At 42.4% G+C, this 116,368-nt stretch overlaps 2 protein-coding genes and 2 non-coding genes across 10 annotated transcripts; all 4 read left to right on the top strand.

Annotated features, from left to right (window-relative positions):
* The first annotated feature begins 10,003 nt into the window (after positions 1 to 10,003).
* On the top strand, positions 10,004 to 33,716 carry MLKL (mixed lineage kinase domain like pseudokinase). Of its 4 annotated transcripts, none has more exons than XM_058279719.1 (11): positions 10,004 to 10,183; positions 16,998 to 17,466; positions 20,447 to 20,521; positions 21,756 to 21,936; positions 23,727 to 23,824; positions 24,848 to 24,983; positions 27,657 to 27,738; positions 29,541 to 29,692; positions 29,892 to 29,941; positions 30,191 to 30,331; positions 33,037 to 33,716. In XM_058279719.1, exons 2-11 carry the CDS (start codon positions 17,010 to 17,012, stop codon positions 33,084 to 33,086), a joined length of 1,422 nt encoding a protein of 473 aa, XP_058135702.1. In that variant the 5' UTR covers positions 10,004 to 10,183; positions 16,998 to 17,009; the 3' UTR covers positions 33,087 to 33,716. The 4 variants fall into 4 exon arrangements, with proteins under 4 accessions (XP_058135702.1, XP_058135704.1, XP_058135701.1 ...); XM_058279721.1 differs by having other exon boundaries at positions 17,008 to 17,466; XM_058279718.1 differs by having other exon boundaries at positions 10,004 to 10,159.
* A 12,319-nt stretch (positions 33,717 to 46,035) lies between these two features.
* On the top strand, positions 46,036 to 46,166 carry LOC111765664 (small nucleolar RNA SNORA31). The gene has a single exon (XR_002797955.2). It is a non-coding gene; the product is annotated as a small nucleolar RNA SNORA31 (small nucleolar RNA).
* A 3,452-nt stretch (positions 46,167 to 49,618) lies between these two features.
* On the top strand, positions 49,619 to 96,847 carry RFWD3 (ring finger and WD repeat domain 3). 4 transcript variants are annotated; one of them, XM_071209080.1, is made up of 13 exons: positions 49,619 to 49,775; positions 55,190 to 55,619; positions 65,454 to 65,656; positions 74,498 to 74,589; positions 75,900 to 76,088; positions 76,192 to 76,283; positions 83,478 to 83,592; positions 84,103 to 84,331; positions 87,192 to 87,342; positions 90,116 to 90,292; positions 91,286 to 91,500; positions 92,805 to 93,016; positions 94,402 to 96,847. In XM_071209080.1, exons 2-13 carry the CDS (start codon positions 55,192 to 55,194, stop codon positions 94,543 to 94,545), a joined length of 2,247 nt encoding a protein of 748 aa, XP_071065181.1. In that variant the 5' UTR covers positions 49,619 to 49,775; positions 55,190 to 55,191; the 3' UTR covers positions 94,546 to 96,847. The 4 variants fall into 4 exon arrangements, with proteins under 4 accessions (XP_071065181.1, XP_071065182.1, XP_004464833.1 ...); XM_071209081.1 differs by having other exon boundaries at positions 49,637 to 49,775; positions 75,903 to 76,088; XM_004464776.5 differs by having other exon boundaries at positions 49,687 to 49,917.
* LOC111765665 (small nucleolar RNA SNORA2/SNORA34 family) lies at positions 76,946 to 77,081 on the top strand. The gene has a single exon (XR_002797956.1). It is a non-coding gene; the product is annotated as a small nucleolar RNA SNORA2/SNORA34 family (small nucleolar RNA).
* Positions 96,848 to 116,368: the final 19,521 nt, after the last annotated feature.

Genomic DNA, 116,368 nt, shown 5'->3' on the forward strand with positions numbered 1-116,368 from the left:
GCTTAACGCCTGCACCTGGGGGGCTGCTCCCACCAAGCGCCCTGATACGTCACTGAGGAGGGGTCTTTTCTGGATTTTATCTGCCCCAACTGCGACTCCAGTTGACTTTCCTAAAGGAAAGAGGGAAGGCTGTAGCCACAGATGTCCACAGTGGAGCCCGGAAGTTAAGGCAGGCTCAGTTCTGAGCAGGGGGTCTTAACATTTTTTGTTCCACAGAGCCCTCTACCAATCAGGTGAAAACCCCAGACCCCTTACCAAGTCCATACTATACTATGTATTATGTACTAAGTATATCACACCCACACCAACACATCCCCACAAGAAGAATGTTTTTTTGAATTTCAATTCAAGTTCATTGACCCCTTGCTAAGAACCCTTGGTTGGAGGAAAGTGGAGTTTCTCAGGATGCACATCAGAACCAGGGGGGAGCTGTCAAGCTGCAGCTTCAAGCCCTCACCCTGGGGGTCTGGGCCAATAGGTGTGATGAGGGTGGGCTCTGTCCGTGCCCGGCTGCAAATGCTGAAGGAGCTCAGGCCCCTGGAGAGCCCCGCTCTGCTGCTGCCAGCCCCTGCTCCAGCACCCTGTGCAGGTGGCTTTATCCCTGCAGCTCTCAGTCTGGAAGTAAGTGGGACCGCTCTGAGCTACCCAGCACCCAAGTGCCTGGGCTCTATCGCTGAATCTGAGCCACCCCAGCAGCAGAAATCAGTTTCCATCTAGTAGAGGGAGCTGGAAGCTGGATCCCAGAGCCTCCCACACAAGAAAAAGGGAGAAACACAGAAGAGGCTCCCCAGAAGTGGGAAAGCTGTTCTAAACATGCAAGTTGACTAGAGAAAAGACTAAGATGAGCAAGTTTCAGCCAAAAAAAAATGTTTAATTTAAAAATGCCTCTTAAAAAACCTCTTTAAAAAAGAGAAAAACAAAACTGGAAAGAAAGGCCCAAACAGACGTGAATTCACAATGTGATAATGGGAAGGCTTAAAAATAAAAGAAAGAAAAAACAAAAACCAAGTCAGTCTGTTAATGAAAATGAAATATTTTGCAGTTGATCCAATCACTGAACATTTGACAGATTTCCCCAGAGCTCCCTGTTGTGTCTACTATAACTCTGCAGTAGGATGTCCACAACACCTTTGAAAGAGAGCACCCCATCTTACAGGGTGGGGGGGGGGTGAGCTGAGAGGGATAATCTAGTTTTCACACAGTGCCAGGAGGACGTTAACCTTCTACCATCAGGAATCACCTAGCGAAACTGGAGAATCTTATAAAGTGCAAGAATCTTAGCAAGAGTCAAAGATTACCCCCTCTCAATCAGAAAGAGAATGAGCATCACCATCCCAAAATCCTCAAGCTTGAGGAATGAACAAACGTAAGGGGGAAATGCAACTATGGACTAAAAGAGACTTATGATTATTCTAGCAATGGAAAGACTTGTGTCACTGATATAAAGGCAGTGGCCCCCAGAGACTCTGAGGGGACGGAGCGGGAAGAATAGATATAACATGGGGGCATTTTGGGGACATTAGAATTGTCCTGCATGACATTGCAAGGACGGAAACAGGCCATTATACATTTTATCAAAATCTATACAGTTGTGTGGTGCAAAGTGAAAACTGTAAAGCAAACTATAGACCATGGTCAGTAGCAATGCTTCAGTATGTGTTTGTCAATTGTAACAAATGTACCACACTAATGAAAGCTGTTAATGGGGGAAAGTGTGGGAGGGGGAGGGTTTGGATATATGGGAACTCCCTGTATTTTTTATGTAAAATTTATGTAATCTAAAGCGTCTTTTAAAATAAAACTTAAAAAAAGAGTCAAAGATAAATCTTCAAGCAAGGCATGGGACATTTTCAAAATACCAGCACATCTAGCATGAGAATTGGTAGGGAAAGCCTGGGACTGATGATATGTGGTTTCGTTTGTGCCTTTAATGGAAGAAGACAAAAAAAAAAAAAAAAAAATCAAGAAATTTGAGGGAAGCAGATGTGGCTCAAGTGATAGAGCTCCTGCCTACCATGTGGGAGGACCTGGGTTCGATCCCTGGGGCCTCCCGGTGAAAAAGAAGAGAAAGCGTGCCCACGCAGCAAGCCAGCGCTGGCACAAGTGCCTGCGTGGTGAGCCAGTGGCCCACGCAAGAGAGTCACACAGCAAGAGGATGACACATCAAAAGAGAGATAAGGAGAAAGTCAAGGTGAAGTGCAGCAGAAACCAGGAACTGAGGTGGCACAATTGACAGGGAACCTCTCTCCCCATCAGAGGTTTCCAGGGTGGAATCCCAGTGAATCCTAGAGGAGAGAAAATGAGAAGAGAAGACAAAACAGACAGCAAAACAGCAGGGCAGGAGGAGGGGAAGGGGGAAAATAAATAAATAAATACATAAATACATAAATATATAAATACATAAATACATACATATACAAATCTTTAAAAAATAAGAAAAGAAAGTTGAAAGTTTGCTTGGGTGAAGGCACATTTAAATTCTGTTTAGTGTGCGGGGAAAATGCAGGCCTAGCAATCTTCCGCCAGCAAGTTGCCTCTCCTGACCTCCAGCAATGCCCCAGTTGCCCTGCCTTAACCATCCCATTTTTTTCCTGGCATTTTGCTTATGCTTCCAGACACGCTGTCTTTGGGTGTTTCCTGGCTGACCTGAAGAACTACGCTTTAAACTCTGCTCCAGACCTCCCTTGGCTCTGGCCTCCGATCTCTGCTTTAGTGAATTTTGTTTGATTTCTTATGTGCCCGGCACAATGGCCAGACTATAACAGGACCCAGTAATCATTAGTCTTGTCTCCAGATCTCTGGACAGTAGCTTATTTGGTGTGTGCCTCCCAGCCAGTGCCCTGGCCTCTACTGCCCTCTGGTGGCATCATCAGGTCCTACTCCATTCTACCCCCAGAGTGACTGCTGCGGAAAACAGAGCCTGTGCTTTTAGAGTTCCAGCACCCTTCTTCCACCTTCCCTATTCTCTTGCTTTACTTTTTTTGGTCTCATTTACCATTTGGATACGCTGAAACTATGTATGTGAACTTTTCAAATCTAACCTTCTACAAAGCTATGATGGCTGCAAATTTTCACTGGAGTTTGTTTTTTTTTTTTAAGATTTTCTTATTTATTCCCCCTCTTTCTTTGTTGCTTGCACTCGCTGTCTGCTCACTGTGTCTACTTGCTGTGTGCTCTCTGTGTCTGTTCGTCTTCTCTTTAGGAGGCACCAGGAACTGAACCTGGGACCTCCCACATGGAAGAGAGGCGCTCAATTGCTTGAGCCACCTCAGCTCCCTGCTTGTTTGTGTCTCTCATTGTCTTTCCTTTTTGTGTCTCCTTGTTGTGTCATCTTGTTGCATCAGCTTGCCATGCCTGCCCATCGCACCAGCTCATTGTCTTGCTGTCTTCTCCAAGAGGCACTGGGAACTGAACCCGGGACCTCCCATGTGGTAGATGGGAGCTCAATCCCTTAAACCACGTCCCCTTTCCTGGAGCTTTCTTTACAGTGAAATGTTTTGCACAATGGATAAATGTTACCTGTAAAGGATGCTATGGATGGATGTGAAAATTTGAGAAATGCCAGGACTCTCACCTTCACCCCATCCCAGACTCCTCATAAACCTAAAGCAAGGAAAAGAAGAAATGTAAGAGAAACAAGAAAAATCTTATTTGGGCAAAACCATAAAGGTCCCACCCTACCTTCATTTAGATCCCTTACAAGTCAAAAGTTGAGGGTTTCCCTCGGTGGCATCTACTCCTCCTTAAGTATGGGTTTTCCTTGCATGAAAAAAAAACAGATTCCATGGCTTTGGCAAAAGTCCTGGGCACAAGCAGAAAGATGGAGGGATGTACTTTGAACTTGAAGTGGGATGCTATCAGTACAAGTTGAATGTGAGTCTGCTAAGTCCACCAGAACGGCAGCTGGAAATCAAAGCTGAGACAGGGATTGCACAGAGGCTGCACCACCAATGCCAAGAACAGAGTTGAGCAGAGTAGCTTTCACCAGAAGCACTGGATGTGTCTGCTACAGATTCCAAAGGGCTATATATCCTCAGTGTAAGAGTGAACCAGGAGTAAATCCACCTCCACAGGGCACAGCAAATAAAACTGCCAACATGGAAGGAGAAAAAGATTCTTTGGAGTACATAGAACCACACATAGCCCTCATGGAAGTCTGAAGACTGGATTCAAGCAAACTGGGTGGTCTGAATGCCTCGAGGAAAAAATTTGGTTCAAAATTTCCCTGGCTGTGACAAGGTTCCCAGAAGAAGCATTTACACATCTCTGTGGAGAACTGCACCTTCCATACAAGCCTCAAAAAATTCCCACAGCGGGAAGAGGATTTGGCTCAACTGATAAAGCCACATGGGAGGTCCAGGGTTCAAACCCAGGACCTCCTGACTCATGTGGAGCTGGCCCATGTGCAGAGTTGATGCGTGCAAGGAGAGTTGATGCGTGTGTAGGGGAGCCCCACATACAAGCAGTTCTCCCTGTAAGGATAACTGCCCTGCGCAAAAAAAAAGCACAGCCTGCCCAGGAGTGGCGCCACACACACAGAGAGCTGATGCAGCAAGATGATGCAACAAAAAGAGACAGATTCCTGGTGCCACTGACAAGAATGCAAGTGGACACAGAAGAACACACAGCGAATGGACACAGAGAACACACAACCGGGGTGGGGGCGGTGGAGAGAGAAACAAATAAAAAATAAAATTTTTAAAAATTCCCACAGAAAATGCCAAGAACTATAAGCACATAATAAAAATAATAATAATTGCAAAATACAGAAGGAAAGAAGGTACCACGAGGGAGAGACAATAGAAATAACAGCCAAAAATACCTGCAAAGACATCCAATATTGCAAGATGCTGGGTACCTTCCATTTGCTCTCAAGATCCACTCCCCGTCTTTCTCATCCTACTCAGTGCTACAGAAGGCTGATCAGTAAGAAAGCACCCATGTCCTCCTTTACCCATTGGGTGCCATTTGTTCCACCAACACAGGGCACTGGCAAGGGATCAGCAGGGTAGAGGAGAGTGAGGTCCAGGTATTTATTCCCATACTCCCTCCTTGCTGGCTAAGAAGGGACTAACTGTGCTTTTGCCAGATGCCGCTCTCCACAAAGCTCTGTCTCCAGTTGCTGCTAACCACTCCTTCTCCTTGTCCCCTCATGACGAGGGATATAATGGTTCTCCACTGAAACCAGTGCAGAGGTACTGCGCTATCCCTTGTGTCTCTAAATCCTCCCCACGGCTTTGAATAATAAATACTCCCTTTATTAAAGTCTCCTCAAATTATCCAATTTGGTCATACCATCTGTTTACTGCCAAAACCCAGATTATCCATGAAACACTGGATCTAAAAAGATTTTATTTGAGTAAAGAGAATCCTATTTGAAAATAAAAATACAATTGTAATTTAACACTCCATGGATGTGTCTCATAACAAATGAAATCAGCTGAAGACAGAATTCTGGAGAAATTATCTGGTCTGTGGCACAAGAAGACAGAGATGAAAATTATGAAACAAAAATGAAGAGATACGGATGATAAAGTGAGAAGGTCTAATTTACATCTAATTGGGGTTTCAGAAGAAGAGAGAGAGAGAGAATGCGAAATAGGCAATATTAGGAATCATAATAGGTGAGAATTGATGAAAGATGTCAGTCCAAATTAGAGAAACTCACCAAATCCTATGCAATATAAAAATGAGAAATCCACACATGGTATATCACAGTGAAACTATAAAACACAAAGGAGATCTTAAAAGAAGACAGATACATCAAGTCTTAAAAGTAGACAGAGGGAAACAGATGGAGCACAATGGTTGAGTGCCTGCTTCCCATGTATAAGGTCCTGGGTTCAATCTCCAGTACTTCCTTAAAAAAAAAAGTAGACATATGGAGTAAGAGACTCAGATTTACCCACCTATGTGAAGCAAGCATAAAACACAACAGACAGAATATTCGGAAAATGGTTTTCAGGACCCTGGACATCAAGCAATGAAAAAATGTGATCCCTGAGAAATGGGAAACCTACGAGGTGAGGTCTACAAAGCCCCAGATAACTTGAGAGAGTTTCCAGTCTGTGGCACCTAAAGAGGGAACCCAGGAGGAAGCAGACTCTCTCTGAGTTGAGAAGAGAGAGTCCAGGAAGGTCAAGGCAACTAGAGATAACAGGATGGAGTACTAGAGAGGAGAAAGCTGCATGGAGAAAGAATGTCAAATATCCATGAAAGGTCCCCCTGGAGTATTCAGCAGAGAACTGATGAGCGCCAGCATGAAAGGAACATGTCCAAAGGCCAGGAACAGAACCTCTAAGAGGATTCAAGGGCACAGTGTCCAGCAGCCACACAGTATAGTAACAGTGCTCGTTCCCACCAGCCAGACTTAAAAAAAAAAAAAAAAAAGGCTCACAATTCACAGGGCACTGGGTAGAACACTCAGAAGACTCTTGCCTAGGTAGTGGGGGAAAATTAGACACAGGGTAAATGCTGCTATGGTCTCATCTAGCAAATATTATAAACAAGGCCCAAGATAGTCAAACTGTTTACAAGTAATTTAACTGCATCCAGAATAAAGTTCAAGAATATTTAGAGGAACACAGGATATCCAGATCCTAATAAGGTGAAAATCACAAAGAAGTAAAAGGCATCCAAATTGTAAAGGAAGAAGTAAAACTTTCCCTGTTTGCAGACAACAAGATCCTATATATAGAAGATCCTAAACAATTCTCAACAAAGCTGCTAGAGCTAATAAACGAATTCAGCATACTGGTGGGGTTACAAAAACACCTCGCAAAAATCAGTAGTGTTTCTATACGCTAGTAATGACCAAGCTGAAGAGGAAATCAAGGGGGAAAATCATTTACAATAGCAACTAACAGATTCAAATATCTAGGAATAAATTTAACCAAAGATGTTAAGGACTTATACATGGAAAACCGTAAAACATTCCTAAAAGAAATCAAAGAAGTCCTAAATAAATGGAAGGACATTCTGAGTTAATGGATTGGGAGACTAAATATTGTTAAAATGTCACTTCTACCCAAAGTGACTTACAGATTCAGTGCAAGCCAATCAAAATTCCAACATTGTTTCTGTAGGGTGGCACCGTGTGGGAGCGCGGCGACAGCAAGGGTCGGCTCGTCTCCAGGCGCCGGTGCAAGTCAGACCCGGGTGGCGGGAACTGGCGTTAAGGCCCTCCGCTTGGGGTTCGGGCATACTGCCCGCCCCTCTGCCCAGCTGCACCCGCTTCCCCCTCGGTGGCCTAACCCCGCCTCTCCCCCGAGGGCCACCGCCGCGCCATGACAGCCCCGCCTCGCTGCCGCCGAGAACCCTGGCTACCCCGTCTTCTGCCCGCAACCAGTGATGCACCCCTGCACGAACCTATCAGCCGTCTGCCAACCCCGGCCACGCCCCCTGCCCCTCCCCCGTCTTCGCCCTATATTAACCGCTGTACTTCCTGAATAAATCAGACTTGCGCACAGATCCTGGTCTCCTCGGTAGTCTTCTTCCTACCACACGTCCTCTGCACCTTGCGGGCCCCAGAGCGCCTTCTCGGAAGGCCCCTCTGTGTGTTGCAGCCCTCCGCCCGAGCCCACACCACCCCTGCAGCGGCCCTCCAGGCGAGCCCACACTGCGGCAGTTTCCATGTGCAGAAATGGAAAAGCCAATCATCAAATTTATATGGAAGGGTGAGGGGCTCTGGGGTAGTCTGAGGCTTTTATGAACCCCGGAAAAAAGCATGTCTTTAGAGCTAATCTAATCCTGTGGGTGTGAAACTAGCAGCCAAATCTTCCCCCAAGAGGCTGGACCCACTGAGCAGCTCAATGTTGAAGAGACGAACTTTATAAGCTGGCCTCAGGAAGAAGGCGGAGCAGCTGAGACTGAGAGAGGGGGCCCAGAAGAGACAAGCCCTGTGCCTGATTGGCCACAGGTGAACTCCCGGAGATGGCAGATTCTGGGGGGGGGGAGGCAGGGACCTCGGCAGAGACGGGCAGCCGTCTTCACCATGTGGCAGTTCACCAGGATCACCAGTAGCTGACTTTGGTGAGAAGGCACCTCTGGTAGTGCTTTGGTTTGGACATTTAACGACCTCGGAACAGTAAGCTTTTACCCTAAATAAAATTCCTATTCTAGGTATATCCCACATCTAGATATATCCCCCCAAGAATTGAAAGCACAGTCTCAAACCAATGTTCACAGCAGCATTATTCACAATTGCCAAAAGAGGGAAGCAACCCAAATATCCATCAACAGATGAATGGATAAACGAAATATGGTATATCCATGCAATGGAATATTATTCAGCCATAAAAATAAATGGAATTCTGGGAAGCAGATGTGGCTCAAGGACTCGAGTCCCTGCCATAGGGAGGTCCCCAGTTCAGTTCCCGTTGCCTCCTAGAGAGAAGCAAAACAAATGAACAGTAAGCAAACGAACGAAAAACCAATTCAAGGGAGCTGAAATGGCTCAGTGGTTGAGTGCCAGCCTCCCACATATGAGGCCCTGGGTCCAATCCCCAGTCCCAGCACCTCAAAAAAAAAAGGAATTCTTTTTTTTTTAAGATTTATTTATTTATTTATTTCTCTCCCTTCCCCACCCCCCAGCCCCGGTTGTCTGTTCTCTGTGTCTATTTGCTGCGTCTTCTTTGTCCGCTTCTATTGTCAGCGGCACAGGAATCTGTGTTTCTTTTTGTTGTGTAATTTTGTTGTGTCAGTTCTCCGTGTGTGCAGCACCATTCCTGGGCAGGCTGCAGTTTCTTTCACGCTGGGCAGCTCTCCTTTCGGGGCGCACTCCTTGCTCATGGGGCTCCCCTATGCGGGGAACACCCCTGCGTGGCAGGGCACTCCCTGCGCACATCAGCACTGTGCATGGGCCAGCTCCACACGGGTCAAGGAGGCCCGGGGTTTGAATCGTGGACCTCCCATGTGGTAGAAGGACGCCCTAACCACTGGGCCAAGCCTGCTTCCCAAAAAAGTAATTCTGATACATTCCACAACACAGGTGAACCTTGAAGACATCATGCTGAATTAAATAAGTCAGGGACAAAAGGACAAATATTGTATGACCTTACTGATATGAAATAACTAGAGTAAGCAAATTCAGAGTCAGAAAGTAGAATATAGGTTACTAGCGGCTGGGGTGGGGGGTAGAGAATGGGGAGTTACTGCTGAATCAGTACAGAATTTCTCTTTGGGGTGATGGAAAAGTTTTGGTAACGGATGGTGGCAATGGTGGCACAACATTGTGAATGCAAAGTAACACCACTGAATTATAAACTTAAATGTGGTTAAAAGGGGACATTTCAGGTGGTATATATATTCCTAGATTTTTTTTTAAGCCACAGGACTCCACAACACAAACAGTAAACCCTGTCATGTAAACTAGGGACTATAGTTAACAGTACAATTGAAATAGTCTTTGTCGGTTGTAACAAAGTTACCACACTAAGGCAAAGCGCTAATGATAGGGAAAACTGGGTGGGTTCGGGAGCGGATGGTTGTATGGGAACTCTGTATTTTCTGCACGATTTTTCTGACACCTACAAGTGGCCACGGCGGCTGCTGGGGATAGGGAGTGGGAAGAAGAGATGTGATGTGGGGGCATTTTCGGGACTTGGCGTTGTCCTGGGTGGTGCTGCAGGGACAGTCACTGGCCATCGTGTGTCCTCCCATGGCCCACTGGGTGGACTGGGGGAGAGTGCAAACTATAAGGTGGACCATTGACCATGAGGTGCAGCGGTGCTCAGAGCTGTATTCACCAAGTGCAATGAATGTCTCATGATGATGGAGGAGGTGGTTGTTATGGGGGGAGGAGTGGCGGTGGAGGAGTGAGGGGAGGGGGGTGGGGGTATATGGGGACCTCATATTTTTTTAATATAACATTAAAAAAATAAAGATAAACAACAACGACAACACACACAGACACACACACACACCATGATTGACATCTAAACAGAAAGTTATGCCGTGCTTCTAGAGGAAGTGACTCCTCTCCCATAGACCCGGCTCTTCCCTTCCGTCTCCCCCCACTCCACTCTGGGTGGGGAGGAGCCGCTCCAGCGCCTTCCCTCTCGCTGCCAGTTTTGAGGCCTTCGCGCCCTGCGACCCCGGAGGACAGGGTCTCGGAACGTCTTCCTTCTGCACCCTCGGCCCAGAGCGGAGGGCGCGGCCGGTGAGCCCCTCCCCGTCGTTCCCGGTGGGTTCGGGAGGGCGGGGTGCGGGCAGCACGGGTCGCAAGGGCGCTGCGCGGCCCGCAGGAGCCTGTCCCGGGAGCCCCGAGGGCGCGGCCCGCAGCCTTCCCGCGGACCCCGGGCCGGCGGCCACCCCCGCGGCGCGCAGCGCGGCAACTGCCGTCCGACGCCGGCCTGGGGGCGCGCGTAGACACCCCGGTTTCCCTTGGGGGGGGGAAACACACGGGGCGGCCGCGGCGCTGCAGGCCACGTGTCGAGACCCGCACCGCCCGCGGCAGCGCGGGGCCAGCCGCGGAAAGCGGGGCAGGGGGCTCGGGACTCCCCGGGGGGCCTGGCGCCCCGCGCCTTCGCCCCTGAGCAGGGGGCAGTCGTCGGAGAGGAGCCGGGGCAGGGTCTGGCTGCACCTGGGCACAGCCCACACTGGAGGTGGGTGGAGGGCGCGTCCCGGGCGCGCGCGGGCCCGGGGACCGGGCATACCTGGGCGGCCGCGGCGAGCCGGGGCGGGGAGCAGATTTCCTGGAACTCAGGGCCGCGTTGCTTTCGTTTCCTCGCCGCGATGGTGGCGTTGGCTCCTGGGGTCTCTGAAATGGGGGGGGGGGGGGGGGGAGGTCAAGGAGGGGCAGGGGCTTGGGAAGCCCGACCCTAGAGAGACCGGAGCTGGGGTCGTCGGTGGGGACGTTTCCAAAACTGATGACCCCAGTTCTTAAGCTTTATGCCTTCCTCCTTTTCTGGGGAGTCACAAGGAGGACAGCCTGAGGTAACCCTCTCCCCAGGAAAAAGATATCTGATTACCTTTTATGTATCCAACTTTTTGGAGGGGTGGGGTGACATTTTATATTGTTACTATCACTTTAAGATTTTTAAATTTTTAAAATAAGTCACTTCTTTTCTCAATGCTACACTCTAAGTGACATGAACATATTCTTATTAGAGTTGTTAGCGATTTGACACTATTATAAATAGCTGGTGTGAGTAGCTTAGTGTACCTCTAGCTACACACACGCAAGCTTTTCTATAGCACAAGACCCTAGAAGTTCAAATTGCGGAGTCTAAGTACTGTACGAATATATTTATATTCCTTCCAGCCCTCTAACAGCTTTGTCCTATATTCAATTTGTGCTTTTAACTTGCCTATTCTGACACCAACCAAAAACTATTCTAGTTATTGCAGTTTTTAGTACATTTTAATAACTTACAGTGAAAGTCCCTTTTATCAATATCTAAAAATTCCTGGTTATCTGTACTAATTTCCTTTCTCAAATGAGCTTTAGCATCATTTATTTTCTTTCTTTTTTTTAATTTTTTTTTAAGATTTATTTTTTATTTATTCTCCCCCCCCCCCCCCCCAGTTGTCTGCCCTCTGTGTCCAATCCCTGTATGCTCTTCTGTGACCACTTCTATCCTTATCAGTGGCGCCAGGAATCTGTGTTTCTTTTTGTTGCATCATCTTGTTGTGTCAGCTCTCCGTGTGTCCGGCGCCATTCCTGGGCAGGCTGCACTTCCTTTCGCACTGGGTGGCTCTCCTTACAGGGCGCACTCCTTGCACATGGGGCTCCCCTACATGGGGGACACCCCTGCGTGGCACGGCACTCCTTGCGCACATCAGCACTGTGCGTGGGCCAGCTCCACACGGGTCAAGGAGGCCCAGGGTTTGAACCACAGTTCTCCCATGTGGTAGGCGGCCGCCCTATCCATTGGGCCAAGTCCGCTTCCGGAGCATCATTTAGTTTCAATTCCCAAATATACCATTGCGAGTTTTACTGAAACTGTATGAAAAACAGGTTAACCTTTGGGATGGATTGCCAAGTTTATCATTTTTAACCTTCCAGACAGAAATGCGACATTTCTCTGCATTTCTTCGAGCTTTCTTTTGTGTAACCTTCTTCATTCCACTCCAGCACTTTTCCTGTAAAATGTATTGCTGGATATTTTTTAACTGTTTGTTTTTATGAATGGGATATTTTCCCTCTTGTCTTTTCTAATGAGGAATTGCTGAGATATGGCTTTTTGATGAGGCTGTAATAAAATCATCTAGATCATGTCTTGGAGCCACAAAGCTGAAATCCACAATGTTCCTTGAGCAACACTTTCACAACTGCTTCTGTCTCAAGTGGACCAAAGAAAGGTGGAAAACCCTTTGCCCTCATGGCTCCAAAGAGAGGCACTGGTTCAGCAGCTGGGAGGAGCTAAGTGCTCAGATCCTTGGAGTCTTCCTGGGAGTGCCCTAGGAGTGCCTTTACCTGGTACCTCCCTTGCCAGATCAATATAACTCGAAGGCAACAAAGATGAAGGTGTGTCAATTGGTTGCTTATGTGATTTCACTTTTGCCCGGAACTTACTCATGCTTTAAAACCAGATTTGGCTCAAGCTGTTACCAGATCAGTAAAATGGTGATACTTGCACTACCTATTCCACTGAGCTCCTGAGAAGATTATGTTTGTTTAAAAGTACTTTGAAAACTGTTTAATGGCCTTACTATTTGATGCAACCACTCTGAACCTCAGTGTCTTCATCTGTAAAGTGAAGATGACCTCAGTGGACTTGTGGATCTAAAGCACTTAGCATGTAGGAGGTGAAAAGAGATTTGTCATCATTGGTCTCATCATTCATTACTGAACTCAGTTGCCTTTAGTCGCAAGACCAGAAAACATGAGTGAAACTGGCTTAAACAATTAGGAAAGGGAAACGGATGTGGCTCAAACAGTTGGGCTCCCGTTTACCATATAGGAGGTCCAGGGTTTGATGCCCAGGGCCTCCTGATGAGGGCAAGCTGGCCTGTGCGGTGACCTGGCCCACACGGTGTGCCGGCCCACTCGGGAATGCCGCCCCACACAGGAGTGTCCCCCCATGCAGAAGTGTCACCCTGCACGGGAGTGCCAGCCGACGCAAAGAGCTGGCACAGGAAGGTGATGCAACAAGAGACACAGAGGAGAGACAATAAGATGGAGCAGAACAGGGAGTTGAGGTGGCCCAAGAGAATGATCACCTCTCTCCCACTCCGGAAGGTCCCAGGATCGATTCCCGAACCACCTAATGAGAATATAAGCAGATACAGAACACACAGCGAATGAACACAGAGAGCAGACAACAGGGGGGAGGGGATGGAGGGTAGAGAAATAAATAAATCTTTAAAAAAAAAACAATTAGAAAGCTTATTGGTTCATGTAACTTGTATCTGAGAGAGAGGGTAGGCTCAGGGTCAGTTCAAACCAGTGGCTCAGTGTTGTCATCAGGAACTCAGATTCTCTCCTTCTTTCCTTCCTGCTATGCTCACGTTAGTCTTATTCCAAGGCTTTAGGATGGAGGCTCCATGCTTTCTCACCCGTTTAGAGGAAAGGAAGGGGTTGAGAATGAGAGGCTCCTCAGGAAGCATTCCCCTCCACACAAATCAGCTCAGGTGCCCTGTCGTTTTTTTTTAAGATGATTTTATTCATGCCATTGCAATAGGGAAAATACTCACTTTGTGGAAGAAAGGGAAAGGGCCTGGGGTTTTATAGAGGCAGGTAAACAAGGGAGTCATCTGTCAGTCTAATGGAATTTTTTTTTAACTTTTTATTTTGAAATACTTTCAAATTTACAGGACACTTACAAAAATACTACAAGCTCCATTCAGAGATCTCCAACATACCCCTATCCCCCAGATACCCAGATCGACCAGTTATAACATTTTGCCACAATTGCCATATCATTTTATCTACCCATCTATCTGTCTACCTCTCAATCCATTTTCTGAACCCTTGATGTAGGCTTTGCACATCCTGCTCCTTGGACACTCAATTCTGCCACGTCTATTTCCTAAGAACAAGGATGTTCACCTTTGTAATCCTTCCAAGGGCAGTGATCACGTTTAAGAAATTGAACATTGATGTAAAGCATGCAGTCTATATGCCAATTTCTTCACGTGTCCTAATAATGTCCTTTTGAGCCTTCTCCCCGCCCTTGTTGGAGCCCATCTAGGATCATGTATTGCCTTTTTTTTTCCCAGAAGGTACCACGGATTGAACCCAGGACCTTGTACATGGGAAGCAGGTGCTCGGCTACTGAGCTACATCCACTCCCCCACGTATTGCCGTTAATTGTCATTGTCTCTTTAGTTGCTCTTGCTTTTTTATTTAATTGTGAGAACACATATACAACATAAACTTTCCCATCTCAACCACTCCTCCCAAGCATGCCATTCAGTGGGATTAGCCACACTCACAATGAGCCATACCCTCACCACCTTTCCTTACTAAAACTTTCCCATCTGCCCCGACAGAAACCCTTTAACACCTAAGCATTAACTCCCCACTCTCCCTGCCCCTACCCCTGGCAATTTGTGCTCTACTTTCCATATCCATGAGCTTGTATATCTTCTGATATTTCCTTTATAGATACATGGGGCTTCAGGTGCCCCTTTTCTGAACCAGTCACTGTAACGAACTATTAGGAAATCTCTGCTGGCTTAGACCAGGGTTTTCTCAACTCCTGCACTATTGACATTTTGAGCTGGATAATTCTTTGTCATAGTAGCATCCCTGGCCTCTACCCACTAGATGCCAGTAGCATCCTCCTCCCCATCATGGCAACTAAAAATGTCTCCTGAATTGCATGTCCCCTGGGGGGAAAAATGATCCCCAATGACCAAGAACCAGTTTAGAGTAATCACTGCTCACCTGTGGAGTCAAGGATGGGGTTACCTGCCCCACGAACACATTGCCAAATCAGAGAGGAGGAGAAAGCTACTGAAAATCTGAGTAATAATAGGAAGTAGGGAAATGGATCAGTGTCCACCCCGATTCCTCTGATCCTCAAAAATGTCAGAGTCTTGGGGAAGCAGACGTGGCTCAAATGATAGGGCTTCCACCTACCATATGGGAGGACCCAGGTTCGATCCCTGGGGCCTCCTGGTGAAAAAGAAGAAGAGAGAGCATGCCCGCATGGTGAACCAGTGCCCACGTGAGTGCCTGCATGGTGAACCAGTGCCCGCACAGCAAGCCGAGTGTCCACATGGTGAGCCTATGTAAGTGAGTCACGCAGCAAGATGATGATGCAACAAAAAAGAGATGGAGAGGAGAGTCAAGGTGAAGCTCAGCAGAGACTGGGAACTGAGGTGGTGCAATTGACAGGGAACCTCTCTCCACATCAGGGGTCCCCAGGATTGAATCCTGGGGAATCCTAGAGGGGAAAAAATGAGAAGAAATGACAAAAAGAGAAACAGATACAGAAGATCACACAGTGAATGGACACAGAAAGAACAGCACAGTGGGAGAAGGGGGAGGGGGAATAAATAAATCTTTAAAAAAATATATCTGAGTCTTTAATGCAAATACCTCTGAGACAGATGGTACTTATAAAATAATATCTTATTGATGCATAAGGCAAGGGGGAGGGTAGAACAAATTGACAGTGCACTATAAACACAACACAGAGGTCTAGGGGTGAAAACTAGGGAGGCAGGTAGGCCCAGGTATTGGGAAAAGAGATAGAAAGGAAAATTTTAGATTGACAGAAGCCATCTTCTCTTGTCATCCTGAATATCCTTGGTTGGCTATGGCCAAGTTTGTAACCTGGGGTTCACAGGCAATATCCAGTTGCAGACACTTTTCATTTGGCCCACACAGTATTGGCCTGCACAGTTGTTAAAACACTTCTTGACATGGTTGCAGTATTTAAAGTCAACAGATTTAATGTAAAATCCCTATTTCTGGAAAACCAGAAGATCTTCCACCCCTGGGCTCTCCTTACGAGCGACACTTGGCAACTGCTGGGTAGCCCCTGCCTTGTGCATATACACTGTTTTTATCTTAAAGGACTAAGAAACAAAGCGGTCTGTTCTTTGTACTCTTGTCTCTGTCGAAAATGGGGAAATGAAAGGTAGACCAGGAGGTCCACATGCTTCAAGGAAAATAGGAGGAAGCCTGTTTCTTTGTGGTGGGAAAACTTATTCCCAGCCCAGCTCACTTCATTCATTTGCATTAGCTGCCTGGTGTCTGTTCTTTGGCAGGATGTATTTGTTAGAGTAGGCTAAACCAAAGTAACAAATAGACCCGGGACTATTATCCCTCAAACACAGAAGTTTCTTCCTCACTCACATATCAGTCCACGGCAGATGTTCCAGGTCCGTGGGCAGCTCTCCTCCAAGCAGTGATACAGGGACCCAAGTTCCCTCCATGACCCTGTGCATCCAGGTGGCGGAAGGGCAAGAGTGTATAGAGGGGACAAGCCTGCCTCAGCAGAAGCAGCACGTATTACCTCCTCGCACACCTCAGTGGGGAGAACTAGTCCCACGGCCACATCAAGCCACCAGGGGGCACTGAGAGATAGCGTCCTAGCTGGGCTGCCACTTCCTGTCTACAGTTCTGTTACAAAGGAAGGGCAGAACCGAATTTAGTGGACAGCAAGTCAGCTCCAGCCCATGTCAGAACGCTAGGGAGACTTCTTGAGGCACTTATTTTTATTTATTTATTTTTTGCTTAGTTTTTTTTTGTTTTTTTTTTTAATATGAGGTCCCCAAACCCCTCCTCCCACATCAACAACTTCTTTGATCATCTTGGGACATTCATTGCATTTGGTGAATACATTTTGGAGCTCTGCTGCACCACATGGACAGTGGTTTACATTGTAGTTTACACTGTCCCCCAGTCCACCCAGTGGGCCATGGCAGGACATACAATGTCCAGCATCTGTTCCTGCAGGACCACCCAGGACAACTCCAAGTCCTGAAAATGCCCCCACCTCATATCTCTTGAGGCTTGTAAATCACAGTCACCCTTGCTGCTCCCTTCCTCAAGGAGGTGAGTGTGCAGGAATTTCTGGAGCTTAAACAAATTCCGTCAGTCTCTTCCAGGTATGGACTACTTGGGGCAGATCATCAACCTGGGCGAGCGCATCTACAAACAGTGTGAGGAGATGCAGTACTGCCGGAAGCAGTGCCGGCGCCTGGGAGGCCGCGTCTTCGGCCTGCTGCAGCCCCTGCAGATGCTGCAGGCCCAAGGAGAGAAGCAGCTGCCCGCTCCACTAACCAAGGCTCTGGGCCGTTTCCAGGAGGCCCTGGAGGCGGCTGAGGCACAGATAGAGAAGTTCAGCAAAAAATCCAATGCCTGGAAGTTTCTAACTGCAGGGCAGGACAAAATGCTCTTTAGTGAGGTGAACAAGAGGCTGAGAGATGCCTCGGAGGAGCTCTCGCTGCTGCTCCAGGCCGATCAGCGGAAGCTGGTTGCAGACATCCTCCATCGAGCCTCCTGGCAGCAGGAGGATCAGCAGGATGCCGAGGAAGACAGGCGAGGCTTCAGAAATCTGGAAAGGCGTAAGTTTTTTTCCTTGCGGGGGGCGAATGGGGGCACTTGACTTGACTTCGATGCACTAAAAGAATAAGGAGGATGAAGAGGTTTGCGCAGCTTTTTATACCTGTGGCTCAGAACTCCTCATATCCATGGCCCAGATGTGGCGGGGCCGGCAGAATTTGGGCGCGCTAGGGGGAAAGATGATACTGATGAGTTTCCTTTGCCTTTCCATTCTCTTTGACACAATATGTGAAATTCTAGAAGCTCGTTCCTTCAAGCCTTAGTTGTCCCAGACCCTCAGTTAAGATGTAAATTGTCAAGAGAAAGAACTAACTGAGCAAACATAAATTGAGCATCTAAACTAAGAAAGTCATTTTCGCTAAGGCCAATGAAAACCATAAAGCAGAGTAACAAGATAGAAGGTAACAATGGGTACAGAGACAGTAGTCAGGGAAAGCTTCTCACAGGGTGACGTTGAAATGGACACCTTGAATAATGAGAAGGAGCTAGCCACAGGAGGATGAGGGAGGAGAGCATTCCAAATAGAGAAAATCGCAAATGCTAAGGCCCTGGGATAGAATTAAGTATGGCATGTGCAAGGAACAGCCAGAAGGCTAGAGAGGCTTTGGTATAGTAGGCAAGGGAGGGAAAGTGGTATCAGATAAAAGTGAAGAAGTAGGTCAGGAATACAGGAGCCAGCTTATGTGGATCCTTGTAAGCATGATGAGCGTTCAGATTTTATTCTTCAAGCCAGAGGAAGCCAGTGAAGAGCGATCCTTAGACACAGGCCCATCGTGAATTGATTTGCATTAAAAGAAAATCGCTCTGTTGTGTGGCAAATAGACTGTAGGATATATTAATCAATTATCGCCGCACTAACACTGCACAACAAACCGCCCCAGCAGTCATGAATTCTCTTGCTCACAGGTCTGTGAATCAGGTGGGGTGCGGCTGATCTCAGGTGGGCTGGGCTGGGCTCCAGGCTGCAGGCCCACTTTGGGGGGAGGAGCTCTGCATGTCTCCTGAAGCCCAGGTTGCAGATGCAGAGTCTCCAGGAAGGGCTCTTCTCCTGGCAGAACTGCAGGAGGGTAAACCCAACCTTCCAGCTGGGCCACGCCCACTAACATCCCATTGGCCAAAGCGAGTCACATGGCCGAGCCCACCGTGAAGGGACAGGCAAGGACAGTCCAAGGCGCAGGCAAGGGTGTGGATGTCTAATCCTAATATAAGGGAGTGAAGAATTGAGACCCATTATTCAGCCTGCTCCAAGGGGCAAGAATGGAAATGGGAGCCCAGTTAGGAGACCACTAGAGGCTAGCAGGAGATGACAGTGACTTGAATTAGGGTGGCACTGATGGAATTAGTTGGTCTTAGCAGAGGGCAAGTCTCTAAGGGGATAAGACATGGGCTGGGTTGGAGGTGAGGGAGAAGTGGAGCCAAGGGCCACCGAACAAGGAGGAGAGGGATAAGGATGGACACGAATGGTCTCATCCCAGTTGTGCAGAGGCTGGGGCTGTGAAGCCCAGACCTTCTCTCTTAAAAGGATTGGGGCTGAGAGAGAGAGGTGAGGAGAGGGGGAGCCTTCTGGGTGCTGGAGCCCAGAGGAGTAACTGTTCTGCCTCCTCTGTGGGTAGGGTGCTCCATCCCCAATCAGGTCAGCAGGAGGCACCGAGCGGGACAGACCAGACCTGTTAGGGACCCAAGAGCAAAATAGGTCCTCTACTGGGATGACAGGAAAGGAGGCATCTGTAATCCCCCTGCTGAGCACCCATGGCTAAGGGAAAGTATCGGGGATTGGGTGGGGGTGGGAGTGGGGGTGGTGCAGAGAGGCTGCAGGGCAGTGTGGGCTCAGGCTTCCTGCTCCCCAGTGCTCCCTGACGGGGTGGCGCGCCCATGCATGTCATCCACATGGGAACGGGATTTACTTTCTACTCTCCCTTAAAAAGTTTGTAAGCATTCTTTCTTAGGGTAATACCTTCACATAGTTCAAAATTCAAAAGGTACCAAAAGGGCACAGGGTGAGAAGTAAATCTTCCCCCACCCTTGACCTCAAAGGCCCCTGTTCCCCTTCCCAGACACAGCCTCTCCTTCCAGCTTCTTGAACAGCCCTCCAGAGACGTAGGTCCGTTTTGTTGTTGTTATACAGTCAGAAGCAGAGTAAACCTCCTGTTCTGCTTCTTGCTTTTCTTACTAAATAACCTTGACCGTTGTTGCCCAGGAATGTCCAGAGTTGTCCTGAGTTCTGCCCTATGCAGGGGCTGGAGTACATGCAAGCAGCCCCCATGAGTGGACGTTTAAGTTTTGCCCAGTTTTTCATACTGTGTTATCTTCAGGAAAAACTCCGAGAAGTGGAGCATTTTAAACTTTGCTAGAGATTGCCAGACTGTCCTCCACCAAGGTCATTCAAACATCACTCCTACTGACAGAGTAGCAGATTGTCGTTTTCTCCATACTTTTTTCATTAGAGACATTCCCAGCTTTAGCACTGAAGGTCTCATGTCCCAAGGACCCCTCAGTCCTGGGCAAATCAGGATGATTAGTCACCCTAAATTGTGTGTTATCAACTTCTAAAAATATGTCTGAGTCAGGATAGGAGAGATGGTTAAAAAAAGAAAAATGAAAAAGCTCAGCCTCTTAAGAAACAGAAGTTCCAGGCCAAGTCCTGGAGAGCCTCTGCGGCGGCCAGCCCCAGCGGCTCCACCTCCCAGGATGCCTTCCACGTTGACACAACATCCCGGGCTCCCAGGGCAGCCAGGTTGGAGTGCTGAGCAGAGTCCATGTAGTCTTCCGCTGGGAAGTGGCACATGTCATTTCTTGGCCAAAGCAAGTCACACGGCCATCCTCCAAGGCATCTCCTGTGCGCTTAGACTAGGACACTGGATGTTGGCAAGCAGTAGTAATTCCTACCACAGTGGATAGGAGAGTTAAAAAACTGCATTTCCATGTGGTTTCAATTTTCATTTCTATTTATCAAGTATTTATTACTCTTTTTTCCCCCCACAGAAAACGAAAATATAGAAGCTTCACTGAGGCACTTGCAAAGCGACGTGAAAGAAATCATTGAAACCTTGAAGCAGCGTAAGTTATGTGTCCTCCTGCTTCTGACCACCCCCACACAAGAGATCTATTTTCTGAGAACTCCGGCTTCCCCACCACCCACCCTTATCCATGTTTTGTGCCAGGTGGCTGAAAGCAGCCCACGGGTTTTGGGATGTGCTCATGCCTAGCCCAGGCTTCCTCCTATAGAGTAGCATTAGAAGGGGCTTCTTGACCACAAGATATCTTCTAGCACCTTTCAAAGTGCTAAACACTTCCTCTGTAAATAGAATCAAAGCTTCAATTCACTTGCTGAATTCTCAAGAGGAAATTCAAATCAAAATTTTAAAATGCATATTCATTCACTCATTCAACGAAACTCTGCCTTATGCCAGAGTCTGTTCATAGTGGGCACTAAAATGAATGCAGAAACAGGAAGCAGATTTGGCTCAACTAATAGAGTGTCCGCCTACCACATGGGAGGTCCAGGGTTCAAACCCACAGCCTCCTGACCTGTGTGGTGAGCTGGCCCACACGCAGTGCTGATGCGTGCAAGGAGGGCCGTGCCACGCAGGGGTGTCCCCCGCATAGGGGAGCCCCACATGCAAGGAGTGCACCCCATAAGGAGAGCCACCCCATGCGGAAAAAGTGCAGCCTGCCCAGGAGTGGCGCTGCACACACGGAGAGCTGACGCAGCAAGATGACACAACAAAAAGAGACACAGATTCCCAGTGCCGCTGACAAGAATACAAGTGGGCACAGAAGAACACTCAGTGAATGGGCACAGACGGCTGGGGGTGGGGTGGGGAGAAATAAGTAAAAAATAAATCTTTAAAAAAAAAAATGAATGCAGAGAAGGACACAGCCTTCAGGGAGCTCACGGCCTTAGGGTAGGACAGGGGAGGGAAAAGATAGACGTGAGTAATGGAGCTAGGCCTGAGTATGGAACCACTAGAGCTAAATGGCCAGAGGAGACGAGATCCTAGATGCCCGAGTGCCAAGCTATGTGGAGGAGGCAGAGGGAGAACTTCGAGAGGAGGGAGACGGGTCGGGCTGGGCGGAAAGGAAGTTCATGATGCATTTCTGCCAGCCTCCAGCGGGGTCTCTACCAGTCACTCTAAGGCACTGGGCTTACCCGGTTGAGTCCATTGGATGTTCCAGCCAGAGCAAGAGGTGGGGACCTCCGCTCTCACATGCCACCAAGAACCTCTTCCCTTGGGATGCCCTCCTCAGCTCATTGGCCCTTTATTCTCTTTTCTCCCACGGCTGAGGCCAGATTTTCAGAAGCCCCAGAAGAAGCTTCCACAGGAGCAAATCAAGGAGATTGAGAAGAAGCAGATTTCAGGGTCTCCATGGAAACTGTTAAGGAAGACTGAATTCAGCACCCTTTATAAGGGAGAATACCACAAATCTCCAGTGGCCATAAAAGTGTTCAACAACCCCCAGACCAGCATTGGGTAAGTCATTCTCTGCTATAGATCATTTCATTTATTCCCTGTAACTCCCCAGGGCCTTTTGCTCCACTTATAATGGGGAAACCTGGGCTCCAAAAGGTTAAATGCCTTGCCCTCTGCTAGTAAAGAGCAGAGTCCAGACTTCAATGCATATTTTCCAACCTCAAAGAGTTCTTTTTTTTTCATGTGTTGGTGTATTTTTAAAATGTATTTCCTTTCATTCCTGTTTCTCAGTCCCCATCCCCTGCATAGGTAATTCTAAGTCTGGTATGTTCCACGTATCTTTTTGTTTGTATGTGTTCTTGCAAGATGTATGTTATTATGTGTGCCTGCATTTTTAATTTTCATACATGGCGCTTTGTTTTATAGCCAATGCTTACTTTTCTTACCTTTTTTCGCTCAGCAACCTATTCCATGATGCTACTTGTATATGTAGTTCTGTCCTACTAATTGCCATCCATGGTAGAGGTACACATCTTGACTACTTTTCTGGTGATGGAACCCAGTCTTTCCAACTTTCCACCACCAAAAATAATGCCTCCATAAATATCCCTTTGTGGAGCTGTACGAGAATTTCTTTGGGCTCTATTCCAGGGGAGGAGTGATGGATGCTAGGGTATGCACATATTAAATTTGATCAGGTGCAGTCAGATGGCTTTCAGAATGGCCATGTGCACCTCCGCTCCTACCAGCAATGCATGAACACTTGAGCGCTTCAGTGGTAGGCATCTCCACCAGGCCTTGGTATTAACCTGCTTTCTAATTTGTTTCAACCTTGAATTTACAAAGTGGTATTTTACGGTTATTTTAATTTGCATTTCTCTGTTTACTAAGAATTCAAGCATTTACTCACCTGTTTGCTAAACAGCTATTTGGGTTTCCTCTTCTGTAAATTGCCTGTTCATATCCTCTGCCCCTTTTTACTGTCACAGTTGCTGTTTTTGTCTTGCTGATTTGTAGAAGACCCTTGTTTACTGTGGAAATTAACCACTTGGCAGTTTTAGACATTGCGAAGGTCTGCGCTCCACCTTATCTATATTTTTATTTTGCCCATGGTGTCCGTTATCAAACAGACAGCTTTAATTTTGGTGTAATCAAATCCAGCAAAATTCCTCCCTTTCATCTGTGCTCTTGGGTTTTGTTTAAAAAGCCCTGCCCCACCTCTAGGTCACAAAGGTATTATATATTGTCTTCTATTAACTTTACAGTTTTATTTTTCACATTTAGGTTTTAATCCATGTGGAATCCACCTTTGTGTGTGACGTTTTGCAGGGTCTATTTTATGTTTCACCGTATAGTGAGTCGGTTTTCTCCACATCCAATATCAAATAACCCATCCTTTCCCCACTGATTTGTGGTGCCACATGTATTGCATACTGAGTTTACTCATGTGCAAAGACCTGGCCCTGACCTCTCTAATCTGTTCCATTGGTCAATTTGTCTGTCTTTGTGCCGATATTGTACAAAAACTTGGCCTTTTAGTTTGCCTAGCAAAATCAGTTAAAAAAAAATTCTACTAGGCTGTGAAATACCGAAAATAGGTCAGCAAGCCCCACTCTCTTCGTCAACACTTAGGGACTAACAGAGTGAGCCTTATGCTTTCGGCGGCCCGAGCACATCTGAAGGGCTCCACGCCCTGCCCTCACGGCCAGGCTCTGCTCAGCGCCGTCTCTCAGCCCTGGCAGATGCCATGGCAGCTTACCCCCCACGCACTCACAGAGGGTCCCTGTATTAAATGTCCTCTAAGGGACCTTCCAGTTCTGAAACTCTCGCTTCCCCTCTTACTTCCATAGATTCGTAAGGGATACTTTCAATAAAGAGATCAAAACCATGAAGAAATTTGAATCTCCCAATATCCTGCGTATATTTGGGATTTGCATTGATGAAACAGGTAAGAAGTGCTTCTGGGTTTGGCCATGCCCTTGAAGGTCTGGAATATAACTTCTGTGTTATAACGCGTTGCCTTCTTGAGGAACGGAAGGCATCTACAAGGGATCATCACCACCAGTACTAATTTTTTTGCATCCCAAGATGCAAGTTCCCACCTCCTTTCAGGAGAGCAGTTAGCTTGCACTCAGTCAGCCACAGCTCCTCCTGCCATCCCACTGGCTTGAAGCTGGGTGCCCTTTGTGGCTGTGAAAGTTACAAATCTGACTGACCCGAACAAGGGTCATTAGTGCAGTTCTAATCCAAAAGTGAAATTTACCTGCCTCTTTACCAAGAACCTTGTGTGTTAAGTTCTGTTTTATTTTTACTTTTTGACATGGCTGCATTTTCTCCCACAGCATGGCCTCTCCTGCTGGTTATGTTTTGCTGCTCTTGTCTACAGAGAGGACAGAGCAACTCCTGTCTTATCCCCTCTGGAGGTTTCTCCAGAGCCTCAGTCCCACCTAATTCTGGAGCCTAGAATCCAAATCCAAAGGAAAGCTTCCAGTGATGTTAGTTGGGAAGGCTGACATGTGTCAGTTCTCACGTCTCAGGCCTGTGGCCTGAGACCTCAGCTTCTTGTCTGAGCTGCCCCGAGCAGCCCCTGCCAACTGGGCATCATGCACTCCTTCCACGTGAGTCCTGAGCGCCTCCTAGTGAGCACAGTGTGAGCAGAGAGACCCATTTCCTGCCCTCTTGGGGCTTACAGTTGAGGGGGAGACGTTACTCAAATAACTATGCAAACAAATGTGGAATTATGACATGGCAACTACCCTGAAGAAGAGGGAAGGGTACTGTGGAGGTATTTGGCCCAATCAAGGAGGTTGGGGAGCAAATTGTGTGAGATGGGAGTGGGGTGGAGGGAAAAGGGGACTCCCAGCAGAGCAGAGCCAAGCCTTTCTCTAGAGAGTGGGGGAGAGGTGGGCTGTAGACAGTAGGAGCTCTCAGCGGGGCTGCATCTTCATGGCATTGGGCTCTTTTCCGCCAGTGTCTCCGCCTCAATTCTGCATCGTCATGGAGCACTGTGAACTGGGGACCCTGAGGGAACTGCTGGACAAGAAACAGGACCTCAACTTTGGTGTGCGCATCCTCCTAGCCCTGGGGGCAGCCAAAGGCTTATACAGGTACCACATTGGGCGAAGGGCTCCAAGAAGAACTGGGTGGGCCTGTCTACCCCCCTGGCAATCCCAGAGATGAGGGAACAGGCCAGAAGCCCCAGCTAGTCTCCACTTCTACAAGTTGTTTTGCCCTTTACTCTGGTTATAGCGCCTTGGATAGGAGGGGAAAAGGAGGCTTACCCCAGTGAGCACCAGCTCACGGAAATGGGTGTTGAATTTAACGTCCAGACCGCTCTTGTGGAGTCGGAAGGGACTCACTCTTAGAGTTGCCAGATTTAGCAAATAAAAATACAAGAAGCCCAACTGAATTTAAATTAGCAAGAATAGTATTTTTGTGTATGTCTCAAATATTGCATGGGATGTACTTATACCAGATTTCAGATAAACTATTTTAGTAGTATAAGTCCTATGCATGTCCTGGGCAATTTGGTGCCATGCTTATACTAAAAATTATGTATTGGGTATCCTGTATTTATCTGGAAATTCTACCTACTCCCACATGCAGAGTCTGTTTCTTTTAGCCCAGAGGTCCCCAATGGTCGCAGAACATAGACCATCTTCCTGTTTTTTACCACATCCCCAGTACCACCATAATTATTTACTTAATATTTTTCTTTAAAGTGACTCATGTGTTTTACTTAAACAAAGTATAAGAAAAGGAAGCTTTCTATTACTATTATAAATTGAAAAACGCTATCACTTGCCACAAATGCTAACAAAACCAAGTTATTAAATTGGGACCAGATGATGCTGCCTGCCAAAAGCTCTGTGCTTCAGACCCACATTCTCTTTAGCAAAGGGGATAGGGACAGATTTAGAGAGATACTCGACACACCCAACACCAAACTGAAACTTTCTCCTTGATGTAATCAAAAAGATTGGAAATAAATTGAAAGGTGAACAATGTTCCCACTGTACTCTTGCACGCCACTGCAGCCCATACTTTTGGAAATATTTTCTTACCTACTTATTTGCAATCAGAAAGTGTATTTTTTCTCAACTCCCCTAAACCAAGGGGTTTTATGAGAAGTAATTTTGTACCCTGCAGTGGATGTCGCTAGAGCCCTGCCCGGGTTGTCTTTGATCCATTTTTAACAGCCCTGCCTACCCATCCCCAACCCGGCATGCTTTGCTGCTGACAGCTTACAGCTGCAGCCTTCAGAGGGCTGTCCTTGGTCATTGGACCCTTTGCCCTTTGACAGCTGGAAGTTTCCAGGAGTGTTTTATCTGTCTCTCTAGTCTGTAGCCATTGACCTGCGGGTGTGGGAGCCAAAGTCCAGCTCCTTGGCCCCAAGCCAGCAAACCCTGAGAACTCCAGAGTCAGTCCCACGGGGGATCAGGCTGAGGCTGGAACTCCATCTGAAGTCACTCCCTGGCTTGAATTCTTCTTCTCCATCCTGCTTCCCCCACTCCCTAGCCGGCTTCTCCTGGGAGTGCTTTTATAAAAAATTTTATTGAAGTATATTATTCATAAATGAACACACATAAACGATAAGTGTATAGTAAAAGTTGTGAACTTACAAAACAAGCATGTATAACATCCTACCATGTACATCACCCCACCACAAATACTTTGCTTTGTTGTGAAATATTTGTTACAAATTATGAAAGAATATCATCAAAATACTACTACTAAGTACAGTCCATATCTTACATTTGGTGTATTTTTCCCCCAACCTACCCTATTATTTTTAAAATATATTTCTATTACAGAAGTTGTGAACTTAACAAAACTATCATGCACATGTGTAGAATTCCCATGCAATACCCCTTCACCAACATACCACACCATGATTGGACAATTATGAGATAATATCGTCAGACTAGTACCACTAACCATGGTTGATAGTGTACATTTGGCACACTTTTTCCATACTCCCTCATTACCAACACAGTACATATTTGGCATTGATGCAAGAATATTACAATATTGCTGTTAACCACAGTCCATAGGTCACACCAGTTGTATTTTTCCCATGCTTCTCCACATTCCCACCATCCTGCAATAGTGATGTACATCCGCTCTAGCTCACAGAAAGACACTCTTGCATCTGTACCATCAGCCACAGTTCTCATCCACCTCTGGGTTTACCATGTTATTCAGGCCCTGGATTATTCTCTAACTTCCTTTCCATTGACATTTACATCCCTAGACTATCCTTTCCAGCACATTCCCATTTATAAACCAGCTGCTACTCACTATAATGTGTTACCATCAACTCTATCCAAGTTAATTAAACTTCTACATACATTAAGCATCAGTATCTGGGAGCACTTTTTGATAAAGCCCTTATACCCAAATCCTGGGCTCATGGTCTGCTTCTGGGAGAGTCCAACCCAAGCCGAGGGGCTCTGTGCCTGTGAGCTGGTGAGAACCCCAGCCTCACCTTCTGTCATAGTCAGAAGGGTCCTAGGCAGGCATCCTGCCATGCCTCTGACACTTGGATCTGCCCAGGCAGAGCGCCTGCCTGAAGAGACACCCCTGAGGCCAGATCACACACCCTCCACAAGGGCTGCCGGGCCCCTTGGACGATGGACACTTCAGGTTGCAAATGAGCTTTGCACAGTTTACCTCCATCTCTCTGCAGTTCTGACCAGCCTCACTTTCCCAGTACTGACTGCCCAGCCCCTTAAGAAATGCACAGAGGCCATTAACGCTCTCTGCCTTTGTCATGTCAGCCTGCACCATTCCGAAGCTCCCGAACTCCACAGAAACATCAGCAGCTCAAGCTTCCTGGTGACCGAAGGCTACCACGTGAAGGTGAGTGAGGCCTTCTGGGGGCTCCTCAGGCCAAACCTTTTTGGTGACTGGGAGAGGAACCCAAGTGTCCCCAAAAGACTGGGCCTGCTTGTGTCTCTGCTTTTGTTTTAGAACTGTGCTCAACTCTTCGCCCTGCCTGGAGAGCCTTCCGTGGGTCCACCACAGGAGGGACTTGATACTCGCTCCCTGTTCCAAGGCCCACCTTCCCTCACAGCCCACTTGGCCAGAGGGGCTAAGAGTCCTTTCCCCCTGGAAGCCTGCACAGCACTTCTGTGTCTCTGCAAGATGCAGCAGGGACTCTCAGGTCCAACCAAACATTCAGACTCCCACTGCCTCAGGCTATGCTTGACTTTCAGTCCATGAGAAGGATATTCAGGAAGCACAGCTGGCCAGCAGGGCAGCACCAAACGCTCCTCTCCAGTGAGCACCTCACAGCTGTCCATACAGGGGTCCAGAAGATATTCTCCTTGTCTCCCACTATCCCCCAGTATGAGAAAAAGAGACTCCCATCAGCTGGGTTCTGGGCCATCTGGCTGAGAAGCTTCATCAGCTGCAGGAGCCGATGTCTTTTCCTAAGAACTCTGGAGGCATAGCTAGGGACGTGCCTCTTCTAAGGGTCACCGCAAAGCACACATCCCTATCACCTCCCCTCCCAGTCCAGAAGTAATTTACCAAACAGCGGTCATTTTATCATCAGTCATATTGCTTAGAACCTTTATCAGGTTTCCAGCGGAACAGAGATACAAAGTTAACGGAAAGGTCAGATGATCATACGGAAGAGGAAAGGGTTTTGTTAGCACGATGTCCACAGTTCCCAAATGCTAAACAAATACTTTGTCATCCATAGCTGGTTTTCTTTCCTCAGGCCTTATGAGTGTTAGGGATGGCCCTCAAGTAATGGAAGAGTGTCTTTCTACCCTTTGGGTGCCTTTCCCCTTTGTCCCAGAGTACTCCGCCTCCTGCCCCTCCCCGCACTGGTCCTCATCCCACCTGACTGTGACCTGTCCTACTCGGCCTCTCAGCTGGGGAGTCTAGGGTGGTGCTTGATGTCAGAGAATGCCAGTGCTCAATTACCATGTGAATGAGTGAATGAATGAATGATGAATGAGCCTCCAGAGCCTCTTCTCTTAACGACCTTGACTCTGGCTTTGGGTATGTGGCTGAGTTTGCGCAGATGGTGCCATTGACACGAGTGCTTTGTGCAAGGATAGCATCCACCCCCAATAAGTGTGCTGCAGCTACTTTAAGAACAAGTCCCTGGAGTTGTCTATCTGTACTACAATAAAAAGTAAAAAAAATAAAAAATAAAAGAAATTCCAAAGACACAAGCTGGCCACTCTGCGGGGTCTGGTAGAACAGAGGGGATGCCCCACATCAGTTTTTCATCTGCTTCTGGGGGAAAGTGAGCCACGCATGGCTCTGAGCACCCTTCTCTGCCCTCACGGAGCAAAGTTAAGTCTTCAGCTGAGAAAACCCTGTATCTATCACAATCACACTCGCAACAGCTATAACTTACCAAGTCTCACAGATGCTTGATAACCATTATCTCTAGTAATCTGCATTGCCTCCAGCCCTATTTGATAGAGAAGAAATCTCTCTATGTTTCTCTGGGTCATTGCACTGTAATAGGTCGAACCTGTAACATCAGCCAGACAAGCAGCTGCACAGGCAGAATGCGCCCTGGAAATAGATCCCGAAGGGGAGACCATGCCCTGACACTTGTGTGTAACACCATCCTCCTGCCCACCCACCCCCATCCAAACTCCTGTTCCTTTCTGCCTCTAAGTTTCCTCTCTATCTAGCTTGCAGGGTTTGAATTGAGCAAAACGCAGACTTCTATCAGTCGAGAAATGAAGGAAAAAGAAGCAGAGAGAGTCCGTTCTACAGCCTACATTTCACCTCAGTTGCTGATAAATGTGTATAATAAATATGACGTAAAAGCTGAAATATACAGGTACGTTCACGTTCTGGTGCAGAGTCTAACTCAACGTGAAGAGGACATGAAAACCCGGGGCAAACGCCACCTCTTCTTGGCTCTGCTGAGCGGAATTAGATGGTAGTCCAAAAATTCACTGAGTCTTCTGGAAATGGCAAGAGGGGTGTGGGGCCAGGGGAAACTTGTATGATTGTTCAGTTTCTTGGTTTTCTTTTAGCTTTGGCATCGTCCTCTGGGAAATCACCACTGGGAAGATCCCATTCGAAGGTGACGAGTGTGAAACCTGGGTCAGATGGTGCTGGCTGGGGTCGGGTCCCCTTCCCATAGATTAGAAAATCCCCATCAGTGCCCTTTTCTCTGATGTAAGCACCACCTAAGCTGGTTAGGAATCCTTGGAAGCGCTTCCATTTTTGCAATGCTGAAAGCCCTTGGTTCTGATGCCAACCAGCAGCATCCAGAGATGTACAAGTGCCAGGGCAGGTTTTTAAGGCTCTCATCCTCTTGTTTCCATGCCAGGCTGTGATTCTAGGAAGATCCACGAGCTGGTGGGTTTGAAACAGCACCAGCAGCCGCTGGGTGAAGACTGCCCTCCAGTGTTGCAGGAGGTCGTTGAGGCATGCCTGGCCTACGAGCCCTCCGGGCGGCCCTCTGTTGATGGTACAGTTCTTTCTGCTCTTTCCACAGTCCAGCTCCAGAGTGTGAGCCCCATACACCATTTCACACCTATGAAAGAGTTCCCTTTTACAAGCTCTGAGGCAGGGGTTCACAACAGGGGCTTATTTTGCCCTCCTCCCCAGGGGACAGTTGAAAATTGGGGTTGTCATAATTGCAGGGAGGTGCTCCTGGCATCCAGTGCATAGAGGCCAGCTGGGGATGCTCTTCAGTATCTTTCAATGCACAGGATAGCCCCCCACAACAAAGAAGTATCTGGCTCCAAATAGCAACAGGGCCGGGTGGAAAAACCCTGCTCTAAGGTCAGTGTTTAGTCCAAAGTGGGTTGGAAGGGCAGATTCCTTTTCTCCAGCCTGTTTTCTTTTCCTCTCTTTCCTTCCTTCCTCTCTCCCTACCTTCCTTTCTCCTCTCTCCCTCCCTCTCTTCCTCCCTTCTATCTTTTTTCCAAGATCCTCAGGATAAATTATTCGACTGAAACTTTCATCTCTTCATGTGATAAGCTGCGTCTTTGTAGCTTCCTTGCATCACCTCCTTCCCTGGGAGCTCTCTCATTCTGGATCCACATCTTCCAGGCTTTCCACAAAATGCCAGACGGGAGAGTGGTTCATGCAGCACAGCTGGATGGGGCAAGTGTTTCCACTGAAGTTGCTGCCGATTTAAAAGACACCAAATTATGTTTTCCTTATCTTTATTATATACATCTACTATAGAAGTGTATAAAATATATATGTGCCATTAGAAAAATCATAATAAAAGAATATCAGGCATCCATCCAACCCCTGGTTAAGGGATAGAACATTGCCACTAATTCAGAAACCACCTGTGAGTCCCTTGCTTTCCACATTCCTCTCCCTTCCCCCAGAGGCAGCCCCTAACCTAACTTTTATAGTAAAAAGTTATTTTTAGTTTTGTGACCAATGGACTCTGTATTATATGGTTTCCCATGTATGGGGAATTTACATGAATATTATCATACTATATTCTACCGTGACTTACTTCACTGGCTCAACGTTATGATTTGAAATTCATCCAGGTTGATGTGATAGTTCCCAGCTCATTCATTTTCAGTGCTGTATAGTAGTCCATTAGATAAACCTGCACCTTGTTTATCCATTTCCCTCTTGATGGACATTTTCATTGTTCCAGGACTTTGCTCCTAGGAACTATGTTCCTTCAAACATTCTCATATGTGTCTCCTGAAGCACACATGTAAGAGGTCCCCGCGCTGCAGACCTAGGTGTGGAGCAGTCCGATTATTATTATTTTTTTAAAAGATTTATTTATTTATTTAATTCCCCCCCCCCCCCCCCGTTGTCTGTTCTCTGTGTCCATTTGCTGAAATTGTCAGCTTCTGTTGTCGTCAGCGGCACGGGAAGTGTGGGCGGCACCATCCCTGGGCAGGCTGCACTTCCTTTTGTGCTGGGCGGCTCTCCTTACGGGTGCACTCCTTGCACGTGGCGCTCCCCTACGCGGGGGACACCCCTGCGTGGCAGGGCACTCCTTGCGTGCATCAGCACTGCGCATGGGCCAGCTCCACACGGGTCGAGGAGGCCCGGGGTTTGAACCGCGGACCTCCCATGTGGTAGACGGACGCCCTAACCACTGGGCCAAGTCCGTTTCCTGTGAAGGAGGAAATATCTTGGGAGAGGAAGCAAAGAAACAGAATCCAGCCTTCTGAGGCAGTTCCCCAAGGGCATCCTCACTACTTACAGAAGGCTGCGGCACAAGGACTATTGGTCAAGACCTTCTCACAGGTGGCCCATTAGAAAATGCTTTAACAGAGACCTGAGAAATACACACACCTCACCCCTCTCTTCCCTCCACTCCTGTCCCTACCATTCTGGGGGAGGAATTAAAATTGTGGTCTAGCTTCTAAGTGAAACTTCCTCTTTGCCCCTGCAGAGCAAAGAGTGGTGTCAACAGTGCTTCCTTTTTTTTTCTTTAAAGATTATTTATGTTTTATTTATTTCTCTCCCCCACCCCCAGTTGTCTGCTCTCTGTGTCCATTTGCTGTGTGTTCTGTGTCTGCTTGTGTCAGCAGCACCCAGAATCTGTGTCTCTTTTGGTTGCGTCAGCTTGCTGCGTCAGCTCTCCACGTGTGTGGCACCATTCCTGGGCAAACTGTGCTTTTTTTTGCACTGGGTGGCTTTCCTTACGGAGCGCACCCCTTGTGCATGGGGCTCCCCTACGCGGGGGACACCCCTGCATGGCAGGGCACTCCTTGTGTGCATCAGCACTGCATGTGGGCCAGCTCAGAACATGGGCTGTGTTTGAACCTTGGACCTCCCATATGGTAGGCGGATGCCCTATCCATTGGGCCAAATCCCCTTCCCAACAGTGCTTCTTGACAAGGTTTTCCTCTACTGCAAACTCTTCTTTGTCTTCTTCCTCCCTCTTCCAGGCTCCTTTCCAATCCAGGGTCCTCCTGGTATTAGAGAATCTAATACCGGAGACAAATTCACATTAAGATGTGAGTTCACCCCTCTGATGGGGTATTTGTGTTTTAAAAGTTGACCAACTGAAAAGAGAACTTCATTTCACAAAAGTGTGAAGACATGTGGTAGAATTTTAGGCACCAGTAGGATCAGCAGGGTGTGCAGTTTCTACAGAAAAAGCATTTCTTTTTGCTTCTAGCTTGGCTGTCAGCTCCCTGCCATTGTCTAACTAACTTTCTGTTCATACATTCACAGAAATTTTAACGAAACTATCTGCCTTTGCTGAGTCATGTGTTGAAACCTAAACGGGAGAGTCCTTGGACAAGAAGCTGGAAGAGGCTCAAGTTGGACATCTCTCACCTGGATGCTTTGGCATCAAGTTATTTACTGTTGCAGGGAGGCAGCATTTCTCTGTTAAAGATAACATAATTGGAGGCAGACATGGCATATCCCACTCTAAATGATACTTTCAAAAATATATCTCTGACAGTAACTGTAGCAGGTGACTTGCAAAATATATCTCTCTCTGTAGGACACCTCTTGGCAGTGTGAATTGCAGCTCCTCCCATCATGAGGAGGAGTCTGTTTGAATCCAGGCTGGCATTGTGAGTTGCTTAGTCCAGTAGAATGTGGAAGAAATGATGGTGTGACACTTCCAAGCCAAGTGACACTTCCAAGCCTAAGCTCCAAGCAGCCTTACAAACTTCCAATCCCTCTCTTGGAACCCTGCCCAGCCACAAACAAACTGGGCTAGTGTGCTGGAGATAAGAGACCACGTGGAGCAGAGACAAGCTGTCCCAGCTGGGAACATACTCGACCAGTCAGCCACAGTCACATGACTGAGCCTAGTCAAGACCAGAAGAACCATCCTGCTGAGCCAAACCCAAATTGTCCATCCACAAAATCATGAGCTAAATAAATGATTCTTGTCTTTAGCCATTAAGTTTTGGAGTAATTTGTTACACAATAGTAACTAAGCAAAAACTAAGCAATTCTTCCTCTTGCCCATTGAATTAAGTACAAACTGCCCATTCAGATACCCAAGGCCTTCTATCTGTGGCCCAAACCTGAGTTTCCAGCCTGAGGTCCCAGAGTTCTCCTACCAGAGATTGCAAACTTTAATGCCTGAAGGGTACTTCAGCAAAGAGAAGAACTTTGCTGAGGACAGCCTCTGCTGAGCTCCAGCCTATTTTTATCACATAGAAACAAGATTCCAAGCTTCCAGAGATTTCCAATTTGTTAAAAAAAATAGCTGGATATTCAGATTTCTCTGAGAATTTTCCATATTTTAAAGATTGGCAATTCACTAAAATTTCTTTTAATGCTATCTGTGTAGGACAAACAAAATATGTTAGCCCAGGAGCTGTCAGTTTTTAATCTCTGCCAGACTCAAACCTAAGCTTCCTGCACATGGCCCATTCGTTTCTAATTTTTACACTGTTGCTCATGGTGTACCTTTTGCCTAGGATACACTAATCCCAACCTCTACACATTGAATTTTTTATTCAGAATTTATGCCAAATCATTCGACAGCAAGTGGGCTATCCCAGTCACTGAGGAGATAACAGTAAATAAAATTCATTTATTGTTTATATTCTGGTAAACATCTCTGGGGAATAAAATTATGGCTGATTTATATTCTTTTTTATCTTTTACTCATCTTCAGTTTCTATTTTTAATCTAGAACTTTTTTTCTGTAAGTGCAGAAGAATAAGCAGACAGGTTAAACATTTTACATAACTCTTTTCTATCATTTATCATCAGGTACCACTATTTTCACCTTTAAAATCCTTGTTCTCCTTTCTATAGGAGTCCCAGTGAAAATTTTCCCTATAGATTAATCATTCACAATCTGGGCACACCCAAGGCAGAGATGGATGGATTATGAAACGAATAAAGCCTTATTTTCTGGTCTCCTCATTTGCACAGCTTATCTTCCATGACCCTATACTTAATTTTTCCCAAAATTTATTCATAAAAAAATTTCAAATGCACAGAAAATTTTATAGAACAATAATTGTACTCTGAACCACATAAAGTCTACACCTGACATTTTACTTTGCTTTATTACATGCTATCCAGCCTATCCATGCCTCTTTCTATCCATTAATCCATCTTAATTTTCATGCATTTAAAAGAAAATTTCTTCTATTGTTTATCTGTTTTCTTCTTTCTTGATTCTGCTGTCATCTTTGCATTTACTTCCATTTATTTTGGATTTACTTTGCTCTTCTTTTTCTAGTTTCATAAGATGGAACCTTTTGTTGTTTCTGTACATTTCTCTCAAAACATAGCTTTAATTATATTCCACAATGTTTGCTATACCGTATTTTTATTATTTTAAAGTATTTTCAACTCCTTATTTGCTGGTGGATTATTTAGAAGCAGGCTGCTTAATTTCCAAACATTTGGATTTTTTCTCAGATAACTTAATGGTACTTGTTGATTTCTAATTTAACTTCTGTATATTTTAATCCCTTAAATTCAATGAACCTTATTTTATGACTCAGCATATGATCCGTCTTGTTGGACATATGTGAACAATTGCAAGGAATGTGTCTTTTTCAGTTGTTGGCAGTAGTGTTCAATAGATGTTAATTTAGGTCGAGATGTTTGCTTTTATCAGATTATCCATGTCATTACTGATGATTGTCTAGTCCTATCAGTTATTGAAGGATGAGTATTAAAATCTCTTCTAATATGACTGGATTTGTTTATTTCTCCCTTTAACTGATTTGTTTAGGGATTCATGTATTTGCTTCATCTGTTATTACATGTATACACATTTAAAATTATGTCTTCTGTTAAATTAGCTATTTTATCAATATGAAATGTCCTTCCTCTCTGCTAATCCTCTTTGTCTTGAAGTTTACTTTATCTGATATTACTATAGCCACTCCAGGCTTCTTATGCTATATGTTTGCAAATTTCTCTTTCCATCCATTTACTTTCAACTATAATATTTGGGTCTTTGTACTTAAAGTGCATCTCCTGTAGACACCATATAGTTGGGTCTTGCTTTTTCATCCAGACTGTCAAACCTGCCCTTTTAATTGGAATATTTAGTTCATTTACATTTAAAGTGAATATTGGTATTTGTTGGATTGAGATGTACCATTTTACTATTTGTCTTTTTTTTCTCCATCCATTTTTTGTTCCTTTGTTTCTCCTTTTCCTCCTTCTATGGGGTTTATTAAATAGTTCTTAGAATTCCATATTAATTTATCTATTACCATTGTATGTATGTTTCTTCATGTTATATTTTTAGTAGTTCCTTGAGGGATTGCAATATACATTCTTAACTTTTTGCAGTCTCCTTATACCATTTCATGTAAAATATAGAATACTTTGAACCACACTGGCCCTTTGATCTTTATACTCTGGTAATTGTCATACATATTACATTACATACATTATAAATCCCACAAAATAAGGTTGTAATTTTAGCTTTAAGCAGTCATGTGTATTTTAAAGAAATTAAAAGAAAAATTTAGTCTCATAGTTATCATTTCTTGTGCTGTTCATTTCTTGCTGAAGCTTTCATCTAGTGTCATTTCCTTCAAACCAAAAATTTTTCTTTAGAATTTCTCATAGTATAGGTCTGCTGGCAATAATTAGGCATTATCTGAAAATGTCTATATTTTGTTTTCATTCTTGAAAAAGTATTTTCAGTAGAGTTATTGGATGGCTATAGATCTAGGAAATTCCAGTTTTTTCTTTCTGCACTTTAAGGAGGTTGATCTGCTGTCTTTGGGTCTCCATGTTTCCGAATGAGAGGCCTACAGTTGTTTGAATGGCTCCCCTGTACATATGTGTCATTTTCTCACACTGCTTTTAAGCTGTTTCTTTTTAGTTTGGTTTTTAAGCAATTTGGTTATGATGCGCCTATTCTTGGTATTTATTCTACTTGAAAGTCACTAAACTTCCAATACGTAAATTTATAACTTTCATCAAATTTAAGAGCTTTTTGCCCACCATGTCTTCAAATATTTTTTCCACCCTACTCTCTCTCCTCTCTTCTGTGACTCCAATTACAGAAATGTTAGTCCTTTTTATATTGTCACCCTGGTCCCTGAAAGCTCTTCTTTCTTTCTAACTCTTCCATTTCTTCTCCCTTCTTTCTCTTTTTTTTTTTCCTTTTTCTGTTTTTTTTTTTTTGTGTGTGTGTGTGTGTGTGTTGTTTTTTTTTTAAGGAAGTAATTAACTTGACTGGATTTAAACTCCATACTCTGTCTCCTCCATGACTGGCAACATCTAAAATCTCTGTTCAGTCTTTTAGGCTTAGCTGACTGCTTGAAGTCTGCTGTACATGTGTCTAATTCAGAGGTCATATAGAGATTTGAAGAGCTTTTATACAGAATTGTAGCTTCACCTCTCTCACTCTCTCCTTTGCTGGATTTTCCCTCTCACTCTCCAGCTGCTCCTGGGTTTGTCCTCTGATTTTTAGCCAAATTAGACTGACAGTTTTTGTCTGAGTTTTAGTAACTACTCATGATGCTGGCTAGGGCCTTCCCACAGGCTAAAAGCCATAAAAAGTAGGAGGCTCACCTAATGCTATACCTTTTTCCAGTTGTAGATCTCCCTCTAGTTTCTGCCTGCTTTTAGTTCTACTCCAATGCCTTTAGGTAGTTTTTTAAAAAATATTTTGTCCAGAGCTTTTAGTTGCTATCTGCTAGAGAGTTTGCCTAAAGGAGATATTTGGGCAATATTGGAAATAGAACCCCTAATTTTGTATTTGAATTTTTATATTCTTTAAGAGAAGCTTTGGGGAAGTGGATTTGGCTAAACTGTTAGAGCATCCGCTTACCACTTGGGAGATCCAGGGTTCAAACCCAGGGCCTCCTGACTCATGTGGTGAGCTGGCCCACACACAAGGAGCGCGTGGAGTGCAAGGAGCCTCCCCGTGTGAATGAAAGCACAGCCTGCCCAGGAGTAGCACTGCACACACAGGGAGCTGATGCAGCAGGATAACGCGATAAAAAGAGACACAGATTCCTGGTGCCACTCACAAGAATACAAGCAGACACTGAAGAACACACAGCAAATGGACACAGAGAGCAGACAACTGGGGGAGGAGTGGGAAGGGAAGAGAAATAAAATAAAAAATAAATCTTAAAAAAAATTTAAAAAAAGAGAAGCTTTTAAATTGTGTAAGGTTCAGACCCAAAAAAACCTGCAGCCTCTCCTGCCCACAAGGCTATTTCCTGGAAGACTCGTGCTGTACTGAGGAGAGTAGCCTTTATAGTGATGATGGTATTGAATAAATTCCCAGCACCTGCCAACAGCAACAGGTGCATACATCAATTCCCATAGCATTCCAAAGGGTTGATGCAGAGGGACTTCAGTTCAACATTGTACTCGTTGTCAATATTTAGATAAGAAGCTCTTTCTTTCTCCCCCATCTGCTTTTAGCCCCTGCAACATTTTGAGTTTTCTAGAATTGTTGCTCTTCAAACAGGGAGAGCTCCTCATTTTGGTCCAGCTCCCTCCTTTTGCCATGTGGAAAATGAGGCCCCCAAATGAGCAGCACCTTATGTAAAATATTAGTGGTGGTTGAGGGGGTGGCACAGAACTCAGATTCATGAGGTCCTATTCAGTTGCACAATCTGGGACACTACCATGCTTATATAGAACTTACCTTACTCTACTTTTTATTATGGTATTTATGGACTATATACCGGGTCTCAAACTCTTTTTCTGGGGTCATCAGGTCTCAACTCCAATGCCAGCCCTTCAGAGAGTCTTTCTTGAGCCTCTCTATCAAAAGGATGCTGGATGTTGTGTGTCCTGTCGTGGCCCACTGGGTGCACTGGGGGAGTGTGGACTACAATGTGGACCACTGTCCATGTGCTGCAGCCGTTCTCCAGAATGTATTCGCCGGGTGCAGTGCATGTGCCACAATGATGGAAGAGTTTGTTGATGTGGGAGGGGTGGCATGGGTGGGGTGGGGTGGGGCTTATATGGGGACCTCATATTTTTTTAAAGTAACATTTTAAAAAAATAAAGAAAAAAAAACGAAAAAAAAGAAAGGAGCTCTTCTTGACACTTTCCCTTCATGTCCCTTTGTTTTCTTGCTTTTATGATGCTGCCTATCTGAAATAACTTTATTTATTCTTCTTTATAGGTTTATGATCTACTTGCCCTTAGAATGTCAGTTCCATTAGGCCAAGAATCTTCTTTGCTTATATACCAGTATCCGTACATATAGGCCCAAACCAAGTGTGCAGTAGTTGTTGAATAAATATTTGCTGAATGAATTAGGATACTCCTAATGGTAGAGGAAAATTAATGGCTTTTCCCAGAATCTGGGGACTTGGCCTACCATAAACATAAACGTTCTTTGCCACCTTTTGTTTTACCTTGACAATTCTTTCAAATTTTGAATTTTAAATTATGTATTCAGGTCCATAAAAGTAGTTATTATCATGTTGTATAGAAGAACCCATTAGTCATATTTTTTGGTGGAGAAAATAAAAAAGCCATCTATCCAAATAAATCTCAATAAATGATATTTAATGCATTTTCTTAGTTTTTTGTTTTTCAGAAATGAACCAATAGGGAGGTTGGTATTTAAGTAATTAACCATAAAATGGTAAATGGGAAATTCAACCTTAAATAGAGCATAGCTAATATCTTTTTCTTCTCACTATCTGTAACTATTGGAATGTGAAGACAAGACATTTCTGTCTTGTATGTTTTTCTTTCTCTACTAACTAGCAAAAATGGCTATTAGGTGGATCATGAACAAATATATTTTAAAAACCATTTAGAGGGGCGCAGATGTAGCTCAGTGGTTGAGCGCCTACTTGCCATGTACAAGGTCCTAGGTTCAATCCCAGGTACCTCCTAAAAAAAAATATTAGAAATGTTTGGTACACTTTTCACTGAGAACCCTTTTGTATTATTCAAATTTCTTTTACCATGTGATGAATTATCTATTAATTTTTTATTTAAAATATTTTTCAAATAGTATTTGGTGATGAATCTTGTATTCACCCATGTGGAAAGCAATTCAGGATTAGAGAGAGAGAGAGAGAGAGAGAATTAGTTAGCCAAAGAGGTGTTGATGCAAAGTACCAGAAATCTGTTGGTTTTTATGAAGGGTATTTATTTGGGGTAAAAGCTCACAATTACAAGGCCCTAATGAGTCCAACTCAAGGTTGATTTCTCACCAAAGGCAGTTGCCATGTGTTGAAGCAAGATGGTTGCCAATCTCTGTGAAGATTCAGGCTTCCTTTCTTTCTGTTCCAGGCTGGCAAAGGGCTTGTTTCTTTCTGGGCTTTCTCAGTGCTGCAAACTATCAGGAAAATGGCTCATCTCTCTTTCCAGGGCTTCAGGATCAAAGTTCTCTCCTCTGCCATGTCTGTGGAGCTCTCTTTCTTCCTGTGCCTTCTTCTGTGTCTTCTTGAGTGAGTGACTGTTTATATCAGCCCACCAAGGGGGTGGGGACTTAACCTGAGGTATGCCTTACTGGTCGAATCAAAGCCCTAATCTTAACATAATTTAATCAAAGACATCTCAGCTGAATCTAATACAATTAAAGGATATCACACCCAGAGGAACAGACCAGTTTACAAACATAATTCTTCTCTTTTTTGGAATTCATTTGTCATATTCTATCCATATTTTTATCTATCATCTATCAATCCATCTATCTAAATATCCATCTATCTGTCTACCTATCTGTAGACAATCCATTTTCTGAAACACTTGGGTATAGATTGTATACATCATGCCCCTTGGACACTTATTTTGTATACTTCCTGGAATCAAGGATATTCACTTATGTGTGCACCTTAAGTGCAGGTATCAAGGTCAAGAAATTATCATCAATATAAAGCTTACAGCCTATATTTCAATTTTTTTCACATTTCCAATATGTCCTTTTAAGCCTTTTCCCTCCCTTGTTAGAGTCCATCTAGAGCAATGTATTGCCTTTAATTGTCACTGTCTCTTTTGTTGCTCTTTTTGTGTGTGTGTGGAAACATACATATAGCATAAACTTTCCCATTTCTACCACTCCCAAACATATCATTAGTGGGTTTAATCACATTCACTATGTTGTAGTACTCTCACCACCTTCTGTTACTAAAATTTTCCTATTTCCATAAAAGAAGCTCTATACCCACTTTGTATAAACTCCCCATTCCCACTGCCCCCCACTCCTGGCTATGTGTCCTCCAATTTCAGTCTCTATGAGCTTACATATTTTCCAATATTTTCTTTGTAGTTATCATGTAGTTAACATCCTAAATCTGTAACATTCTTGTTTGCTTTGACACCAATTTAACTACAGTAATAAATATATGTATATATATATATATAAAGTATGTTCCTAAATCCTGCCATCCCCCCCACCTTTATGTAGTTCTCATCACAATTTATGTTTATATGAGTCAAAAGCCACTTATTTTTCATTACATTTTATGCATTTGCCTTTTAGGTACCATACAAAGTAAAAAGTAGCAATACAAACCAAAGACACAATAGTGCTAGTACTTATATTTACCCCTGTCACTACCCTTATTTAGCTATATATTTCTTCATGTAGCTTCAATCTATTATCACGTGTCCTTTCCTTTGAATCTGCAAAACTCTTTTTAGCATATCTTATAGGGCCAGTCTAGGGGTAATGAGGTGATGAACTCCTTCAGCTTTTGTTTTTCTGGAAATGTCTTAATCATTCCTTTTTTTTTTTTTTTTTTAAGGAGGTACACCCTCTTCCCCTCATTTTTTTCTTTTTTTTTTAATTATTTTTTTCTTTAATTCTCCCTCCCCCATTTTAAAAAAAATAGTTTTGCTAGCTGTAGAATTCTTGGTTGCCAGTTTTTTGCTTTCAGTCATTTAAATATGTCTTCCCACTGCCTTCTGGCATCCATGGTTTCCAATGAGAAATTGGTACTGAAAACTATTGAGGCTACCTTGTACATGACACAGTGCTTCTCTCTTGCAGCTTTCAAAATTATCTCTTTATCTTTAGCATTTGATAGTTTGATCATCATATACCATGGCATGGTTCTATTTGGGTTTATCCTGTTGGGTGTTCAATGAGTGTCTTGGATGTGTATATTCATATCTTCTGTTAAATTTGGAAGTTAGTCATCATTTCTTTAAATATTCTCTGTATTAGTCAGCCAAAGGGGTGCTGATGCAAAACATCAGAAATTGGTTGGTTTTCATAAAAGGTATTTGGTGTAGGAGCTTACAGATAACAGGCCATAAAGCGTAAGTTACTTCCCTCACCAGAGTCTATTTGGAGCAAGATGGCTGCTGATGTCTGTGAGGGTTCAGGCTTCCTGGGTTTCTATGTTCCTGGGGCTTGCTTTTCTCTGGGTTCAAGGTTCCTTCCTTCCTGGTGCTGGCCTCTCTTTGCTCTCCGTGCTGACTTCCCGGGTCTTCAGCATCAAACTCTAACATCAGAAATCTCCAACTCTGTTCTTCGCCATGCCTTTTATCTGTGAGTCCCCACCCACCACGGGGTAGGGACGCAATGTCCTAATCATGACTCAGTCATGCCCAGGTACAGATCAGATAACAAGCATAATCCAATATTTCTTTTTGGAATTCATCAATTATATCAAACTGCTACATTCTCCCTGCATCTTTCTCTCTTTCATCTCCTTTTGGGACTCCAACAATATGTATTTGGTATGCTTGATGGTGCCCTACAGTTTCCTCAGGCAGTGTTCACTTTTCTTCATTCTTCATTCTACTCCTTAGCCTGGATGATTTCAATTGTCTTATCTTAAAGTTCATTAATTCTTTCTTCTGTCAGCTCCAATCTGCCGCTGAACAATTCTGGAGAATTTTTAAGTTCTATTACTGTTGTCTTCAGCTCTATTGGGTCTCTTTTCATAATTTCCATCCCTCTATTGATATTCTTTGAGATCATCAATCATTGTTCTGACTTCCTTTACTTCCATTTTTCCTAATAGACTTTTTTTTATTAGAGAAGCTGTAGGTTTAGAGAAAAAGCATACATAAAATACAGCATTTCCATTTTCCACCCTCTTTTTAACACTTTGCATTCGTGTGGGATATTTGTTACAATTCATAAAAGAACATTTTTATTATTGTACTAATAACTATAGTCCATCATTTACAAAAGTGCTCACTATTTGCATTGTGTAGTCCTGTGGGTTTTTTTATTTTATTTTATTCTAGTAACATATTTTTTAGTTCTTTGTCCATGTTTACTTTATTTCTTTGAGCATATTTAGGATCATTTTTTAAAAGTCTCTGTAGAGGGAAGCAGATGTGGCTCAACTGATAGTGGGTCTGTCTACCATATGGAGGGTCTGTCTGGGTTTCGATCCCAGGGCCTCCTGACCCGTGTGGTGAGCTGGCCTACGTGCAGTGCTGCCTTGTGCAAGGAGTGCCATGCCATGCAGGAGCATTCCTGTGGGAAACAATGGTACCGTTTCCATGGTTATGCTGTTAACACAGGAATGCAGAAAGTAAACACGACTGAAGCTGCTGGGGGCAGGGAGAAATACGAGAAAACAAACTTTGTAGTTTGAAAGAGCACTAAGTCCTTGTACTCTGAGATAAGATTTTTATAGTCCTGCAGCTTGTGAGAATTTTTACTGTGCAGCTGCATGCTATCACTTGTGCTTACAGTAGCTTGAGGATATGTAATGCTACTTGGAAATAATAAAGTTGTCTGATGAGCTTGAGGATTCAATGCTCTCAGAACCCCTGATCCCAATCTCTCTTTGTCTTTCATTCCTGATACCCTTCAGGCCGACATTCCAACATATCCCTGTGTAGGGGTGCCCCATGTGCAAGGAGTATGCCCGGTAAAGAGAGCTGCCTGCACACAAAAAAGCGCAGCCCGCCCAGGAGTGGGGCCTCACATACGGAGAGATGACACAGCAAGATGACGCAACAAAAGAGACGCAGTTTCCCAGTGCCACCTGATAATGCAAGCAGATGCAGAAGAACACAGAGCGAATGGACACAGCGAGTAGAAAACAGGCGGAAGGGGAGAGAAATAAATAAATCTAAAAAAATAAAAAATTTAAAAAATTTTAAAATATAAAAGTCTCTGTAGAATACCAAAGGTCTGGTCCATCCTCCTAGCTGATAGTTTTTAATGCTTTAATTTTCTTCTTTACTTGGGCCATCATTTCTTGTTTCTTTGTATGTTTTATAACCTTTTGTGAAACCTGGACATTATGATATTTTAATGTGTTATAGGTAGAATTTAAACTCTGAGGTGTCTGTTCCTTAAACTCCATCCATCTATTGTTATGACAGAGCTTCCCTTGGGTGCAAGAAGCTAACAAAAAGAAGGAAAAAAAGAAAACACTTTTTTCCCAGTCTTTGCATATTGACCTGTGTGAGCCCTCCTTCAGGGCTTATCCATACAATGAGTTTGGAAAAGAGCAGGAGGCCAAAACATCCGGACCACCCTGATTCTTTCTGTGCATTTGGTCTTGACTTGAGCATGTGCCTACAGCCTTGGGAGTTCCCTGTGCTTGGATACAAATGTCCCCTCTTCCCTAGGAAATGTGTCCTAGGACAATTTCCTCAAGGTCCTGGTCACTACAGTTTATATCCTACAGCCAGAAATCTCTTGCCTCAGGCAGCCACTTGACTGCTCTCCCACAGTGTTCTTAGGAGCTCTGGCTGAAATGCTGTCTACACACAGGACAAATTCTGGGATGACCACTCCCTCAGGCCACCACCAGAAAGACTGAGCCACACATTCATGTTCCCAGTATGTACACAGGAAGGGGTTACTCTGTTCTCTCTGGAACTGGGATCTGGGACCCACACATTGGGATTGCAGGTCAGCTCCAAGCCACACTAGGAAGGGGTTATGGAGGGGCCAGATAGGATGCCAGCAGATTTTACCACTTTTAAGTAGTCTTTTTCTTGATAGGGCAGTCACCCTGTTACTGCAGTCCTTAACCTGTTTTCTGGAACTTTGAGAAAGATGGTTCTGACAGTTCTTGCCAGTATTTCAAAATTTCAGTGGGAAGAGTGAGCCCTGAAGTGTCTCACTCTGTCATCTTAATCAGAGAGGGATCAAGACCTAACTTCATAGCTGGAAGATCTAGAAAAAGAAGAGCAAACTAAACTTAAGTGAACAGAAGGAAGGAAATAACAAAGACTAGAATGGAGAGAAATGAAATAGAGAATAAAAAACAATAGAGAGAATAACAAAACCAAATGGAGGGTCTTTGAAAAGATCAATATAATCAATAAACCTTTAGCTAGACTGAAAAAAAAATCCACCACTCTTTCTTGATAAAAACACTCAGAGGGGAGGGAGTATAGCTCAGTGGCCTGGTGCCTGTTTCTCATGTATGAGGTCCCAGGTTCAATGCCCAGTACCTCTTAAACAAACAAAACAAAGCAAAACAAAACAAAAAACACTTAGAAAGCTAGAAATAGAAGGAAACTTTCAACATGATAAAGCACATATTCGATAAACTTTCTACTAATATCACACTCAATGGTGAAAATTTGAGAGCTTTCCTTCTAAAACCAGGGATCAGACAGGGATGTCCCTTGTCACCACAGTTATTCAACAGGGCACTGGAAGTTCTAGCCAGAGCAATTAGACTAGTAAAAGAAATAAAGGCATTCAATTTGGAAAGGAAGAAGTACAATTTTCCCTATTTACAGACAACATGATCCTATATATAGAAAATCCTGAAAAATCCATAACAAAGCTACTAGAGCTAATAAATGAATTTTGCAAAGTAACAGACTACAAGATCAACACCCAAAAATCAGTAGTGATTCTATACACTAGCAATAAAGTATGGGAAGAAGAAATTTAAAATTCTATTTATGTTAGCAACTACAAGAATCAAGTATCTATGAATAAATTTAACCAAGGATGCAAATTACTTGCTTATGGAAAACTACAAAACATTACCAAAGAAACCAAAGAAGACCTAAAGAGAAGGACATTCCATGTTCATGGGCTGGAAGACTAAATATTGTTAAGAAGTCAGCTCTACCAAAAGTGATTTACAGAATCAATGCAATACCAAACAAAATTCCAACAACCTTCTTTGCAGAAATATAAACACTAAATATCAAATTCAAGTGGAAGGGTAAGGACTGCCAAATAGCCACAATCATCTTGAAAAAGAACGAAGTTGGAGAACTCACACTTCCTTAGTTATGTTTTTAGGTAACAGGGGCGGGGAAATGAACCTGGGACCTCGTATGTGGTAAGCCAGCATTCAACCACTGAGCCAAAACCACACCCCATAACTTTAAAAATTATTACAAATGCATCTCTGACAGACCTGGAGCAGTTAATGTCTGCTGCTAAGGTTTCCACTACAGATACAAGGAAAAGAAGCCTGGCACTTTCTTCCTGTCTGATTGTGGTTGCCAAGATTAAATGGGGGAATACAGGAAACTCTAAAAACATGGGGAAGGGGAAATAATCTTTGCAACTGAGAAATAAACTTGTAAACAGCGAATAGTCTATTTACTCCACAAAAGGAATCTTTTTTGAAGTTTGGATTTACATGAGAAGTGTACCCCTACATTCTTGCCTTCTGGTTAAAGCTTTAACAATGTTGAAAGGTTTAAAAAAAGAAAAATCGATTCAAAGCAAACTAGTGTTCTTCCCTTTCGTCCTGGAACAAATCAAAGCAAAATTATTACAAAGCTACAGTGGTCAAAACAGCATGATACTGGCACAAGGATAGATATATAGACCAATGGAATTGAATTGAGAGTTCAGAAATAGAGCCTCCAAATCTTAGGGATAAAGCATTCAGTCTTTCACTCTTATTTATTTGTTTCTCCCCCACCCCCACCCTCATTGTCTGCTCTGTGTCCATTCACTGTGTGTTCTTCTGTGTCTTCTTGTCTTTTCTTTAGGTGGCACCAGGAAGCAGACCTGGGACCTTCTGGAGTGGGAGAGAGGTGCTCAATCTCAGCTCGCTGGTCTGCTTTATCTCTTATTGTCTCTGTGTCTCTTTTTGTTGAGTTATCTTGCTGCACCAGCTCTCTGTTCAGGTCAGCTTGCTGCATGGACAGCTTGCCTTCACCAGGAGGCACTGGGAATTAACCCCTGAACCTCCTATATGGTCGACGGGAGCCCAATCGCTTAAGTCATATCTGCTTCCCACAATTTCTTTTTATTTTTTATTTTTTTAAAGATTTATTTATTTATTTATTTCTCTACCTTTCCCCCGACCCCCACCCCAGTTGTCTGCTCTCTGTCTACGCTGAGTCTTCTTTGTCTGCTTCTGTTGTTGTCAGCAGCACGGGAATCTGTGTTTCTTTTTGTTGTGTCATCTTGCTGTGTCAGCTCTCCGTGTGTGCGGTGCCGTTCCTGGGCAGGTTGCACTTTCTTTCGCGCTGGGCGGCTCTCCTTGCGGGGCGCACTCCTTTCGCGAGGGGCTCCCCTACGCGGGGGACACCCCTGCGTGGCAGGGCACTCCTTGCGCACATCAGCACTGCGCATGGGTCAGCTCCACACAGGTCAAGGAGGCCCGGGGTTTGAACCGCGAACCTCCCATGTGGTAGACGGACGCCCTAACCACTGGGCCAAGTCCGCCGCCCACAACTTTTTTTTTTTTTTTTTTTTTTTTAAGAAGTCTAAGAAAAGCAATGAAGTTCTGATACATGAGACAACATGGATGAAACTTGAAGACATCAGGTTGAGTGAAATAAGTCAGACACAAAAGAATAAATATTTTATGATATCACTGATATGAAATAATTTGCCTAAACAAATTCATAAATTCAGAAACCTAGTATTCAGTTACCAGAGACTGGCCTCAAGGTAGTGAAGCAGCCTAGTGAGATAGGGAATCAATAGACAGATCTGGGGAAGGGGACTTTGCCCAATGTATAGGGTATCTGTCTACCACATGGGAGGTCCGCGTTTCAAACCCCGGGCCTCCTTGACCCGTGTGGAGCTGGCCCATGAGCAGAGCTGATGCGTGCAAGGAGTGCCGTGCCACGCAGGGGTGTCTCCCACGTGGGGAAGCCTCACGCACAAGGAGTGCGCCCCGTAAGGAGAGCCGCCCATCATGAAAGTGCAGCCTGCCCAGGAATGGTGCTGCACACTCAGGGAGCTGACGCAGCAATATGATGCAACAAAAAGAGACACAGATTCCTGTGCGGCTGACAACAACAGCAGCGGACCAAGAACACGCAGCAAAGGGACACAGAGAACAGACAACTAGGGGGTGGGGGGGGAGGGGAGAGAAATAAATAAAATCTTAAAAAAAAAAATAGATGGATTGGGACTTGGTAGAGAGTCTACGTAGACATCAATAACCCCCAAGATGGCTGCTGGAAGACCCTCCCCAAGATTCTGCCACTCAGAAGAACTGGAACCTGGAGAAGCCCTGGATATTTCCCAAGGACTTTATCATTGGGCCCTCCTGGGAGATTGATGGGAGAAATAAGCAATCAAAATGGTTAACAGCTGGAATTCCTCCCCTGCCATTAGCAAAGGGGTGGGATAATTAACAGTTCAAAAGGCAGGCACAGGCTTAAGCTCTCTCCTGCACTCTGTTTCCTCTGGACCCGTTCTGGCTGCCTTCTCCCTCGTTTGGATCACTATGCAAGTAAACCTGGGCATTTATAACCTATAATGGGAAATTGTAGCCTCTAAATCAGCTCTCTTTATCACTTTTCAACCCCTTCCTTTCTACCTGGGACTCCTGATCTGTTATTTTCTCCCATTTCTCTTCCCTCCCTACCTGAATAAATTACTGGCCTAACTCACCCGACGTGCTCTTGAAGTTCATTTCTGCAGCATAGGCAAGAACCTTAATAAAATCCAGTAACAGTATGGTATGGGGAGTTACTACTAAGATGGTACAGAATTTGTTTGGGGTGATGATAGTTTTGGTGATTGTAGCACAAAATTGTGACTGTAAACAGCACTGAATTGTATTTTTGAATGCGGCTAAAAGGGGGCATTTTAGGTTGTTACTAGAATAAAAATTAAGAAACAAAACCATAGGACTATACAACACAAACAGCAAACTCTAATGTAAACTATAGTTAATAGTGCAATTATAATAACATTCTTCCATCGTTGTGTTACAATAGGGAGTGGTATATGGGAACTTTGTACTTCCTGCATGGTTTTCCTGTAAACCTACTTTTTTAATAAAATATATTTTTTAAAATCAGTTTTTGGTTCATCTATGACATTCAATTATCCATTTTCTCCTCTGCCACCATTCCACTGAAAATGGGCAGCTGAGTAAATAAAATTCTGGCACTGTGTAGTCCGTGCCTGAGGTTTAGGTTTTTAGGTCTTTCTCCTAGAAATGAAATTTCTTCTTGCTTTCAGCAAAATGCTTGAAAATGTTAATTGATCTGACCTTTTCTTAGCAGCGGGCTATTTATTGCCGTGGTTTGGCACTGAAGAGATCGCGTAGGCAAATTTTTTTGCGTGAGCTCTTCAACCCCCTGAAAGACAATGTATAAACAAGATTGTCTCATTTCTCTTCCGGGATCAGGAATTCTTGGGACAATTTATTAAAATCACCCAGTTTGTTATTGTCCTTCGGATAAAGACAGCTTCACTAAAGAGTTAGGGAAAATCAGCAGGAGCCAAAGTTTTTACATTTTCATCTGTATTCCAAAATGGAACGAGAATTCTTTTTTTTTGGAACTTTAACGCCAGAAAGTTCAAGTAAACGATAGTAACAATCCTTTTCCACTGTTTTCGCGGGCTGAGCGCGACGTGACCGACATAGATTTCTACCAATTGTACTAGGATTCCTCGGGCTTTGTCCCGCCTTTTAGCCCGCGAAGTGCCAGCCAATGAGAGCGACGCTGTTTCAGACAGCGGCGACCAATGGAAGAAGAAGAGAGACTATTGGTCACCAGCTGGTGGCTGCTGCCCAATAGGAGCAGGTCGGGCCCGGGGTTCTGGCGAGGAGATTTAGCTACTGAGGAGATTGGCGGTTGGGATCCGCGTCTGTATAAGTAACGGCTGACGCTGAGGCGTGCTCGCGATTTTTACCGCGTCCTTCCGGCTTCAGGTGAGGAGGGCCCTTCCCTCTAACCAGGCCTTGAGCCTCTAGCGCCGAGATAATTTCCCGGGGCTGGGCCCCTGGGTGCGGGGTCCAGGGACGCCCCACGCTAGGTGGGCTGCGCTTAGGCGTGAAACCGCGACCTGAGGAGGTAAGTCCTGGGCAGGCCCGGAGGTCTTGCTGAGGCGCCCGAATCCCCGCCCTTTCCGGGTTGCTGGGGTAAGCGCCTCAAGGTGGGGAGCGCGGGGCAGGTGGTGAGGGCGAGAACTTGGGACGATCACAAAAGGAGCCGAGTTTCCGGTAGCCGGGCCTGGGCGGCGCTTCCCGGAGAACTGAGCGTCTTGACTCCATTTGCAAATATTTGCGCCCTCGTCAGCGTCCATTCCTTGCAGAACCTTCAAGAATCTGAGGAACTTAATTTTTTTATTTTAACTAGTTTTACTCTGTGACGCAACTCTGTGGCGTAAATTATTATCCGTATTTTACCGATAAACAAGTTGAGCTGAAAGGTTAGGAAATCTACCTCAGGTCCCACAGGTACCGAGGTTTCTGCCTCCCCGCTGCCTCCTCTTACCTTGTTAATTGCGGGCCATTACCCGGCCTGTTGTGGGCATCGGTCGAAATCAGCGACAGAGCAATTGGGAGGTTTAAGATTTTAAGCCCCAACTTTTCAAGGCATCCATAGAAAACAGCATTTGTGTGGCATGCTGAGTTAGAAGGCTTGTGGTGACCAGGTGACCTTTTGTTCTAGGCACCCCTGGTTAGTTCAAGGGCTGGAGGGATCTGTATCTCGCGCTGGTCGGGAAGCTTTGCTCCATTCAGAGCTGCGTGTTCCCGTAGAACCCTGCAATGATGGAGATGTGCTAGGTGGGCATCGCCCAGTACGGTAGCCAGTAGTGACTGTTGAGCACTTGGATGTGGCCAGTGCGACTGAGGATCTTAATTTTATCTAACTTAAAAAATCGCATGTGACTAGTGACTACCATAGTGGACACTGGAACGCTCTAGATTCTACTCTTTTTGGTCCTTCCCCCACTCCACACCCCTTTGTTTTCTGGAAGGTTGCTTTGTTTAATGTCCCTAGGTACATCTAGAAGTAACTTAGCTTCTAAGGCTATCGTTGTACCCTAAGAAACACGTCTTAAGCATTATTAAAGGCATGACCTTAACAGTATTTCAGAAGAGGAGTGAAGAATTTATTGGTGAGGTTTGGAACAGTGTAATTCTTTTCTTGGATAGTACATTAAAATTGATAGGTTCTGGGGAGTGGATGTGGTGCAGCGATTGAGCGCCTGCTTGCCGTGTAGGAGGTCCGAGGTTCAATCCCCAGTACCCGCTAAACATATTGATAAGTTCTGTAGGGTTGTAACTATACAGCTATACAGAAGTTTTAGTGATTCAGTACCTGCTGGTATGTTCTTAGCTTTTTTATTTGGTTTTTGTTTTTTTGAAGGGGTGTGGTGGATAATTCAATAGGTATTGTGCACTGCTGTGTACTTAGTGCTATGGAAGATACAGTGTTAGTGAGTTCTGGTCTCTGCCTTCCTTGTCTAATCAGAACTGGTTGTTCTCTAGGCATATGATGGGAGGGAAGTTCATATTTTAATATTTAATCATTCTGAAAAGTATAGAGAGTAATAAAAGATCTGTGCACTCACCACCCAGACCTAACAAATCTTGGCTTTTTGATATGGTTACTTCCAATCTTTAAGAAATAACAAAAATTATATAGTTGAAGCTCCACATATATCCCTATACCCTTTCTGAATATGGTGTTTATCATGCCCGTTCGTGCTTTGTACTACTGCCATCTATTTATAAACCCAGGTAGTATGATTTTGCATGTTTTTTTATAAATGTTATTGTGGTAACATCTCTAAAATAAATTTTGCCAATTTATCCATATTTAAGTGTACAATTAATTACATTCTCAGTGGCATTAATTACATTCTCAGTGTTGTGCTACCATCATCACCAGTCATTACCAAACTATCACCCCAAACAAAAACTCTATACCCATTAATCAATAACTCTCCCCCCACACACACACTCACTGTGGTAACCTCTAATTACTTTCTGTCTCTATGATTTGCTTATTCAGATATTTCATGTAAGTGGAATCATACAATATTCTTTCATGTGTGGTTTATTTCACTCAGCATATGCTTTTACGGTTCATCCCTGCATGTATCAATTTAATTCCTTTATATGGCTGAATAATGTTCCGTTTTGTGGATATATCACATTTTGTTTATCCATTCATCTGTTGATGGCTGCTTGGGTTATTTCCACCTTTTGGCAATTGTGAGCAATGCTGCTGCGAACATGAGTATTCAATGTTTTGGGGGATATATACCTAGGAGTGGAGTTGCTATTTCAGACTTTCACTTAACCTCTTATTTTCACTACTGTGCCACCCTCCATCCTGGACTCTTAAACCTGTCTGGTTCAAACCTCCACTTTTCTACATCATAGGGGAGGAGGGTGTTTTTGTTTTGTATTATTCTGTTTTGTTTTGAGTGATAGGCAAGTTAACTGCTTTTCTAGGTTTTCAACCTAGCTCCATCTTTCAATACTCCTGTGGTACCTGCTTTCTACAATTCCTATAGTAGAATCAACTTCTCAATAGTATACCTTCCCTCCTCTTTGCAGGCACTTGGATTTCATCCTTTCAGCTCTACTAATTAATTACCATCATCATTACCCTTTATGACCTCAAAATTGCTTTACATTTCTCATATCCTGTTTTCTTTGTCCTTGTGTATTCTTTTTTTAAGGCTTTCATTTTTGTTTTTTTGTTTATTTACCTTCATGAGTTATCAGAAATGACTGGGGAGAAACATACATGTTCTTTATCCACCATATTTACTGAAACTCCCTCCATTTACTCCACCCACTCCATTCTGGCCTCTGACCCCATCACTTCAGAGAAACTGTTCTTTTCTGGGTTATCTGTCACTTCCATATTGCTAAATCTAGTCGCCACTCTGTCTCTCATTAGCAGCTGACACATTTTCTTCCAAGATTGCACACACTCATAGGTTTCTACTTACTTCACTGTCCCCTCTTAGTCTTCATTATTGGCTTCTCTTCCTATAAAAGTTCTTATATGTCAGTGTTTCTGGTTTTAGTGCTGGGTCCTCTTTCTGTATTCCTTCTTAGGTGGCTTAATCCACTTCCACAATTCTTAAGTAGGATGACTATACTGAGGATTCTTAAAGCTATGTATATCTTTCCACCTCTACTGAACCACTCTCAAGCCTCTGATCACTAACCTGAACTCTCATAGTAGCCTCTTCAGTGGTCACCTTGCTTGCACTTTTTTTTTTTTAAAGATTTATTTTATTTATTTTTCTCCCCTTCCCCCCCATTGTCTGCTTTCTGTGTCCTTTTGCTGTGTGTTCTTCTGTGTCTGCTTGCATTCTTGTCGTGCTGTACCGAGAAACTGTGTTGCTTTTTTTTTATTGTCATTGTGTCATCTTGCTGTGTCAGCTCTGTGTGTGCAGTGCCACTCCTTGGCGGGCTGTGCTTTTTTCATGCGGGGTGGCTCTTCTTGCAGTGTGCACTCCTTGTGCTTGGGCACCTCTGAGTGGAGGACACCCTTGCGTGGCATGGCACTCCTTATGCATGGCAGCACTGCATGTGGGCCAGTTTACCACACAGGTTAGGAGGCCTTGGGTATCAAGCCCTGGACGCTCCATATGGTAGGCAGATGCTCTATCAGATGAGCCACAACCGCTTCCCTTGCTTGCACTCTTGATCCATTACAGTCCACTCTTGACATAGAAGAAACCCCTTACAAAAACCCACAAGGCCTTTTATGATTATATCCTGCCTCTCCAGTCTCGTCCCTGACTGTCTGCACTTCCTCCCTATACTCGTTACACTGGTCTCAAATGCACCAAACTCATGCTCACCAAAGACCTGTGCACTGATTTATTCTACCTGAAACTTTTCCTTGGCTCTCGAATGGTCAGCTTCTTTTAATCCTTTAGGCCTCATTTCAATTTTCACTCTTCTAGAGAGGGCTTCACTTTCATATCTAAAATCCTTGCCCCCCATCCCCAAAACTATCACAATCTATAATTTTCTCATTAAATTGTTTGTTTATTGGTTTTCTCCTGATTGCTAGAATGTAAACTTGGTTACTAAGGATCTTGTCTGTTTGACTTTGTGTGGGTTGCATAACAGGTGCCTAATAAATATGTTAAATGAGCTCATGTAATAAAATTAGAGATAGGAAAAAAAATTAAGGTATGGGGTAAATAAACGTTGCTCATACTCTTTGAAGAGATTAGGTAAATTTCCATTTTAACTTTTAACAAGTATAAAAGTAGGCTTTCTCTGTTTATCTTTTGTAACTTTTGGTGATATGAAAGATAAATATTGCTTACTAAAATTAAATATAGGGAAGTGGATGTGGCTCAAGCGATTGGGCTCCCATCCACCATATGGGAGGCCCCAGTTCAATTCCCTGGACCTCCTAATGAAGGCAAGCTGGCCTGCACTGTGGAAAGTTGGCACAGCAAGATGACACAACAAAGGGAGGCAGGCAGACACAGAAGAACGCGCAGCAAATAGACACAGAGAGCAGACAGTGAGCACAAGTGGCCAGGGGGAGGAATAAATAAATAAAAATAAATCTGTAAAAAAATTAAATACTGCATCATATGCATTTGCTTTTGGCAGTTGTCCATATTCAGATGAAAACAAAGAACTGCAAGGGATCTGGGTGATTACTTTCAGATCTAGTAGATGAACCCCTTTGTTTTATTTATTTATTTATTTTTAAAGATTTATTTATTTTTATTTAATTCCCCTCCTCCCCCAGTTGTCTGTTTGCTGCGTCTTGTTTCTTTGTCCGCTTCTGTTGTCGTCAGCGGCATGGGAAGTGTGGGCGGCGCCATTCCTGGGCAGGCTGCACTTTCTTTCGCCCTGGGCGGCTCTCCTTACAGGGTCCACTCCTTGTGCGTGGGGCTCCCCTATGCGGGGGGGGGGGGGGGGCCGCACTCCTTGCGCGCATCAGCACTGAGCATGGGCCAGCTCCACAAGGGTTAAGGAGGCCCAGGGTTTGAACCGTGGACCTCCCATATGGTAGACGGATGCCCTAACCACTGGGCCAAGTCTGTTTCCCCCCTTTATTTTAAAGATCTCTTAATTTTAAAAGCTTTAGTCACATGGCTTCATGTTTTCAAAGGGTGAACCGGAAAAACTGTATAAAAGTGCTTGTTATGGAGAAAAAATTCCATCATTAGCAATACTCTTCTGACTTTAAGTAATTAAAATCTTTTCTTTAAGCTTCTCAGTTTTGCCAAAAATCATCTTTCGTAGAAATTCTGAGTGACTATATATAAATATTATATCAGCTTCATGGCATGTTTTATCTATTTTACTAACACTGTTTGCAAATATTGCTTTCTCAGTGATGTCTCAGGAAGCAATGGAAGATAACCTTCAGGTGCAGATTGATCGTCATGCTGCAGAACAACCTGCTTCTGCTGAAGTGGTCAGCAGCCAAGTAGTACCACCCCTGCTCCAGCCTGCTCCACAGGTGTCGATTGACCTGACAGAGGAAGTGGAGCTTTCTAGAGAAGAAAGTGTAGAGAACATCAATCCAGAAACTTCAGAGGAGGATAGACGGCAATCTGATACTAACCCTACTGTCCAAGTGTCTTCGCTGGATTCAATGAACAGCTTTATCAGTGGGCTACAGAGGCTTCATGGCATGCTGGAATTCTTGAGACCTCCACCTTCAGACCACAGTGTGGGGCCAGTGAGAGCAAGAAGGAGGAGGAGAGTGTCTGCTTCACGCAGGACAAGGTCCGGAGGGTCTCAGAGGATAGACAGTGCCAGGTAAATGTTTATTCATATACAGATTGTGGGAATAGTACCGGCCTGGGAATTATGAATCTTAGGTTCTGATCAAGTCCCAGTATTGCCAAGGACAGTGAATGCAGTGACCTTCAGCAAGCCAGGTGTAACCTTCCTGAACCCCTAGTTCTTAAAAAGTCAAATGGAAATAAAAGTACTTCCCTTGTTTACTTCACAGAGTTATTGCAGGGATAATGTACACTGATGTGCTTTGAAAACTAGGAAGCAGACATTTTGGAGATGGTGGTTTGTGGGCAGTGGTTTCTGTAGAGGTTGGCTTTTCTTTAGATAATGTGTGTCTGGTACACCAAAAAGTATTTAACTTGCAAGTTTACTTCTCTCATCCAAGATCCTATTGTTCACTGGTGCTCCAGTTGGTGATGCTGTAGATTTTGGAAGGAGAGAAACCTATGTGAATTAGTTTAGAGCTTATCTGACTAAGTAATTGGGACGCATTCTAGCCCTTCTACCCTGAGAATGTCTTACAGAATGGAAAATAAAATTTCATAGTCTTTGATTGGAACCTGCTTGTCTTTTCAGTGCCTTTATACACTTTATGTTTAACATAAGATTTGCCATTTTAACCATTTTTAAGGGTACAATTAAGTGGCATTAATTACATTCATAGTGTTATGCTGCCATCCCCTTCCATTACTGAAACTTTGATCACCACAAACAGAAACTCTTTACTCTTTAAGCAGTATCTCCCCATTCTCCCTCCCCACAACCTCTAGTGACCTCTACTCTACTTTCTGTCTCTGTGAATTTGCTTATTCTAGGTATTTCATGTAAGTGGAATCATAAAATATTTGTCTTTTTGTGTCTGGCTTATTTCACTTTAATGTTTTCAAGGCTCATCCATGTTGTAGCAGTTCTCAGAACTCCATTCCTTTTTATGATTGAATAGTATTCTATCATATGGATATACTACATTTTGTTTATTCATTAGTCTGTTGATGGACACTTGGATTTTGCTACCATTTGGCTATTAATAGTGCTGCTATAATATTAGTGTATAATTATGTTTGAGCCTCTGTTTTCAGTTCTTTGTGGTATATGCCTGGAATTGCAGAGTCATGGTGATTCTGTTTACCTTTCTGAGGAACCGCCAAACTGTTCCATAATCTGTACCATTTTATATTCCTACCAACAATGTACAAGGATAATAACTCTTTGTTATTTACTGTTTTTGGTTTTGTTTTGTTATGTTTTTTTAAAAACAGTAGCCATCTTAGTGGGTATGAGGTGAATCTCATTTTGGTTTTAGTTTGCATTTCTCTGATGGCTAATGATGTTCATCATCTTTTCATGTACTTATTGGCTGTTTGTATATATGCTTAAGAGAGATGTCTAGTCAAGTCCTTTGACATTTTTTAATTGGACTTTTATTTTTGTTGTTGAATTGTATTCTGGTGATTTTATTTTAACACTTTTTAAATTAAAGTTAATAGATCGCAAAGGACATCACATTAAAAAAACACAAGAGGTTCCCATATACCCTGCTCCCCACCCACCCACCCCATCATTTTTGTAAATTGTATTTCTTTGAAGATATATACATCACCAAAAAAATATATTACATTAAAAAATATAAGAGGTTCCCGTATACCCCCCACCCCATTCCTCCCACACCAGTAACCTCCTCCATCATTGCGGCAACCTCCTCCATCATTGCACTTGGTGAACACATCCTGGAGTGCTGCTGCACCACATAGATAATAGTTTACCCTATAGTTCACACTCTCCTGTAGTACATTCAGTAGGTTAAGGCAGGATATATAAAGTCCATAATCTGACCCTGCAGTATAATTTAGGACAACTCAAAGTCCCAGAAATACCCATACATCACATCTCTTCTTCCCTCTCCCTGCCCTCAGCAACTACTGTGGTCACTTCTTTCCTCAATGCTACAATTTCTTCTATTACTAGTCACAATAGTTTTATAGTAGAATATCACTAAGTCCACTCTAATCCATATTTTATTCCTCCTTTCTGTGGACCCTGGGGTGGTGATGTCCACTCCACCTCTAGATTAAGAGGGGGCTTAGATTACATATGGATGATGGGTGCAGTTCCTCTACTTGCATTTGTAAGCACGCTTGATTCCCTGGTATGGTGGTTGACCATCTTCACCTTCCTGTTAGCTGGCTTGGGTAAGTCCAATGAACTAGAGAGTAGGTGCTGCAACTTTGCTGAGGCTCAGGGCCCAGCTGGTACATGGGCAGTCCAGAGATTCAAGTCCCCTGAGTATGCACCATCCCTAGCACCAATCACAAGTTCAGTAAAAGCGACAAGAGGCGTGGTGTAGGAAGGTCACACCTGAGTCCAACTCCATCACACTCAGGAGCACAAATTCCAAAGTAGGGCCCTCTGACATGGCGCAGAACTCCAAATCCATCTGCCATGACCATATACCCTGTGGATCTCCATAGCCTTCAGGAGAACCAGCACCTAGAGTTGTATCTACTTTGGCTCTCTGGGGTCTGGCTGAGGTGTGCATAAGTGTGACCCCTCTGATGACCTCCCGACTCTTTTTTGGAGACTCTTAGCCATATAAACTCATTTGTCTTTGCCATTTCCCCCTTTTAGTCAAGGTCAAAAAGCAGTTTTTAACACTCGATCCAGTATGTAGGCTGAGATATTCTGCTGGTCTGAGTTAACCCTTTTATTCAAGGTCTCTTTCTAGTTGCAGCTTCAGTTAGTGATTGGTAATAATCCTTCGGGGGCTAGGAAAGCTCATCCTTAGGAGTCATGTCCCACGCTGGGGGGATGGTAATGCATTTACATGCTGAGTTTGGCTTAGAGAGTGGCCACATTTGAGCAACATGGAGGCTTTCAGGAGGTAATTCTTAGGCACCCTACAGCTCTAGGCCTAGGTCATATTTCAGGCACACAAGCTTATAATTATTCAACCCTTACCAGTTATGTGATTTGCAACTGTTTATTCTTGGGAAGCAGGCACTCAAGCCACTGAGCTGAACCCGCTCCCTGTAATTTGTCTTCTCACTTTCTTGATAATGTTCTTTGGTACACAAAGTTTTTAGTATTGTTGAAGTTCAATTTATTTGTTTTTTTTCTTTCCCCACCATTTTATTTTATTTTTAAAGATACATAGATCACACAAAATGTTACATTAAAAAAATATAAGATATGTAAACTATAATCCATACTGTTCAGCAGTGCTCCAAAATGTATTCATCAAATGCAGTAAATGTACTACACTAATGAAAGAAGTTGTTGGTGTGGGGAGGAGGGTATCTGGGAACCTCTTACAAGTTTTATTTTATTGCTCCCTCTTTTGGTGTCATATCTGAATCTGTTGCCTAATACAAGATGCCAAAGAGGCCCTTACATTTTTTCTCTCATGTGTTTAGGTTTTGATCATCCATTTTGAGTTAATTTTTGTACATGGTGTGAGGTAGGGATCCAATTTCATTCTTTTGTTTGTAGATAACCAGTTTTTCTAGCACTACTTGAAGAGACTATCCTTTTCTCAATGAGTAAACTTAGCATCCTTGTTGAAAGTTAGTTGGCCATAGATGTATGAGTTTATTTCCATTGTCTGTATGTGGAATTCTGTTCCATTGGTCTATAAATTGAACTTGCCTCTTGAAGGGCTTAGTTGTCAAATCTTGACAGGGTAATTAGGAAGAAAAACAATTGTCTATGGCCTGGTCCTTTTTTAACTTCTCCCTGCTTTATTTAAAATACTTTATTTCACATTTGATCTTCTAAAAGTTTTCATAATATTTAAAGAGATAGCATTCAAACCCTTCATTTTATAGGGAAAGGAAAGTTCAACCCTAAAGGTGTGTTTTGTTCAGAGTTTCATAGCTACGCCCAAAGGAGGTAGCACTGGTATACAAACCTGAATTTGACTAGTTTTATTGACAGGCATATAGATGAAGCCTCAGTCAGATCTATTTGTATTCTGACACTATGAGATGACATTTTTTAAAAGGCTCTCTCTCTTTTTTTTTTTTTTTTAACTTAGTAATGGCTCTGAGAGGTAGGATGTCCATTATCCTTGTTTTACAAATAAGGGTGCTGATGGGATAATTTGATTTGACTGAGGTAACCCTGGCATTGGAATAGTGCCTTTTGATTGTGCATTCAGCTTCCTTTCCCATGAATCCTGCTTATTACTGTGGCAGGGGTTACAATTACCATGGTTCCATGTGTGTAGTATCTTGTCACTTCTGGATATCTTTAGTAAATTATGCCCTGTGTCTAGCTCTGTCTTGACAAAAGAGTTGCAAATGTGTGTCACTCCGTTAGATTATGAAGGCAGAGTAAGAGTTCACACATTTGTGTCAGAGGTGAAGGCACTTTATGCAATTTGAGGACCCTGTCAAAGTGAGTAAGCTAACTGCCTTTTTGTGGTTGAGTGTTGAGAGTGTTGCATTCAGGGGCTGGCCTACTGCCAGGAGATCTCTTGCAGTAGTCCTCAGCCTTGCTTTTCCATATGGTCAGTCTTGTCAAGAAGTCCCAGAGTTGATTGCTCTTGATCAGGGATGCACTGGCTTCTGTTAACTGTCTCACAGGAGGGTGATATTTAAAAACAACATGCTGGGAAGTGGACGTGGCCCAATGGACAGGATGTCCACCTACCACATGGGAGGTCCGCGGTTCAAACCCCGGGCCTCCTTAACCCATGTGGAGCTGGCCCATGCACAGCCCTGATGTGCGCAAGGAGTGCCATGCCACACGGGTGTCCCCCCGTGTAGGGGAGCCCCACGCATAAGGAGAACCGCCCAGCTTGAAAGAAAGTGCAGCCTGCCCAAGAATGGCGCCGCACACACGGAGAGCTGACACAACAAAAAGAAACACAGATTCCCGGTGCCACTGATAAGGATAGAAGCGATAGTAGAAGAGCACACAGCGAATGGATACAAAGAGCAGACAACTGGCCGGGGGGAGGGGATGAAAAATAAATCTTTAAAAATAAATAAATAAAATAAAGACAACATATCAATTCACAGAGAAAGAACCGCCACAGGAACCAATTTCTCTTGTTGGCATGGTCAACATGATTCTCCCTGAAGATGCACATACAGGCTAATCTCTAGTCTGAAAATTGCTTTATGTTCATAGAATCTGTGCCCAGGGCCAGGGTTATAGAATTTAGATTTTTAAAGGTATCAGTCAGGCTATTTATATGTCCAGCTCTGCAAAGAAGTAAACCTTAAAAGGTCAGGAACTGCATTTCATTGAAAAGACATGGGTTCTAAAGCCAGATAAATGTTATACTGAAACTTCTCTGCATATTGTAAATTCACACAGAACTATGGACTTATCAGCCAAGGTCACAAACTCCTTTACTCTTCCTTTGTTCGAGGCTGCTTGATGATGAATTCAAGGGTAATCATTTATTCATCAGACCTTTATGACACCCCACCATGTGTCAAAGACTGAACTTTGCCCTGGAGAAACAGTGAATAGGACAGATCAGGGTGCCTTTTCCCTTAAAATTTATGGAGTATAGAGGGTGAGCAAGGGGCAATAACTTAGTAGGCTTTAATTTAGAGATGTTAAAATCAAAGGAGGGAGTGGTGGGGTGGGGGCAGTGGGGTTGAATGGGACCTCATATTTTTTTAATGTAATATTTTTTAAAAATGAATTTAAAAATTAAAAAAATCAAAGGAGTCGGCGGTGATGAAAGAATATCCTAGGCTCCAAGACTGCACTAAGTGATTTTGTAAAAAGTCACATTTTACTTCCTTTTTATGAAGTTAAACAAAAATCTGTTGTATTTCTATAGCCAATAATGACTATCCAAAAATGAAATTAAGAAAATGATTCCATTTATCATAGTATTAGTTTTAGTTTGCTAAAAACTGCTGGGAGCAATATACTAGAAATGGGTTAGTTTTTACAATGGGGATTTATCAGGTTAAAAGCTGACAGTTCTGAGGCCATGAAAGTGTTCAGATCAAGGCATCGTCAGGAGATGCCTTCTCAAGCTGCAGTTCTGGGTGATTCAGTCGCTCCCCTCTTCTCCAGGCCACCTCCTTTTGGCTTCTGGGTTCCTCTCTGTCTCTGCAACTTTTTTTCTCTGTCTGCAGCTTTTTATTTTTTTGAAAGAAATTAAAGAAGACAAATAAATGGAAATAAGAACTGTGTTCATGGATTAGAAGACTTAATATTGTAAAATGACAGTACTATTCAAAGTGATCTATAGATTCTCTGTCAAAGTTCCACCTGCCTTAAAGTGTTAAAAGTTGGCGTTAATGGGCATCTGGATTGGGGTTATGCTGGAGTTCTCCGTGTGGGTTTTGGGCTATTTTTGCAACTCTGCTATAAGTCTGAAATTATTTCAAAATTTTTAAAAAATGTTTTAAAAAGTTGAAAGAACAAAATTCAAGGATTCATTCTTCCCAATTCAAAACTTATTAAAACTTGCAGTAATCAGAATGGGCCAGTAGATTAAAATTGAAAGGTCAGATATAAACACATATTTATGGTCAATTGTTTTTTATGACGGTGCAAAGATACTTCAGTGGAGAAAGAAGAGTCTTTTCAGCAAATGGTGCTAACAACTGGATATCCACATGCCAAAGAATGAATTTAGACTTAATGTTGTATGTAGAAATGACCTTAATATGGATCAAAGTCTTACATGTTAAGTGCTAAAACTATGAAATTCTTACAAGTAAACACAGGCAAATCATGATCTTTGAATTAAGCAATGGTTTCTTAGATATGACACTAAAGCTCAAGCAATAAAAGATAAAAGCATAATAGGACTTTGTCACAAAAAAGAAAGTGAAATGACAGCCTACAGAATGAAGAAAATATTTGCAAATCCTTTATCTGTAAGTTTCTAGTAGCCAGAATAAAGAACTCTTAGAACTCATCAATGAAAAGACAAGTAACTCAATTTTTTTAAAAAGGCAAACAGTTTGAATATATGTTTCTCTAAAGATGTACAAAGGGCCAATAAGAGTGTAAAAGAGTACTCTTATTTCAGAAGAGTATGAAAAGATGCTGGGCATAATTACTCATCAGGAAAATAGAAATTAAAACCACATTGAGGTACTGCTTCACACGCACTAGGATGGCTGTAATCAAAACAGACAGTAACAAATATTGGCAAGGAAGTAGAGAAATTGGAGCCTTCACACACTGCAGGTGGGATTGTAAAATGGTGTAACTGTTGTAGAAAACAGTTTGATAGTTCTTTGAAAAGGTAAACATAGTTACCATATGACTCTGCAATTCTACTTATATATATATACCCAAAAAAAATTGAAAATAGGTATTCAAACAAGAACTTGTACAATAATATTCATAGCAGTATTATTCATAATAGCCAAAAAGTAGAAGCAACCCAAATGTCCATGAACCAATGAATGGATAAATTGTGGTATATTCATATGATGAAACATTGTTCAGCCATAAAAAGATACGAAGTACCGCTGTGTGCTATAACGTGATTGAACCTCAAAAACATGCTAAGGGAAAGTGGATGTGGCTCAAGTGATTGAGCTCCCACCTACCACATGAAGTCCTGGATTTGGTTCCCAGTGCCACATGGAGAAGACAAGACAGCAAGCTGATGTGACAAGGAGACACAGAGAGGAAACAGAATGAGGGACAGTAAAACTGAGCAGAGGTGACTCAAGTGATTGAGCACCACTCTCCCACATGGAAGGTCCCAGTTTCAGTTGCTGGTGCCTTCTATAGAGAAGATAAGATGAGCAGACACAGAGAGCACACAGTGAATGGATACAGAGTAGACAGCAATCACAAACAACGGGGGGCAGTTATAAATAAAATCTTTTTTTAAAGTGAAGTGAAAGAAGTCAGACATTCATGTATCATATGAATCCATGAAGACAGAAAATAGGTTAGTGGTTGACAGATGGGGTGGGAAAATTGGTAGATGTGGAGTTTCTTTTGGGGGTGATAGAAATATTCTGGATTTAAGAGTTTTTCATAAATTGAGCCAAGTTATTAGAAGTTTAAATCTTTTGTATGAGTTGTTTCTAACAATAAAGGCAGTTGAAATAACAGTGTAGGTCACTTCAGTAATTTAACTTTGTAATTGTTAGCAAGGCAGTATGTTCTGAAGTTCAGAAGACCTTTTTGTTTTTTTATACGAATTTCATTAATTCCCTGAGATGAGTAGGGTGTGGTTTGTTACTGGAAGATTAGGGAAACAGATGTGGTTGTGGTTATGGTTAAAAGCCAGCTAGCAAAGACCTGTGTAGAACTCTGGGTCACTGCCATTAGAGAAAAATCTGGGCAGTGGTTTTCCTACCATTTCTGAAATTGTGCTAAGGACTTGGTTAGGTAAATTTTACTTGTTGGTAAGGCTGTCACACTTGAGATCATTTATTTGCTCTAAAACTTTGAGTAATATTATTATAAGGAATTTAGATTGCTTTTCCAAGTTTACTTAACTTTAAAAAATAGCCTAAAACACAGTTCCTCAGAAAGTTTAATATAGAATTACCATAAGACCTGGCAATCCTTCTAGGTATAGACCCAAAAGATTGGAAAACTGGAGCTCAGACACATGTTTGTATACTGATGTTCGTTCATAGCAGCATTATTCACAATAGCCAAAGGTGGAATCACCCTAAAAGTTCACCAACTGATGAATGGATAAACAAAATAAGGTGTGTACATACAATGAAATATTACTCAGCCATAAAATGGAATGAAGTTCTGGTCATGTGACAGCATGGATAAGCCTTGAAGACATCATGTCGAGTGAAATTAGGCACAAAAGAACAAACATTGTGTGGTTCTATTTATATGAAATATTTTGAATATTAATTCATAGAGATAGAAGGTAGATTAGAGGTTTACTAGGGACTGGGGGACAGGGAATAGGGAGTTATAACTTATGGGTATAGAGTGGGGGGAGGGAGGGGTAACTTAGCCATCCAGAATGATTGGGAATGTAAAGTTTGGTCCCAGTTCTTCTCATTCTGTGTTGTTTTTGTTTTGTTTCGATAGCGTATGCTTTTTAATCTTAGGCCAACATTATTTAAACTTTAAAAGAAAAATACCCTCTTAAATAAGAGGAAACTGTTCGGCCATCTTCCTCCTTAAAAAGGCCTTGGTCTGGGTAACCACAGCAGCAGAATCCCATGAGGCCCTATTTGTATCAGCAGACAAATTGCTGAGTCCTATCCTTCAAAAGGTACTGGGGGAACGGACTTGGCCCAATGGATAGGGCGTCTGCCTACCACATGGGAGGTCCACGGTTCAAACCCCAGGCCTCCTTGACCATGTGGAGCTGGCCCATGCGCAGTACTGATGGACTCAAAGTGTGCCATGCCACACGGGTGTACCCGCATAGGGGAGCCCCACGCACAAGGAGTGCGCCCCGTAAGGAGAGCTGGCCAGCGCAAAAGAAAGTGCAGCCTGCCCAAGAATGGCACCGCACACACGGAGAGCTGACACAACAAAGATGACGCAACGAAGAGAAAACACAGATTCCCAGTGCCTCTAATAAGGATAGAAGCGGTCACAGAAGAACACACAGCGAATGGACACAGCAACAGACAACTGGGGGGGGGTAATTTTTTTAATCTTAAAAAAAAAAAAAGATACACAAGACCAAAGTAGAATTACCTTTTAACAGAAGGGTCAAGTGCCATGTGGGCTAATACAGCTCTTACTGAGTAGAAAAGAGAATATCCAGGCCAGTTAGTACCTTCTGTTCCTGCTTCAACTTTCAAAGGGAGCATTTAATGACCTGGAATTGAGTTGGCATGACTAGGATTTACCTTCAAATATTTGTTGGTTAGTCTTGTGGTGATAGTCCCCTTAAAATAATTCTTATCTTTTCTGCATATATAGATTGAGAGCTCCACTGGATGCTTACTTTCAAGTGAGCAGAACCCAGCCTCACTTGCCAACAGTCTCTGACCAATCAGACAGAAGGAATCCTGTCTCTGAAGACTTGCAGGTATCAGGGAGTTCTGAATCTGACAGTGACAGCTCTACAGAGTATGAAGAGGTTGTTCCTGCAGAGGAACCTGAGACAGTCATTCTGGAAAGCGGTGAGTCTTTTTTCCAGGTTTGAATTCACGAGTCTAATATCCAGAAAGCTTAAGACTCTAGAAGGTGAGACTCTGTAGATTTGTGCTTTCATGTTTTCCCTTTTCTCCTCCAGATGTCATGGATTCTAATTTTATGGTACAGACTTTTCCCTGGCTATAATTATATCAAGATGATTATTCTTAAAGTTTAATGTGATTTGTGACCCAGTGAGTTAATTGCTTTGTAATGCCATTTTATAATCCCTTTCATTTTCTTAGATAAGGAAAAAAGTATCTTAAGAAAATTATATAAATTTATCATCCTATATAGGCTGCCACTTATGCAAGAGGAACTTTATTTTGCAATAGGTAGGCAGAAAACCCTAAAGTGGATATTTTGCTCACATTAAAAGCCCACTGATAACACCAGTTTGTGGTCTTTTATTACCTTCTCTTACTTAAAGAAACTAGGGCTTCTTGGAAAAATGGCTCAGTCTAATAAAGTTATGTCATTAGACACAGGATACACCTGAAAAGAGGACTTCTAGTAGTCTAAGGTGGCACTGTTTATTTATATTCATTGAAAATGTTACCTTGGAATTTGTACTTGGGAATTCCCAAAGGAGGTAGCAGGGATATGATACTTCATGTAGTATCATTTTTACAGTATTCAAACAATAAGTAAGGAAGATTGACATAAAAGGAAACATTAAGCATTCACAGTTTTGTTTCCATTTAACCTGACATTGTTATTTAAGACAAACTACCTAAACTTCTTTAAAATCCAACTTATGGAAGTGGGCTCAACGGTTCCCTCAGACTTCCAGTTTGGCTTCAATTCAAGTAACAAGCAATTTCACAAGGACAGGTTACTGTCCCAAGGAATCCCCTTGAAGTCCTCCTACCGTCATATGAAGATAAGCAAAAAACCCAAACTAAGCCAAACAAACAAAAAAACCTTGGCAGAAAAAATAAAAACTTACATGGAAAAGTATCTGCTGACTAGTAGGATTTTTTGCTCTTCTAATAAGAAGGAACAAAGAATTCAGTTGTATGAGCAGGAAAGCAGACTCTCAAGAACCCGTGATAGGGAAGTGGACTTGGCCCAGTGGTTAGGGCGTCCGTCTACCACATGGGAGGTCCGTGGTTCAAACCCCGGGCCTCCTTGACCCGTGTGGAGCTGTCCCATGCGCACTGGTGATGCGCGCAAGGAGTGCTGTGCCACGCAGGGGTGTCCCCTGTGTAGGGGAGCCCCATGCGCAAGGATTGCACCCTGTAAGGAGAGCCACCCAGCGTGAAAGAAAGTGCAGCCTGCCCAAGAATGGTGCCACACACATGGAGAGCTGACAAAGCAAGATGACACAACAAAAAGAAACACAGATTCCTGTGCTGCGGACCAAGAAGAACACGCAGCAAATAGACACACAGAACAGACAACTGGGGCAGGGGAAGGGGAGAGAAATAAATAAATAAATCATTTTTTTAAAAAAAGCTTATTGCTCTTATTCTAAAAAAAAAAGAGAGAGAGAGCCCATGATGAGTATGTGCAGATTTTTTTTACAGCACTTTAAAAATATATATATGTACTTTTTTTAGAGAGGTTGTAGCTTTACAGAAAAATCATATAAAAATTACAGCATTCCAACATACCCCGTATTGTTTACACTTTGCGTTAGTGTGATACCTTTGTTAAAACTGATGAAAGAGTATTAATATTGTACATTAACTATAGTCTTTAGTTTACATTAGGTGTATTTCCTCCATATGCCACCCTATTATTAGCACCTTATGTTAGTGTAGTTTATTTGTTACAATTCATGAAAACATTTTTTATAACTGCACTATTAGTTATAGCCCATCATGTACAGTAGGCTTCACTGTTACAGTCATGTGTTTTATCTTTTGATTTTTATTCTAGTGACATCTGTATTTAAAATTTCCTCTTTTAACCACATTCACATGTATAATTTACTGCTTTTAATACTGTCACAATAATGTGCTGTCATCACCACCATCCATTTCCAAACCTCTGCTATCAACCTAAATAAAAATTCTATACAATTTGAGCATTAACTCCCCATTCTTTACTCCCATCCCAGCCCCTGGTAACCAGTATTCTAGATTCTAACTCTTGTCATGAGTTTACTTTTTCGTATTCATATCAATGAGGTCATGTAACATTTGTCCCTTTGTTGGCTTATTTCCTTTCTTTTCTTTTTTTTTTTCCAACTCAAGTCTTTATTGACTACTTCACCCTGGGACCACCAGTGCTAACAAGCAGAAGGGGGGAGGGGAAACGACCCTGATGCATATCAAGGACCCCAGGGCACCCCCTCATTAGAACAAATCCAGTTACAGGACTTCACGGTGATTGGGAGGGGAGAGGGAAATGGTTCAGTATGTACAGAGATTTAAGGGGATGCTGGAGGAGGGTCTTCAGTCACAGAGCATGGTGGTGCTGAAGAGGGAGGAGGAACAGTCAGCCAGTGATTTGGACACCCTCTGCCTCAGCCAGAGGGTAGATTTCAATGGCCTCCACCAGGGGCAGTGCCTCCACCGCGGTCTCCATCACAGCCAGGCCAACTGCAGCCTCCGCCTCTGCCAGCTGCTGCCACACCGCTGCCTGCTGCTGCTGCTGTTGGGTCTTGCGGTGCTTCCAGAGGTTGGAGAAGGAGCGGTAGCTCTTGTCGCAGTCAGGACACGAGTAGGGCCGCTCGCCCGCGTGGATGCGGCGATGTTCTGCCAGACGCATGGAGATGGCAAAGGCCTTGCCACACACTTCACAAGCAAAGGGCCGCTCCCCTGTGTGCAGGCGTAGATGGTCCTTCAGGTGGGTGCTCTGTCGAAAGGCCTTGCCACAGTCTGGACATGGATACGGCCGCTCACCTGTGTGGATGCGCCGGTGTACCTACAGTGATGTCTCTGTGCTGAACAGCTTCTTACTTTCGCTGCACTCCAGGCCTCGGCGTCGGGCAGGGGCCGAAGGAGCTGCAGAAGCAGTGCCTCCGAGGGTCGTTGGAGAGGCGACTGGTGTGCGAGTGGCCCGTGGGGCCCGAGGAGCTGGGGGCTCCTTAGCCAAGACCTCTCCAGGCCCCACAGTTGTCTGGGCCGCCTCATGTGCTTGCAGCCGAGCAGCTTGAGCCCACTTTCTTGCCACAAGTACCACACTCAAAGCGCCGTGGGGCCTGGGCAGCAGCAGCTGCACAGCAGTGCTCCCGGAGCTGCAGCGAGGAGGGGAAGGCAGCACCACAGGATGGGCAGCGGTGGGGCTGGCGCCCAGCATGGGCCACCAGCTGGTGCACCTCTAGCAGCCGGTGCAGCAAGAAGGAGCGGGGGCACTCGCGACACTTATTATGGGTACTCGCCTGTCTGGTGGTAGCGGTGCATGAGTAGGCAGTAGGGGCGGTGAAAACGCACACTGCATTCCTGGCAGCGGTAGGGGAAGTGTTGGGCATGCACCAGGCGGTGCTGCCTTAGTGTGGAGCTCTGTGTGAAAGCCTTGCCGCAATCCCCGCAACGGTATGGGCGCTCCCCTGTGTGTGTGAGCCGGTGGCGGGCCAGGTTGTCAGGCGAGTTGAAGGGCTTGGAGCAGTCCGGACAGGGGAAGGGCCGTTCACCAGTGTGTGTGCGTAGGTGGTTGCGCACATGAGACTTCTTCTTGAACATCTTGCCACAGATGCCACACTTATGGCACCATTCTAGCCGGTGCACAAAACGCTGGTGCTGGGTCAGCTGCAACACCTTGTGTGTTGGCTTATTTCACTCAGCATAATGTCTACAAGTTCATCCATGTTATTGCATGTAACAGTTTCATTCCTTTTTACAGCTGAATGTATTATATTTTTTTTATCCATTCATCAGTTGATGGACAGACACTTGGGTTGCTTCCATCTTTTCGCAATTGGGAATAACGTCGCTGTGAACACCAGTGTGCAAGTATCTGTTCAAGTCTCTGCTTTCAGTTCTTTTGCATATATACCCAGTGGAGGGATTGCTGGATCATATCATAATTCTATGCTTAGCTTCCTGAGGAGCTGCCAAACTGTCTGCCATAGTGGCTGCATCATTTTACATTCCCACCAGCAATGAATGGGTGTTCCACAGTCTCTTGAAAACTTATTTTCCTTTTTTTTTTTAAGTAGCCATTCTAGTGGGTGTGAAATGGTATCTCATTGTGGTTTTGATTTGCATTTCCCTAATAACTAGTGATGTTGAGCATCTTTTCATGTTCTTTTTAGCCATTAGTATACTAAAATGGCACAGTATGAGCATCATGAAAAAAATAATACAATGAATTGAAGCAATCAAATGTATGAAAAATCCATTAGTACATAAAGATATATTTTTAAAATCTCATTTATTACCCTCAGAAGTTGCTAGAGCCCCAACTCATTATTCTGAAATCGTGTAAATATAGGGAAAGAATCAAGTATTTATCTTGCCTTTGCTATATGAACTGCATTCAGGATAATCAAATAATTGATGAAGGTGGGATTTTTGTCATAGAAAATTTCTAGCTAATAATTAGAGTAGGAAAGATAGAAAAATCACCATTTTGCAACTCCTATTGAAACGATGTATCTAGGCAGAGTTCTTCAGTGAATCCTGAAACCATTAGATAAAAGATTGATGAGATTATTTTTAATGGAGGGACCAGACTGGCACCATCTGAATCCATTGATCAATCTTAGCTTCTTAAAAGCTGGGCCTACAAGACCTTATCCCTGTTGATGTGCTGCAATCAGACATACACACACCACCTAGGAAGTACTGTTGCCTCCCAAAAAAGAAAAACGAACCTGAATCTACTTGACTCTAGATCTGATGACCAGTTTACAAAGTTTACAGGGAAGAGAGTGGAAACAAGGTATACAGTACCATAAGGATGCAGTCATCCAAATCTAAAATGTTCTGCAAATGGAATATCTAGATAAAGACCTAAATGTATAGGGAAATTTAACATATGGTAAAGGGAGCATCTCAAATGAGTGGGGAAAAGATCGCTTTTCAAACTGTACTGTTGTTAAAACTGTATAGCTAACTGGAAAACAATAAAATTGATTCATTTCTTATAACATAAATCAGGATACATTATAAGTAGAACAGAGGTCTAATGTTTAAATTGAAATCATTCTAATACTAGAGAAATACATGAGTGAATTCTTTTAAAACCTAAGATTAGGGAGTATAAAGAAAATTACATAAAACTTAAAATACTTTTTTTTTTGTATGGCAATAAACCATAAATATTATATGATTCCACTTAAGAGACAAAGTGGATTGATTAGTGGTTGCGTAGAACCGCAAGTGTGAACAGGAAATAACTCTGAATGGGCTTGAGGGAATTTTAGGGGTGATGAATTCTGGACTGTTAAAATTTAAAATTACTTTCATTGAAAGACATCTAGAGAGTAAAATGGCAGTGTACAGACTGATAAAAGACATTCACAGTACATGTATCTGAAAAAGTTCTTATATCTAGAGTATTTGAATGATGTCTACAACCTAATAGAAAAAAGGAGCAAAAGATTTGAAAAGCACTTCCAAAAGAGGATATACAAATGGCAATAGACACATAAAAAGAAGACTTTATGAATCATCAGGGTTAAAACCGCATTGCATTATCAATATGTACTCACCAAAACGGCTAGTGTTAAAAAGACTGAGAGAATATAAAGTAAACAAAACTCTCATAAAACTCCTGATGGGGGTGTATATTGGTACAGATATTTCGGTTTAGTTATTTTTTAAAACTCAATATGTGTATAACCTAGGGCTTAGCAATTCTACTTCTAGATGTTGTATCTAGCACTATTTATAATAACAGAAACTGAAAACTACCCAAATACCCCTCAGTGGTAGAATGGTTGAATAATTATAGTAAATCCACACAATGTTAAGATATATTTAGGGGATTTGAATCTCTGGACTGACAATATGATAGCCAGGCCCTGAGCCTCAACAGACTTCAGCTCCTACAATCTGATTTATTGGACTCACCTCACTCAGCTAAGATGGAGTTGAAGAAGGACAACCACCACACCATGGAGCTTAGAGTGCCTACAACTGAAAGCAGGAGGATTGCATCCAGTATCCATGTGGAATCTGAACCTCCTCTTGACATAGAGATGCCACGGACATAACCAATCCAAGGTCTACAGAGAAAAGGTGGCATTGGAGTGGAGTGGGAAAAGTGGACATGGTGGCTGATACGGGTATGGGGAATGGCAGGAAGAGATGAGATGTGGAGGCGCCTTTGGGACTTAGTGTTGCCCTGGATGGTGCTGCAGGGGCAATCACCGGACATTGTAAATCCTCCCAGGGCCCACTGGATGGAATGTGGGAGAGTATGGGCCATGATGTGGACCATTGACCATGAGGTGCAGAGATGCCCAGATATGTACTTACCAAATGCAATGGATGTATCACGATGATGGGAGTGAGTGTTGCTGCGGGGGGAGTGGTGGGGTGGGGGTGGTGGGGTTGAATGGGACCTCATATTGTTTTTTTAATGTAATATTTTTACAAAATCAATTTTAAAAAAAAAGCTTTAAGACAAAAAATAAAAGTAAATCCACACAATGAAATACTGTACAGCAAAGAATGACTAACAACAATTACACCTATTAGTATGGAGGAATCTCACAAACATGAAGTAGGGAAAAAATAGACACAAAAAAGATTCCAATGATATGAAGTACAAAAACAGGCAGAATTACTCTATGGTATTAGAATTTAGTGGTTACCCTTGGCGGGGATATACTTCCCTTCCCCTTTGATAGAAAGGAGGCACAAAGATATAAGGGGAACTCTTAGTGATGTCTGTTTACAGTTTGTAAAAACTCATCAAGCTGAATACTTAAATATATTTCTTTATACATATATGATACTTTAAAAAGTAAATAAAAAGACAGAAGAGCCCTTTTGATGAGTCTCCCTATGTCCCTGGCCTATGATGGGACAAATAAAGCATCAAAAAGAAAAAAGACTGGGAAGCAGATGTGTCTCAGGTGATTGGGATCCCATCTACCATATGGGAGACCCAGGTTGGATTCACAGGGCCTCCTGGTGAAGACAAGCTGGCCCACGCTGATGCCCTGGTGATCTGACAGCAGACAGAAAGCACAACGACAAGGGGGCAGAGAGAAGAAATAAAATGAAATAAAAGTAAAGAAAAAAGACTAAAAATTTGAAAGTGCCTCCATGGAAAGCAGATGTGACTCAACCAGTTGGGTGCCCACCTACCATATAGGAATTCCTGGGTTTGGGTTCCAGTGCCTCCTAAAGAAGATGAGCAGATGCCGCCCCTGCTGCGACAAGCAGACACCACAAAGCAGCAGATGCCACAACCCACGAGGAGCAGATGTGGCTTAAGTCATTAGGCACTCACCTTTCTCATGTGGAAGGTCCTGGGTTTAGTTCCAGTTGCCTTCTGAAGAAGGCGAGCAAAACAATGAGCAGAGACAAGAGAGCCATGGCGCGTGTCTGGGTGTTAAATTTTTTTAAAAAGCCTCCTTGATCATTAATACAGGTCAATAATGGTTGCTGAGGAACCTGATGATGGAGGGGGTAGAATGACATCACCTAAACCCAATATGCAGCCTCCTGATGTGCTGCAATTAGAAATATACACACAACCTAGGAAATACTCTTGCTGCTCTGATCCTCTTCCTCTCAAAAGACTGAATTGAAATTTACACAAACCTCTAGAATGCATTACTAGGAAAGTAGGAGATAGAACAGCAAGTTAAACAATACCACTAGGAAGCAGTCAGCCATATCCAGAAAGTAGAACTTACCACAAGAACAAATGACCAGATTTCTTCCACAAATCAATGACAAGGAGAGAAAAATGGGTAAGGAAGAACTGTTAGAGAATGGGAAAAAATGTAAGACACATAACAATTAAGCTCTTTATGGAGAACTTGTTTGGATCCTGATTGGAATAAACCCACTGTTGGGGAAAAAAACAACTTTGAAATAAATTGGGAAATTTTTAAAAATACTTTTATTATAGAAGTTGTGAACTTAAGAACAATCGTGCACGTGTAGAATCCTGTACAATACCTCTTCACCAACACACCATGCCGCTGTGGAACATTTGTTACAGATGAGATACTATCATCAGACTTTTATCACTGACTATGGTAGATAGTGTACATTTGGAATATTTTTTCCATATCCTATTATTAACACTGTAAATCTTTGGCATCAATGTAAGAATTTTACAGTATTGCTGTTAACTGTAGTTCATAGGTTACATTAATTGCATTTTTCCTATGCTTCTCCATATTCCCACCATCCTGTGATTATGATGTACATCTGTCCTAGTTCACAGAAGGACATTTTTGAATTTGTATTACCATAATTCTTGTCCATGTCTGGGTTCACTGTGTTACAATTGGGAAATTTTGAATATGAACTGGGTATCTGAGTATTAGATGATATTTAAAGGATTATTGTTAATTTTGTTAGGAACAGTCATGATACAAAGTTTATAATTTAAAGATCAGTGCTGCTTAAGTTTTCACAAGTAAAACAACATTTTTAGGGTTTATTAAATATTCCAACAAAATGAAAACTAGAAATGGGGACTTAGATGATTGGCAAAATGTTGATTATTTTTTAGATTGCATCATGGCACTTGTGAGTTAATTATACTATTCTGTCTACTTTTATGTATGTTTGAAAATACCCAAAATAAATATTTTAAAATATAGATTCACGATGCTACTTGGGAAAATTGTCATCCCTTTTGCCAGAACACCACCAGTTAGAAATGAAAAGCTGTAATGAATCAGGCTTTTTCCTCCTAGCCTGTTAAAACTGACTATGTCATTTGTATATTTTCCTGCCCCATAGTTTCTGGGAATGGCTTCACAGAACCACTAGAAAGTACCTCAGCAGAGCAAGAAGTTATATATATTGATGGAGGCGAGGACCTCCCCAGGCAGGTAATGTTAATATCCTTCAAAGGAAAGGTTTGGATTTTCATTTTAAAAGGGGACTATACACTAAGATGGAAGATTTGCAGGCATTGTAGGGAGGAGGTCCAGATGTGAATCTTATCCAGTACTTTTGTGTGATTGGTTCCTCTTCTGTTTAAAAAACTGGAGTGGTGGAGGTAACCTGTCTTGCTCACCTAAGAAGGTGAAGTATCATTTGATATAGTAGGTAAGAATGCTCTTTGTAGACTATCAGGCAGAATATGATTGCTATGTAATAATCAGTTTTTAAAAATAATACCAGTTCACTGTTTTCCTTAATATAGCAGTTGTTTACATCCACTGTGGAATATGCCATTTTCAAAACATCATTTTTTACACATTTCTATATGGTCTCCAGGTGTTTATTTTTTTCTTCTAGAAAAATTTTATGTACATGTAAATCTAGTTATGTGTATAAATTTTCTTTTTTAAAATTTATACAAAAGAAAATATATTGCACCTTGTTCTGAGCCTTGGTTTTTTTTCTTCACTTATTACATCTTGAAGAACTTTCCATTTTCAGTACATAGTGCTGAATGTTGTTCTTATTCAGAGCTGTCTAGTGTTCCATCATGCAAATTTTCACTTAATTCTTCCCTTGTTAACGTATACTATGGTTATCTCCTTTTTTATTGTTCCTGTTACAGATCATGCTGCACTGAACAGCCTCTAATAATTGTCCTGGTATATATTTGTGACTATATCAATGGGATATATTTTTAGCAAAGGGGTCATTATGTCAAAGGAAATATATAAGTATTGTAGTTTTGATAAAGACAAATTGCTTTCCAGAAAACTTAGGCTAATTTATAATTGTAGCAACTTGTATTTCTTTTCTGTAAGCATACTGTTTATATCCTTGCTTTTTCTTATTTCTTTTTTCTCAGTGATTTACATGAGCTAAATATTTTATAGCTACTTGAATTGATAATGAACCTAACTTTGAATGTATAACCTACCATTTCCTGTTGATGGTTGTCTAGGGAGTAGCAGTTTTGCTTTGTTGTTTTTTGTTTTTGTTTAAATAGCTTTGTATAGAGAGCTCCTTTCGCTTATCATAAGTGGAGAAAAATACATTCAAGAATTATCTATGATTAAGGAGTAGTAGTATTTTCATGGCCTTTATTACATTTTGTCTGATTGCCTTCCGGGAATAATGACAAATCATTCCTAAGTGCTGCAGTTTTTCTGCAGCCTTTTCAATTGGCTTTATTATCTTTTTCCTAGACTAGATCTGCATTTTTTCTCATTTGAATTGTGTTCTGGTTTCCATCTAGCAGTCTCCTCAAAAGTCCAACCCTGTTCTTTCTTCTGTGGATGAGGAAGAAGGGGACACTTGTACAATATGTTTGGAACAATGGACCAATGTTGGGGACCACCGACTCTCAGCATTACGCTGTGGGCACCTCTTTGGATATAGATGCATTTCTAAATGGCTCAAAGGACAAGCACGAAAATGTCCCCAGGTAAGGGCCATGGATAAGGACTATGTGTGTGAACAGTTAATTAACATGTTAAGGCAGAAGGGTTCCTAGAACCACATTAATTGTGTCCCCTTGGGCCCTTTAGTGCAACAAGAAAGCCAAGCACAGTGATATCGTTGTCCTCTATGCGCGAACCCTGAAAGCTTTGGACACTAGTGAACAGGAGCGCATGAAAAGGTAGGTAATGAGAGTCTGTGTTGCTGAAATGTTCCCTTTTGATTCCTTGAAGGTGAATCTGAAAATAAAAGGTAGAAATCACTGATAGAGTGGTTCTGAGGCATGATTTGGGGATAATTGGCAGTATGTCTCATTATGATTTATAGTGAATGTTCTGGTCATCTTCTGAAGGAGATCTGCAAGGTTTGTTCTCCATACAGTGTTTAAAATGAAGATCTGGCACATTACTTAAAGGTTGCCATTTTTGTTTCTCAGGTAATTGAGTCCCCATTCCACCTACCCACCCCACCCCCAGCAGCACTGTATGCAGAAGATTTATAAGTGAAGTTTGTACCTACAGTGCCATACGAGAAATTTTGAAGATTCTGAAAGTCCATAAAAGGTTGCTAAAAACACTACATTAAATATACCTTAAGAATATAAAAGGTGTGAAGTGGTTGTAGTTCAGTGGTTCAGTACCTGCTTTGTATGTACAAGGTCCTGGGTTCAATCCCTCGAACCTCCTAAAAAATATGACTTAGTTACTTTGAGAATAAAAGTACTGCAAAGGGAGTGCAGGAACATGGATCCTCTCATGGGTTGCTGGCAAGACTACTCGGGCAACTTCACTTAGAAAGGACTTCTGGGAATATGTTTCAAAAGTCTGTAAAACCTTTGTCCTATTGGCCCTGAATCAAGGCTGACAATTTGATGGAGCTGTTGTTTCAAGTGGGCACCTAAAGAAATGTCTTCCTATGGTCTGTTGGCCATTTCAGAACTTTGGAAATGTTATAGTCAATTTATTAGAAAGAGACATCTGAGTCATTGGTGATAGATGTGCACTTATCTTTGTTTATAGTCTTAATAAAAACTGGGAATCCAAAATATAACGATCCTTGATTTAACATGCTTATTAGAATTATAATGCAGTTAAACCTAATTATTACCAAAAACCACTGGAAGGATTTTTCATTCTAAACAGTCGGGCAGTTCTGAACTGTGACTTTGCTTTGAATATTGTCCCTTATTGTATGATCAGAGCCCTAACTTGTATATTTTAAACTTCATTCAATGGTGAGAAACTTCCGGTTTCCAAAAATGGGATATTTTTTCCCCTCATTTCAGTTAATTGGCCTTTGAAGGTATCATAAGGTCTCTTAATTTTGCTATGGGACTGTATTTACCTAATATGGTAATAATGGACTACAAAATTTTTTTTGACTTATTGGATTACGAAAGTACTTCTTTATTATGGACATTGGTTGAAAAAGTTTATTTCAGTGGACAGGCACTAGTTAATTAAATGTGATGATTTTATTATATGAAAGGCACAGATTTTACCAGATTTCATTGCCTGGTAAGAGATAACAAATATTTGCAAAGTAAGATATATTTTCTTCAGTAGGAAGACAAGAGAGGGAACTTTCTTACCTTCTTTTTTATAGGCAAGAAAAGTGAATTTTTATATTCTGCTTATTAAATATTTGGCTATATATTCATTATTACAAATGTCTGATAAAGAATTGTTATCCCTAGTATGTATAATATTTGTGCGAAGTGTAGTTAAAAACTAAAGATAAATGGCTAAAACATAATTGAACAAAGGCTATTTATGAACAGATTTAAAAGAAGATTGGGAAACGGATATGGCTCAAGTGATAGGGCTTCCGCCTACCGAATGGGAGGACCTGGGTTCAATCCCTGGGGCCTCCTGGTAGAAAAGAAAAAGAGAAAGTGTGCCTGTGTGGCAAGCCAGTGCCTGCATGGTGAGCTGAGTGCCTGCCGGCAAGCCAAGTGCCCATATGAATGCCTGTGTGGTGAGCCAAGTGCCCGCACAAGTGAGTTACACAGCAAGATGATGACACAACAAAAGAAGATAGAAGTGGCTAGTGGTGTTCCTCTTCACTTAAATAAATGAAATAAGGAAATTTTTTAGTCTATAATTTTAATATTTATGTATATTTTAAAATAAATTTAAAAATAAAACATTTGCCCTAGTAATTCTATTCCAGACATTTATTCTATAGAAATGATTAAGGATGTGTATGAAGATTTATTTATGAGAGTTTCCATTTAGTGTTGTTAATAATCTAAGCCAGGGAAATGGTTAGTTGAGTAAACTGGTATATCCATATAATGGAATACTATACATTTATTTAAACTGATGGTGTAGAAGAGTGGCATGTTAAAGTACACTATTAGACAGTATGATTACATTTGTGTGGACTGGAAAAGGAAACATTACAAGTAGTCATTGAGACATGGGATCACAGATGGTTTTCTGAGTGATTTAAATTTTCTCCTTATTTGCTTTTTCTCATTTGGCTCCAACAAATATTTGTAGTATTTTAAATTGGCAGTTATGTACAGAAGGAAGCTTTTGGAAAAGGAAAATACATAGGTATGATTATTATTGTGTAGTTGTATTAAAAAATAATCAGTGGGAAGTGCATGTGGCTCAAACAATTGGGCGCCTTCCTCACATGGGAGGTCCTAGGTTCGCTTCCCAGTGCCTCCTAAAGAAGATGAGCAGAAGGCGATGGAGCCATGAGGGTGGGGTGTGAAAAAGCAATATGCTTCTTAGCCTCCTTAGAAAAAGTGAACATTTCCAACTTGCCTGATAGAGACTAATAAAATGAACACCCTTTTACCCAACTTTCTCAAATCTTAAAATTTTGTCTTGTCGTATTTGCTTTTAGGCCTTTTTCTTTTTAATTTTATTATGGTAAATTATATGTAAAATAAAATTTGTTGTTTCTAAGTATACTATTTAGTCAAATTAATTATGTATATGTGTTGGGCAGCCAACACCACTATTTCCAAAACTTTTTCATTACATCATACAGAAACTTTGTATCCACTAAGGAATGACTTCCCATTTCCTCCTCCCCTCAGCCACTGGTAACCTCTATCCTATTTCCAGTCCATGGATCCGTGTATTCTAGATAGTTCATATAAGTGGTATAATACAATATTTGTCTTTTTTGTGTCTGGCTTATTTTCACTCCACATGTTTTCAAGCTTCATCCATGTCGTAAGATGTATCATCTCATTCCTTTTTATTGCTAACTAGTACTCCATTTTATGGATATATCATATTTTGTTTTTCCATTCATTTATTGATGGACACTTAGGCTGCATCTACCTTTTGGCTATTAACATTGTATAGTATCTAGTTAAATCCCTGTTTTCATTTATCTTGAGTATATCCCTAAGCGTAGAATTGCTGGGCCATATCATAATTCTGTTTTTAACTTTTTTTAGGAACAGGGCTTTTTTTTTTTTTTTTTTTTTTTTAAGATTTATTTATTTCCCCTACCCCCCACCCCCAGGCGCCCCTAATGTTTGCTCTTTGTCCATTTGCTGTATGTTCTTCTGTGTCTGCTTGTATTATTATTAGGCAGTTCCAGGAACCAATCCTGGGACCTTCCAGAGTAGGAGAGAGGTGATCGTTCTCTTGCGTCACCTCAGCTCCTTGTTCTGCTACATCTCTTACTGTTTCTCCTCTGTGTCTCTTGCATCATCTTGCTGCGTCAGGTCTCCACATTGGCTGGCACTCCTGCGGGGGTGGGGGGCACTCCCACATAGGGTGGCATTCCTGCACGGGTGGCAGTCCGCATGGGCCAGCTTGCCTTCACCAGGAGGCCCTGGGCATCGAACCCTGGACCCTCCTATATGGTAAACAGGAACCCAACTGCTTGAGTCACATCCGTTTCCCAGGAACAGGGCTTTTAAAAAAAAAAAAATCATTGTATAGTAGTTAGCTTCCTTGTAAACTAGTTTTCTTTAATTACATCTCCTACCCCAGAGGTAACATAAAATTAGGTGTTCATCTTTCCCAAAAATGGCTATCTATGTGACTATAAATCATGTATGGTTTAAAAAGTTTTTATACTTAATGCAAATCTTATGCTGGATTATAGTTTTCCTTCTGTAGCTTGCTTGCTCTTTTGCTTAGTACTGTGTTTGGGGATATATCCACATTGATGCACGTAACTGTATTTCATTCATTTCCATTTCTGTATAATATTTATTTCTGTAACCAGAAATTGTTTACATATTGATGGACATTTAGATGGTTAACAGTTTTTTCGATCTAGAAATGAAATTGCTTTATTGTAAGGGTATGTGTAACTTTACCTTTATTAGATATTGTCAAATTGCTCTTCTACATGTTTCTTGCATTTATACTCCCACGACCAGCAGATGTAAGAAATTTCTTGTTTTTGTTTTTGTTTTCATTTTCTTACCCATTTTGTATTATCAGACAATAATTTTTGCCGGTCTCTTCACGTGATGTGGTATTTCACTTTAGTTTGCATTTCCTCAATTGCTAGTAAGATTGGGAACACATTTTTCTATGAATTATATTCATATCCTTTGCTCATTTATATTGGGCTGTTTGGTTTTTTCTTATTTGTAGGAGCTCTTTATGTTTCTTTGTACTAATACTTTTTTGGTTAATGTGTATCACATACATCTTCTCCCAGTCTGTGACTTGTCTGTTAAACTTATTTTTGATATCCTTTGTTGACCACTAATTTTTTATTTTAATGCACTCAGATGTATCAGTCTCTTATTTTGTGCTTTTTTTGGTCTCAAGAAATTTTGTTTTATGGGTACTCAAATGTAAGTTTTATCGTAATTTATTAAGTAATAGTTAATTTTCATAGCTACCTCTGTTGCTAATTAAGTTTCCATATAAGTCTTCCCACCTTGTTCTTCAAAATTCTTTGCTGTTCTTGGTCCTTTGTTCTTCCTTATTAATTTTTAAATTAGTTAAGCTCCATGAAAAATACCATTGGTTTTTGAAATTGCATTACACTTATAGAGTAACTTGAGAAGTGCTGTCTACGTGATTGTTTCCAGCCATGAACATTATATAATATCCTTCCATTTTTATTCACGGTTTTCTTACTTTCAATAATATTGTCCTACCCCCTACCCCCACGGCTTTTCACATGCTTTCTGTTCTGTGTCCATTTGCTGTACATTCTTCTGTGTCAGTATTTATTTTAATTCTCCTCCCCCCTTGTGGCTTGCTTGCTGTCTGCTCTCTGTGTCCGTTCACTGTGGGCTCTTCTATGTTCTCGCTTGTCTCCCTTCTTTTTGTTGCGTCACCTTGCTGAGTTGGCTCTCTGCAGCATCTGCAGGCTGGGCGGCACTCTGCGGCGTGCAGGCGAGCCTGCCTTCAGAAAGAGGCCTGGGACACGAACCAAGGGCCTCCCATATGGTAGGTGGGAGCTCATCTGATTGAGCCAAAGCTGCTTCCCCAATATTGTACTTTTATTCATAAAGATTTTATATATCCTTCAGCTTTATTCTCAGTTGCTGATGTCGGCATTGTTGTAGTGAATGTACTTTTTTCTAATACACTTACTATTCAGATGCCTAGTGTGTCAGGATTGCTGTTCATCTAATTTTCTTGATCTTGATTCTAGCAATTTTGCTGACCTCTAATAGTTGATGGAGCAGAGCAGGTATAACTCAGTAGTTGAGAGCACCTGCTTTGCATGTATGAGGTACTGGGTTCAATACCTGGTACCTCCCCCCACCCCCTGCCATAAAAAAGAAAGAGCTAAAACTACTGGTAATTTAAGGATTCTTCTGAATTTTCTATGAAGATAAATATGGCTAGCTTTACTCCTTTCCAATTTACATACCTTTTATTCTTTTATCCTGTCTCATTGGATTAGAAATCTCTCTTTGCGTTTCTTTTTTTTTTTTTTTTTTTTAAGATTTATTTATTTCTCTCCCCTTCCCCCACCCTACCCCACCCCGGTTGTCTGTTCTCTGTGTTTGTTTGCTGCGTCTTCTTTGTTCACTTCTGTTGTTGTCAGCGGCACAGGAATCTGTGTTTCTTTTTTTTTTTTTTTGGTTGCATCAACTTGTTGTGTCAGCTCTCCATGTGGACAGTGCCATTTTTAGGCAGGCTGCACTTTCTTTCACACTGGGCGGCTCTCTTTATGGGGCGCACTCCTTGCACGTGGGGTCCCCCTAAGCAGGGGACACCCCTGCGTGGCAGGGCACTCCTTGTGTACATCAGCACTGCGCATGGGCCAACTACACACGGGTCAGGGAGGCCCGGGGTTGGAACTGCAGACCTCCCATGTGGTAAACGGACGCCCTCACCACTGGGCCAAGTCTGCCACCTGCATTTCATATTTTGAAGTTGTATTTAGGTGTATACAAATTTTGGTCTCTCTTCTTGCTGACTGTGTCCTTTTATTATTTGTTGTTTCTCTGTATGCCTATTCATGATTTTAACTTTAATTCTAATTGGTCTTTCTTTTGGTTAGTATTTGCCTGGTATTTACTTTGCTTAGTTTTGTTGTTGTTTGTTATTTTCTCTCCCCATTACACCCCCCCCCCCCCCCCCAGTTGTCTGCTCTCTGTGTCCATCCATGGTGTGGTGTTCTGTTTCCGCTTGTATTCTTGTCAGCAGCACCTGGAATCTGTGTCTCTCTTTGTTATGTCATCTTGCTGCGTGAGCTCTCCATGGGTATGGCGCCATTCCTGGGCAGGCTGCGCTTTTTTTCGCGCTGGGCAGCTCTCCTTACAAGGTGCACTCCTTGCACGTGGGGCTCCCCTACACTTGTGGACACCCCTGTTTAGCATGACACTCCTTTGCGTGCATCAGCACTGCACGTGGGCCAACTCATCACACGGATCAGGAGGCCCTGGGTTTGAAACTTGGACCTCCCATATGGTAGGCGGACACCCTATCTGTTGGGCCAAATCCACTTCCCACTGATACTTACTTTATATCTTTTTAATTTCAACTTCTTTTTTGTGATGTTTACATCTCTGGTGACCAACAGACAGCTTGATTATTATTTAATCCAACAGATAACCTTGGTCTTTTAATATATTAGCTTAATCTTTTATAATTGGCCTGAGTTTCAGCCAGTGAGTTTGGCTCTGCTACTTTATTGTGCATAGCATTTTAGCCCCCATTTCCTGGTAGGAGCCAAGCCCCTAGCCATTACTGCCTCCTTTAACACCAAAGGCCAATAGACTTGTGACTTCAGCCCTGCATGTTACTTTTCCTGTAGTGTTTCTGGACTTGAAAGATATTTTTTCTTTTTGTATGTTATCTACTACTATGATATGTTTCCAGCAAAGTGTATATTACAGTGTGAACTTATAATGCTGTCTTGATGGGAAGTCTTTTATAGCCTTAATCTCCACCTCTTGCTGGCTTTCTCCCTCTAGTTCCTTGCTAAAGGAACAGAAGCTAAGGAAGCAGGCTGAGTTAGAATCTGCAGAGTGCCGGCTCCAACTTCAGGTCCTCACCGATGAATGCACTAAGCTTCATGGTCGTGTCCAGGTAAGTTTGCCTTTTTTTTTTTTTTTTAAGGTACCAGCACCAGGGATTGAACCTGGGACCTCATAGGTGGGAAGTAGGTGCTCAACCACTTGAGCTGCATCTGCTCCCCAAGAACTTCTGTAATAGGAACTGAAGGCACTATTTAGGATCATCTCAGGTACAAATGGAATTTGCTACGTTTCTGAGGTCAGCTCTTTATTTTACTTCTAACTGGGGCATTGCCCAAAGCTTGCACACTTTATTTTGAATTCTACTGCAATCTAAATTTTAGAAAAAGTTAAATAGCCAGCTAATAACTCTGAACTTGCTTAAGTCATTTCACCTCTCTGAATCGCCAGTAAAATGAGGGTTTTAGACAGAACAACCATTAAGGACTTTTCAACTTTAATATTATATGATTCTCTGCTTTCTTTATTTTAATTTCTTATTGAAATAATGTGAAAACTATAGCAGTTCTAAAATTTATTTTCATATTTCAATAATTTTTCTTCTATGAAATCTTAATTTTAGGAATTGCAAAAACTTATTATGCAGCATCGGGATCAACTTATGCAGCAACCCAAGAACTCTCAAGCACATTTCCTAGGCTGCCTGCCCTTCAGCCAGGGCCAGCACAAGTACCATTTCCAGAAGTCTTTCACAGTATCTCAAACAGGGAACTGCCGGACCATGGCATACTGTGATGCTCTGAGCTGCCTGGTGGTGTCACAACCTTCTCCTCAAGCCTCCTTCCTTCCAGGTAAATAGTCCAGAACCTGTTTTTATGTATTTATAGATACTCTAAGTTGATGCAAAGATGTCTTTGGTGTCTATTTACTTTATTCGGTAAATTTGTTCATTAGGAGGGTGGAAATACTGATACCCATAGTAAAGTGGGAGGTGAGGTACTTGGAAGTGTGGATTATTGGTATATCCCAAAGAACAGGGCATCACTCCCTGTTTGTCCAATAAATTTACAGATTTATTTTAGTCTGGAAAAGTTTGATAAAATACTACCCCAAGAACTAATTCAAGTTGAAATAAGACTTAATACTTTCGGTAATTTTATTGTTAAATTTTAAATAGAAGGATTTGAGGAGTACTTTATTTTATTAATGCTATAGTAATTTTCTTTTAACATACTTTGTGCTCTGAGCTTACGTTTAGGTTGTCTTAAGTTTGAAAACCAGATCTCTGTGCCTACTTGATTCATTCCTGAATGTTGCAGATATTTGTTTCTACTGTGTTCAGGATATAATTTCTGCCAACTACCAGGTTCCTTTTCTTCAGCTTCATTTCTTCCCTTTTCCCACTTACAAGTTCCATGCAAACTTTACCATCATGTCCCCCAAATTTAATTATATATAAAGTTGGGAAGGGAATCACTTGATAACATTTATTTCTCTATCCACTGTCATTAGCTGTGAGCTGATAGGCTATCAGGAAGCTGGGATTGGAAACTAAGCAGGATTGTTTAGAAATGCACCTGTATACCATCCAAATTTTAATAAAAAGATTTGTCATCAAATAAAATCTTCCCCACAAATAGGTAAAATACTGTATTTTCTTTAATCATTCCCCAAATGGGCATGTTTTGTTCCCTTTTTCTTTTGTGTCTTTCTGTGCACAGCTAGTTATGCTTGATAGCTGGATGGTGCTGATTTGTCTCTGTTCCTCTTGATTAACTAGGCAGGTATTCATGTTCCCTTGTAATTTTAAAGCTCATAGTCTCCCTTTTTATATTTCTGGCTCTCTTAATTGTGTTCCAGAAGAAAATGCCATAAACTTTCTCTCACTTAGCTCCCTGGAGAGGCTGAAGGTATTATTCAAGGCTACCTTGAATTTAGGATTTGACAAATTCTGTTTTTGTGTAACTCAGAAAATAATACACAGTAGTAAAATCGTATCATCGTATCCTATTAAAAGAGTAACAAATTAAAAAAAGACAAATTTTTGGTATTTTCCCCCACCAGGAATGATATACATTGATTGCAATACTTGGGATGTCATGTCTTCAATCCATTTCAGACAGATGTAACATATTATGACCACCTCAGATAGCAGTTACTTACCTGCACTCTTTTTTTTTTTTTAAGATTTATTTTTTTATTTATTTTAATTCCCCTCCCCTCCCCCGGTTGTCTGTTTTCTGTGTCTTTTTGCTGCGTCTTGTTTCTTTGTCCACTTCTGTTGTCGTCAGCGGCACGGGAAGTGTGGGCGGCGCCATTCCTCAGCAGGCTGCTCCCTAGTTCGCGCTGGGCGGCTCTCCTTACGGGTGCACTCCTTGCGCGTGGGGCTCCCCTACGCGGGGGACACCCCTGTGTGGCACGGCACTCCTTGCGCGCATCAGCACTGCGCATGGGCCAGCTCCACGCGGGTCAAGGAGGCCCGGGGCTTGAACCGCGGGCCTCCCATGTGGTAGACGGATGCCCTAACCACTGGGCCAAAGTCCGTTTCCCCCTGCACTCTTTATTGTTCACTGTCTCTTCTGCATCTTGAGTGTTTATGGTTTGGGTAAAATGTACTCTTTCTCCCCCTCTCCCTTCCTTTTTTAAACTACTTTATTGAAGTATAATACATTGTACATTTTTAAAATACACAGTTTGATGAGTTTCAGCATATGTATAAACCTTGAAATAATTACCACAATCTAGATAATTAACACATTTATTACTCCACCAGTTTTCTCGTGCCCTTTTGTAATCCTTTCCTCTTTTCCCTCACTATCTTCCATCCCAAATAACCACTGATCAGCTTTCTGTCAAGATAAGTTAGATTGCATTTTTCTAGGATTTTTAATAAATGGAATCAGACAGTACGCAGTATTATTAATAATTTTTTAGATGCATCCATATTGTGTATATCAATATTTTTTTCTATTGATGAGTAGTAGGCCATTATCTAAATACAATGGATTTGTTTATCCAGTCACCTTTTTTTTTTTTAATAAGATTTTTGGTTTTTTTAATTTGTTTTCTTTCTCTCTCCTTCCCCACCACCACCACCCCACCCCACCCCCCCAGTTGTCTTCTCTCTGTGTCCATTCACTATGTGTTCTGTGTCTGCTCGTATTCTTGTCAGCGGCACCTGGAATCTCTCTCTCTTTTTGTTGAGTCATCTTGCTGCGTCAGATCTCTGGATGTGTGGCGCCACTCCTGGGCAGGCTGCACTTTTTTCATGCTGTGCGGCTCTCCTTACAGGGCACACTCCTTGCACGTGAGGCTCCCCTACACGGGGGACACCCCTGTGTGGCACAGCACTCTTTGCGCACATCAGCACTATGTGTGGGCCAGCTCATCACATGGATCTGGAGGCCCTGGGTTTGAACCTTGGACCTCCCATGTGGTAGGTGGGTACCCTATCCGCTGGGCCAAAGACATTTCCCTATCCAGTCACCTTTTGATGAACATTTGGAATGCACTGTGTAAAGAAATTATAAATCTGAGAATTTTTCTTTTTTTAGCAGTTTTATTGAGATATATTCATTTATCATACAGTACTCTGGGAAATTTTCATTTTCTTTGTTTGACCATCTATTTCCCAGGGACTTAGATGCCAGGAAAGGTGAGCAAGGGAGTTACACGTCAGTGATCTGTTTCACACTCTGTTGTATTTGGCAGGCTTTGGTGTCAAGATGCTGAGTACTGCCAACATGAAAAGCAGTCAGTACATTCCAATGCACAGCAAACAGATACGTGGACTGGCTTTCAGCTGTCGGTCCAAAGGCTTGCTGCTCTCTGCTTCCCTGGACAACACTATTAAGCTGACCAGGTGAGTGCTTTGGGGAGAAAGATGGGGCCAGGCTGCATGGTGTTGAACAGGATAGAATAGGATCTGAGTGTAATGACCTTAGCTTGTTTTTTGTTTGTTTGGTTTTTATTGTTGTTGTTTTATTATTTCTCTTCCCACCCCTCCCCCCCGCCCTGGTTGTCTGTTCTCTGTGTCCATTTGCTGCATGTTCTTTTCTCTGCTCCTGTTGTGAGCAGCTCAGGAATCTGTTTCCTTTTGTTACATCATCCTGCTGCGTCAGCTCTCCTTGTGTACGGCACTATTCCTGGGCAGGCTGAAATTTCTTTCGCGCTGGGCGGCTCTTTTTACAGGGCGCACTCTGTGCGTGTAGGGCCCCCTACGCGGGGGACACCCCTGCGTGGCACGGCACTCCTTGCACACATCAGCAGTGCGCATGGGCCAGCTCCACATGGGTCAAGGAGGCCCGGGGTTTGAACCGCAGACCTCCCTGTGGTAGACAGACGCCCATCCACTGGGCCAAGTCCGCTTCCCCTTAGCTTGTTTTTTTGGTCTGAGGTATTTTATTCTGAGCTCCAGGTCCATGAATTTAAAATGTATTACATGCTTTTAAAATTGGACACAGGGGAGCAGGTGTAGCTCAGTAGTTGAGCACCTGCTTCCCATGCATGAGGTCCCATGTTCAATCCCCAGTACCTCATTTTTAAAAAAAACGATATGTATAGCATTCCATTTCTTTCAAAATACATATGCCAAAATAGGACTTAAACTGTGCAGATGAAGGTAACACAGTAGGGATCGTGGAATAACAACCTGGAGCCTTGGTGCCTGACACCCTGGAACCACCATGCCAGCTCAGGATTGTTTCTTCCTGGTCTGTTAACTAAATAATTCTGCTGAACAGAAATGCTTACCTTTTATCCTCCATATGCTCTGCAAGTACTGTGAACCAGATCTGAGGGTGATCCATGCTATATCTTTTAGGAAGTAGCTCTAATCAGATGTCTGATACTTGACTTCATATCTAATTTCTGCTGCTAAATCTGGGGAAATCCTGATAGCACTATCAGACCTGATAAGCCTTTTGACTTTTCAAGAATACTTGAGCTTAATTTTGGCCAACACCTTAATGTAACATTGTGTTTCGTGTGTGTATATATATGCAGTTATTTTATAATTTCATTTTTTTTCCCCACAAGTGTAACTTATCTTTTTTTTAACTTCCCATTGACTTTTTTTTTTGTCTTTATTTTTTTAATATTACATTCAAAAAATATGAGGTCCCCATATACCCCCCACCCCCCTCACCCCACTCCTTCCCCCATAGGAACAGTCTCGTCCATCATCGTGAGACATTCATTGCATTTGGTGAATACATCTCTGAGCACTGCTGCACCTCGTGGTCAGTGGTCCACATCATAGCCCTCACTCCCACTTTCCACCCAGTGGGCCATGAGAGGAATACAGTGTCTGGTAACTGTCCCTGCAGCATCACCCAGGACAACTCCAAGTCCTGAAAACGCCTTCACATCTCATCTCTTCCTCCTTGAGCTTAATTTTGGCCAACACCTTAATGTAACATTGTTTTGCGTGTGTATATATATGCAGTTATTTTATAATTTCATGATCAACTATCTTCATCCACATTGACTAGGTTTTTGAAAGGATTGCCAGGTACATCGGTAACCAATGTGTGGAGTTTGTTTGGGGGGTCTTCATCCTCATTACATTCCCTGGACAATGGTACATGGATACAATGTGGGAAATTCCTTATCCCTTTGAGCCAGACAGCCTTGTTGAGCTTTTGTGTCAGAGCACACATCTAGCATTCCCATCTCCTTCATGGAAAAATTTCTGATCTCTTTGAGGGCCCAAGGGGCATGTTTCTTGGTGCACTTGTGAATGTTGATGGTATACTCACAGGTCACCGCCCTTAGCAGGAGCTGTTCTGGCCTAGACCAGATCAGAAAGGAAGAGCACAAGGAATTGTTACGTGTTCTTTTTCTTTTCTAAAGATTTATTTATTTATTTATTAAATTTCTTTCTCTCCCCTTCCCCCTCCCTGCTCCAGTTGTCTGCCCTCTGTGTCCATTCGCTGTGTGTTTTTCTGTGACCGCTTCTATCCTTATCAGCGGCACAGGGAATCTGTTTCTTTTTGTTGCGTCATCTTGTTGTGTCAGCTCTCCGTGTGCGCAGCACCATTCTTGGGCAGGCTACACTTTATTTCGCGCTGGGCGGCTCTCCTTCTGGGGCGCACTCCTTGCTAGTGGGGCTCCCCTACGCGGGGGAATCCCCTGCGTGGCACGGCATTCCTTGTGCTCATCAGTGCTGCACATGAGCCAGCTCCACACAGGTCAAGGTAGGTGGATGCCCTATCCATTGAGCCAAGTCCGCTTCCCTACATTTTCTTTTTTAAGCATCATCAAAAAATTGGAAGAAAAAAGATTATTAGAAGAAAAAAATATTAGTCGTAACTACCTCCAGGTGGTTGACTTATAATTTTTTTTCTTGTATGTATTTTCAAGTTTTTCAACACAGAATATTGATTACCTATGTAATAGGTAACTGTGGAGAAAGTAATAGAGGTAGGTTTGGGAATGTACTGTTCATATACCCTTTTCTTTTCTAACCATTTAAAAGGAAAAGCAGTGGCCCCCAAAAGCAAATATTTTGACATTAAAGGGGTTGTCTGGGCAGTTTTTTAAAGGAGACTGGGATTGCTCTTAATAAGGATTATTGACCATTTAAGCAGTAGTCTTTACATTTTTATCATATGGTTTATTTTCTTGCTGTACAGCCTGGAAACAAATACTGTGGTCCAAACTTACAATGCTGGACGCCCTGTCTGGAGCTGCTGCTGGTGTCTTGATGAAAACAATTACATCTATGCTGGATTGGTCAATGGATCTATTTTGGTATATGACCTGCGAAATACAAGCAGTCATATGCAGGAGTTAGTACCTCAGAAAGCAAGGTAGGGAGCCTGTGGGTAGCAGTTTTCTTTTGGACTTGTTACTGTATTAGTTAGTCCTCTTTGCAGAGCTGGCCTAGTTGCACTTCAGAATCAGTAGGATTCTTAGAGCTTGTCCTTATGATATTTCAAACAGTGGAAAGAAAGCTCTGCTACCAAGTATAGCCAGTATCAGAGTCATTCATCACCCAACACGGGAAAATGAAGTCAGTTCTGTATTCAGAACCCAGCTCTACTACTTTTATTAACTGTATGTCTTTGGTCATGTTTCTTGGCTTTTTGTGAGCCTCATCAGTAAAATGTACAGAACCACAAGCATAGACTTGCTTTAATAGCCATGTGTCCAGCACACAGTAAGAGATCAGGAAAAGGTATCACTAATAATTGTTAATAAAACTTTCCTAATCCAGAGCTTATGCAATTTGATCTAAGGACACCGTATTACTATTCTTTTTAATTCCCGTTGTGGGGTTGGGAGGTTTGTAAAGGATGGGTGCAGCCAGCACCAGTGTGCCTCCTCTGAAGGTGTTGAGTGTCGTTTGGGCATAATACTTTCCTCAGGACGTGAAGTTCTCAAAAGGTGAGTAAGGTCTGTGACCTGGGCCAAAATGATACAGACCTTAAGAGAGAATTTTCCATTTCCAATTTGAATATGTATTAAAAAGAAGATTTAATTAATTAAAGTAATAAATATTTTCTAAACCTAGGGTCAACACTTTAGGATTTTCTTATGTCTATGAAATTTCCAAGTCTTATTTTTTCATTGCTTATTATTCCCCTGGAATTGGATAGAGAATATTGTATATATGCCCTTTTGTTTCTACAGAGAGGGTTGGTAGTTCTTATCAGATGTCAGAGTATAGTGACTCACAGAAAATTTTTAACCTCTTCTACAGAAGTAGGAGGATACTCGAGGGCTTTGGGTGGTGGGTACTGGGGTCTGGAGTAGTCTTAAGCATCAGAATGTTCGGCATGGTTCCCTTTGTTTCCTTTCAGATGCCCGCTGGTATCCCTTTCGTACATACCCAGAGCAGCCTCTGCTGTATTTCCATATGGTGGGGTGCTGGCTGGAACCTTGGAAAACGCTTCCTTCTGGGAATTGAAAATGGGCTTTTCTCATTGGCCTCATGTGTTGCCCTTGGAACCAGGGGGCTACATAGACTTTCAGACGGAAACCAGTACCCGGCACTGTCTTGTGACTTACAGGCCCGGTGAGTGTCAGGGAGTCCCGAAGGGGCTTCCTGTGCTTGTTTTGGAGTGGATTCGGTGAGGGAAGGGAAGGAGAGCTTGGCCCTTACCCTTCTGGTGGCATTAGTAAGTTCCTCACTAAGCCCCCGATTATGTTGTAGCTCTAGCTACTTCTGTGAGGGTAGTAACTCCCAAGTTCCTCTAAGGAGTTTGCCTCCCTGCTCCTCACTTGCATGAACAAATTCTGTTAAGTCTTTTCTGGAAGTGAACTAGCCACTTTAGGAGCCCCTACAACTTAAAACAATAATGGAATCAGAAGGCCACAAGTTGCATGGCTCTCAAACCAGTTTCATTTCTCTTCTACCTTCCCTTCATATCATCTTAAAGAAAGACGAAATGAAAGCAGCCAAATAGGGTCCAGGGTAAGGTATTAGCTGTTCTGTGTTTTTTGGGGGGACAACAAAGGTAAGTAGAGAGAGATGGGCAGCTATGGCCCATGTGTGGGCCTAGTCTTCGCTACCTCCAGAACCAGAACTAGGACCCCTGAGAGCCAACTATGCTTAAACTCATGGCTTCTTTTTAGGCCTAAAGGTATGTATCTAAATTCCTCACGAATCCTAGTGATGGTCTAGCAAATGTTTGGTCAAAAATAGTCATTAAATTGCCCACACTTTTGCTTGTTGTGGGTAAATCTAATCATTCATAGTTTTGTTAGTGCTCGGAAACTTTCTCAGTGGACACTTGTGACCCTTCTGGTTCTTAGTCGTTGCATAGTCCTCTAGCTTCAATGCTGTCATTGCTGTGACTTGTGTGGAATGCTTGAGGTGGGGATCCCATTTTGTTCTCCAGCTTTAGTTTGCTTCCCACCAAAACCTGAGGTACATGTTTCTGCTTCTGTGAGAACATGCTTTTACTTTATAAAAATGTACAGTTCCTCACTGGGACTAAAAAGCCTTTTATCGGAAGTCTTTCGTTTTGTTGTTTTTGTTTTCCTTTTAAATTACTTTTTTATTATTGCACCAGAATTCTTAAGAGAGATAAATCCCCAAGCAGAGATCTGCCAGAATAAAGTGATTTTACTGAAAAGGGTAGTTCATTTCTCAGAATTGTTTTCCTCATAGGCAAAAACCCCTTGTAGATAACTTGCTCACCTTAGCCTAGGGCATCTGAATTTCATTTGTGCTATATAATATGTTATTGTTAGTATATTTGTTTTCTAGCTATTCTTGGTGGTTTAATATACTCCTGGCCTTAGTTGAGGTATGGGGGCTTGGTTGATTTTTTTGTATCATCCCCATGGGGCAGTGCTCATTTCTTTGTCCCATAGATAAAAACCACAGTACTTTACGAAGCGTGCTGATGGAGATGTCCTACAAACTGAATGATGCTGGAGAATCAGTCTGTTCCTGCCGCCCTGTACAAACATTCCTTGGGGGACCCACTTGTAAGCTTCTAACCAAAAGTGCCATTTTCCAAAGCCCTGAGAATGATAGCAACATCCTAGTGTGTACTGGAGATGAAGCGTCAAATTCTGCCTTGGTGAGCCTTTTTTTTTTTAATTCATATAAAAGTAGTTTTGTATAAAATGTTAGTATGAGGAGACTTGAATTTTTATACAGAAGTGTATAAGGCAAAAAGTCAAAAGTTCTCCTGCTCTATAATCCCACATTACCCACATGTGTGTGTCTGTGTGGTTTCTTGGTTTCTTTTTTTCACACAAGTCATACTTTATATACTGCTCTATAATTTGCTTTTTTCCCCATTTAAGATTTCTTGGGTATCTTTCCATTCTAATATCTGTAGAGTTACTCTGTTCTTTTTAAGTGAGCAGTGATCCCGGGGCCACATGGTACACATTTTTAAAAATAATAATAATAAAAGTACTGTTGAAATGCCTATAAAATAATTTATTCAGACATCAACTTCATCAATTCACGATGAAAACAATAGATGAAAAGTTAATGGGTAATTTTACAGTGGAGGAATCAGCCTTTTACCATCTGAGCCCATTGATCAATCTTGGCATCACTGTAAGTGGATAACCAGAAATAATAAGCATTTTTCATGTAATGCATTAGGAAGCATACAGCACCTCCTGTGAGAGATCTTTTTAACCTGAATCTAACCAAGACTTAGAAAAGCGCACTGTCCAATAGTTGCACTAATCATATCAGCACTTGTGATGTGGTTAGACAACTGAAGAAGTTAATTTTTAAATTTTATTTAATTTTAGATAAATATAAATAGCTACATTTGGCTAATGTCTACCATATTGGACAGTACCTAACTTTCATCTACTGGAATTCCAGGAGATAGAGGAATGAGAAGATACTATTTTTAAGTAATGAATATTTAAGTACATAGGAGTAAATGGCACAAAGTCAGCAAAGAAGAGTATAGGATCTTCTATGTGTTCTATTAACTTTAATTTTAAAAGTTTTATAAAAAAGAAATAGGATAGATGAAGCAAATGTGGCAAAAGCTTAACTGTTGAGTCTGGGTGATGAGTAAATATTCATTATACTATTCTCTCTACTTTTGAGTATTTAAATATTTTTCATAGTAAAAGGTTTTTAAAAAGGGAAAGAGCATCAGTTAGAAGGTAGGTTCCATGAGGACAAAGACATTACCTCATTGACCCTTCTGTCCTTGGCACCTAGAAGAGTGTCTGGCATATGGTTTGAAGGACTGAATGATAAGTTTTGTTTTAAGATCCATTTACAAGCAGCCACCTCACTGATCTTAGCACATGAGGCCACACATGAACTATGTCAGAGGTGCTGGCTTTAACCTTGTGAAGGTTAAAGGTAGCCTGCTCTGCAGGCAGTGCTCTGCATGCAACTCAGTTATCTAGTGATAAAGAAAACAAGTCTTCCAGTCGAATTGACTAGCTCCTGACCTTTTTCTCTACTTGTCCTTTTTAGCTATGGGATGCTGGTAGTGGCTCCTTGCTGCAGAAACTGCAGGTTGATCAGCCTGTCTTGGACATATGCCCATTTGAGGTGAACCATCAGAACTACTTGGCTACCTTAACAGAGAAGATGGTCCACATCCATAGGTGGGAGTGACCCTCATCTTTGAAGCCTATCAGACCTGCTCCTGATTAACATTAAACATTTGCTGGCACCAGACGCTCTGAGCAGGATTCCTGCTTATTGCCTGTGGCCTAGACCTATTGGGATCATGGTTCATTTGGATGAGTATATACTACTCTGGGTCACTGAGACACTTATGTTGTATCTGCTTTATCAGTCAAGAGAGTAAATGCCTGGTATTCCATCCATACTCTCAATTTCTTGGGTTAAAAGCTTTCATGTTGGTTTGTGGTATCTTCATCTCCTGGGCCTTAAGAGTTTCCTTTCAGCAGTCATTTAGTCATTTAGAAAATGCACCAAGCATTTTCTGGGGAATGTGATAACCCCTACCAAGTGGTCTTATCACTTGGCCCACTTAACTTGGGAATTCTGAGTCCCTGAAAGGACTAATCATCTTGCTGCTTCTTGTAAGATGCAGAAGATACTTCATTTGGACACATGAGGGCACTACAGAATCTTGAGTAGGGTTTGATTTGTTTCTACTTTGAAGGCAGAAAACCTTTTAGTACCTTGTCTCTCATCCCCACAGAAGTGTGTGGTAGAGCACATCTGGTGTGCTTTGTGGCATCTTTGTGTCTCAGATGTGCCGAGATGGATGGGGCTAATGAGCCGTAACCCTGTCCTAATTCTGAGTGCAAGTTCAACGCATTGTGAGAGTTGAGGAAAGAGACCAGTTGTTTGAGCATTGAAGAAGACTCATTTTTTTTCTAGACAGCTTAGAATCTCCGGATTGGTTTCCATATAAGCCATGCTTTAAAGAGACCATTTATTTTCTTAAGAAAAGTGTGATACGTCAAAACTGTTACTTGAGTCATCTTACTCCTCCTGCCCTAGTAACAGAGATAAGGAGTAAGGGACCACCCAAGAGAGGGCTTCCAAAAGTGAAGCTGCTCAGACTGCTGTTGAGAACAGGACAAGGGCTTGTCTATTCCTTTTTGAGAGTTCATATCTAAATAAACCTTGAGTCCTTGGGAGTGAGGGGCTGTTCTTGAGAGTGTTTATAATTCCCAGGTAAAGCCTTCCCTATGAGAAACTAATGTTTGCTTCCAAGTTTCTCTGATTTGCCTCCTTTCCTAAACTTTTCTGTTTCTAGTAAAGTGGTTATTCTCAGGAAGATAGCAGTTGGAGACTATATGGGTGACAGACATCTATTAGCTTCCATTCCAACACTGGATTGTCCAGAATTGAGAACTGTGCTTTTCTACAGTAAAGGGATCAGTTTATATTCCTATCCTTTAGGTAGCAAAAATCCACTGCCTAAGGCTACTCTGCTGTTCTAGTCCACACTGGAACATGCCTCAAGGTGGGCATATGTTCTGTCCTTGGGAGATGATGGCTTAACAGAGTGATTTTCTTAAATAATTGTTACAGAGATGTTACCTTTGTTTTTCATGCATAACAGTTCTGGCTTATCACCTTGCTAGCTATTTCCATAATCTTTTCTCACCACTAACAGGTTTTGAGGTCTGTTTCCCCAGAGTTTCACCAGAATTCCAAGTTCTACTAGTACCTTTTAATAGGTTTTTGTGTTGACCTAGCCCCCTAAATTGTTCTCCTCACCTTGCATATTTGAGGACATCTTTCAAAAAGCCAGCTTCTGGCCCTGGGTGAAGAGACCTTTCTGATATGTTGATAATTAAGATTGGTTGCCCAGGTCTGGGACTGGTAGGAGAAAAGGATCTGAATTTTTAAAAAGCACAACTTCTCTTGTTTCAGCACACTGTCACAGAAAGGATACAGAGGGTCAGGCCTTGCCTGCCTTTATTTTGGGGCTGAGGTACAGTTAAGGTTTGACTTTTCTTGTCTCCTTGGCAGCCACATGAGTGTGGGACCAGAGTAGCTTGCTTTGAAGTACACTCAAATTATTAGTTATTAATTCACCTGATTGTAGAACCAAGAGACATTACCAGGGAGGTTAGATGACTCACGTCTTGTCAGTCCTTGCATTCCTACAGCAAATTTGGATGTTTCAGAATCAAATTGATGTGACTGTAATTCAACTGATTTCTCCAAGGAAGCTTTCCCCCTTTGCCCTCAGGAGCTTGCATCTCTAGTCACCAGGCTTTAGTCTACTCTGTACCACCAGGTTCTCTGCACCATCATATATCCTCACCCCTATGTCTTAAGGTTGTTTTCTGTAGATTTGGAATTAAGTGAACTCAAAATATCTTGGAATTGTGTGTGTATATATATATATCTCCTTGTACCTGCTTTGAAAACAGGACAGTTCTGTTTTAATGTTAATACGAAAATAAAGAATTTGCCATGTTTAACAGCTCTGGGTGTCTTTTGTCTAATTGCCCATCAGAAGCAAGAACATGTAGATGTAGGTTTCTCCATTTCATGCAGTACTGTGTCTGAGCTATACACCATGCATGGTCCCTGGATCTGAAGTAAACACTGTATTTAAATTGAACAGGAGATTTGAGGCATTAGCTGGCCAGTCTAGTTTACTGTTACTAATGGGAGGCTAGATGTTTGTATGTCGTTTTCCCTTAAACAGTCAGTTTCTGTTTGGTAAAATCTAGGCAGTCCCTTTATAGTACAAAGCCCCTTCTTATACATTAGTTCTGTTTTTTTTTTTTTGTTTTTTAAGATTTATTTTTTATTTATTTCTCCCCCCCCCCGCCAGTTGTCTGCTCTCTCTGTCCATTCATTGTGTGTTCTGTGACCACTTCTATCCTAATCAGTGGCACCGGGAATCTGTGTTTCTTTTTGTTGTGTCAGCTCTCCGTGTGTGTGGCACCATTCCTGGGCAGGCTGCACTTTCTTTTGCACTGGGCGGCTCTCCTTACGGGGCGCACTCCTTGTGCATGGGGCTCCCCTACGCGGGGGACCCACCTGCGTGGCACGGCACTCCTTGCATGCATCTGCACTGTGTGTGGGCCATCTCCACACGAGTCAAGGAGGACCGGGGTTTGAACCGTGGACCTCCCGTATGGTAGGTGGCCTCCCTATCCATTGGGCCAAGTCTACTTCCCTGTATATTAATTTGTAAAGAGTGTTTTGTAGGGAAAGAAACAGGTCAGAAATTCTAATAAAGGAAATTAGTTGGTATTAAATATGGTATTCTGGTCTTCCATTCCATACTTTGCATTACTAACACTTAAGTAAGAGCTGGGGGACCAGGGGGACAGCTTGTTTTCATTCTTTGATATCTCTGTCTCCAGGACAACCTAGGTTGATTTTTTTTTTAATTTTTTTTTTTACTCTTCTCATTTTTTATTGTTGGTTCTGTTTTGTTGTTTCAGGAGGCACTAGGAACCAAACTCAGGACTTCCCATGTGGGAGGTGGGCACTCAACTGCTTGAGCTATATCTGCTGTTATTTTGTATTTGCTTGTTGTTAACTCGTCTTGCTTGTTTTTGCTTGTTGTCTGCTCATTTTATTTTTTGCTCCTTGTCTTTTTTAGAAGGCACCAGATACCAAACCCAGGACCTCCCATGTGGGAGGGAGACAGTCAACTGTTTGAGCGACATTGCTGCCCTAGGTTGATTCTTCACAAATTATTTCTCCTGCGTTTCAAATAAAATAAAACCATCATGCACCATTATTGTGTTACTTCATTCTCCTCTTGATACCCTTATTTGTTTTGGTTTTCTGGGTACTGAGGCTGGGAACACCACTTAGCAGTGGAGAAAGAAGAGTCTATGACACTGTCTAGAACCACCCAGTTCGGTGCTTCTCATAAAGGTCAGTTGAAGAGGGGGAGAAGGTGGAAGAGTATCTCTGGCTTGCTGAACAAGGAACCTGCTATTGAGATGTGACTTGAGGAGTGCCATGAACCCTCACTTGCCTCTAGAGTGATTATAAATTTATCCAATCATGGACACCAAGCAGAAGGACTCACTTCGAGGCTGGACATGGGCCCAAACTGGCAGGATAGTACTGGCTTTGGATAAAAGGAATCACACATTGTGGGGAAAACAAAGGCACTTCAGGACACGACTTAAGGTATGTGCAGATACAAAGACCTGGTGGTTTTGCTACCTAAATTAAACTCATGTGAGGTGCCAATAGTTGGATAGGCTATTGGTTAACAAAAGTTAGAGGTGGCAGGGGGCTTGACAGACCACTTATTCCTGGAAGAAAGGAGGGGCTTTCTGCCCTGGATGAAGTTACATTATGCCTTCAAAGGCTTTCCAACACTGAAGTCTATCATGCCCACAGATCCTGCTCTTTATTCAAAATGCAATCATAAGGTTAAAGCGGTCTTTCCAGGAGAGCCTAGGTAAATTCTCGGGCTTGAGCTAACATGATACAGAAAACTGATTGTTCATTAGATTAGCCAGGAGTTACTTTAGGGAAGGGGGTGGGGAGGAGAGCTTAACACAAAAGGAGGTAAGGCTGCAGTAAGATTGAGTTGAGGCTTCACCGGAAGGAATCACAGAATCTGATCCAGTGTGGTTCTGACACCTACCTTGGCCCCTAACAGAAGCTTTAGAGTTTGCCATTACACCAGTTTATCTTATGAAAATGATACCTTGTAGCGGTGGAGTGACAGTACTTTGCATGGCTAGCCAAACAATATGCCATGTTCTTTAGCTCGCATGAGTCACTGACTCCTGAGTCAAGGAAAGGAAACATCCATTATCAGATGATAACATTTGTTTCCCTGATTAATACTTCCAAAAGACATGAAATTCCTTTAGGGTATGGACCATGGTCTATCCTGCTTGGCAAATTGTCATAAGGGAAGTAGAACATCCAAACTCCAGTCCTGATTATGCTACCTACAGATTAGAACACTGGGGGAGTTATTCCTCTCTCTGGATCTTAGATTCTTAATCACTGAGGTTTCTGTGAGACTGACAAGCAAATTCAGGTCCATTAGCTGGATAATTTGGGGATGGCTGGAAGTAGGTTACTCTATTTTCCATCCCTTAATTGTTGATATTAAGTCACTGATTCCTTCTGGCTCAGTAGTCTACATAAAATTGTGATTTTTTTTTAATCTAAGAATTTAAAAATACCAGAAATCATTTTAGGTTTGACAATAGCTGACATTTATTGAGGGTTTCCTATGTCCCTGATGCTGTGCTACACTTTTTCCATAAAAGGGACTCAGTGAAGTTAAAAGAACTTGTCTGAGGGAAATGGACTTGGCCCAGTGGTTAGGGCGTCCGTCTACCACATGGGAGGTCCACGGTTCAAACCCCGGGCCTCCTTGACCCGTGTGGAGCTGGCCCATGTGCAGTGCTGTTGTGCACGAGGAGTGCCCTGCCCTGCAAGGGTGTCCCCTGTGTAGGAGAGCCCCACGCACAAGGAGTACACCCCGTAAGGAGAGCCACCCAGCGTGAAAGAAAGTGCAGCCTGTCCAAGAATTGTGCTGCACACAGAGAACTGACACAGCAAGATGGCGCAACAGAAAGAAACACAGATTCCTGGTGCCACTGATAAGGATAGAAGTGGTCACAGAAGAACACAGTGAATGGACACAGAGCAGACAACTGGGGGTGGGGGAAGGGGAGAGTAATAAGTATTCAAAAAAAAAAAAACTTGTCTGGGTGTGGTGACCATGAAAATGAACCTCTCAGCTCTCTTAACTATGAGGAGCATAATTGACTGCTGTCCCAGCAACTGAGCTTGAAAATCCATTACTGCATTCATGCCAAGGCTACAAGTCCAAGGGTTGCCTCCAGCCATGACTGAGAATGGTAGGGTACTGTAGTAGTCAGGCAAAGGGATGCTGATGCAAAATACCAGAAATTGGTTGCTTTTTATAAAGGGTATTTATTTGGGGTAGGAGTTTACAGATACCAGGCCATAAGGCATAAGTTACTTCCTTCACCAAAGTCTGGAGCAAGATGGTTGCCCATGTCTGTGAGGGTTCAGGCTGCCTGGGTTCCTACATTACTGGGGCTTGCTTTACTCTGGCTTCAAGGTTCCTTTCTTCCTGGGACTGGCTCCTCTTTCCTCTGCGTGCTGACTTCCCAGGGCACCAGTTTAAGTCTTCAGCATCAAACTCCAAAATCAAAACTCCGCTATTAAAAACCATCAACTCTGTTCTTCACCATGCCTTTTATCTAATAACTCAGTCATGCCCAGGTACAGATCAGATTACAAGCATAATCCAATCCAAAATTTCTTCTTGGAATTCATAACCATATCAAACTGCTACAGGTACTAAGGCAGGTTTGAGGACTCCCTCATGAACCTGCCAAACTTGCTTAAAATTGAACTCCAGTCTAAGATGTTTCCACCCAATCTTCCCCTCTCCACACAGGGTTGGACCATTGATACTCTGATGACTTAACCAGTCTCTCCTAGCTCCCGGCTCCATTTTCCCTACAGGTGATTCCCCTAATAAATGGCTATTACTTTTTGGAAGTTCCCTAATATGGAAGGGAGAATTGATTTTGGAAGACTTAATAGACCTAACACAAGTAGTACTACTAGTGTTCCAAGAAACAGGAGGTTAAGATGGGGGTGATTAGGACCCCAAAATAATAAAGACCAGGTAGGTAACAGCACTAAACCACCAAGAAGCCAGGAAATCACAATTACCATTATCACCATCAGGAAAGAAGAGGTGGCCAAGGGGTCTTAACCAGGAGAGAATTGTAAAGATGATTAATAAAGGATGGTAATCCCAAGGGCAAAATAGATGACAGCCAAGAAGGGGCTGCCTAAAATCAACAACAATAACAAAAACGCACAAGAATGGAAAAATAGGAGATTGAGTGTGGTCGCTCCAATAAAAAATCCTGTTTTGCTCAGTTTCTAGACCTGAGCCAATTTTCAGATCCAGAACCCATTGATGAAGAGGTGGCTGGGAGCCTAAAAGAAAAGACACTCCACTATGTGTCAAGTAAACACCACTGGAGACTTACAGGAAGATGGTGAACTAGAAAGGCATGGGACTTTCTTTTCCAGAAAAATAGCTAGAGGATAGGCTGAAACAGCCTGGAAAAAAAATAATCTAGGGTTTGGAAACCAGAGGAAGGCTGGACACCATTCAGAGGAGAAAGGGACAAAGGAGGGGAATCATGACCACAGAACTGTGAGTCACACCCTACCCCACACTAAAGATACTTTAGAATTCTCAGGCCTCTGGGCCTGTGGCTACAGGCAAGGGGGCTCCAGGGATCCACCAGCCCAGGAAAAGGGAGAGGGACACAGCCTAAGGCTTACTCAACTTCTGACTCACAAATTTGGTTGCTGTGTCCCAGGCACCCTTCCAGGCTGGGTGGGGCCACGCCATTGTTTGTCTTGAAAGCCTGCAAGCTGCTAAAGCTATACAACCCTCCCAATTGTCTTCTCAACCAGAAATGATTGTTGAGGACTCACAGGGTGGAATTATTTCTTACCTGGGAAAAGGGAAGGGACTGCCAGCAAAGGCTCAGAACTGTCTCTGAGAAAGTTTGAATTAAAAGGCTCCTAGCCTCTAGGCAGACAGTTCTAACACATTGGTCCTGTCTGTGTTGCTACCAGTACGCTCCAACCAGGCACTGAACTGAGAGCTGCCAAAGAGTACCATCTGCTGGCAGACCAAGAAAGTCCATATGAGAAAATTAAAAATAAATAAGAGAAATCAATGTGGCTCAAGCATTGGGCTCCCGTCTACCATATAGGAGGTTCAGCGTTCAATTCCCAGGGCTTCCTGGTGAAAGCAAGCTGGCCCATGCAGTAAGCTGGTCTGAGCAGAAAGCTGGCCCACAGAGTGCTGACCTGCGTGGAGTACTGGCCTGCATGGAGAGCTGGCGCAGCAAGATGACACAACAAAAAGAAACAGAGAAGAGAAAATAAGAGTTGCAGCACACCAGGGAATTGCTCTTCTCTCTCCCTCAGGAAGATCCTAGGATCGGGTTTTGGAGTTGCCTAAAGAGAAGGCAAGCAGATGCAAAAGAACACACAGCAAATACACACAGAAAGCAGACAGTGAACACAAAACAATCGGGGGAGGGGAGAAATTAGATAGATAGATAGATAGATAGATAGATAGATAGATAGATAGATAGATAAGAGACTTTTTCAGGCCTTTATAGCTTTCTTCCCTAAAGCCCTAGGAAGCAGGTCTACACCAGTTACTGGGTCCAGAGTGCACTTTTGAGCAACGAGCAGAGACAATCCTAATAATCCAGGTTGCGCCAAGAATAAAAGAGCAGTGGTAACACACAGCCTCCCACTGCTAAATACCTACAAAAGAGAAAGAAATTGAGCATCTCAGTAAACTACATCCTAATCAGCTGCCTAGATATCAGCAAAAAATTATAAGCCATACTAAGAAAATGGAAGACATGGCTCAAGAAAAGGGATTTATCAAAAGGGATGCATCAAAGAAGAGATGCAGGATTTGAGAGAATTAATTAGTGAAATATGCAAACTTTCCAAAACCAAAATAATGATTTGAAAGACAATATGACTAAAGAGATAAAAGACATCAAGAAGATAATGAGTGAGTACAAAGCAGAATTTAAAATCCTAAACAGAAACGTAACAGAGCTCATGGAAATGAAAGACACAATTGGTGAGGTCAAAACCATGTTAGAATACAGCAGTGAGCTCAAAATGAAAGAAGAAAGAATAAGTGATACTGAAGACAGAACAGCTAAAATTGAAGAGAGAAAAGAATGGAAAGAATTGAGCAGGGACTCTGAGGATTGAATGATAACACAAAATGCAACAACATACATGTCATGGGAGTTCCAGAAGGAGAAGAGAAGGGGAAGGGGCAGAAAGAGTATTTGAGGAAATAATAGTTGAAAATTTTCCAACTCTCATGAAAGAAATGAACCTACATGTCCAAGAAGTACACTGTACTCTAATCGGAATAAATCTGAATAGACCAACTCCAAGACACACATTACTCAGAATGTCAGATGTCAAAGATAAAGAGGAAATTCTCAGAGCACTAAGGGAGAGAAGCAACCCATCACATACAAGGAATGCTCAGTAAGACTTAATGCAGATTTCTCTTCAGAAACCATGGAAGCAAGAAGATAGTGATATTATACAATTAGAAAACTGAAAAAGGGAAACTGCCAGCCAAGAATTATTTATCCGGCAAAATTGTCCTTCAAATAAGAACGCAAGTATAAAATATTCAGAAACTAAGAAAGTTTGCAAAAAAGAATCCACCTTTGCAGGAAATATTGAAGGAAGCCTTAGAAGCTGAAAGAAAAAGATAGGAGAGAGAGGCCTGGAGGAGAGTACAAAAGAAAGAAAGGATAACTAAAAGAGTAAAAGGACAAAAAAATATGATACAACATAAGAAAACCAAAGAATAAAATGGTGGAAGTAAACAATGCATTTACAGTAATACCATTGAGTGTGAATAGATTAAACTCTCCAATCTAAAAATACAGGCTGACAGAATGGATAAAAAAAACATGAGCCATCCATATGCTGCTTACAAGAAACTCACCTTAGACCCAGGGATATGAACCAGCTGAAAGTGAATGGTTGGAAAAAGATGCTCCATGCAAATAGTAACCCAAAAAGAGCAGGGATAGTTATACTAATATCAGGAAAAAAAGACTTTAAATGCAAAAAAAGTTATGAGATACAGAAGGCCATTATATATTAATAAAAGGGACAATCCACCAGGAAGATATAACAGTCATAAATATCTAAGCACCTAACCAGGATGCCCAAAAGTACATGAGACAAACTCTGGAAAAACTAAAGGAAGAAATAGATATCTCTACAAAAATCATTGGAAACTTCAACACCCCACTCATATCATTAGATAGAACAACTAGACAGAATATCAACAAGGAAACAGAGAACTTGAACAATATGATAAACAAGTTAGACCTAACAGACATGTAGAGAACATGGCATCCAAACTCAGCAGGTTTTATATTCTTCTCAAGTGCCCATGGACCTTTCTCCAGGATAGACCAAATGTTAGGGAACAATGCAGCTCTCAGTAAATATAAAAAGATTGAAATTATACAAAGCACCTTCTCAGATCATAATGGAATGACACTGGAAGTCAATAATAGACAGGAAAAAAAGTAAATTCATGAATGTGTGGAGACTGAACAACACTGTATTAGTTAAAGGAGTGCTGATGCAAAATACCAGAAGTCTGTTGGCTTTTAATAAAGGGTATTTATTTAGGGTAGAAGCTTACAGTTACCAGGCCGTAAAATATAAGTTACTTCCCTCACCAAAGTCTGTTACCACATATTGGAGAAAGATGACTGCCAGCGTTCACCCTTCCTCTTTTTTTTTTTTAAGATTTATTTTTTATTTATTTCTCTCCCCTCCCCCCCCCCCCCCAGTTGTCTGCTCTCTGTGTCCATTTGCTGTGTGTTCTGATGTGACTGCTTCTACCCTTATCAGCAGCACCGGTAATCTGTGTTTTTTTTTGTTGCGTCATCTTGTTGTGTCAGCTCTCAGTGTGTGCAACACCATTCTTGGGCAGGCTGCACTTTCATTCGCGCTGGGTGGCTCTCCTTACGGGGCGCACTCCTTGTGCGTGGGGCTCCCCTATGCGGGGGACACCCCTGCGTGGCATGGCACTCCTTGTGCACATCAGCACTGCACATGGGCCAACTCCACATGGGTAAAGGAGGCCCATGGTTTGAACCACGGACCTCATATGATAGGTGGATGCCCTATCCATTGGGCCAAGTCCACTTCCCTCTCCTCTTCCTCTTAATGTTCCGTGGTCCCAGCCTCTTCCAATGTCTGCTGTAGGCTAAGTCTCATCTCTCTTCTGGGGCTTGTTTCTCTCCATGCTCAGCTGTTCTTCTCTCCTGTGTGTTTACTTCCCGGGCTCCAGCTCAAAACTTCAATCTCCCTTCTCTTCCATGCGGTATCTCTGTGAGTCATCACCCACCAAGGGTGCTGGGACTCAATCTTCTACTGACATGGCCCAATCAAAACCTTAATCATTATTTAATCAAGTAAAAATGAAAACCTCTGAATCTAATCCAACTAATATGCCCAGAAGGACAGAGCAGTTCAGAAACATAATCCAATATGTATTTTTGGAATTCATAAACAATATCAAACTGCTGCAAACACATTCCTAAATAATCATTGGGTCAAAGAAGAAATTGCAAATGAGATCAGTAAATATATTGGGACAAATGAAAACAAGAGCACAACTTATCGAAACTTATGGGATTCTAAGAAAGAAGAGTGACATGGGAGGAATTTCACTGCCTGACCTTGAAACATATTACAAAGGTACAGTGGTCAAACAGCATGGTACTGGGAAGTGGATTTGGCTCAACTGATAGAGCATCTGCCTACCATATGGGAGGTCCAGGGCTCAAACCCAGGGCCTCCTGACCTGTGTGGTAAACTGGCCCACGCGCAGTGCTGATGCATGCAAGGAGTGCCATGCCACGCAGGGGTGACCCTGCATAGGGGAGCCCCACACGCAAGGAGTGCACCCCATAAGGAGAGCCACTCTACACAAAAAAAGCATAAGCTCCTGAGGAGTGGCACCGCACGCATGGAGAGCTGACATAGCAAGATGACGCAACAAAAAGAGACACAGATTCCCAGTGCCACTGACAAGAATGCAAGTGGACACAGAAGAACACACAGTGAATGGACACAGAGAGCAGACAACTGGGGTGGGAGGACAGGGGAGAAAAATAAATAAAAAATAAATCTTAAAAAAAATAAATAAATAAATAAATCTTAAAAAAGAGAGAGAGAGAGAGATGTTGCAACTCAACAATAAAAAGACAAATGATCCAATTAAAAATTGGACAAAATACTGAATAGATATTTGTCCAAAGAAGAAACGCAAATGGCAAAAAAACACGTGAAGAAATACTCAACATCCCTCATGATCAGGGAAATACAAGTCAAAACTACAATGAGATATCATTTCACATCTGTCAGAATGGCCACTACATTTATTTTATTTTATTTTATTTTATTTTATTTTATTTTATTTTATTTTATTTTATTTTATTTTATTTATTTCTCTCCCCTTCCCCACCCCCCACCCCCTCATGTCTGCTCTCTTTGCCCATTCGCTATATGTTCGTCTGTGTCCGCTTGCTTTCTTGTCAGCAGCACTGGGAATCTGTGTCTCTTTTTGTTGCATCATCTTGCTGCATCAGCTCTCCATGTGTGTGCAGCTCCTGGGCAGGCTGCTCTTTTATCGCGTGAGGTGGCTCTCCTTGTGGGGTGCACTCCTTGCACATGGGGCTCCCCTATGCGGGGGACACCCCTGCGTGGCATGGCACTCCTTGTGCATATCAGCACTGCAGGTAGGAGAATGGCCACTATTAAAAAGACAGAGAACTACAAGTGTTAGAGGATGTGGAGAGATAGGATCACTTATTCACTGTTGGTGGGAGTGCAGAATGGTACAGCCACTGTGGAGGACTGTTTGGCAGTTCCTAAAGAAGTTGAATATAGACTTGCCACGTGACCCTGGGTGTATAGCCAGAAGCACTGAGAGCAATGACACGAACAGACATCTGCACACTGATGTTCATAGCAACATTATTCACAATTGCCAAAAGTTGGAAACAACCCAGGTATCCATCAACTGATGAATGGATATTCAAACTGTGGTGTATTCATACGATGGAATGTTATGCAACTGTAAGAAGAAATGAAGTTGTAAAGCATATGATAACATGGATGAACCTTGAGAACATTATGTTGAATGAAGCAAATCAGACACAAAAGAAAAAATACTGTATAATTGCGTTACTACGAACCAAGTACATTGTGTACATTCTGTATGATTCAAAAATTTTTTATATGTATCCAGTATATTTGAGAAATGGATGTTTTATTCAACTGTGTGTTCTTTTTATTTTTTATTTATTCATTTATTTATCCACCCCACCCCACCCCCCGCAGCTTGTGCTCTCTGTGACAATTCGCTGCGCATTCTTCTGTGTCTGCTTGTCTTCTCTTCTCGTCTTCTCTTTAGGAGGCACTGGGAACCGATCCCGGGACATTTCCAACATGGGAGAGAGGCATTCAGTCGCTTGAGCCACTCAGCTCTCTGGTTTGCTGTGTCTGTTATTGTCTTTCCTCTGTGTCCTTTTTTTGTTGCATCAGCTTGCCGCGTATATCACCTCTTTGTGCACAGCTCTCCGCACAGGCCAGCTTGCCTTCACCAGGAGCCTCCAGGGAACTGAACCTGGGACCTTCCATATGGTAGACAGGAGTCAAATTGCTTCCCTTTTATTTTTAATTATTGTTTATATTTTCAATTATTAAATGTGCAAAATAAAGTTTTAAAAAAAAGTATATACCACCATGATGTTTCCTTCAGTCTTTCCCCAAAGGAGCTCATGGTCATTTAATTGGGTGACTGTACACTTAGAAAAGGAGACTAATGATACATTTTGAGGACTCCTGGACACAGAATCTGAGCTGATATTATTACTCAGAGATTCAAAGCATCGTCATAGCTCCCTGGCCTTCGGGTCAGGTAATAATTGTAGTCCTGGATAAAGTATGGCTCATAGTGGGCCCATTGAATATGTGGGCCCAGCCAGGGGTCATTTCCCCAGTCTGGAAATATATAATTTTTGGAATAACCCCATCTTGTGTTCCTGGCCTGTCAAATAAGAGTTCTTATGGTAGGGAAGCCCAAATGTAAACCTTTGAAACTGTTCTTCACTCTCCACAACCAAGAAGGTAAATTTAAAATATAGGAGACAGAGGGACGACAGATGGTAGCAATTAGTGCCACCAGTAAGACCTAAAGGATGCAGATATGGCTCTAAAACAGTGGAGAGGGAACTGAAGTGGTCTGAGATAAGAATATGCACTCACTCCTGGGCAGGGTCCAATGGCCTGGTCTTGGATAGAAGCATGTGGACACATATATGGAAGTAGGCACCAAGTGTGAAGATTTTTTAAAATTTAATCACATGATAAAACCTTCACCATGAAAAAGGCACCGAACAACCAAGTAGGTGAAATGACTCAGTTGACATTAGCCAGCCTTCAACACTCCAGGCTAGATATTATGGGCAGGGAAAGGACTGGCCATGGCAGAGGTGGGAGGCTTCATGTGTGGACTTCCACTTACCAAAACTGATCTAGGTACCACAACCTCTGAATATCCAACCAGTTAGCAACAGAGAAAAACCTGAGCTTCAGATATGGTACTATTCCTAGGATAGACTAAGTGGTCACTTGATGGCAAATTAGTTACCTTGGGCCCCTTCCATCTGGAAGGGCCAGCACTTCATCCTCACAGGTAGAGATACCTATTTTGGATATAGTTACCTTTCTTGCTCTCAGACCCTCAGTCACCAGAATGCCTGATCCACAGGTACAGATTGCCACACAGCATAGCATGTGACCCAGGGGACCCATTTTACCTTGAAGGGATGGATGCAGAAGTGAATGCATGACCATGAGACACACCACCATCCAGAAACAGCCAGGTCATAGAATGCTGGTAGTGACCTCAAGGTACAGCTGAAGCACTCGCTCAGAAGCCACACTCTGAGCCAATGGGATGGCATTCTTTAGGATGCAATATTAAAGACCTCTATATGGTGCTGGGTCTAGGAACCAGCATCAGGAAACAGGAGTGGTCCCACTTACCAGCACTCCCAATGATCACAAGGTGATTTTGTGCTTTCCATCCCAGCAACTCTGGGCCCTGCAGGATTGGAGGTCTGGATGCCTACAGGGTGTATACTTTACCAGGGGCCACAGCAGGGGTCCCACTGAACTACAAGTTATAGCTGCTGTTAGGACACTTTGGACTCCTTGGGCTCAGGGACCAGGTAGCAAGAAAAGGAATCATCATACTGGGAGTGGTAATTAACCCCAGTCAACAGGAGAAGGTAGGGCTATTTTTACATAATGAGAGCCGGGAGGAATGCCCAGGTGATCCTCTTGGGTGCCTCCTGTTGGTACTCCTTTGCCCCACTGTAACTGTGAACAGACTGGTGCAGTACACCACACTGAGAAGGGTATGATGATGAGTTGAGGGCTTGCCCCAAGAATGGAAGTTTGGGTCACATCACCAGGTAAGCCACCAAGACTTGCGGAGGTGCTGAGGATAAAGGAAATTCAGAATGGATAGTGCAGTCCTGAGATCAGCACTATCTCTGTCTACTTCTCAGAAGGGGAGCCCCATGGGAACCATGGAGAGGCTGCTCACCAAACTTGTGTAGAGAAATAAATCTCTGAGGCACAGGGGTGGAATGTAGTGGTCATGAAAACATGCCTCAGATCCCCAACTGCAGAGAGTGTAACTGACCAATGGCCCCAGTTGCTGTGCTCTGGAATTCACCGCTGCTTTCACTCTGAGGCTACCTCCCCAGAGCTGCTCTCTCCCAAGACTGAGTATGGTACAGATGCTAAGGAAGACACATTCCTAGGACTCCTCTGACAAGTGCTAGCCCTGACAACCTTGATGAAATTTCTTAGAATTGAGATTCAGCCTAAGATGCTCCGACCCAACCTTTCTTCCTTCCCTCTCTCCTTCACCCAGCATAGGATCTGCATCATAGTCTGATGGCTGTCTCAGCCTCCCTTGACACTCTTTCCCTTTTCACTACAGGTGTTAATCCTAATAATGCCTTGTGTGTCTAATTCTGTCTTGGAGACTGCTTCTCAGAGAACCCAGACTAATCCACAAGGTACCACAGCATGCAAATGGTGGGTAGATAATGGAAAACAGGCTTTCTAAGCTGGTTCTCCTAACAACAATGCTATCTCCAGAGCAGGAGATGTTTAGAAAATAACTGCTGAATGAATGAATGAATATGAAAATGACATGTTGACAAGGGATGAATTTTACCAGGGGAAGCTTCAGAAAGGTTAAAACTTTTGAGAAGGGCTTTAAAGGATAAGAAAAAAGTTTACAGTACAAAGGTTAAAACTTCATGAGTCAATGTTTCTTCTATTTGATCTTAAAACCTTGGATATGGCAAAGGTTAGGAAATTACCAGAGGAAAGGAACATGCAGTCACACGTTAGTGCAATAGATGCCAAAGATCAGCAGGGACAAGGGCTGGAACGCAGCAACTTGGTAAAAGCCTGTTTCTGGGCACCACAATAAAAAAAATGTTTGAAAATTGCTCCAGGTGATTCAGCTGCACAGTCAAGATTGGGAAAATATTCCTGTACTTTGACAACTGCAGAGCCCTCTGATGGGAAGTGAGGAAAATGACTCTGCCTAATCACCTCTTTCCACTTTGCTTGCCCAAGTTGTGGGTCAGAGAGGACAACTATGGGGCTTTGGGGAAACTTTCAGCTACATAGCAGTGAGCTTGACCAATTCAGTAAGTCTTCATTGAGTGCCTTCTGTGTGCCCAACATCATGCATCATCACTGTGAGGGAATGAAGAGGTAAAGACCCCACCTTGCTAGCTAGCTTTTGCTTGGGGGTTATACACACCCCTGCTGAAAACCCTTGAAAGCAGGTGGTCTTAACCTTTTTTTGTTCCACGGAGCCCTTTGCCAGTCAGGTGAAAACCATGGACCCCTAACTAGGCCCACGTTATACTCCCTGTTGTTTAATGAATATATCACACCCGCACCAACATGTGCCCCCCAAAATCTTGTTTTTTAAAAATTTCAATTCAAGCTTACAGAACCCCTGCTCTAAAGGCTTCCAATTGCATTTAGGGTTAAGTAGACATTCTATTTATCTTATCTGGTCTTTGTTACTTTATTTTCCCCCGTTTGCCTTCTTTTGGATCAATTGATTTCTTTTTAGTTCAGCTTTTTCTCTTTTCTCTGCGCTTTACATTTGTACATTCATGTATTATTCTTTTGGTGTTTTCCCTGGACTATAAAGCCTAGAGATTACAATACGTGTTCCTGATTATATACTATGAGAGTCATATATTTCACTCTGACATATGATATAAATCCTTCATTATTGTTGTTGTTTAACATAATCAGTATTAAATTGTCCACATATCTGTCCTTTATAGTACTCTTTATCCCTTCCTGTGGCCCTATGCTTCCATCTGAGATCCTTGTCCTTTAGCCCGAAGGAGTGCAATGAACTATCTCAACTTTTGTTTGACTGAGTCTTTATTTCACCTTTCTTTTTTAATGGTTCCAATTGTATTTTTCAAACTTTTATTGATATAAAATTCATATTTCATAACACTCACCACTTTAACCTTTTTGAAGTGTATGATTTGATGGTTTTTAGTGTATTTCTAATGTTGCACATCCATTACCTCTATCTAATTCCAGAATATTTCTATCATCCCCCAAAAAAATCCCATACCACCCCATGCTTCACTTTTCCAATCCCTGGCAAACGCTAATTTACTTTCTGCCTCCATTGATTTGCCTATTTTGACATTTCAATGAAATCCTATACTTGTGTCCTCTTTTCACTTAGCATAGTGCTTTCAAAGTTCATCCATGTTGTAGCATGTATCAGTATTTAATTCCTTTGTGTGCTGAATAGTATTTCATCATATGGATATGCCACATTTTATTTATCCCTTAATCAGTTGATAGATATTTGGGTTATACGATGGTTAGGCTGATGTGTCAACTCAGCCAGGTAATGGAGCCCAGTTGTTTGGTGAATTGTAATACAAGGGTATTTCATGGACTTTAATCATTAGTGATTGATTGCATAGATGGCTGATTACATCTACAATCAACAGAGGAGACTGCAGTCAGCAATGAGTGATCAATCAGTTAAAGGCCTTAAAAAGTGATTTGAGCATTCAGAGAGAGAATTCCCATCCTTACTTCAGACAACCAGTGTCTCCTGGGGACTCAGTGTGGGCTTCCATCGGAGTCCCTGGCTTCCAGCCTGCCCTGAGGAATTTGGACTTGTGAATCCCCACGGTTGTGTGAGACAATTTTATGAAATCTCATATTATATACAGACACCTCCTGTCGGTTCTGTTTCCCTAGAAAACCCTGACTAATACAGGTTGTTTCCACCTTTTGGCTGTTATGAATAATGCTGCTATGAACATTTGGTAACAAGACTTTGTGTGAACATATGCTTTTAGTTCTCTTGGGTATATACCTAGGAGTTGAATTTCTAGGTCATGTGGTAACTGTGTTTAACTTTTTGAGGAACTGCCAAATTGTTTCCCACAACAGCTGCACCATTTTACATCCCTGCCTGCAATGTGTAAGGGTTTCAATATTCTCCACATCCGTGACCTTACTTATTTTCCATTTTCATTTTTCTTTTAAAATTATAGCCATTCTAGTCAGTGTGAAATGATATCTTGTGATTTTGACTTGCATTTCCCTAATGACTAATTAAATTGAGCATGTTTTCATGTGCTTATTGACCCTTTGTATATCTTTGAGAAATGTCTATTCATATTCTTGGTCCAATTTTTATTTATTTATTTATTTTCATTAAAGAAGTTGTAGGTTTATAGGAAAATGCAAAAAAAATTCCCATATGCTCCCCCCATTAACACCTTACATTAGTGCAGATTTGTGTTACAATTGATAAAAGAATATTATTATAACTGTACTATTAACTGTAGTCCATGATTTACATTAGGGTTCACTGTGTTGTACAATTCTACGGTATTTTTAAAATTTATTCTATTAACATATATACAACCTAAAATTTCCCATTTTAGCCACATTTAAATATATAATTCAATGTTGTCAATTAATTATGCTCATAATGTTGTGCTACCAAAATCACCACCAAACTTTTTCATCATTCCAAAAAGAAACTCTACAATTTAAGCATTAACTCCTGCTTCCTTACCCTCACCCTGGCACCTGGTAACCTGTATTCTAGTTTCTGACTCTATGAATTTGCTTATTCTAATTATTTTATATCAGTGAAATCATGCACTATTTATCCTTTTCTGGCTTATTTCATTCCACATGGTGTCTTCAAGTTTCATCCACGTTGTAGAATGCATTGGAACTTCATTCCTTTTCACCACTGAATAATATTCCATTGTATATATATATATAGCACATTTTAAGGGAAAAAAGGGTATAAGACTTACAAAGATCAACTAGCAAATTGGCAGAAGAAAGTCCTGCATTTTCAATAATTAATTCAAATGAAAATGGATTAGATTCTCCAGCCAAAATGCAGAGATTGGCACAATGGATAAAAATGCATGACTCAGAGCAACTTAACAAGCCAAGGTGAGAGGTAAAGCACAGAGTCATTTAAAAATATAACTCCAAGGAGAGAAGTCATTAGATTTCAGTTAAATTCCTCATATCTTCCCCTGAAATTGCTTATCTCTCCTGGGGGCATATGAAAGTACAAGGCTCAGATAAAACCTTTAAGGACTGTAAAGTGTGGCCATGGGGCAATCAGGTTTGGGATTGGAGAGAAACAGTAACTGAGCATTCTCCTGGTGTGCAGCCTGCAGATGTGGAGAAAGTTGTCAAGAAGAGTGTGCAGACCCTTGTGATTGACTGAGGGATGAAGGAGGCCTTGGAGGTGCTTCCATAAATTGTGGAGTACCTTGAGAAACAAGGCTTTGAGCAGGTAGTAAGGGAGGATAGTGCCTTGGTTGCCCAAGCCATCAAGGTTGGAGGCATCTTCATGCCACCTGCTAGATGGAGTCTTGGGAAGAGAATAAATCACTAAGCAATGGAGTAAAAGAGAGAGAGAGAGAGGGAGGGAGTGCTAGGCCAACTATACAAATATCAGATAAAATAATAGACTTTCAGTCAAAAATTGTTTTGAGGTGCAACTCACCCTGCAACACACCCACAATCCATGTCTCAGAGGGTGTACTCTTTCCTTATTTCTTAATAAACTCTGGGGAAGCGGACTTGACCCAATGGATAGGGCATCCGCCTACCACATGGGAGGGCTGCGGTTCAAACCCCGGGCCTCCTTGACCCGTGTGGAGCTGGCCCATGCACAGTGCTGATGCGCGCAAGGAGTGCCCTGCCATGCAGGGGTGTCCCCTACGTAGGGGAGCCCCATGCACAAGGAGTGCACCCCGTAAGGAGAGCTGCCCAGTGCGAAAGAAAGTGCAGCCTGCCCAGGAATGGCGCCACACACACGGAGAGCTGACACAAGATGATGCAAAAAAAAGAAACACAGATTCCCAGTGCCGCTGATAAGGATAGAAGGAGTCACAGAAGAACACACAGCGAATGGACATGGAGAGCAGACAACTGGGGGCGGGGGAAGGGGAGAGAAATACAAAAATAAAATAATATAAAATAAATGAACTCTGTACTTCCTTGACTACCCTAAAAAAATATATATTTTAAGGGACAAAAAGGTCACTATATATTGATAAAGGGATGTATGTGCACACATAATGGTAGAGTCCCAAAATGTGTGAAGGAACTCTAGACAGATTTGAAAGGAGAAATGGACAGTTCTACATTAATAATAGATTTTCATACACCATTTTCAATAATGGGTAGAACATCTAGACAGATGAGTAACAAGGAAATAGAACAGGGGAAACAGAGAGATTGAGAGATAAAGCATTTTCTTGTCTCTTTTTTATTGTTTATTATTTTTGAAATAATGAAAATGATTAATGATTGAGGTAATGAATGCACAACTATGTGATTATACAAAAAACCACGGATTATACACTTTGGATGAATTGTGTGCTTTATTAATATGTATAAAAAATTGGTTTGTTAAAAAAAAAAAAGGAAATAGAAAGTGATATTATCCAACTAACTAGACCTAACATACATATATAGAGCACTTCATCCAAAAGTAGTAGAATACACATTCTTCTTTAGTGCACATGGAACATTCTCCAGGATAGATCAGATGTTTGGTCACAAAACAAATCTCAATAAATTCAAGAACATTGAAATCATACAATGTATATTTGCCCAAGTTTTAATTGGGTTGTCTTTTTATTATTCAGCTGGAAGAATTATTTATTCTGGGTACTAGACCCTTATCAGATAGATGGTAGTTATATATTTAACTTTTTGAATCAGGGATAGACATGATCCAATTTTCTTTCTGTATTATCAATTTTTAATAAAATTATTTTTAATCAAGTTTCCCCCCTATTATATTAAAGTTTATTTACAATCACTCTATACTCACCAAATATACCTTATAATTTTTAAAATATATTTTTTATTGAAGTATATTATTCATACATGAACACACATAAACAATAAATGTATAGTAAAGATTGTGAAGTTACAAAGTAAGCATGCATAACACCATACGGGGGTCTCATACATCACCCTTTCACCAACATCTTGTATTTTAAAACATTTGTTACAAACTATGCAAGGGCATCATCAAAATATTACTTCTAACTATAGTTCCTATCTTACATTTGGTGTAGTTTTCCCCAACCCACTCTATTTTTTAAAAATATACTTTTATTACAGAGATTGTGAATTTACAAAAAAATCATACGCATTGTAGAATTCCCATACAACACCCCTTCACCAATACACCACACCATGGTAGAATAATTGTTACATATTGTGAGATAATATCATCAGACTTTTACCACCAACCATGGTCCACAGTGTACATTTGGCACACTTTTTCCATACACTCCATTATCAACACAGTACATCTTTGACATTGATACAAGGATATTATAGCATTGCTGTTAACCACTGTCCATAGGTTACACCAATTATAGTTTTCCCATGCTTCTCCATATTCCCACCACCCTGCAATTGTGATGTATATCCACAGAAAGACACTCTTGAATTTGTACCGTCAACCACAATTCTGATCCACCTCTAGGTTCACTGTGTTATTCAGTCCCTAGATTATTCTTTAGCTTTCTTTCAATTGACATTTACTTCCCCAGACTACCCTTTTGAGCCACAATCCCATTTATAAACCAGCTGCTACTCACTATAATGTGTTACAATCAACTCTATCCATTTCCACACTTTTACAGTCAAGTTAATTAAAACTTCTATACACATTAAGTATCAGTAG

Source organism: Dasypus novemcinctus, chromosome 18 (assembly GCF_030445035.2).
Source record: "Dasypus novemcinctus isolate mDasNov1 chromosome 18, mDasNov1.1.hap2, whole genome shotgun sequence".
In the NCBI taxonomy this organism is placed as follows: domain Eukaryota; kingdom Metazoa; phylum Chordata; class Mammalia; order Cingulata; family Dasypodidae; genus Dasypus; species Dasypus novemcinctus.

What these genes read in the sequence shown, in the direction of transcription:
- MLKL (XM_058279719.1), top strand. Translation starts at nt 17,010, where the DNA reads ATGGACTACTTGGGGCAGATCATCAACCTGGGCGAGCGCATCTACAAA. An exon ending in GATTTGCATTGATGAAACAG is followed by an intron (nt 23,825 to 24,847) that starts GTAAGAAGTGCT and finishes CTTTTCCGCCAG; the next exon opens with TGTCTCCGCCTCAATTCTGC. An exon ending in CGGGCGGCCCTCTGTTGATG is followed by an intron (nt 30,332 to 33,036) that starts GTACAGTTCTTT and finishes ATACATTCACAG; the next exon opens with AAATTTTAACGAAACTATCT.
- RFWD3 (XM_071209080.1), top strand. Translation starts at nt 55,192, where the DNA reads ATGTCTCAGGAAGCAATGGAAGATAACCTTCAGGTGCAGATTGATCGT. An exon ending in TTAGTACCTCAGAAAGCAAG is followed by an intron (nt 90,293 to 91,285) that starts GTAGGGAGCCTG and finishes GTTTCCTTTCAG; the next exon opens with ATGCCCGCTGGTATCCCTTT. An exon ending in AAGCGTCAAATTCTGCCTTG is followed by an intron (nt 93,017 to 94,401) that starts GTGAGCCTTTTT and finishes TGTCCTTTTTAG; the next exon opens with CTATGGGATGCTGGTAGTGG.